Raw genomic sequence first — 121,896 nt, 5'->3', positions numbered from 1 at the left:
ATCTAATTTGACATCACTGCTGACAGAAAATGGTAGAGGCATGTAGTACACTGCCTCCCCTAAGGCCACTCTCGAAGCTATGTAGTATTTTTATGGATATTACACGATATCAAGAATGTGTAATTGTTCATTCTTAATTTATTATATCAAAATTATCATTCTTAACCTGTCATGAAAACAACTACACCCATAACGTGTAAATAAATAAATAAAATAAAGGAATATAAGAATGTCGTCAAAATTCTTCCACCTCACAGTTTTTTTTTTTTTTTTTTTTTGAGGGGGTCCACCTCAAAGTTCGTACATTTTAAGGATTAAATTAAAAATGGATCCCTATCAAAAAAAAAAAAAAAAAAAAAGGATCATGATTAAAAATAGTAATCACATTCATCAAAAGTAATTACCAGTTTTGTAAGTTCAGAATTCAGAAGCGGTTTCGGTATTACTTTATGAGAAAGCATTGAATACATAATTCCGAAAGTACCCTTGATGAAGCACAATTGTTCCCAGCTTACCTAAAAACCCCATTCACGGCTCACGCCAAAAGACTTTGCCATCTTCCTCATCACCCAAGAAAAACCAACTCGTCCGGGAAAATAAAAAAGCAATCCCAAGGAATTCATTTTCCTTCATTCTTAAAAATTTCTCTTGTTTGGGAAGATCCTGGAAATACCATGAAAAGAATCAGAGATGATAAACAACCATAAAAACATCGTCACCATGCATATTTCGAGATGGGTTTCAGATCTTGATTGGCGTTTTCTCTTTTTGATAATCCCACCTATCTCTCTTTTTCTCTTCATTTCTCTCTCCTCCACACCCAACAATCCCTTTTCCTCTTTTGCACCTCTCCGAGACTTTATCATCAGCCACGCCTTTTCGCCACCACCGGAACCTAAAAATGTCACGTCCGTCGACAATTCGAATTCTTCGGTGATAAATTGGACAAACTCGGCGGGGACTCAGTCGTGGAGGAGGAAGAGGAAGGACGAGTTGGATCGGTCAAGAATGGCGGTTTGTTTGGTTGGTGGGGCCCGGAGGTTTGAGCTAACCGGACCGTCCATTGTGGAGAAGATTCTTAAAGTGTATCCGAATTCGGATCTTTTTTTGCACAGTCCGTTGGACCAAAACTCGTTCAAGTTCTCGCTTTTGAAAAGCGCTCCTAGACTCGCCTCGGTTCGAATCTTCGAGCCCAAGACCTTGCCGGAAACCGAGTCACAGGTCCGAGTCCTCACGGCGGCCAACTCGCCCAACGGTATTCAGGTTTGTTTATCTACCTTGCCAAATATATATATAAATTTTAAATTTAAATCTAAAATTTAGCTTATCTACCTATCTGATTCGACAAAGATTGACATAATAATAAGAATAATAATTATTATTTGTTTTCTCAAAAAAATAATAATTATTTTTTTTATCAGTGCACGAAAATTTTGGAACTCTCATGGCAAATTTCCCAATTGAAGCACTAACTTATGCGACCAATAAAAAAAATTTGTCCCTGTTATAACTGTTTAGATTAGATTGATACTTGATACTCCACCAGAACCATACACTTGTGGGCACTTCTATAGGTCACATTCAAGGCACTCCTCGACAATAGTACTATTCTAGATTGTTTCTAGATAGATTTTTCTATTCGGTTTCGTGATTTGTTTAGATAATAAGCATATTCTAGTTTGCTTTTAGATAGATTTTTTTATTGGGTTTCGTGATTTGTTTAGACAGTAAACATAAAGAATTTTATTCGTTAGCAAAACTGGAATACATGAAAATGTTAACAAGGGCTCCTGCGGATTAAATTTGGTGACAACTTTTTATATTCATTGTAAAAGTGGTTTTAATTTTTTTTTTTTGGATAGGATTTAAAACTTTTTTTAAATATAATTTATTTAGCACATGTTAACATAGAAAAATACTTAGGTACTTTCAGATAATAGCGAAAATGATGCTCCCTATATTTATGATATGGACTCTATTCTAAACAAGAAAAAAAAAGAACATCGTCGTACTTTGAGAATATCTTAGAATTACTCATTAATATAACCTTTATATAAATCGTCACTTAATAAGTTAAATGAAGATTTTTCAAAAGTGGATTGGTAAAAAAAAAAATTGTCCATGGCATAATTCCAAAGAAGTTGCCAAAATTCAATAAATGTGTTTATTATTATTATTTTATATTAGTTAAGACTTAGATACAGTATTTAAGTAGTGTTTGTTCTCCCTCTTAAGATTTTGCTATGTAAATTTTTTATCATAAGATAAAAGTGTATTTTTTAATTAAGTAACTACATGGTCAAGTCTTAAAAGAAAATTTTAAGAAACAGTACCAAGATATTATAATCAAATTTTGTCCTTTATTTATTTTTTCTTCCCTCGACTTACCATTGATACTCTCCCATGGAAGTTGAGTGTTTTCTTTTCAACCAGCCATCCGAATGAAGTGGTATAAGGTGTTTCGGATGCATGCATCTTCACACTCATATGAGAGTGGACCCTATATTTGTAGGGTTCACTCTCATATGAGTGTGAAGATACATGCATTCGAAACACCTTGTTGTTTTTTCATCCGAAGATTTTTCATTCTATTTTTTTAATTTTTGGGGGTTGAATTTTATTAAAATAACCTAAACCCTTTTGATTGGTACAAATCCAACTTAAACCACGAAAAGTCCAAATTCTTAGTAAAAACTATTTTATATTTTATATTTAGCGTTTGTTTGGTTTGCGCATCCTGATTCTCGTGTTTGTGTTTTCAACCTTTATTTTTTTTTTTTAATTATGCATTGTTTATGTTTCATGAACAATATAAACAAGCATATAAACAGTAACTAAAGGTTAAACAGTAATTTTTTAATTATTATTTTTTATTATTTTCAATTTTTAACAAAATAAATGGTATCTAAATACACATTTAATATGGTACACGGCAGAGTTGCATATCCAGCTTCTTGTTCCGGGGTCACACTCACAATCTACGTGGATTGCGACACTACTACATTTCAATTTATCTTAATTGCAACAAAGCCCCCCTTATTTACAATTCTTTTTCATTTCAGGGCCTCTTGCAATACTTCAACCTGGTGGAGGGTTGCCTAACAATGATCAAAGCGTACCAAGAAGAAAAAAACTTCAAATACGACTGGATAGTCCGAACCCGAGTCGACGGGTACTGGAACGCCCCGCTCGACCCGAGAAACTTCGTCCCGGGCAAATACTTGGTCCCGCCCGGATCCACATTCGGTGGACTCAACGACCGACTCGGAATCGGCGATTTCAACACCTCAACGGTGGCACTCTCGCGACTCGCGCTAATCCCGAAGCTCGACTCGGCCGGGTACCAGCAACTCAACTCGGAGGCATCGTTCAAGGCCCAACTCAGCACCCTCGGCGTCCCTTACATCGCCAAACGCCTCCCATTCTGCATTGTGTCCGACCGGAAATACTCGTTTCCGCCGTCCCCCTACGGCGTTCCGGTGGCGGCGATTTCGAGCCCGGGCCCACTGAGTGGGGCGAAGTGCAGGCCGTGCACGCCGGCGTGTCAAGACAAGTGCGTGGCCAACGTGATGCTATCGCTTTACGAAGGGTGGAGCTGGACCAACTGGAGGAACGGGGCGCTTCAGCTCTGCGACGCTCATGGGGACTGGGAAAAAGGGTGGGAGAAAATTTTTGACCGAGTCGCCGGTAAAAAACTCGCTGAGTCGAGGAAGCGAGTTAAGAAAATGAAGTTGAAACAGTGTGTGGATGATTTTGAGGAGATGAAGAAAAAGAGGAGTGGGAGTTGGGAGAGTCCAGAGGTGGAGGTGATGTGTAGAGTTGGGTTGGGGTTGGGGTTGGGACCAAAGTGACTACTTTTTAGAGGGGAGGGAATCTCAGGTTTTTTTGACAGTTACTTTGTAAAAAGAAAAAAAAAAAAAAAAAGGAACTTAGAGGGTATTTTGGGATTTTACTTGGAATTTCTTTCTTTTAAAAAAAAAATATATAGTTTGTATGTTTTTTTTTTTTTTTTAACAGATAAGTTCAAAGAGTTTGCTAGCTTTTTCGACTGGGCAGTCTTTATTTGTGGATAACTATAACATGGATGACAAGAAAGTTGTAAGAGGATTTAAATAGAGTTTTATTTTAGAAATCAGAAAATGGTGGGATCCGCATTTAAATCTATTACTATTTGCCGATGATGTTTAAGTGTCTGTTTATTTTTGTCCATTTTTGTTACTATTGATCTAATTTTTATATTTATTTATAGTATTTTTAATAAAAAATTTCAGTTTCAAAAAAATAAGCGGATCCTAAACCGACCCTAAATATGATTTTTAGAAAATTGTTTATATTATTTTCTTATTTTATTCAAAATAAGACTTTGAATGCAGGTTAGCAAATTTTTTTCAAGATATAAATTTTTTTTTTAATGGTATAGTTGTAAATAAATTAAAAATAGTGAGATTTGCCCAAAATTTTATGTCTCTAAAATTAAAGAGTTTATTTTTATCACAAAAAAATTCTTGCCTTTTAAATTTAAAGCTTGTCATTATCCAAAAAAAAAAAAAAAAAATACATGAGCTCTATTTTCACACTTCAATTTTTAAGTAGGATGGTATCCCAAACATCTTTTTTTTTTTTTTTTTTTTTTTTTTTGGTATTTTGTATTTTGAAAACTATTCTTAAAAGTGGGAACCAAACATTTATAATGTAAATATTATTATCTAAAAACTAGTTTCAAATTCAATTTTTGAAAATTATTTCCACACTATTTTGAAAACAAAAGATTTTTCTTACCTGCAAAACACAAATCCATCTATTTCGCATGTTTGTTCGTCTTAAAATTGTTCTCAATTTCTCATGCAATAAAAAAAATACCACAATATGTGTGGAGAATAAAATGAGAGAGAGAGAGAGAGATAACAACAACATTATTGTTTTAATTAACGGTAAGTTTAAAAATTGAATCTCAACACAAAAACACCCTTAAAGGTTTTTTTTTTTTTCCAAAACATATTGCTCTCTACAATCAATTAGGAGATTAGTTTCCTAAAAATGTTTTTAGAGGATAAGTGCCAAACAAATATTCTTTTGTACAGTCCACAATTTTTTTTATTTGATATTTGAAAAGAGAAAATTGTATTTAAATTATATTGCTAAACAAGCCCTAAATCAATATCCACGTTTTTGCAAATAAATAAATTGAATAAAAGTACCGTATTTAGAAAAAAAAAAGGATGTACTTGAAAAAAAGCACCTAAAAAAAATTAATCAAGTTGAATATGATCTTGATTTTTAAAATAAAAAATATATATTATTCTTGTTTTTTTTTTTCCTTTGAATAGTTCGATGAGCTATTTTAGAAACACAAATTTAATTACACTTTTTCTACAACTATCTTATATGACAGACAATAATTAGTTGTTTGGCATTTTTACATAAACTCATAACTTTTTTTTCCGCCACTCACATATCACAATCAACCATATAAAATAGTTGTGGTTAAATTTGTGGTCCTATAATATTTTTTTTGGGATAGATGCATGCATGGTTTACCAGTACTCACCATTCAACACTGGATTTTTTTTTTTTTTTTGATCTGTCAACACTGGATTTCTAAGAAGGTGGAATGCTGACTAGAATTCCAAGACCAAAGAGAGACAAGTATTATGGTCACCGCTTGGACCATACCCAAGTCCAATTATGAAATTTCGAAATGTTAATCATCACGTGGATAAAGTTTATGACATCTTTCTGATTTTTCCAAAAAAAAAAAAAAAAAAAGTATACAGAAGCTGCCATGCGAAGTAATATTTTGACTTCAATCAACCTTTCCTTTGTGCCTTAAAAGACAAATTTTAATTAGTTGGTTCATCGTTTTGATTGAATGGACTTTTATGAATGGAGTTGAAAAGTTGAGATTGAAGGAGCATTTTCTAATGTTTTTGACGAAATTAGGGCCTGTTTAGTATCTCTTTTCAAACTCACATTTTCACATTTTAAACAACATTACACACTTTTTCATATACTTTTTTACTCACATGTATTTCAAAAAATTACAAAAATCACATTTCAAACTACTCTACCAGACACCCCTTGTAGAGACTTGCTTGGAAGTCCGTAGACTCAGCTTGAGACTGATGAAATTGATTTTTTTTTTTTTAATTTATGGAAAGACCGGAAACTTTATTCAAAATTTGAAAAAGCAAGTGTATTTTGGAGAAGATCTTGCTCTAAGAAAAAAGGACTTTTTTTAATCCAAACAGAAAAATCAATAATACCTAAAACATGTTTTGCTAATAAATGAGATGGTCTATTATCTTGCCTATGAATATTAGAAAATTCAACACGATGAAAATAATTCCTTGGAAAATGATTATTTTTGTTTTATTTTGAGCCGTGACTTGTGATGGTCATATTGTTAAAAGAACGTGTGTTTTGAGGTTAGAAAATTGCATCTTATGCCATCATAACCTATAAACGTGTTTTGTTTATCCCACAGATATATAGCACTACCGGACCCTTTGTTATATTTACGTATGATGATTATATAAGTTTCTTGGACAGTTTTGCCCATCCAATACACCTATTCGCGGACTTCGTTACGTGGCGGTGAACTGTTCAACCACTCAACGCACGCAAGCTAGAAAGTGGTAGCGTCATTTTCTTGTTTGGTGAGAGAGTACCAAATGTTTGAAGTAATATATGTAGGTATACCATGAAAGAACTTTCAAGTGGGTTTAAAATGGCCTACTTGGTAAAGAATTTTCTCGTCAAATAAAAGATAGAGTTTCAATCTCGTTTATAAAAAAGAAAAAAGAAAAAAAAATTAATATCTTGACTTGATGAGAAAAAACAATAAAGTTCAAACCTTATCGTCTATACCAAAAAAACAAATAATATCTTGACTTGATGAGAAAAAAAAATCAATTATTATAGAGTGTACGTTATAAATTAAAATATTACTGTATTTATAAAAAACAAAATAGGGTAAATTGTAAAGTAAACTCGTATACATCAACGCTAGCATGTCACCTTGCAACCAAAACTAACAGAGAGTGGAGTTTTGTTAACGGAATCAAACTTCAGGGTATAAAATTCAATTTTTCAAACTTCAAAAGATAAAATTCAAATAATTCAGAACTTTAAGGGTGTAATTAAAATTAAAAAAATAACACCGACAATAGCTGAAAGAATAGGAGGAGAGGATGGTTGATGTGATTCTCGCTGAGGACTTTGCCAACCCCAACCAATCTCAACCTAAAAGAAAAACCCCAAATCTCTTAAAAAGTATTTTGTCTTTTGTTAGTAAACAGACTAAACATAATGCTTAATCTCTCGTTAGGTAGCTGATGCGACATTATATTTGTCATTTCTGTTGATTTTTTTTTTTTGAGAGAATCATTTCTGTTGATTATAAATATACGTGTGTGTATTTTTAATTTTTATGATATGTTTCAAAAGCGAGCATATATTTCTCATACAATTTGAAGCTTGACATCGTTATAGACTTAAAGAACAATCATAGATGGTCTTGGCTTTGCACATGCATCATTTACTTTCCCACTTGAATGTGTTTGTTAGTTGAGATATATATATCAGTTCGCTTTCACAACACTCAATTATGCATTTTCAGATGAATCAGCAATATTGCTTGCTGACATTCAAATGGGATCACTATCTCAAATATGTAATTTTCATTTCTATTACTTTTCCCTTAGGTTTGAGATTAATCAATGTGCGGCCGCACTGACTTTCCCTTACAATGTGTCACACATTCCTTTAAATCATGAAATATGTTGGATCAGGAAAACAACAAAAAACAAAAACAGAAACAAAAACACAAAACAGAAACAAAAACACAAAACAAACTATTAGAGTTAAAGCGACTTTTTTTGGTATATGGTATGGGTGTTGGACTTTTTTTGGTCATAAGTTAGGTCTGAAGAGATGGGGGCTAGATTTTCATTTTCTAAAAACCCATTCTTATAGCATTCAAATCTTCTATTGTCTATTGATTCTTTTTAGCTTTGATTGAGGAAGGCTTTGACGAGAATAAAAAACCGCTGCTATATTTTATTTATATTTATTTTATGTTTCAATTGAGGAGAAGAATTTGAACTCTAATTCCCTTAATAAAAGAGTATTATATAAAATAAGGTAACATGTTATTAGGAGGATGATTTAAAGGATAGTTATGGCCATTTTGGTCTAAGCATTGAATGAAATATAGCAAAGTTAACTTATTTTGATACGTTAATGTTTGACTTAAATAGAACCCAAGTAAAATCTTAAAATGAGAACTAATCTCTATGATTTTCGCTAATACTCACAAGGTTTATTTAGGGAAAAAAAAAGCATAAAGTTTGAACATATTAGTATGTAAGAATAATTTTTTTTTAACAAATAATTATTATATTTGGTATACAAGAATAAATATTATAATTGAATGATTATCTATATGAAATAATTATTAAGTTTCATTTTTATCACATACAAATAAATTGCTCTTTAAGATTTCTCCTTAAGAATAGCTATATCTTATTATCCCTAGTCACTTTAAAAGGATTGTAATTTGTTATAAGTATATTTTTAAAAAATAATAAATAAAAAAACCTCTATTAATGCACACAATAGTTTTAAAAAAACAAATAAACCCCCACTCCAAAAATCTCTCTCTCTCTCTCTCTCAAAAAAAGTCTTTGCCAAAAAAAATTACTAATTATCCGTCTCTTTGATACGTAAATAGTAAATATATATTTGTTATGCAATTGAAATACAAAAATGCTTTCTGTATTATTTTTCTTTAAATTATCATATGATTGATTTGAAATAAATAAACAATAATCTTAACTTTACAAATGTTTAATTTTTAGGATAATTGAGTTCTACAACAAATTTAAATACAATTATATAAATAAAAAATTTGGGACATATTATATTATTTTATTTTATATTGCATTATTGCATCTTCTTTGCAGTAATCTGGGTATAATTAGCATTCAGTTATCACCGCTAGGGGTGTTCACCAAACCGCATAAATCGCACGAACCGCAAAAATCGCACCAAAACCGCCCACAAAATACCATAACCGCACCGCACCGCAAGTAATAATGCACCGCACTGCACCACACCGCATGGTACAGTGCGGTTTATGGTTTTATAATAAGAAAACCACACAAACCGCACCACACCGCATCCTCTCTATATATTAATATAATTATTTATTTTTAATATTAAATATATTATTAATAGTTTAATAACCCTAGTTTTCAAAAAAAAAAAAAAAGTTTAATAACCCTAACAAGTGTTGACTAAAAAAGCCAACTCAAAATAAAGAAAAACTAGCTCAATAATTTAAAAGTTAGCCTAAAAAAAGGGAAATATTAGTTTTGGACTAAATAGGAAAAACTCAAAATTTGAAAAATATATCGACTTCAAACCACATCTTATACATAGTATTGCATATGTGACCGCAAATTGAGATACGGTGCAGTTATGGTTTTGGCTAAACTCTAAACCGCACCACACCGCACCACACATGTGGCCACAAAATAAGGTGCGGTGCAGTTATAATTTTAGCTAAACCGCACCGCAAAGTGCAGTGCTAAAAATGGCCCAAAACCACACCGCGAACACCCCTAATCACCGCTACTAACCACTCCTACAAAACTCAAGACTCAAAACCTAGTCTTAAATATTCAATGTATGTTAATATTCCTCAATCATGACATATCATGATGCATAACGTTCAAATTAACCACACAGGGTGTGACTTGATGGTAGGAGTCCTTATTTTGCGCCCAGAGAGGAGCGGTTTGAGCGATAGCTCCAGCAAGACCCGTGTGGTACACGTGGTATTACCTATTACCGTCACGTGGCGTGGGGTCGATGAGCCCACACTGGAGACCCCCTTTTTCATTCAGCCAAAACAAAAAAAAAACACCCAAATTAAAATCCCATAAAATCTTCGATCATGTGCCTCATATTTTCTTCCTTCCTTCCTTGTCCAAAACTTCCAATTACAGTAGTGATCTTTATAATTTCAATTACACTCAAGGAACACACACAATATCCTTCTCATGCTCTAATGCTATATATCTTGCTAATTTCAGTTTCATCCAATATCTTCGATTTTCACAGGACCATGTATAATTAAACTTAGGCCAAATTTGAAGTAAACAAACGTGTAGATCAACAACAAAGTTGATGAATATCAACTAGAACAAAAACCAAAATACAAACGAAATAAAAAGAAACTGGAATTCTAAAACAGAAACAATAAATTCACAAAATAGTTACTGAATGTAAGATTGGCCAGTGATATCAATATCTCGATCACCAGTTGAGGGAGGAGGGTGTGCTTGGTGGCCTCAACAGGCCCATTAGCACTCTGGGTTTCACTGGCTGGTGGCTTTACTGGTTTCTTTGGTTGGCCTGGCTCAGTACCATACATTCCTCCACCATAAGCATCATGGGTCACTGCTTTCATTGGCGTTATGTTTGGCGTTTGCTTCTGCTTCTCAACGTCCTCCTCCTCCTTATCTCTCTCCTAATCCTTTTCTTTTTCCATTTCCGTTGTTTTACTTTTTCAGTTTCTGTGTGAATTGAATTGTGTTCCACTTGCAAATTTTTAGGATATGAATGTGGACCATGTATGGTAGCTATATATAGCTAGGTATTTGTACTAGTTCAATGTTGAGAAATGAATGACACGTAGTGTTATGTTTGTTTTTGTGTGGCAATTTGAACTGCCGACACTTGTGGGGGTCATTCATGGCATCCCAGGTTTTAAGTTGTGTTACTTGGGTTGGTTGAGTATCTTTCTTTTTCTTTTTCTTTTTTTTCTTTTTGATAAGAATGTTGATAAGCTTTCATAAAACTGGGCTGAGACCCAATCAAATAAATCATTAAGGATTTGAGAAACAATTATAGGGGGAGTATCTTTCATCCAGATAGTACATTCAGAAATTTGCTTGGCATGTTTAGCCATGAGGTGAGCTGCTTGGTTCCCCTCTTTGCGCGTGAAGGAGGTTTTCCATGCTCTAAACTTTGGTTCTCAATATTTTATACCAGCAACAAACTGTTGGATCTGAATAGGGCCTGGGTCATGGTTGGCAATGACATTCATAACAATTTGGGAATCTCCCTCAAGAATAATCTCTCTAGGACCCAATTCCCAGGAGAAAATTATGCCAATCTCGGCTGCTTTGGCTTTGGTTTCTAGCGCTCCCAACGGGTATGGGAGTGTTTTGCTAAGAGCTCCCATTATTTGGCCTTTATCATTCCGAATCACCACTCCAATCCCATACTGACCTCGCTCCTTGAAAACAACACCATTAACGTTTGTCTTGTACCAACCTGGTGGAGGTGGCCTCCATAAATAAGGGGCGTGGGGTTGATGGGCTTGAGGAGAATTACAGTGGGTTTGGAACTCTACCAAGTAAAGTCTTGAAGCCTTAAAAATCTGCAAGGCAGTTCTACTGCTTTCCCCATGTCGCGCTGCATTTCCGTTGTTCCAAAGAAACCATGCCGTTGTTGCGGAGGCTTCAAGGTCTTGGTCTGGTTTTGCCTCCATTATGCACCAAAATAGGTCAAGGAAATTTGATGGGTTAGTCATGAGGCCAGGAGCTTTGACATTAGCCATTTGCCAAACTGCTGCTACAAAATCACAGCCCCAGAACGTATGACCCACTGTTTCCACCCCTCCACACAAGTCGCACTCCACTTCCATTGGAATCTCGCGGTCTCTTAGCTTAGTTTTAGTTGGGAGAATGTCTTTGCAAGCTCGCCAAATAAAGTTTCTAATTTTGTTTGGGCAATGAAACTTCCAAATTGATTTCTACAATGACTTCATTCTGGTGTTATTTGAACATTCCCTAACATTGAACTTGGATAGTTGCTTATGACTTACATGGTAGGCACTTCGGACTGAGAACACCCATTGGCTGTGCCAGACCATACTTTACGGTCATCAGGAAGAGTCGAGCTCAAAGGGATGGCCAAAATAGCTCAAGCCTCATGGGGGAGAAAAATGAAGTTAACCAACTCAAATTTCCACACGGCTCTCTCTTTATCAATTAGAGTTGAAACTTTCTCATTATACATCAGGGGGTTTATAGGGGTCATGATCTTGTATGTTTTGGGGTTGGGAATCCACTTGTCATTCCATATATTCACCTTGTCTCCATTTCTAATAGACCATCTAATTCTATCTTCCACCATGCTCTTAGTAGCCATAATGCTCTGCGAAGCAAATGATTGTCTTTTGCTGAGTTGAGCATCAAGGAAAGACCTGTCAGCAAAGTACTTGGCTTGGAAAACATGGTGGAAAAGAGAATTTGTGTTTTGGAGGAGACACCAACCTTGCTTAGTTAGGAGAGCCAAGTTGAAGACTTTTAAGTCTCTAAAACCCATGCCGCCAGTATCTTTGGATTTACATAACTTGTCCCAATAGACCTAAGATATTTTCCGCTTTTTAGATTTTGTTCCCACCAAAATTTGTTGATCATAAAGCTAAAATCTTTGCATAGCGAGTCAGGTAACTTGAAGCAACTCATGGTATAGGTAGGAGTGGCTTGGGCAACTACTTTGATGAGAACTTCTTTACCAGCTAAGGACAGTAGCTTCCCTTTCTAACTTGCAATTTTCCGGCCAAGCTAGTCCTTAATCTTGTTAAAAGCCTTCTTTTTTCCTCGACCAATTAGGGATGGAAGGCCTAGGTATCTTTCTTGTTGCTTGATGACTTGGGCTCCAAAAAGATTTTTGATTTCAGCTTAATCAGAAACTCTGGTGTTGTTGTTGAAGAAAAGGGAAGTATCTTTCTAAAAGCATGATTAGGCATTACTTATCTAAAAGCCCACCATCCAAATATTGTATTGTGTGCATCTAAAAGCCCACACATAGTATTATCTTTTTAGATTTAAAAAAAAAAAAAAAAAAAATTCCATTGACATACCTGATGTTTCCCTAAAGTCAACTTACTCCCTAGACGTGTTAGAGCATTTGCAGCAGTGTAGCTATATTGTTATATTGTTAAATTTTAGCTGCATTGCTACTCAGATGATGCTCCAGCAGTGGAGCTAAATCCATTTTTTTTTAGCTCCACTGCTAAATCCATTTTTTTCAGCTCCACTATTACAGTGCACATCTATAGATAGATGTGCATTGTTCATTAGAGCAAAAAAAAAAAAAATTATTTTATCACCTGACTTCTATTATTTTATTCCACCGGCTACCACTTGCTCATTTCTTTTTCATTCTTTTATCCGTGCCTCTCTCTCTCTCTCTCTCTCTCTCTCATTCACTTTCATCTCATCTCTGAGACTCTGAGGCTCATCTCTCTCAATTCACTCTCTTAACTCCGGTCCGGTCTCTCCATTCACTCTCTCAACTCTGGTCCCTCAGACCCACGCCGCCGAAGCCCAACTCCCACCGAAGCTCAACTCCGGTCCCTCGACGTTTGGGTAGCTGGATTTGGGTTTGGTGGGTTCAATTTGTGATTTGTGGTTGTGGGTTTGTTTTGTGGTGTGCTATAGGTTTGTTTTGTGGTGCTGTGGGTGGTTTTTTTTTTTTTTTCCCTGTTGTGGTGGTTATGGTTGTGGCTGATGGTAGAGTGGTTGTGATTCGTGCTGTGGATGTTTTTTTTTTTTGGTAGTGGGATATATTATTTTATTGTAGTGGTTATATTATTTTATTATGTTGCAAGCTAAAATAGATCCACTGCTGTGGCATGTGTGTAGATAAAATAGATAAAGTAACTTTTGGTGGAGCTAAATTTTTAGCTCCACTGCTGTGGATGCTCTTAGGCCAATTAGTCATTTTTCCTAATTGTATTAGAGGGAGATTCTAGCCTTTTGCCCTTAATTTTGAAAAAAATTAGCAATATGCCCCTTTTTCGAAACTATATAGAGATATGCCCCTGTTTCGATACTCGATTACTTTAAAATCGAGTTTCATTAAAATACTCGATTCGTAGAAAATCGAGTTATTTCAAATAAAACTAAAAAAAAAAAAAAAAAAAGCATAGAACTCGATTTTAGGGTAGTCGAGTTCCAAAACGCCGCCATAGGGCTTTAAAACGTCACTATAGGACTTAAAAACGCCACTATAGGGCCCCTTGAACTTGGTATGGGGACTTATAAAAATTTTTTGCAGGAAAACGCCGCTATAGGGCTCTAAAACATCACTATAGGGCTTAAAAACGTCACTATAGGGCCTAAAAACATCACTATAGGGCACTCAGAACAAAGCGATTACACTTATAAAAAATTTTGCAGAAAAACGCCGCTATAGGGCCTTAAAACGTCACTATAGGGCTTAAAAACGCCACTATAGGGCACCGTGAATATGGGCCAATCACACTACTAAAAATATTTGCAGTAAACGCCGCTATAGGGCTTTAAAACGTCACTATAGGGCTTAAAAACGCCACTATAGGGCTCCCTGAATATAGAGCAATCACACTTATAAAAATTTTTTTTGCATGGAACTCGATTTCCTGAAACTCGAGTTCCATGGAAATTTTTTTTTTTTTTTTTTTTTTTTAAGTTTGATCGGGCATAACTCGATTTTCTACAAATCGAGTATTTAATTGAACTCGATTTTAGGATAATCGAGTATCGAAACAGGGGCACGCTCCTATATAGTTTGCAAACAGGGACATGTTGCTAATTTTTTTCAAAATTAGGGGTAAAATGCCAGAATCCTCTGTATTAGAGACTAAGTTAGCTTTATAGACCAAATTAATTAATTTTAAAAAGGCTTGGACCTAATTGACATTAATTTAAATCTCAAGGTATGTTTCTATCGTTTAGCTCCAAAAAAAAAAAAAAAAAATCTCAAGGTATGTTAATAAACTTACCATTTTTTGGGGTAGAAATAGATATTAATTAAATAAATAGGCCCTTATTAGATCGGGGGAAGTCATTACATCCTATTCTAGTAGGGATTTAGGTTTTAGGATAGGATTATGATAAGTTAGCTCAATGTGATTTATAGCCTTTACTTGATTACAACCCAATTTAGTAAGGAAATCTGTTGTTGTAGTTAGCTTAATTGGTAAAGGTCTTTTGTTGTTAAATAGGAAATTTGAAGTTCGATCCCTCTTACATTAAAAATCAATTAGTGTCCTAGTCTAATGATAAAAAACAATCATCATTAAGTGATGTCATAGATATAAAATACAATTTTATCTATAAAGTTTTCCTAAAAAAAAAAGTTAGGAACATGACTAGAACAAGCAATGGACACAATTTCCATGGCATCTACATCAACCAACAGTTTAGCATTGCCTACTTTTCTAACAATGAGAATCCCATCGCGTAGAGCCCAAATCTTCTTAAAAAGGCTAGAAGGAAAACCAATTGTCCGATGAAACCCCTGATCCATTCCCCTTCTGAGTTGCAAATGAGGGCCACCAGGCCCACCACCACCCACAAAGCCAGAGGAGAGAAGAGTGACCCATTCTCTTTCTAGAGTTACACTTGGGGTCATTCGTGCCACTTCGCTATATATGGCCCCATTGCTATTAATAGGGTCTTTAACTCTTTGTAGCTCGAGTGGTAAGGTGTAAATTGCTTAATGCCTTTTAAGGGGTGTAAAACAATTTACGCCCCATGAGGCCTTATTTTCCGGTCAAATTGAAAAATTTCAGTTTGACCACACCATATTCAATCGGGCCCAATACCTGAAAGTGGAGAAAATATTTTCAATCAAAATAAACACAACCTCAAGCTCATTCTTCTATTTATATAGTGACATGTTGTTTTGATGGAAAACAGTTTTCGCATTTCCAAATATTTGGTACAGTAGAAAACTCAAGTCAACAAAAAGAGTTTTCAGTGATCAATAGAAAACAGCCTCAACAAAGTAAAAAAACATTAAACAGTTTATTTTGTCAACAGAAAACAAATTCAATAGAGAAAAAACATTTTTCAACCTTTTAAGAGCGAAGTATTTTTAGAATGTTACATACTCAACATATTATTGCGAACAAACTTCACACCACAAAATATCTCCAAAATAGTAACGTTTCTCTCTTAATTCTCTTTTTCTTTTAATGTATCGCTGTTATCGAATAATCTTTTCTACTCAAAGCAGTTACCTTTTCACTTTAATTATTTAAAAATAATATTTCATCTTAATATTAGGCATATAGCCCAAAAGGCTATCGTATGCAACAAATGTCACTTTGAATGAACACCATTCTTTTCTTTTCCTCTTCTTCTTTTGCTTTGTTTTGCTTAATCCTAGGAGGAGTTGGGATGGTGTGATCTTCCCATCTTCTCTAATTCCACTCGAGGAGAACCCTAGTCTTATTATAGCAAAATGTTAGGGAACATTTTTTTGTTAATTTTAATTTTTACAACTATTAGCCTGTTCTATTACAATTGATACACAACAAAAGTGATGTTATAGTGATGAACTCATATAAAAGTAATGTTACTCCACAGATTAAGAAAATAATTCTTATTTTAGCTAGCAGTAATGAGTGCCCTTAGAGCAATTGTTAATAAACTATATTAGGAAAGTTGTTAACGTCATTTTTATGAAAAATATAAAAAACTGTTTGAAAAATTAATTACTTAATCATTTTTCCATAAAATATTTTTCAAAATGAGTCCAAATCTTCTGTCCTATTTTTCCTATTCCACTATATACTCCACTATTAAAAACTTGCCACATATTCACTTGATAAATTAAATACTACTATTAATTAATAATGATAGTATTAATAAGTCAATAATGATAGTATTTAATTAATCAGATGAACATGTGGTAAGTTTTTATTGGTGGAGTATAAAGTGGAGCAGGATAAGTGAGACAGAAGATTTAGAATAGTTCATAAACCAATGCTCTACTACCTTTGTTAACCTTTCTCTTATTTGAATAAAGCCCTCTTTCTCGAAATATGAAGAAGAGAAAATGATAAAAACGTGACACATTCTTCAATTTTATTGGTGAAGATACCATCCAATCATCTGCACATGGGCTGAGTCAATGCTAGTGTGTAGTCTGTGTAGAGCTAACGGTATGTTTTCTTCTTCTGCAGAAACAAAATTTGAACTTGACTCTCAAAGAAACCTACGGTTTCATGCATTCTAGAACCTGTTTGGTAGAGAAGTTTGAGTAATATTGTTTGTATTTTTTTTAAATATATATGAGTAAAAAAAATGTGTAATATTATTTAAAAACTGAAAATGTGTGTTTAAAATGCTCTACCAACTGAGACCATTTCTAGCTACCACCGTTGAGTCAACTGGAAAGAGAATCTTGTGACTTCAATTCCACATTCTTATCTCAAAGAGGACAGGTTCTTCCAAGCCTATCTGTCATGTTTACCGTTAGTGATGAGTTTCTCGAATTCCAAAACTAGGGGAGCTGAAGTAATTAGGTGAACAGGAACTGGTTGTTTTAGAGAAACCTTGACAAGTCAGAAATACAACGTGGTCGCGGGTCAGCTTGTTAAGGTCAGAGCTGGCTTTACACGCTCACTATTAAAAAAATTCTAGTTGGACTTACTTTAATATGTAGACATGTAGTGATTAGTTTCTTGCTTACGGTTTCTGAGTTTCCCCGGTTTTGTTTGGCTGTTCACTTGCAACTTCGGTCATAACAGGTTTTTTGGAATCATGGGTTTTATTAATCAAGAAACCGGTTTTGTCACTTTGCACAGATTTAATTACTTTTGTGTATGTTTGGAAGGATAACAAGTATGATGTGAGCACCCCCTAGTTTTGGTATTTCCTTTGGGGCAAAGTTAATTATTTGGGTCTAGTATTTAATTGTATTGGACATCTTATAATGGTGACATATGTCCACTTTTGGTCACTTGTTATTATCTCAATTGGCCAAATGTACTGAGTGCATTGAACTCAAGCCAAGTCAAAGCTAAGTCCATTTCTTTGGAGGCAAACCTTGGGTCCAATGTTGAATTACACTAAACCCATCACAATTTGGACATATATTACCACCATAACAGGTGCACAAAATACATTAGACTCGAGCTAAGTCGTTTCTTTGCTGCTCCTTCTTGTTGCATTTGATTTAGTTGTAACATTTGCTTGCCATCATTGAGTAGATACAACGAGTTCCAAAAGTTGAACAATTGTACTGTTTGCAAAAAATTAAAAAATTAAAGGCCATTATATACAATCTGCATGATACATTGATACGTATCTTTTTCCACTTTGAACAAGGGACTGTATTATTATTATTAATTTTTTTTTTTTTTTTTTGAGAACTGTATTAATTGAGTTTAAGCATTATGTTATACGTAAAAAAGATATACGTAAAAAGATACGCAGTATATACTCCCAGATGTCCCCGGGATATTAGGCTCCAAATTATTCTCTTTCGTATCGTTCTTAAAATTGCCATATTCCGTCTGAAATTGTTAAGCTCCAAATTAAGTGATATTCTTCAAGTTCCTAAATAGATATGGCAAAAGCGTGCATTAATAGTATAACAACCCACACGCAGAAATTTATATTAAGTTAATAGGAATTATACTAGGGATATAACTTTTGGCACAATTTTATGTTATAATTCGCTACATATCAATTTATGATTAGTAAATATATGTTGGTAGGTCACGAGACATATCCTTATCAATCACAATTATCAATAAATGTCAGTGTCCAGATTACAATGCGCTGTTATAGATACAGTTACAGACAGCAGTGGCTCTCTCTTTTTGGTTTGAAATAGCCGACCTATTATTGTTGCAGCTAAAAAAAAAACCATGTTGTATTATTGGTTAGGTGGAAAAGGAAAATGAGTTGGGCGTGTACAAAGGTGATAATGGTTTGTCATATGTCCAATCTACCATCTTTTTGTTTATTTTTGAAACAATTGGTGGAGATTTTTCTTTCTTTCTAATCTCCAATTGCTTTTACTTTATGGGACGTTGGACATAATTGGTTGCAAGTTGATCCCTTTACAAAAGTAGAGATTGTTGGTGTAGGGAAACTGGGAAACTCCTTGCAACCCTAGATGGATTAAAATGCAGAAATGAGAGATTTGGCAAATACATCACTATGACAAAACACACACACATAGATAAGACCCCCCCCTTTTTTTTTTTTGGGTTAAAACACAGATAAGACTTCAGAGTAGCAAAGAGTAACATACTTACAATTACAAATACATTAGCATCTGGAGTAAACTTTTATGCAATTAGATTATTTTTTATTGATACACTGATTTGTTAAATGAAAGTGAAAATACAATTGTGCCTTGAAAAAATAAATCATTAAAAAATTGTATATAAATTAACAATTACTCTAAAAACATCTATTAAAATGACCTATAAACTAATCCAAATGCACATATATTTATATTTTCCCTTTCGGGGTGTCTTTAATTAATGGAAAAATAAAAAGCCCTACAAAGAATTTTTCTCCCAATTGGTAGATTAATTATAAGGATAATTCACTAGTTTTAGGTGACTGATAAAGAAGCATAGACCCGAGTAGAAATAATAAGAAAGCTCTAATTCAATATGGGTGGGTTTTTTATAGGCATACGTTGCTCTTCCAAAAGTCTACAATCCTTAAAGCTAGAAGATCAATGTAAGTAGATTTGTTAGTTTTTAGTTCTCTCTAAAAGACTACCCACAAGTCAGAAGTCATATTTCAATAGACTTTGGATCTTCCACAATGGAAGATAGACCGAATTTTCCGATATATCAGTTTTGGAAGAAAGTTTGTCCAATCTATTATTTGACAATTTAAATTTGCATCTATGTGCCTGTTTAGTACAACCTTTAAAAATTAGATTGTTTGAAAAAATTGTTTAAAAAATATATATAGTTTAAAAATAAACTTTTAGTTACATAACTTGTTTAATAAAAATATATTTGTTTGACTTATTTCTATGGGTAAAATAATGTACCCTCTTTGTCCTCTAGTTTTAAGTTTTAACTCACTTTAGAAGTTTATAAATTAGTTATCCACCGTTAGACTTAAACCTTTGTATCCCAATTTGATAATAACATGTCTCTTGGCATTTCCCAAGAGGTACTTTACAGCAAAATTTCCTTTACAAAAAAAACCCTAAGATATAAGTCTTTGCATATGGATTCCTCAAGTTTGGAACTTTTAAATTTGTTTTCCTCTCACCTCGCGTTTATACAACAGTAATTGTTCTAGGCTTCTAGTACTTGTTGATGTACGCTCCATACACACGTCGTCTATAATTTCATATGTGAAATCTACATTTTTATTTATTTATTAATATATATTCAAATTTAAAACATGAAATTGGTGATACGTACAGACTTTGTACGATAAAAATGTGCGAGATTCAATACTCTTTATACAAATCCTCCAATCAAGAGTTAAGTTCATGTTTACCTATGTGTTTATCTCACTTGGGCAGACCCAACAGGATGTAGTAAGTTACCATACTAGCCAGTGGCATTTTCTGATATTTCCAATTAATGGAGATGTTTATTAAAGTTCAAATTTCACTCTCCTAAAATGTATCAATTTAACCAGTTACTATCATTAGTGGTCGCCCATTGTTATTAATTCCATATATAACAAATTTATTTGTAAATTGTTGGACTATTGTCCGTTGTAATTGTATTGATGTACGTAGAAAGGTTGAAGCTAAAGACTACTATTCATTGTGTTGTTTTGAAGATTTCAGTCGAGCAAAAAGACAAGATCGTTTAACTGAAATTGGGTGCTTGAATAGAAACTTCTGGTAGAAGTTCGCAAGATGTTTGGTCAAGCAAAATTTTAATATAGAAAATCCAAGATTGATTTCCATGACTATTTTGTAGCCATTCAATCCTAGAGAGATCTTTCCATTGTGTCTTCCACTCTTTCCTATTGAACATCCTTGAAACTTGAAAGATTTGTTATTTCAAACACAAAGATCACCATAGTAGACAACATCCAATCTTCATGAAGTTTTGAAGTGACTAAGAGAAAATTTTGTGATCAACATCTTGAGTAGCTTTGAAGACACAAGGCTTGTTTTGCAGTTACTAACTAGAGCTGCTTGAAGTGCTTAGGCACTTAGGCTTACTACATGTATATATGAGAAGTAATGTGAGTATCGTTGTACCGCAACAACCTTCAATAGTAGACTTATTGAATTGGGCTTTGCCTTAAGAGTGTTTTTACTATTTGGGTTTTCAATTTGTGAACAAATGTTGTTTATTTTGGGCATGCTTGTTCTTTATTAATGTTCTGAATGCATTTATCCATATTTATTGTTGTGCTTGAATATTGACTAATTAACTACTTGGTGACTAATTGAATAATCTGTTAAAATTAGAAGTTAAGCCGCTATAGGGATCTAAACCTAAGTTTCACTTGAAATTAGAAGTTAAGCCGCTATAGGGACCTAAACCTAAGTTTCACTTAGAATCTTAGCATTGGGTATGTCTTGAGCTCAAAATTTCAAAGATAACGATAAGACATTAGTCAAGGTTAAGATATAATTCAACTAACTTGAGAAATCGTCCACCATCCTCATTTTTGTCTAGGTCTCTCAGGCATTAGTTTCTCAACAAGTAAAAGAGCTATAATCACGCACATACTCACACATGATAGTAGCCAATCGTCTCACTCTTCTTTTTTTTGCTTTTTTTTGGGGGGGTGGGGGGGCATATTCACACAATCTTTATTTTTAAGCTAAAATACAAAACTGATCCTCTAACTTTCTTCAGATTTCATTTCAGTCCTCTAATTTTACTTTCGTTCATTTCAATCCTTTAAATTTTAGATTTATTCAATTAAAGTCTTTCTATTAACTTTTGATAAAATTTTTTGAAAAAAAAAATTTGAAAAATATTTTTCAATTATTAATTGAATTTTTTTAATTTAAAAAATTTGAAGAAAAATTTATAAAATTGAAAAAATAACCACAACATATAACAAAAGTTGATAGAAAAGTCTTAATTGAATAAACTTGAAAGTTAGAGGGTTAAAATGAATAAAAACAAAGTTAGAAGACTGAGATGAAATCTAAAAAAATTTAGCACAATTTTGCATTTTACCCTTATTTTTATTTTCATTTTCCTTCTTTATTCAATAAAAATAAAACAAACAAAAAAAAAATCAGGGAAAAAAAAAATAGTGACTAGCTACTGACTAGCCCTGCAGCCTAACAAAACCAGCGTGTCAAAAGCACGTGGTGTCTCCTCTCCACGGGAAAAGGAAACCATAAGCTGAAGTTCCACAGGTATAAGATAACCACGCAGGCCCTCCCACTTGATTAATTACCATAAACAGCCTGGATTTATTCGCGGATCCAGTCCCCCCACACAATGCCTCGTGTGCCTTAGTTGTCCATATCCACCCTTTATAAGCCCTCCTCATTTTCTCTTTCTCTTCACCAAAGCAAACACAACACAACACCAACACACACAAAAATTTGCAAGAAAAAACAACAATGGTGGGTGTTTTTAGACGCTCCCTTTCTTTCCCTAACAAAACTCCCAACCTTCCATCGAAAATACCAATCTCTCACCACATTAGATCTATTAGTCTTCCATGCAGATCTCACCCTTTGATCTCTCAGCTCAAGGATAAGATCAACGACCTCAAATCTTGGGCTTCCGAGCCTGACACTCGCACTTCAGCTTGGCTCTGTGATGGTTTGAGCAGTCTTAAAAACGTTCATGACTGCCTTGACGATATTCTCCAACTCCCACAAACCCAAGAATCTTTACGTCGACAGCCGCAATGGGTTGAGAGCCTCCTTGAAGATTTTCTTCGTTTTGTTGACGTTTATGGAATTTTCCAAACATTGTTTTTGGGTCTAAAAGACGAGCATTTGGCGGCACAGGTGGCTTTGAGGAAGAGAGATGAGTCAAAGGTTGTTTTGTACGTAAAAGCTCGAAAACAAATGGCTAAGGAAATGGGAAAGCTTGTGTCAACAATTCGGTGCATTGGGGTTCATCCAAGTTCATCAGAGACTGTATCAGTTGGTGATGCTGAGCTCGTGGGTGTTATTGGAGATGTTATTGAATTGACTGTGTCGGTTTCGGTTACTCTCTTTAATGGAATATCGGTGTCGTTTGCTTCAAGGAAATCGTCCTGGATGGGGCTGAGGTTGTCCAAGAGAGCAAAGAAAAACAAGGTGGAAGAAGGTATTGAAGAATTTCAACAAGTTGGGGTAGAGAGCTTGTGGGGTTTGAAAAAGAAGGGAGATGAAGAAGTAAGAATGAGTTTGAAGAAAATGCAAGATTTGGAGAGCTGTATTGGTGGTATTGAAAATGGTAGTGAGAGAGTGTTTAGGGGTTTGATCAACGCGAGGGTTTCACTACTCAACACTCTCACACAATAACAGTAGAGATCTAGCGGGAAATACCAAAAAAAAAAAAAAAAAGAGATGTAATTTATTTTGTTCTTCTTTTTCCTGATTTCTACGAGCAAAATAAGATAAATTAAGATAGGTCCATCTGTAAACATAGATTTAAATGAATGATGTACAGTTTTCTCAAAAAAAAAAAAATGAATGATGTACAGTGGTTTTTCCTTTTTCGATAATACACAGTGGTTATTTTCTGTTTAAATTATTGTCTTCAAAAGATGTGGTGCAATAGCTAATTTGATACTACTAGCTAGAATGGTCCGTTAATTATTTTTTTGTCAAAATTACTTTCCTTTTGTCACATAAATTGTGGCAATAAGTCAACGACTCAGGAAGGTGATTGTCTTAAAAAAAAAAAAAAAAAAATCGATGTCACTTTTTAATTTTCAACAAATTCAAAGTTAAAACACTTGTTTCTTAGGCAAAATAATTCATAATGTTCAAACCCTTGCTTAAAAGAGAAATTTGAAGGGAACATATAGGCATATACTTTCATGAAAAAAAGAATATAATTGGCGGGATCTCATCCATTGATTGACTTGCTCCATTAGTTCCTGAAACCTTGGTGTTCTATTTAGGCTTGCAACAAGTTGACTTTTATTTACGTTCTAAAGCTTTTTTCTTTACCTTTTTTTCCAAAAACAAAAACAAAAAACTGCAACCTATAACACAGCCGTATGTGTGGCATAGGCATATTATTGTTATCGTTATTACTGTCATGTGTCAACGAAAGGCAGGTTGCATGAGAGATTTGGTGTCGTATGGTAAATCATATTGTCTAGGCATCAAACTAGATTATTCATGTACCAAGAAAGTCAATACTGGTGATTCTCCAAAACTATACCAGTCGGTATTGGCGTTTTGGCTGGTACAATAAAAAATATTAAGAATTGAAAAAAAAAATTGAAAAAACATTTTATTTAACCTAATATATTGGTTAATATACTTAAGCTAATATGTATGCTTATAAAATATGTGAATTTTAAATTTTATGTAGATAAACATAAAAATTCATAAATTCATACTTACATAAATAATACAAATATATATTTATATATAAAAATATTATATATAACGGTAATTCCAAAACAGTACATCCGTATCAACTGGTACCGAAATATTTCGTTTTTCTAGTAAAATCAAAACAGTATTCAGTATGAAATTGACTCGCTGTGTACTACTTTACTTAATCTATAACTATGTTAGCCTCTATTCTCTATTACTATTTTATCTAATTATTAATTTGTTCTCTCGCCAAATATATATTTTTATCTCCCACATTCTTCCTCAATTCTTTCAAGGACTTCTCACATTAAACACAACCCAAACCAATTTCTAATAAACAATCATTGTCCGGGTCGACCAAATATATATATATATATCAAACACAAGGTACCAATGGTCTTAGTGGATCGAATCGACGCTCCAAGCTCATCTCCCTCTAAACCTCAAGCTTTCAACATGGTGAGGCAAAAAATCACGACATTCTTGATCTGACTTATGATTCCAACTTGAGCTAACCTTCTTGAGATAACTTTCATTCTATCAAGAATGATTCTTGAGTAAGTTCACAGTTTACAATCAAAATGGTTCTTGATTTGATCTCGAGATCATCTCCCCAAGCCGATAAAAATCTCTCGTAAGAGAGAGAGAGGGCGCCAATATCTCAATAGATGTATTGAGATATTGTTCAAGAGAAAAGCACTTTAATTTTTTTGGATAATTCTGTAATATTATAACAATAAAAGAGTGAGGATTTGAACGCTGTATATTTTTATTGGAAATAGGGACTGACCCACGTTGGGGTAGAGGGGGGCCATTGCCCCCCCCCCCCCCCTTCCCCTTTTGAAAAAAATATAGCACTGTATACTTAATTTAAGAAGTCATCCTTGACTCTTGAATTTGAAAAAAAAGATGGTCAAATAAGGATAAATGAGATAAAAAATAAATATAAAAATAAAAAGAATAAAAAAACTAGAAAATGGCAATAAAAAAGTAAAGCTTGTGGGACTGGGAACTATGAATCAAATGTGTGTAGTGGTTAGTAATAAATGTTATTAATTGATAACGCTTGTTTGTTGATTTATTTTATAAATTATTAACTATTTTTAGAAAATAATTTATTAACATTAATGTTGTTGTAGCGAGGTATGTTTGTTTGGTTTATTTTTTGAACTAAATTTTGAAACTATAGAGCTATATAATATGGAAATAATGAAACTTTTATTTGAATGGTTGATGATGGGAAAATTATCTATAATATTTGATTTTTTTAAAGAGAAAAAATTACAAATAATTTGAAGTTGATAATGTAGCATTACCTCTAGTGTTGATGTCCCAATTCATGAAAATTTCAAACAAAATTCCAAAAAATTAACACCAATTAAATTTGTATCAATCCAAATTGTGAAAATATGAGATTATAATGTTAATAAATGGGATGGAATTCAACAAAGCTTGAGTAGATGTTAGTTTTGATTTTCATAAACTTTTTTGTGTTTATACTTTGCCCCCCAACTTCGAATCCTGGTTCCGTCCTTAATTGGAAATACCGAAAAGTACTCATTTAACCATTGGAACTTTTATTATAAAAGTTAGGCATAAGTGCATATACGTCTTCAAAGTTCAAACACGCACATGATTGGCATCAACGGTTTTCGGACGCATAGTGCAACATGCAATAAACATGATAAATTAACACCGAAAAGTAGTTGAAGCCACAAATAATAATAAGTCATGCCCACGTTGCTCAACATCACCGGTAGAAGGAAAACAACACATGCATTATATGATTTGTTAGACAACTGATTTTTCAAGTGAACTAGTATTAAATATTAATATATAAAAAATAAAAAAAAAGGTTTTGCAAGAAACACAATAATTGAAAGTTGAAACCAATCATTCCTTCCTATTGATTTTTGCCGTAGACAATGCATCCTAGAAAGGAATTAGGAGAATCATAATGCTTCCTATGTATATATATTATTAGTCGTGCTTACTTTCAACTTGTTCTGGAAAATTGAATTCTGCACCGGCATTGACAGCAGATTTTAGGTCAGGGCTTAGTAGGTTTTTGCAGTTTTTCTCTCATTAAGAAAAGAGAGCTAGCTAAGTGGTCCCTCAATTTTGAATACTTCATTGTTATTATGCGAAGAGAGTAGAGGAAAAAGGAAGTTTATTTATCATCGCATGGACTTTAAAGTGAATAGTCCATAACCAGGAGTTCTATAATGATGAAATAATTGAGCTTATAACTTATTCCTGTGCCCACCTCCTTTTTCTTCAAATAATAATGATCGTAATAATGGCAGTCCACAAGGGGAAAGTATAATAATGATGTGTATGGACGCGCGATGTACTCATTGTGAGAGAATTAGTTTCCTTGTTAAATAGAAGTTTACAAGGTTTTGTAAGATGTTTGTTTGATTTGGGAGAATTTTCAAGCATTCTCATATTTGGTTGCAAACAAAGAAGTCTATTTGGTGTAAATTCCCAAATTTACGATTCCTTTAAGTTTAAACTCTTGGATGTTTAGATTTTTGGAAAAATTAGATTTGAGTGTTTGTAGATCTAAGAATCTACTTTTAAAAATACAAGAGTTTATTGCAAGTTTAATGAAGAGAAAACAATCTACTTGGTCATGTAAATGAGACTCGAGAATAAATGTAAATTCGATTCTTTTTAGATGTGATTTGTTAGAAATCTAATTGAGTGAAGGACACACGAGATTAAAATTCCTAACTTTTAAGTGAGATTTTCAAATCCCATATAAATAATAGAATTTAGATATTTGGATAAGAAGAATACTACGTCCACAATATTATAACAATAAATTTTAGGTAGCAGGTTATTACTGAATGTTACTTGTGGGTAAAAAAGTAATTTCAGTAGTGACTCCAAATTAGAATCAGTAACAACCTATCACCTAAGATTTGTGCTGAAAAATGTTATAGACATAGCAATATTCATCTAAATATTTTCAAACTTCCACATTATTAGTCAACTGAACACTTCGTTTATAAGTTTAGTTACTCTTTTCATACCAATGGAACACAACCTATGTGACTGGAATCTAGTTGACTATAAACATTTGGATTCCCATCAAACATCATTTTTGTGCTAATGTGAATTCCCTTGAGAATGTTGGATATTTATATTCTCATAATTGGAAAGTTCTGTTCTTTGTAAGTGACAATACTCAAATTTATTAACATTTTCCAAACAAAAATAAAATTCTTTCTAATTTATTGTAATCTATTCTCTATCTCTTGACATTTTTTTTTTTTTTTTTTTTCTGAATCTCTTAGTATTTTTTTTTTTTAGTGATGTTAAATATACTATAAATTTTATTATACAAGTATTATAAATTGATTATGTCAACTTTTAAATACAAAATAAAATAGTAACTAAATTTTTTATTTATTGTTGTTTATGTGGGACCAGCCATGTTCAATGTTATGTCAGTTTTTTTTTTTTTTTTTTTAGAAAATGTGGGACCAGCCATGTTCAATGTTATGTCAGTTTATAAGCTTTCTTTAGTAAAATTGATTAAAGTTCTAGCACAGTAGCACTTTCTTTTTGTTCCCTTATAACGTACTATTATGGTTATATTGACATGAAGATTGTGAGGTATTGTGCTAAGTAATTAAGGTTTTTTCTTTAAATAAAAATGCTATGGTTATATTTACCTTTAAGGATTATTGTTTCTTCTTCTTTTTATTTTTTATTTTTTATTCTATCACCTATTTGGAACTGTTTTAGTGCTTGAAAAAAAAAAATCATTTTGTTTGACAAGGCACAGTGTCTTGGTAAACCATGAAAAATTTGAATTTGAAAAAAATTATTTTGGACTTAAATGTGTATCATTCCAAAATGTTTAGACTATGATTTTAGGAGATTTGACTTGACTATTACTCATATTATTTTTCTCATTATATTTGTAGAAAACCACATAGAAGTGACTGTATGTTATATATATAAATATATATATATATATATTATGTTTATAAACCAAAGGATATTTTGGGAATAATAAATAAATCCTATAAGATTTTTAAAAACTTGTCTTTAAGGAAGAAGATTAAAAAAGAAACAGCTTTCTTGTGTTTTCAAAATTAGAAATACAATTGGTTAGTTGAAAACAAAAATGTTTATTAGTGTATTTATATTTTGTTCATGCGGTCTGTCAAACACTTAGGGTGTGTTTGGATACCGTTTATTTTACTGAAAACACTGTAGTAAAACAATTTTTAAATGTGTGAATAGTGTCGTGGAACCCATTTTTAATGAAAGTTTGTGTGAAAAAAAGGTTTGTAGGTCCCATGAACAGTGCATGAGATCCATTGGAAAGCTGAAACGCGCTTCTCTCAAAAAAAAAAAAAAAAAAAAAAAACCCAAAACACAGACGCTGAGGAAATAATCAGTATCCAAACGTACAATTAGTGTGTAGTGGATTCCAGTTAGCTCAACTGGTAAAATCTTTGATGGTTGAATAAGAGATCTGGGGTTCAATCTTTACTTACACAAAAAATTGATTAATGTCTTAGTCTGATAATAAAAAGTTATAATCAGGAGCGGACACCATAATTTGAAACTTTCAAAAAAAAAAAAAAAAAAAACACGCAGTATGCATCTCTCATACTCCCACTTCCCCCTTAAATCACAATCAATTTATTGTTCAATTTGATATCACCACAAAATGAAGACCGTTTCAAGAACACATTGGCCCTCTTTGTAACTTGAAGTGACTTCTTTTTTTTCTTTTTTCTTTTTTGAAAAATAACTTGAAGTGACTTCGAATTCACATGAATCCAACAACACACATAAATTACCACATAATTAACAAAAACACTTGGACCCATGTATCCACCGATTGGTATCCACCGATTCGACTTAGTTCCGCTCCATGCGAACTTCAATTCACCTAACTCAACTTGGTTCTACTTCCTCAATGCACGTATACGTCTAGGATTTAAATTGTAGTTTTACGGGCATCTCCTAAGTTATATTTAATATAAGTATTCAAGGTTCAAATCTTCCCCTTTTATTATAACTATCAAATTATTTGTATAATGATAATAGTGCAAAGGACCCTCCAAAACCGACCAAACTGTCTGTCCGGTAAATAACCCTAGATAGGAGGACCTTTCATGTCCTAAACAGTTACTGCACAGTAGTTCTCTTTTTTCCACTTAACGTTTACATTATTTTATATATACAAACAAAAAAGATAGCCTTTCCTAGGAATTCGGGTTATAGCAAGCAAAAGATGTCCATGTCCATGCCTTCTGGTTCTCTTATCGGCCCCGCCTCAAAATCAAAGAGAGGCTAGCACAGAGTACAGACAAAATTTATAGAGTTGGAATTCCACCCAAAACCTCCTTTTGAGGTATCATCGTATTCAAATCTCCATCATGGACCTCATGCCCTTACTTATCTTTATAGATTTTAAAAAGCACCAACTTTATAGAGTAACTTCCTGCACTTGGATGTTGGATCCTCAATCTTTCTTCATCCCCCCCACCAATCTTTACTCTTAAATGTAATTATGTAAGGGTTTATAAGCTAGACATAAACATAATCAATCTAGCTACTATTTGACTTTATAATATTCATTTTGGCCTTTACTGAAACCAAGGATATTCTCCCAGTAATAAAGAACAAACTATAGTGCATAATCATGCTTGTTTTGGAAACATAGGTCTTAGTCTTACCGTTGGCTTGTCAAAATCTTTGCCACATTGTTAAAAACTTTTGTGTGGTGTTGCAATTGTGTAATAATTACACATTTGAACCACAAAAAGGCAGTATGATTAAAAGAGTGTGATTCATCATTTTTGGCAATACACAATAGAATTATATGAAAAAAGGATCTTTTAAATTAAATTTTTTTTATTGAACAAGTAATTATACATTAATTGATAAAGGTATCTTTAAAAAAAAAAAAACATAATCTTCTATTGAGTTGAACCATTAACGCATTCATAAAAACAATTAATACTTTTTTTTAAGAGAAAACAATTAATTCTAGTGGCCTAGGTAATAGTCATATCAGTCACACATAGTGGATCTCACCCGGTTAGGAATATAGCTCAGGAAGGGACCCATCAACATGAGAAACCTCCCTTTCATCATGATGACCCCACTAAGGGAAGTCTATAAATAGAGATTGAGAGGTAGAGGGAAAGGGGTTGGAAAAATTGGGGGAGAGATTCACGAGAGTGGTAAGGAAAAACATATACCGGGGAGAACGAGACCCTACTCGGATTTCACTAAAAAAGGGTTATGTTCATTGAATCACTTCAATCAAAGGTGGGAGACAAGGGAAGTAGTCTAGGGCCACTGGTATATTACTACAGAAACTGTAACCCCACCTTAGGGGCCTCTCATTGTTGGATATCCCTAACCCCCAACGCAAATAAATTGGGCTGCTCAGCCCAAAGCCTTTTCAGTTACGGGGCTGAGAATCAACAGTACCAATTGGTTAAATTAATTTACAAATGCATATAATTTTCCACTAAACACGAAGAGTCTTATAACTCAATTCACACATTTTGGTATTTCTAATTAAAAAAATGTAGGCTTTAACTCCTCTCTCCCCCAACTATTAAATTATTAAAAATAAAAAATTTCTTTCAACTTATTCAAAGGAAACTTTCCTCAAGCCACCATATGTCAACTAAAATGAATATATGTATGTACATATTTTTGAGAAGTAATACATCCACAACAAATTTTAGGTGATAAGTTATTATTAGTTCTAATTTGAACATATCATTAAAATTATTTTTTTACCTACTAGTAATAACGTGTCACTTAGAATTTGTTGTGAACATCACTATTTTAAAATTTTGACTAGACTAGTTGGTTGAACCAGGCACCAATCCAGTCATGTAAAAAGCTCCAAAACCAATCAAAAACCAATAAAAACCGGCCAAAACCAATCAAAAATCGAGTTAAACAGTGAATTAGGGCCAAAATCAGTTCTTTGACCATACTAGTTTTTAAAACCATGGTAAACATAGATAACATTTCCCTATGTTTAGGGTGTATTTGGATACCCTTTTTTTTTTGCTGAAAACTGAAAATATTGTATCAAAATAATTTTTAAATGTGTGAATAATGTCATGAGACCCATTTTTAATAAAAGTTTGTAGGTCTCATGAATAGTACACGAGACCCACTAGAAAACAACGTCCACTTCTTATTTTGCTGGTCAAGAGATAGTGTGCACGGGACCCACTAATAGATGAGATGGAGCGCTTCTCAGTAAAAGAAAGAAAAAAAAAAGGCTAAAAACACAAACGCCAAAACGCAGCCGCTATCCAAACGCTGCTTTAGTCATATACCCTATCTAATAGTGTTATGACTTTTTTTTTCCTTTTTTTTAAATTGATAGTTGGGGGAGGGGAGAATTGAACTCCAATATCTCATTTGAAAGTACTAATCAATTGAACTATATAGGTTTTGATCACACAACTTGTTGAAATGATTTAATGACTCAAATAATTTTGTAAATGCCATATATTACATCGGAGAAAATTACTACCAATTGGTAGGAAAATTCTCTCCTTTACCAATTATCTTAACACCGTATTAAAGAAAAAGGGAAACAAAAATCAAAGAGAAGGCTAAATATAGCCGTGGGGGAAAACCCTAAACAAACGAAATTAAGAAAAATAAATTTAAAAAATCAGAGAGCCGTTATGCGAAATTGCAAATCCCGCCACCGTATTTCCTCTCTCACACTACAAAATAGAAAATCCTCACAGCGAGTCAGCGACTGTATTATCACTAATTCCCAATCTCACAGCGTAAATGCGCAATTAATCACATAATCAATCACGCTCTTAATACCAAGCTATCCCCTATTCATATATTTCAGACCGTTATATTCTACATATAAAGACACAGATTCTTTGCCATTCAAATCCAAAACCACACATATTCTCTCTCTCTCTCTCTCTCTCTTCCTAGTCTTTTAGATTTGTCCGTCACTGTCACCGACAAATCGGATAACACGTGGCAGTCATGGGCTGCGCCACCTCAAAGCTCGACGACCTCCCGGCCGTGGCTTTGTGCCGTGACCGCTGCAACTTGCTCGACGATGCTCTCCGCCAGAGCTACGCGCTCGCCGATGCGCACGTGGCCTACACGCAGTCCCTGAAAAACCTTGGCCCCGCTCTTCACCATTTCTTTACTCAAATCACTGTCACTGACCAATCTGATCGACTCGAACAACCTTCGAGATCTTCTCCACACGATCGATTCTCTTCCAGCTCGGATTCGAATTCGAATTCAAATTCAAATTCTCACATCGAATCTCAGTCTGATTCAGAACCAGAGGAAGGAGTTAAAGAAATCGACTACTTCAACCAAATTAATCACAGTTACCGGAGCCACCGCCAAAACCTAACGCCTTCGCCACCGCCGCCGACCAATTCTGCTTGGGACTTCTTGAATTTCTTCGAGACCTATGACCGATTCGAACCGATATTCGATCGAGAAGAAGAAGAGGAGGAAGAAAAAACAGAAAAAGAACAAAAAGTCCCTGATTTCGAACTCGAGGTGGTGAAGAAAACCAAGAAACCTGAAAAATCCAAAAATGTGGCGGACAAGAACGTTGTTTCGGAGAAAGAGAAGTCGGAAACTGAAACTGAAACACAAACACAAACTCAAACTGAAACTCAAACTCCAGCTGTACTTGTCTCCGAAGTAATGAAAGAAATTCAAGCCCTTTTCGACAAAGCTTCGGGCTCCGGCGATGAAGTTTTGAAGTCCTTTCATGTCGGAAAATTCCGTTATCATCAGAAAATTGCTGTTAATCAAGGTATTCTTTTAATTTTTTTTATAATTCGATAATTCCAGTGTGAATTTGAACTCTTGACGTTTATGTTATAAGACTCTTTTTAAGTTTTTTATTTTTTATTTTTTTATTAGCAATTTAATTATTGAAATTTTTTGAATTTGAAGTACAACACTCATGCTGGGTCTTAATTTGTGAAATAGTTTCGTGCAAGGTATTGCATGCTATTACTCCGTCTTTGCTAAACCAAACATGTGAATCATCACCGTTGGTTAAGAAGAATGGTTGTGATTATGTGGGATCTGATGAAGATATGGGGTTCAGTTCTGGGAATCTCTCTTCTAGTTTGGAGAAGCTGTGCACGTGGGAGAAGAAACTCTATAACGAAGTCAAGGTATTTGAATTTAATTTAAAGTTCCACTGCAATTGCTTGCTTTCCCAATTCAATATTAAAACGGTCTAAAGTATGTTCAACAACGGATATTTCGGGTGTCGTATCCATGTTTTATATGTGTTGCACACGTGTCATAACGGTATCCTATCTGCTATTGTTTGTGTGGCTGTATCGTATCTGTACTTGTGTCCCTGTCCGTGTCCGTGCATCCTAGTTCCATAAACAAAATGGAGTCCGAATTGAAATAAGTCCAATTCCCGAGAAAAGGTTATTTGGTCATTTGATTCTGCCTAATTTTGCCCATAATACTTATGAATAACTCATGTTGGTATGATAAAATATTTCAATTTATAAAAAATTAAAATGATAAATGTATTTTTTTTTTTATTGTACAATGTACATATTATTATATGTTATTTATATTTAATTACACAAATAAAAAATGTTCTGTAACGTTATATTTAAACATGATATTATTTATTAAATTGAACAAATCATAAAATAATAAATAAATTTATATAAAATTATAAGCTATAGTACTAATATTTGAGTTTCTACTCCACTGTTGCAATCAAAAAAAAAAAAGAAGGAATAACTATTTTATTCCTAGTAAGGCAGTCCTCTAGGTACCAGTGAGAACCGTTATCGAAGGGAATCAAAGAATTTATTAATGAATAGGTATATGTCTTTATGCAATAACTGTGGGTGCAAGTGAGTGAGAATATTTAACATTTTTTTTTTTTTCTAAACTAATATTACCTCCACAAACCTAATTTGGCTGTATAAGGGAGACCATTTGTTTGAATATTTAGGAAGTCAACCATGAGATGATTGATAAAATACTAAAGAGTATTTTTTTTTCTTATGCTAGAGATATATGCCTTCTATTAATTCAGACTACTTAATGACTGTTGTGATCATCTATTATTCATCTACCTTGTGAGATGATTATGTTGTAAAACAACCAATATGCAGACTTATGTTTATTGTCTTCCTCTTGTGGATGATCATAAGGTTCATGTTCCTTGACTTGGTGCATGATTTACTCTGTATGGCATGATCATTCATTTTGGAATAAAAAATTTTCCTACACATTTCATTTCATTATATCTGAAAATTGTTGCTTATGTTATTGGATGAAGGCTAAAACATGGCAAAGGGTACAACAGTTAGCAGTACTAAAGATGCTCATTATGAGCTGCAACATACATAACAGTGCTCCTATCTCTCAGTTTTCTACAGAATTTGGTAATCAACTTTTTTAATAATTACTCTTTGACAGAACGTTTGCACTGGGGATTGATGTGCAAATAGGGTAGAAGATATATACTGTGAAAGATGTCTTTAAAGGGGACTGTGATCATAACTTGGATGTACTAAGAAGCCATTGCCCACCGATGTTAGAAAGAGCCAATGATGGTGATATTACCTACCACCAACACCAACTATACCAATGATCCTGCATCCTAAAAATAATTGTTTTTATTATCCTTTCTGGAATCTTATAATAATGCTTTTTTCGGGAACTGTCCTGCATGTGGGCATTAAGATTAATTCTCTGTGTGAGACACACACACATACTATTAAGTTCAGAGACAACTAGTAAGAATAAGAACAGAGCTTTGGCTGGAGTGGTAGTGACTTTGATTTATAAATAGAGCTTGCAACCCTTATGCCTACAAGTATTTTCCATTTGGTTGGTGATTATCTATAGGAGTATGATATACCATAGCTTGTTTCTAATGTGTTTAGACACTATGGTTGTGGTTTCATTCCTGCCATCTTGCCTCCTTATCTATGATTTTAAATAGTGATATTATTTATTTTGCAGGCTGCAGAAAAATTGCGTACAATTCATGAGAAGAAGTGCAGGCAGCTGAAACGTTTGGAAGAAAAGAGTGCCGAGACTATTAAAATTGAAATCACCAAAATTGAAACCACCCGATCTTTAATCAGAACTTTATCTACTAAAATGAACATTTCAATTCAGGTTGTCGACAGGATATCAATTACAATAAACAAGTTGAGGAATGAAGAGTTGTGGCAGCAGATCAATAAGTTACTTCCCGGGTATGTTGCTATTCCAATTCCATATTAAGAACATTATTCTAAGTATGTCTGTAGCTTTGGTGTCCTGTTCCTGCACTGCATGTGATTGTAGTGATTATCTGCACCATATGGGTGAATGGATTGTGCTTTTAATTAAATTATAAGGTGCCTAGCTTTGATATATTTTTGTGAATTCTCATTTCATCCTGTTGTCATACTCTAGTGTTGGTCCCACCAAAGAAGGGAGATTGCGTACAATCCTATCCTTTGCCATTCACCATTTAGTTTAAAATTCTGGAACCTAAGTTTTTATGGTGGTGTTTTGTAAATGGCCTTAGTTGGAAAAAAAAATTGTACCTCAAACACTTTTTTATTTAATTGAAATTTTTTGGGATTGTTATTCCACTCAAGTTGAGGGGGAGTCGCTTGAGATGATTTGGTCAAGTTTAGAGAAAAGCAATTAGTGCACAAGTAAAATAGAGGAGTTGATTCAAGTTAAAGGAACGAAAAAATGTAGGGAGACCAAAAATAACATTAATAGAAGTGGTAAAGGACAAGTCAACTAAGGAAGTAATAGAGAGTATGATAGAATAGAATGGTGGAAAAGAATGCATGTAGCCTACCCTGACTAGTCTATTGAGGATCTGTAGTTAGATCCCAAAATTTTATGAATAAGGCTTTGTTATTGTTAGTCCACTAAACATTTTTCTTGCTGATGATATTTATGCTTTATGCTTGTTTTTCTCTTGTGGCTAACTGTTATCTATTTGTTGTTTCAGGTTAGTTGGAATGTGGAAAGCCATGCAGGAGTGTCACAGGTGTCAGTGCCAAGCATTTGAACAGGGCAAAAGTTTGGATGTTATTACATCCAATGTCAAGTTTAGTTATGCTCATCTTGAATTAGCCATGGAACTCAAGTTTGAGCTTCAAAACTGGAGCCTCAGCTTCTTCAAGTGGATCGACACCCAAAAGGCCCATGTCAAAGCCTTAAATGGTTGGCTTCTGAGATGTCTACTGAATGAACCTGAAGGAACACCCGACGGTATAGTGCCCTTCTCCCCTAGTAGCATTGGTGCACCCCCGGTGTTTGTGATTTGTAATCGATGGTCACAAGCCATGGATAGAGTCTCAGAGAAGGAAGTGATTGAAGCCATGCAGGGATTTTTCATGTGTTTAAATCAGCTCTTGGAACCGCACATTGTAGACCTGAAGCAAAGGTCAGTTGCAGACAAGGACATGGAGAGAAAGCTTAAAATCTTGGAGAGGGAGGAACAAAGGATACAAAAGATGGTGCAGGCTCAAGAGAAAAAGATGGGTACAGTCTTGCCCCGGAGTGAAATTCGCAATACAAGTAGCCTGCTGTCAGGTCTGAAACAGATTTTTGCGGCTTTGGAGAGGTTCTCAGCTAACTCTTTGCAAGCACACGAGGAGCTTTGTCAACACATTCAAGAAAACGGGCATGTTTGACTGTGTCTTCCAGGACCTCCAGGCCCATTAGTTTTTACAGATATGGTGTAAGTTTTTCTAGCATGATTTTTGGCTTGTGTATGTGCATGCAGCATACTTTTTCGAGTTCAGTGATATATCATATTAGTTGATTGGTGGTCAAACATTCTTATTCTTATCATTTCCATGCTGAAGTCAACCAGGCTGATTCTATTGCCTGTTCATCTCATTAAGTTTAGGTGGTGTGAATATTGACCTGCATTCCATATCTCGGTATTATAATCAGCTCTAAGCCAATAAAGTCAGAGCTCCAAGGTTGCTTAGTGCTGACAAGAAAGAACCAAGTGGCACAATGAAGAAAATGAACACAAGGTCTAAGGTATGCTTGACTGGAATTTGTTTGACAGTTACTTGTTGGCTTTAATGGGAATGGGGGGATATAATATTAGCTCTGGAATTGGACTTGTTGTAACTTGGGGTTTGTTGAACTTGAGTTTTCACACTGTAAACAACTAAACATCATTGTCTCGAGTGTAGAAACCAAATGGGATTTTGGTACCTTTTTCAAGCTTGTCCTAACTTGATTATAGCGATAATTTTATTTAAGAAAGAATGACAGTTGGTAAGATCAGCAAGGCATCAGAATCTGAGCTGAAAATTCATATACTTGGAGCGTGTGGTTTTGCATTAAATTTGGAAATATTATTGAAGCTTTTACTATATGTTTTTGGACTCAGTCTTCATTAAAGTTGAACATAGATTGTCCTTAATATATGAAACGCTGAGCTGAATTTAATTTGTATTCAATCTTAGAACTGTGTTTTTTAATGGTGGTACCTTGTGCAGTGTAACTGAGAGCCTGTAACATAATAAAATCATGTACCTTCTTCCATTGAGCTCCTGAACTGAATTCTTTTTCTCAATAATGAAAAGTGAAAACAAACATGACCATATGTATTATAAGCAATTTAAGCAATCTATTGATGCAGTAATATCCACGTGTCAGAATATTATAAGCGAAGTTGAAAAGGCATGGTAGGCAAGCTAGATAAAGTTTATAGTAGCTTTGTCACTGTGCAAGATTAGAAAGAGTCCAAGTGCATTATCTTCAATAATAATCTCAAAGATTTTTGAAAGACGTGCTCTTAGTATTTGGACTTTTTTTGATAATCTAGTATTTGGACTTAGATTAAAGAACATACATTACTTTTACTTTTTGACTTTAGCTTTGGTCCTTCCAGTTTTCTTAAGGTGATCCTGGAGGCCGCAAATGGTCTGGAAGCTGATTGTATCGAGCTGTGGTTTTTGTTTTTCCCTTTGGCTGTAAATATAAATTTGTCTATTTCCTTATAAAAGAAAAAGAAAAATAAATAAGAAGAAGTCGGAGGTCCCTTGACTTTTTTTATTGCATTGGAATTTAATCCGAATATCCAATTGCTTTAGAATAATTATAGATATACAGCCAACAACATATTTAATCCTACAACTTGTTAACTTGTATGATTGTTGTGAGTGATTGATACTTTCATATCATTACCTTGTTTTTTTTTCTTTTTTGAGAAACTAGGATGTCCTGCCTTTTTAAGTATTTATCTATTTCCTCAAATGTATAGTTCTCTTATCTCACACACAAAATTATCACAAAAACGAACCCTTTAGAGATAAACCCGAAATAAAAGTAAGAGATTTCAAATATAAGATCTTATGAAATATCAAGAGACTTTAAAAACTTCTAAACCAACAAATTAATTATATGAATTCACTATTTTTTGCTGATCACTCATAAATCAATCAGTTATAAAATTGTGTATGCTGTCGGTTCAACAATCTGACTTCATAAAAAAATAAAATAAAGAGACACGTCGAGTTGGAAAGGAATTTGACTTTTCGAAGATAATCAAAATGAGTGGTAAAGTTAAGGACCAAGTGGTCACCCTGGAATCCAAGTTAGGTGTAAATATTCCAAATGCCAGTTGCAAGAATACTGTGGCTTTGCTGTTGCAGAGGATCAATTGGACAGCTGTACATCACGAGGACACTCGAGCTTTTCAAAGTTAAGTATTTTTAACCATGCACAAACCGAAACGTGGCTACGGGTACGGATTACGGCATTGTGTTTGTGACAAAGTTTTCCTCAACATGCTCGAACTTCGATACTCTCTTTTGGAGTAAAAAAATAGTGCTCAAACTTCAACAATTAGATCTTATAGTTAAAAATCATTCTAAAAAAAAAAGAAAGATCTTATAGTTAATTTTCTCAAGAAAAAAGATCCTATACTTAATTGTTCTCGGCCTCTACGCTCTCAACCTTTTTTTTTTTTTTTTGGTTTAAGAAAAAACTTTGTTAACAGGTGTTGGACAGCACTTGTTAATGAATCAATTGTGGTTCATTTATTATTTATTACAAATTCCATTACATAGTAAATTAGTAAAATTTTACTTTTTAACTGTGATTTATCACAAAATGATTTGATTTTTTCTATCTAAACTGACACATATTTAATATATATTAAATTTTTTTCACATTCTTAAAAAATGTGAATAGTTTATTTTAAAATTTATAAAATTAACAGGTGTTGTACAGCACCGTTAACAGCACCCTAAAAATTGCGATATTATTTTGATATTTCATGTTTGATGCTATTTTCATATTAGTTTTGTCATCTATTTTTGTTAGTAATTTAACTATGTTATATAAATGTCATTAATCAAAACATGTCACTTATATATATCAAATATCATGATTATTAATAAAAATGGACAACGAGACAACAAGTATTAGAAATAAAACAATTAAGCAAAATTATATTTTAAATATGATAATTTATGGATGTAAGAAATTAAATTTCATAGTTTCAAGATTGAAAATTTTAAATCCTAAGTTTTAAAAAATAACAAACTTTAACTTATAATTTCAAAATTAATAAAGCTTAAGATTCTATAAACCCATAAGAAACATGAATTTTTAAGGTAGTGAAACCTTATAAAGGTTGCCAAAGATAAACAATTGAATTTCAACAAGTTCATTCTCAAGAAGGAAAAAAAAAAAAAAAAAAAAAAACCCTGAAGAATTAATACATTCCCTAGGTATACCCAGCTGCCAGCTGATTCCAGAGAAGTCATGGTCAATCATCACTAGTACTCCTGTGTCACACCTTGGGCATGTGATGCCAAGTTCACGTGAAGACGTCCTCAACTTATTTGATCAAAATGCTCTGCTCAAATGAAATAGACAAACACCATTTTAATTTAGGTTTTGGTTTAAAATACAAATATTAGAATATTGCTACCACTAGACTATATTAGCACACAACAACTATTATAATAAATAAAATAGTATTGCATCATGTTTCCAAATTGACGTCTTCCTAATTATAGAGACAGTTAATTTAAATATCCTATTATGAGGTGTTGGTAACACACTAATCACATTTATTGCTATGTTAATTTATAAGTTTAATATAATATAATAAAACTCGTAATATAATTAGTATTTGTCTTACAAATAAAGGAAAATGCTAACGAGTGCCCTTAGGACATTGATTAATAATTCATTTTAGGAAAGTTTTGATATCACTTTTATAAAAAATAAAAAAAGCTATCAAAATATTAATTTTTTTTTTTTTCCATAAAAATTTTCTTTAACTGGATTGTTAACCAATACCTTAAGGGCACTCGTTAACATGACCCATAAATAAATTTTCATTATTTGATATCTTTTTTCAGTAAATAAAAATAGAGGATGTAAGGACTATACGTAAGTTGTATCTTTTCATTCAAAACAATGGTGTAACTAACCAAAAATAAAATAAAATTTATGAACAATGAAAAGTTAGGGGAACATCTTTTTCCTTTATATATTTGTTTTCTTCCTTTAAAACTTTGTTATGGTTATGGTCAACTTGTAAAGTTGTAATGTTTAGAGTTGAGTGTAGTCTTCTTAAGCTTATCTTGTTTTTTTAAAAGATAACTTTAGGAAAAAGGAAGTTTTTTTTTTGAGGGGTTAGGAAAAAGGAAGTTGAGGGGTCTATTATACATAGGTTTATTTTCAAATTTTGAAATAATGTATGCACACTTGGTAAATTATTAAAAATTATTATTGGGTATAATAGGTAAAGTCTATCCTCAATTCATGTGGGTCCTATTCATGGAATCTATCGTCTCGTGAGTAATGGATGGATTCGGTCCATTACATTTAACCTTGTTCTCTACTTGGTAGTTTTGAAGTTATTCATGAGATTTAAATGTTTTTTTTTTCAATAGATATGATATAAAATTATAAATATGTTTCATAATAATTATAATTTATTAACAGATTAAAAAAAATAGATTTTTGTTCGAATACAAATTAAAATATTTTATCCATTACTCAATCCATTAAATATTTACTTTAATAATTTGAAAAACACAAGCAAAATATTGTTAATGATTGACAAATAATATTACGCTTGTAACATTCTCAAAATAATTTCATAATAAATTTTAGGTAATAGAAAGTTAGATTCTAACCTGATTCAATCACTAACATTACTTTTGTATCAACTAATAACAATTTGACACCTAAAATTTGTTATATAATTGTTATTAAAGTATCATAAAATGATACAATTTTTAATATACTCCTGCATTTTTTTATATTTTTTTGCTGAGAATATACTCCTGCATTAAATACCTTTTTCTTTTTTTTTAATGATATCTGCATTAAATACTTAACAAATCCAACTTATCATGCTGTCATAATTATATGTGTCATCTCCATAAACGAAGTTGCAATAAAACATGGCTGCCAAAGTGCGAACGTAATTAAAGGTTTGCGTATGAGATCGGCCTAAAAAAATAAATGAAGTAAGAGAAACTGTGGAAAGGACTGTCTGAACCCACGCTTTGTTGAATAGAACATTTTCTCGCTCAACTCGTGGTCCACACGCACCGCGTTACAAAAGCGATCGCGCCATATGGTCTTTTGGTTTTGACGGGCTATTGGAATATTCATTCCTCCAATTTTTATTTTTATTTTAGAATATTCATGGAGACATGGACCATATACTATATAAATGGAATATGTGTTAAATTCGGAAGCATTTTTTTGTGTGTAAATTATTGATTTAAAAATAAAGAAAATTATCTCCAATAACAAAAAAAAAAAAAATCAAATAAATTACCCTTAAATATTAGAGGTCTCAAATTTTTTTTAGGAAGAAATATAGTTTATATTAATTCATAAAAATTTAATAAAATTTTATCTCATTAAATGCACACTTTAGCTAATAGTAACTCGCAATTTTATTTACAAGGAAAAAAAATGACAATTTACGGCTCTTAGTTTGTATTTGCTGTAATTTTGGTCCTATTTATATTAAAATTTTGGGTAAACTACATATTTGGTCTTTAACCTTTACACTGTATTTTAATTTAGTCCCTAACATTTCAATTATGTCAATTTGGTTCCTAACTTTTCAATGTCATGTCAATTTAGTCTTTATTGTTATATCTTAAATAAAAATTGATAACATGACAAACGGCCAAAATAAAATTTAAGTTTATTGTCATATTAACAGAAGCTAATTTTTTGTTTTGACTATTAGACACATCATTAATTTTCATCCAAAAGATAACAATAGAGACTAAATTGACACAGTACTAAAAGGTTAGGGACCAAATTGACACAATTAAAATGTTATGGATGAAATTGAAATATAATGTATAAGATATGGACCAAATAAGTAGTTTACCCTAAAATTTTCAATTTGCACCTTATCTTTGAGAGCCCATTCAATGTGCTTATTCCCTCCATCTCTTTTAATTTTTGCCTTAAAATCACAAATTTTTTTTTTAGAGAGTTTCGCTTTCAATGATAGTTCTTTTATCATTATACCAAGACACTATCGATTTTTTGTGTAGGCGAGGATTGTACCCAATATCTCTTATTCAACTATCAGAGACTTTAAATATAACACTAATGTTGATATGTAATTTATCATGATGCTAACCTATAGGGCAAGTGATGCCTTCATCAAACATTCAACCATGCACCATGGTACAATAATGAAAATTGTTACCATCATTTTCATTGTTCGCTATGCTCATATCATACATAAGAAAAAGAAAAAGAAAATCTAAAAATTCAAAACAATAATAACAAATTGAGGAATAATGTTTCCAATTCAAGACATAATTATAGTTAAATCATCCAAAAATCCCAAAATCAAACCCTATTGGCCCAACATTTTTTGATTCTTAGAACACCACCACCGATAAAAATGAGAGAGAGAGAGAGAGAGAGAGAGAGAGAGAGAGTCACTTGTTGAGGTCACAAAATTGACGTAAAGATGCCGACAAGACCAATCGTGGCTACGATAGAGCTTATAAATCATACCTATTTGTCAATTTGTATAACTTCAAATTTGACAACCTACACTTGCTCCATAGATGGTATTATTGTACCTCATTAATGACATTTTTTTTTTCTTTTTAATTGTGGGTCAATGAAAAAAAAATTAAGAAAAGATGGATGGAATAGAACATATTAGGTATGCTCTTAAAGATGGGGTTTAAAATTGACAATTTTAGAACCCAAGGGGCCAAAAATACATTAAATACAAACAACTTTTTTTTTTTTTTTGATACTACATTAAATACAAACTTAAAAGGAACAAAGGGTATTTTTGTCTAATTAGCAATTACCATGATAAACATGCATAAAATTTGGCAAGATGAAAAGAAATGCCTTACTCTTATCTTTAACATCTTATCTTCAAGTTAAACATTATCTTATTCTTATTCTTTTATACAGATAACATTATCTTATTCTAAAGTCTAGATAGGTAAAAAATTAATTATTATAAAAACTTTGTACCCAATATTATATAAATTTTTTATTATAAAATATTATAAGCATCATGTAATTTACTCTCCCATACTAAATTGTTGGTCGTGTTTATAAAACTAAACATTATTTATTGTCTTGTCTATTAATTAAAAGATAGAACTTTCCAAAATCACTCTTAAATAAAATTCTCAAAAAAAAAAAAAAAAGTTCTCAAAAATATTTATAGATTAAAGTGCTTGTGGTTAATAGAATACAGGACCCGGAAAAAATATTTATAAGTAACTAACTAAAGTTACACTCTTTTCAAAAATTACAAAAAAAAAAAAAAAAAACCTAAATTGACACAAAATTTGATTCACTTTCCCATATTAATCATCCGAAGTTCATAATTAAAGTAAACAACCCCGAATTAGGAAACAAAAGAAATTTGCCGTAAAGGAAAAAGGCACCAAAATACCGCGAAATGTAAACAAAAGTAAAACGAGACGTAGATGTGGGGACGAAAAGACGAAAACACCCCGTGGAAATAAAAATGGACAGTTCAATGGTCGAAGTAACAGAGAGAGAGAGAGAGAGAGTTTTTGTCAGTGCAGCAAAGAAAGAGAAAATACGCAAAAAAATGAGAAGAAAACGAAAGCTACACCTCTTCCTCACTCCTTATTAGATCTCTCTCTTTCTCTCTCTCTCTCTCTCTAACGCAAACACGGTTTGTTTGTAAGTCTCACACACACACACAGAGACTCTCTCACTCTGTCGCCAAATCTGTAAAAAAAATTCAAAATCGAAATCCTCTTATCTGTTATTTTTATTTTTATCTATCTATCTGTCTATCTGTTTTTGTATGATATTTCGCTGATACCAAGCTGGAGGTTGGGGACCGAGTCAACTCGACCGAGTTATGGGCTGTTGCGAATCGTCCTTCTTCAAAGGACCTAATCGTCGTCATTCTGAAGACAAAAACCACTACCATCGCCACCACCACAACAACAACAACAACAACAGCAACAACGATAACAGCAATAACCTCTACAGTCATTCCGCTACTCCGCCTCTCAACGGCAACGACGCCGTCGTCTCCGCCGTGTCCGGCGCTCCTGGCTTCTCCGAGTTCTCACTCTCCGACCTCAGAGCCGCCACCAACAACTTCAGCTCCGACTACATCGTCTCCGAGAGCGGCGAGAAAGCCTCCAATGTCGTCTACAAAGGCCGCCTCCAAAACCACAACCAACGCCGCTGGATCGCCGTCAAGAAATTCACCAAGCAAGCTTGGCCTGACCCCAAGCAGTTCGCCGTAACTCTCTTCTTTCACCATCTCTTCTTCAATTTTCACTCTCTAGGGTTTCCGATTTTGTTGATTTTTCGTTTTTTTGTTTTTTGTAGGAGGAAGCTTGGGGAGTTGGGAAGCTGAGGCACAAGAGGCTAGCGAATTTGATAGGGTATTGTTGCGACGGCGATGAGAGACTACTTGTGGCGGAGTATATGCCCAATGATACCCTAGCTAAACATCTATTTCACTGTATGTTTTCTATTTCTATTTCTGCTTTTTGTTTTTTTTCAAATTACTTTCTTTCAGCTAATAATTTTGTTTTGGATTTGTTAATTTTTTGTTTTTTTCTGCTTGAATAGATAATAGTTTGGGTAGTTCTGCCCTTGCTGTACTGGACTAGCTAAAGTCCAAATATCTTTGTTCATTTGGTTACTGTGTTGTATTTGCTTTGTTTCTTTCAATGGAAATCTCTGAATTATACCCCCCAAAAAAAAAAAAAGATTTGTTATTTTGTTGAATTCTTGGCATATATGGTGGTTTGTAACTTTGTTTGTGTTAATGGTTTTTTAGAGTAGGTTGTAATGGACTAGGCTTTTGGGATAGACTTTGAGTTCCAATGCGTTGGAAACAGGCTAGTAGTTGATGTGGTTGAATAAGCGTCGGCTGGCTGGATAAGTTGGTTTTACCTGAACAATTAAGTACCAGGCGTTGTTGGGAAAGTAATGTGAAATGTTTATTGTCGATACTTGAAGAAAACTGATTACTATATTTGCTTATCTTTCAGATACATAATCTATACAAACTGATGTAGCAATGAATGTGATTGGTGGATTTCGAAGTATAATAAGTGAATATTTGAATTGTTTTTTTTTTTAAAGATTGGTGACACATCTGTATGTAAAGGTTCTGTAGTATCCCTAGCATTACTTCTGATAAGAACTTAAGTTAGGTAGCAGAACCTTAAAAACTGTACCATGGATGTGGTTATGCTACCACGTCATTCTTATTTGTGGTTGATGATGGTAATCTTTCATTATCTTGGATCACTGAAGCAGAATAGTTCAAAGTTGTAACAAATTTATGGAGCTAAGCTTCTTTTTTACATTTATATCTGTTTTAACTTCCACTTAAAGTTTTGGATATGCGTGTTTCTAAAGTTTGATGTTGCATTCACCACTTCTTTGACAGGGGAGAATCAGACCATTGAGTGGGCTATGCGTTTAAGAGTTGCGTTGTACATTGCAGAAGCGTTAGATTATTGTAATACTGAAGGCCGTCCATTATACCATGACTTGAATGCATATAGAGTTCTCTTCGATGAGGTGCTGTAACAAATCTTTTTTTCTCAAGTTTGAAAATTGAATGTAATCTAGTGTGTATTACTTTTGTGCATAATTATTTTGTAATTTTTTTACATTGCTTTGTGTTTGTCATTGTGAGCATGAAGTAATCTTTTCTCTTAATAAAAGGCCATTGCTTATTTTTTTTATAAAAAGGTTATCATGGTTCTGATTGTGTTGAATTAATCTTGTTTGGAGCACCCATGCTATTTTTGGGACCTAAAGTGGTAATGATGTGGATGGTTTTGACAGAATGGGGATCCTCGACTTTCATGTTTTGGCTTGATGAAAAATAGTAGGGATGGAAAGAGTTACAGCACAAATCTTGCATATACACCTCCCGAGTATCTAAGAAATGGTAGCCTCTCAACTACCTTCTCAGTATGTATGCGGCTTTGTATGTATTTTACTAGTCACTTGATGATAATCTCTATTATAAATGTTAAGATATTGATACAAAAAATCACCTAGAAGATTTTTATGTAAAGGTTGTATGATAGATCTTTGTATATACTGAAGATTTCTGTTTGTTTTTCTTTTTGTGTCAATATATGAAGTAATAAAGAAAAATATAAATGTTGAAGCACCTGTATCTGCTTGGTGTGCTGAAATAAAAAGACCAATGGCATCACCAGGAAGCCTCATAGAATCTTTTAAAAAGTGACACAGAAAGAGTTCCCACTTGGTAATAAGATGAAATATTTAAAATTTAAGAGGGGGAGTTCAAGATTATAATGCATGCTTCTAACTTGACCACAAAATAAGACATAGTTAAGCTGCACCTCTAGATAAAAGAATGAACGGTCCATTATTTATCAGAGGTTTTGGTGTGGATTTATATATCAGAAGCCTGTCATAAAGGCCATATAATGGAGATCTACTTAGAGAGTTTTTAAGCTCATAACATTCATAAGATTCAGCTCTAGATGACATGAAGGTTCACTACATGCTGAGGTTAATAGCTGGCAGTGTGCAATGGAAATACTTAGCATGAAATAATGTTTCAGTTTTTTGGTATTAAGAGGTAAAATACCTGTTAATTTGTGAGTTTTGAGTTCTTTATAAAGAGCATTGGTTTTTGTCTTCTGAAGTGGTTTTTTTTTTTTTTTTAATATTTTTTTATTTAACAATTGCTGAACGTTTGGGAAAGATAACTTGAGCTAAGACTGTTAAATGATTACCATTTGAAACATAGAATCTAAGGAACCATAAAGTGGCAAAGGGGGTGATTATTCAGAGTGGGGTCAATGGAGAATGGGGATGGAATAGCTGTTGGGTGGTTGGGACGCCCTCCTGACACTTATTTTAAGTTCATATGATGTACTATTTACTTGAGTTATATCAAAGATTTTTTATGCTTATTGTTTTTCATGACATGGATTTATCCATTTTCTCACCAGGTAATCTTGCATGAAAACTGTTGTTCCCATGTATCACTACTTTTCAGTAATGCTTCCTGTAATAAATGTAATATGTGCATGTTCTAGGTAGGGTGACTCCGGAAAGTGTTATCTTCAGCTTTGGGACTGTCCTATTGGATCTTCTCAGTGGAAAGCACATTCCTCCAAGTCATGTAAGTAGTTTTACCATGTTGTGTAATGAATCATAGTTTTAGACTTTCAGTGTGGTGGCTCTACCAATTGAGCTATCCAATTGTAGGGAGTGAAGTCTATAATGGAAATAATCACAAAATAAAATATGATAGAGAAAAGTACCCATATTAGAAAAATCCTTCTCTCTATAAGATTGAAAATTTGGAGCAATGAAGCTACATTCTTTCTTGATTGGTTGGTAGATTATGTCAAACATGATGGATAACTTTCTGTTGATTTACTGCCTGCATTTCTTGAAATCTGTGACTTGGCAATAATTTGGCATCAAATGGAATACTAGGGATAGTTTACTTTCTCTTTCACATTTTGTTGTCTTTTCCTACATGTTTTATTCCATAGGCATATATCTGGATTGCTTTTTGGGCTTCTAAATGTGTACAATCTGTTACAATATATGTTAAAGAAGGCTGATATTTGGTAATAGTTCCTTTCAATCAACCTTACATCTTTCAGGCCAAAATTATGATGCGTTTGAGTATTGGTTTTCTTGTGGATACACTTAGCTCTTGGCGGTTTGGAAGTTTTAATTGCTTTCAAATGCTAAGATTATTTTGTTTTTTAGTGGATGAGTTGGATTTGGTGCCATCATCCTGTTCCATGTTTTGTGATGATAGCTGTATATTGTTGTTTACCTGGTTTGAGATTAATGCCTAGCAGATTGTTCATGAATCTTTTTTTTTTTTGGGAATTGTTTGAAGTTGATATTAGTGGACTTAGATGTGTTATTATGTTTCTATTTTTCTGTATGCAGGCTCTCGATATGATACGGGGCAAAAACATTCTTCTCCTCATGGATTCACATTTGGAGGGTAATTTTTCAACTGAAGAGGCAACTGTGGTTTTTGATCTTGCTTCACGGTGCTTGCAATATGAGCCGAGAGAACGGCCAAATACTAAGGATCTTGTTGCAACACTTGCACCACTACAAAATAAACCTGATGTAAAATATTCCATCTTTGCTATCTACTCTTTTGATGCATGCACTTATCTTCTATCTTTATTTGTCTGTTTCATAATGTATTTAGGATTATATTTTATCAGTAAAATAGTGCAGATGATTTATCCTGTAAAATTCACACTGAAATCCTATTGGCTTACAGCCTAGTGGCACCCTACTCCCTCCCTCTTGTTGTGGGTTGGATACCCCCAACACCAAAAAAGAAAAAGAAAAATCCAAAACAAAAACTGTTGAACCACAAGATCACTGCTTGTCATGCTATCCCACTGAACATCTGATTTATATCTTGCCTATGAGATATAATAGTTGTTATGCCCAGCCAAATATGCATTCTGGCTATTATCATGTTCTGTTTGCTGATAGATTCTTGCTTGGAGCTTGATCTGGCCGGAAGCGAAAATTAGCTGTGGCATGCTCTTGTGAGCTTGTTTCTGGCGTTTACAATTTACATAATGAGGTTGGGTCTTCAATTTCCCAAGGAGATTTAGTTAAAAGCCTTGTTGGTTGCCCATGTTTTCTTTTGGGGAGTCATGTTTTCTTCTTGTCGGGTTTTTTTTTTTGAGGGGGGGGGGGGGGTTTGGGAATTAATGGTTGCTTCGTTCTCATTTTATTTCATTTTCCTTGGTTTGTATAATGTGTTTTCTAGCATTCCTGATTGTTTGTATACTGAAAGCAATTTTCAGATATATTTACAGAAATTTTTGTTGCATTGATTGGTTTGACCGTAAGATGACAGTTTTGTGAACTTGAATTCGTTATAAAGGGAAAGGTCAGTTTTGTGCATTTAATCAAATTTCAGGATGTGGTTTCTCTGCTTGCAGGTTCAATCTTATGTGATGCTGGGAATCCCAAAGCATGAGGATGCCCCTCCTACCCCACAACACCCTCTTTCCCCAATGGGTGACGCCTGTTCAAGGATGGACCTTACAGCTATCCATCAGATCTTGGTCACGACACACTACAAAGATGATGAAGGAACCAATGAGGTGATTGAATTGTACACTTGCAGGCTTGCATGTATTTTCTCTAAAGTTATACTAAACCATTTCCTTGGTCTATCGGTTTAGTTGTCTTTCCAAGAATGGACCCAGCAAATGAGAGATATGTTGGAGGCAAGAAAGCGTGGGGACTTGGCATTTCGTGATCGAGATTTTAAAGCTGCTATAGACTGTTATTCTCAGGTATGTTGATTGCAGCATTGAAATAAAAAAACACCTTCATAAATAGAGTTTGTCTTACACCATAATGTGTTAGGCCCACCGCGTTTCCCCCACGACAGTGTAGAACTTCATATAATAGGGAAGTGAACAGCATCAAGAATGAGTTGGATTTTCAAGATCTTAATTGATAGGGAAAACAGCATCTATCTGTGAGATTGTCATGCTATAATGTACTAGGACATCTCTCTCTCTCTCTCCAAGCAAAGAAAATTGTTTGACAAGCAGATCCAGATGTGAACTAGTCAAAAAAAAAAAAAAAAAAAAAAAAAAACAACACATAACAAGAAAAACAAAAAACGTGGGAACCATGATTAATTTTCATTCTGTTTCTATTGTGCAGTTCATAGATGTGGGAACCATGGTTTCACCAACTGTGTATGCACGAAGAAGTCTTTGCCATCTCATGTGTGATCAACCAGATGCTGCCCTTCGAGATGCCATGCAAGCACAATGTGTCTACCCTGATTGGTCCACAGCATTTTATATGCAGGCAGTAGCTCTTGCCAAGCTCGATATGCACAAGGATGCAGCTGACATGTTGAATGAGGCTGCTGCACTTGAAGAAAAGAAGCAACGGGGTGGCAGAGGGTCTTAAGAAGTAGCCCTGTATTTATTCCTTGATATAATTGGCACTCAATTAATTGTTGTTGTTGTCGATGGTGTTGTAACAAAACATGAGGTCTATGTATAATGGAAATTGAAAATGTGGCTTTTGTTTAAAGTGTATCATAGAGAGAGGGAGAAACTTGTTTTCTTGTGCACCAAATGTTTTGCTATTTTTTTTAATTAATGAAATAATTAATTGGTTCTTAATGTGTACATGCCTATATGAAATCTATAATACAACAAGATTTTGACTCTCGAGAGTGGAATCAAGCCACATATAACTCGGCTTTTCCATCAATGAAGAGACTCATGAATTCCTCCCCATCAACAGTTTCTTTCTCTATGAGTAGTTGAGCAAGCTTGTGAAGGATGTCAATGTGGGTTGTTATGATATGCGTCGCCCTTGAATATGCCTTCTCTACCAGTTCCCTAACCTCTGCATCAACTATATCAGCAGTAGCCATAGAATAATCTTTCTGGGATGACATCTGCATTCATAACATACACGCCAGACACTAATTAGATCTCTTAATTATGCATAGGAAAGAAGACATTGTAAACATAGTGAATTGTGAAAGCATTTCTTTCTTAATTCCAATGACTCCCACCTGTTGACCCAAAAAGGGATTTCCACCAGGACCACCGATGGCAACTTGCCCAATTTTTTTGCTGAAACCAAATCTTTCAACCATCTGCCTCGCCACTCGTGAAACTTGCATGAAGTCATTCGACGCTCCTGTGGTCACATTCTCATCGCCAAAAATCACCTCTTCAGCAACTCTGCAATTGTAACAAAGGAGAGAGGAAAATTTTAAAATAAAACCAATTAGTAGATCGGTAGTTTTAAATCCAGCCTATTCGAAATTAGAGAAGAATTAGAATCAGAACAGCTCTAATAGGAACCTTTATCAAAAACACTTGGAAAAGGCAACATATCTTATGCATTGCTGGAAATAAGTTGGTGTAACTAACCTTCCACCAAGGGCAACAGCCATCTGATTCTCCAGGTAACTTCTACTGTACAGTCCAGACTCAAGCCTCTCTTCACTTGGAGCGAAAAAGGTAAGTCCACCAGCTTGGCCACGAGGAATAATGGATATCTTGGCCACAGGATCATATTCAGGCATCAATGCACCAACTAGAGCATGCCCGGCCTCTGCAAAATTAAGAGCATGACTAAACTGTAAACGCTGAAAATCAAATACAACCTAGACAAATTAAGAAATATGCTGATTCTTATTTATATACCATGATAAGCAACTAGTTTCTTCTTCTCATCTGAGACTACAGCATTTTTCTTCTCTGGGCCAGCAATGATCCTTTCCAGTGCATCAGATATCTCATCCTTGCTTATTTCCTTGAGGTCACGCCTGGCTGCAAGAATAGCCGCTTCATTCATCAGATTCTGCAAATCAGCCCCGGTAAATCCTGGGGTTCTTCTTGCAATCTTGTCAAAGTCCACATCCTTTGCGAGTGCCTTTCCTCTAGAGTGCACCTGTCATACATGCTCAGATAAGTTTCTACCAGAAAATAGCAAAAACACAATCTTATTTGTGGACTATGGCAATTGAATGAACCAGATCGTATCCATATAACAACTTATGCAAAATGTTTGGTCTTTGGCCCCAGTAATAAGTTGTTGAATTGTGGAACTAAAAACAAATACTTAAATAGCACTAAAAAGAAGAAAAATAAGTAATGAAAAGAGCAGTAGACTGCCATACACCCATAATAGATTTGATAAATCATGTTCTAGAACAATGAACTAACCAGCACTCTTTAACTGCATATAATTAGATATCACTTGACAAATCTAGAACATTATGAACATAACCCACGATTTATAATTGAGCAATGTTGCAGTGACTACAAATTTACTACATATATAAGCATTGATGCAAACTGTTAAATCACAAAACAAAAAAGTAATTAAGAAATTTATTTATTATGTTATTTACATGACACCGATCACTTTCATTGTCATGCCAGTTTGTAGGCCTTTTGTACTAAACTAGATAGAAATTTTAGCATTTTCCTATAAAATTATAACGCAACAATTCACTGATCATTGAATATGTTATTGGAATCAATAATTTAGGTTTAGACATCATTCCTACTCTTAATATTAAGACCTTGGAATTTCCCTAACAGCTAAAACAAGAATAACTAACCAAGCAGGGTTTTATAGAACAAACCTGAAGAATCTTAACTCTACCAGCAACATCAGGCCTATCCACAGTGACCTGCCTATCGAACCTGCCAGGCCTCAACAAAGCTGCATCAAGCACATCCGGTCTATTAGTGGCAGCCAACACAATCACACCCGAATTACCCGAAAATCCATCCATCTCAGTCAAGAGCTGATTAATAGTTTGCTCCCTCTCATCATTCCCACCTCCAAGCCCTGCCCCTCTCTGCCTCCCCACTGCATCAATCTCATCAATAAACACAATGCAGGGTGCTTTCGACTTTGCCTTCTCGAACAAGTCCCTCACTCTCGAGGCCCCAACTCCCACAAACAATTCCACAAACTCCGAAGCAGCACAAGAGAAAAACGGCACGCCGGCTTCTCCGGCCACTGCTCTAGCCAATAGGGTCTTCCCTGTACCGGGAGGCCCAACTAGCAAACACCCTTTTGGTATTTTAGCTCCTAGAGCTGTGTACTTATCTGGGTTTTTCAAGAAATCAACAACTTCTTGCAATTCCAGTTTAGCTTGGTCAGCACCAGCAACATCGGAGAATGTAACACCGGTTTCTGGGACTTCTTGGAACTTTGATTTGGATCTTCCAAAGTCCATTGGGCCACCGAGCCCACCAGGTCCGCCGGGCCCACCTTGAGCTCTGCGGAAGAGAAGGAAAAGTCCAGCAAAAGCAAGAACTGGGAATATAAGATTACCGATGAAACTGAACAACCCGTTGCCAGAGTCACCCTCTGAGACCGAAATATCGACGCCGTTCATTGCTAAAATGTCGATAAGGTCCGGGTCGTTGGGGACAATCACGGAGGCTCGGCGGCCATCGATGGCGGTGAGCTGAAGGGCAGAACCGTCTTTGCTGAATCTGACTCTTTCCACTTTCCCTTTCTTCACTGCATTCAAAAACTCGCTGTATCTCCATTGACTACCATCAGGGATGTCAGAAGTGTTCTGGGTTTGAGGCTTCGGGGCTGTGAGAAGAAGGTTTTGTGAGAAAGGTGAGGGATTTGTGAGACTGGGTTTGGTGGGTTGGGCTTCAATTACAGGTGGGGGTTGAGGTGGTGTGGGATTGTCTAGAGCTAGAGCTTGTGGTTGTGGAGTGAGAGTAGAGAAGATAAGAGCAGCTAAGGTAGCTTTGGATGGTAGAGATTTTAAGGGTTGTGAAGAATTGGGTTTTTTGTTGAGAATATTTTGAGTAATTAGATACTTTCTTTTGGAGATGGGATGGAATGGAAGTGGTGATTTGGTGATGGTTTTTGGGGTTGGAGGAGAGACCAAGATTTTAGTCCCAAAGAAGTGTGAAGAAAGCAAAGGATTGGTGATGGTGGAAGCCATGGAGTTCGATGAGGTTTTGTTATGTGGTATGCCTCTTCTCCTCTATCTTATATAACTACTAAAAACAAAGAGTTGAGCTTGAGTCGCCCAAATCCTAGAATGTTTTTGATTTTGCTTATGTGAGCAGGTTAAAAAATAAAAATAAAAATAAAATTAGGGGGGAATTATGGTTTGTGAGTGTGAATGTGGACACTATGCCAAGTTGTAAAAATATCTGGGCAAAAGAAAAAGGAAAAACTTTTTTCTAACTTTTATGCAGAGAAGCGATGTGGCAAAATCTGATTTGGTAATTGACTTGAAACACTATGGAGGATGTATAGGGAAGAAACTTGCTTAATCCCATGCCATACAATTGGATGACGTTCGTGTCGCATCCACGTGGCCTGTATAAGATCCAGTTATTTCTTGAGTGATTTTTACTTGTTTGTTTGTTCTGTTTTTGAGTTTTTAAGTCGTATACGGTTTTATTTTTCTTTTGTTTTAGTGATGTGTATGGTTTGGTGTTGCACAAAGAAAGATCATATTATGTGATGGGAGAAAGGCAACGACGGTTAACTTAGAGCATTAGTACAGGCACTGCTATATGTCATATGTTGGCAAATTTTACCATCAAAGCACAATAACCAAGCTTTATTTGGGTTGCTAATTGTAATTTTTTTTACAATACTGCTACAATACCATCTTATATGTAAGATGGTACCGTAGCAAGATTGTATATATTTTTTACTAATTTATTCTCTCTCCTCTAGCTGTCTCCCACTTTGTCTCTCCGTCTCCCACATCTCTCTCTCATTTCTCTGGTTCTCTCTATAGAAGGGGAGCCTTAGTTCTCACTTGTGTGTTTGAGATCAGCATGGTGGTGCGGTTGAGATCGGCGTGGAGACCGGCACGAAGATCGACATTAGAGACTGGCGTTTGGTTTCTTTTGGTTTTTTTGGCCCCTCTCTCTGTTCCAATAGTCACATTCCAATCTCTTTCTCTTTGTTTCTTTCTCATAGATACAAAAATACAATCAGTTTCTTTTAGATTGGCATGGTGGTGAGGTTGGTGGTGCGGTTGAGATAGACGTGGTGGCATGAAGGTTAGTGTGGTGGAGATTGGCATGGAGACCGATGTGGAGACCGGCATGAAACCGGCGTGGAGATCGACATAGAGATCGGCATTTGGTGGGTTTGGCAATGGTGGCATGGTGTCCAGTTTCTAGGTTTGGTTCTTGCTGTGGGTTTCTTGGTGGTTCTTGTTGTGGGTGTCCATCTGGATATGGGGTGGTGGGTTTTGATTTGGGTTTGATTCTGTCATTTGATTCTTACCGTGGTTGTGACTAGTGTTTGGATTGGTTTGGTTGGGTTGGTGTGGTGGGTAGTGGGTTATTTTGTTGTTTTTGCTATAGGTTTGCTGGGTTTTGTTTTGTGTTGTTTTTGTTTTTTTTGGTTCCAGTGGGATTTTGGTGGGCAGTGGTGGTGATTGTTTGTTTGGTTGTTGAGAAAATAAGGGAGAGGCAGGGACATAAATTAAAGAGAGATAAATAATTTGTTTATTATTTTATTGTATAATTTATATTATTTTAATTTTTTGAATTGTAAAATAAAAGTTAGGATATTGGATGTATTGTAAAATAGTATGATATAGTAGATAAAGTAGCTTTTAAGATGGTAAAATAGAATAGTTTGAAAATACTAGATGTGAATGCTCTTAGTATGATTTGATGATGTGGCAATTCGATTCGATTTGACCAAGTCAAGAGAAATTCGGCATGACGTGGTAGTTCAGCTAAGTTGTTCCTCATTGGTAGGAAAAAATGATACAAATTTACCAATCTCTCGTATGGAAACATTTTTATTTTTATTTTTTTTATACAAGATAAAAATTCCACTTTAGCCTAATCTAAGTGTATATGTGTGTGAAAGCTCCCTTTTAAAGACTTGAATCCCAACCCTTGCCCCCTACACCTCACAAGCACTTATACTTGTGAAGTGACCATCGTTTGGAAACATTTTTGAATTCGACTTATCACTACCAAGATCTTTAAATCCTAAAATATATCTTTAAAGGATGTTCCTTAAACCAAAGGAAGACATTACTATTTAAATTTGAAATTCAAGTTACGATGACGAAGCAATCCACCCCTTTCAGGTGCATAAAAGGGAAACAAAGTTGCATGAAAGTTATAAATATTTTGTCATACTAAAAATCTCCTTTGAAAACTTTTCATCTTTAAAGGAGTTTTTCCTAACTTGGACATCAAAAAGTGTCCCGTCAACTCATTTCTAGTGATTTTCCAATTTTCTTTCCCCTATTTTATAGGTGTTTGTGGGCTAAATCATAATAGTAATTAGGGATAATTACAGATTACCCACTTATGGTTTAGCCCGAATTTAACTTACCAAACTGTAATTTCATTTTTGACACTTTACCCACTTATGCTTCCCTCTGTCACTACTCTGTAACGCACCTCCCTTTTAGATGTTACTCTAACACATTTTTTTTATCAAAAACACAACCTGAAACAGATCAAACATTCCTCTCTCCCAAAACACACTCCCATCCACGCGTACAAATTTTCAACATTTTAAGCTTGGAGAGAGAGAGCTCACAGATCACAATAAACACAAAACAAATGTTCCACCATGGGTATGGATTTGGTTTAGAAACACGAACTTGAGGAAGGCAAATTCCACCAATCTAGCGTTGTCGTCGAGCCATAGTTCCTCCAAGCCACGCCCCTTTCGGAAGTCTAAATCAGCCAAGAAGAATGCGCCGTCGTTCGATTCGACATCCATCCCCTCCAAATCCAAGCCATCGTCGGCTATGGCGGCCAAATTGAAGAGTCCATTGCCACCGAGGCCACCTCCTTCAAATTCTCATAAAAGGAAGCTCAGCTTTGAAGGTCATGGGCTCAATATATTGACCGATTTGGTGGTGGATTTGGTGATTTCGTGGGTTTTGGGTTGTTGTTTGGTTTTGAAATTTTCACTTTGCTTCTATTACACCCAGCAAATCAAGTAATTTTTATTCTACTGTTCATGATGTTGTGATTTTTTCTGGTGGGTTTGTTGCTTGGCTTTGAAACCTTCCTCTCTCATATCTCTATTCCCTTGGTCAAGCTTTGTCGATCCTCTCCTTGGGTGTTGCCAATGTATATCTAGTGGCTTTGTGTGAGTGAGATCTTGGATGTTGAAAATCAAAACTTTAGAAATTAAGTGCTGGAAATTGTTGATCCTCCCTGTTGTCATGTTGTTAACTGTGTTATGCTTTGATTTTAATAAACTTCTTACTTCAGGCACAAAAAATAAGTACAAGGAAGAAGACGAAGAACAAAAGCCTTTGAGAGCAAATATTTTAGTGGTTGATATTTTAGTTTTGTCGGGTGAGAGAGATTTTTAACTTGCAAGTATGGTTAGTGGTTAACTAGGATTTCAAACTAAAATCTTTAACCATGCCACAATTCTCTCTCTCTCTCTCTCTCTCTCTCTCTCTCTCTCTCTCTCTCATGGTTTTGCTTGATTTGATTTGTATTAATTTTCTGGGTGTATGTTTTTAATGTTTGTATATGTTCTTCATGTTTGTGAATTATGAGAAACCAATACCATATTTTAATCTTTTTTCTTCTTTTGTTTGGTTTTGTTTTGTTTTTGTTTTGTTTTTGTTTTTTTTTTAGGAGAAGAGAGACATAAAATGGGTGTAAAAAGACTTATTTACCCCTCTTTTTTTAACAGAGGTGGGTTACAGAGATTAAACGGAAGTAACCTTAAGTGAGTAAAATGTCAAAAATGAAACCATGGGTGGGTAAGTTAAATTCAGATTAAAACACAGGTAGGTAATATGTAATTATCCTAGTAATTAACTGCATTAAAAATTGGCCTCGTTTGTAGGAAATGAATGTCATATCTTCTCTAGAAGAAAAAAAGTGTATGCTTGTGAGTAGATCCATGGATACTGGATTGAATAGAAGTGACATAAACAATACAAAGAAGCAGTCAGGGCCTTCACAGTAGGATGACCCTTACTGTGTAATAGCCCTTAAGCAATAGATACAAGAGCTCATCATAGTTTGCAGTTTGCGCCAGATACTATAATAGAATAGGTAACTGTGGGGGCCATTTAATTAGAAGGTACTGTTAAGGCTGTACTAATTGAGCCAATGGCCCAATCCGAGGACATTGGACCATCCGAGAATGTTCAAATGAAATTATAAGGGGAACAGAATAAAGAGAATAGTAGAGATAATAAGAGATAAGTCCAATGAGTGTCCGAGGAGAAAACCCATCTCGGTATCTAGTGTCCGAGATCAGTAAGAGTGTCATATCATCATGGACCTTCTTTAAAGTTACATCACAAATAAGGGTTGGACATTAGACAAGGGGTAGAAAAAGGAAAAGGATAAACAAAAATCTTCAAAGGCTGCTACCTCCGCATTAAATACCTCCTAACCAACTCTCTGACCACATTAATGTGGAAGTGATGCCTGAACAATGATTAAGCAGCCTTACAGCTATTAGTTAATGGTTCTGGGAGGTGCTGGATGGAATAGAAAGGAGTTCTCTGAATCTAACCTACACATGTGTGGTAGGGATGATACCAAGATTGTAGTATATAACATAGGAAGATGTACCAAAATAGGGGGGGGGGGAGGAGAAAATCGAGTAATTTGAGAAGAAGACTGCGAACTCTTGTATGATCTTATTGTTTAAAAAGTACAATATAATATAAACCCCTCGAGTTACTTCGAGGACAGATTTTCTCATCTTATGTGTGTCTAACAATCTTAAATTACCAAGTTTAATCGTTTTTCTTCTGGAGTAGATCTAGTTCTTTCATCCATGCTCTACAAATTTATTATTTGAGCCGCTTGGGCCAGAACCCAATCCTATGTTGGGCCTAATCCCATTTCAGTCCTTATGGTAACCTATGCACCATGTCTTGTCCCAAGGCATGCAAGACCACTAGCCTTTGCGGTAAAATATATGTCGCCCATGAGGCAGAGAGTGAAATGAAAGGGTAGGTCAATCATGAGAAGCCAAACAACGTACAAGGGATAGGACATGTGAACAAAAAGTTAATTAGGTATCAAGAGTATTGGGTATCCAATGGGGTGACAAAGGCAGAGACAAACTTGTTGATGACTCAAGAGAAAGGAGAAAACAAAGGGGAAAAAAATGAATTATTAGGAAAGGAAAAAAGAAGACAAAAGAAAGAGAGGAAAGGGATGGTGCAAGTGTTTTAGGATTTTGGTTTATTAGATTTGAGAATTCAAAAGATAATTGTCTCTGTAAGGACTCGATTTGTAACGACCCGTAACAGTGTTGGGTTCGTACGTGAAAAGGCCCAAACAATATCATTTATGGAGCGTGGGTTTGAAAGGCTAGGCCTTAGTCACCAGACGGCGGGTTTTTCGTGGTATTCATACATGGTTTAAATCGTGTTCGCTTTGGGAGTCTTTCTCCTAGAGGCAGGCTGGGAGGCTCTGGTTTTTGGCCATTTTTTCCAGCCCCTCTTCTGGATTGCCCACCTTTCCTTTTATACTCGCATATGTTCCTTATCCTTCGTCCACGTGTAGGATCGACTTTTCCAGGACTGATACTTGTCCCATCCGCCCATACCTAGAGTGGTTGGGGGTGGTTGTAAAAGCTGGATAGTATGGTTCTGTCAGGTGCAGAGTATTGAATGGCAGTAAGGGCAGCTTTTCCTGGTCGTTTACACTTTCCAGCGTATCCTTATCTGTTGACCTAGATATTTTTAGATTTTTTTCCAAGCTGCTCCTATACCGTTTTTGCCCTTCCTTTCAGTGAGACTTCGGACATGCCGAGGACTAAATCGTCCTCGACTGTGCCCCAAGACTACTTTTGGACTCGTATTACTGAGTCTGGGTTATAACCTTTCTCGGCTCGGGCCTTGGGCCCCAATGAATAAACGGGCCAGGACCTCAAATCATTGGGCCCCACAGTCTCTTCGAACAAAGAGACAAAAGATCAAAAAAGGGATTTTAATTCTCATATTGTATTTTTTTTAATGGTAATGCAGGGTGCTTATAGCTGCATGATGTAGTTAATTAATTCCGGGTGGAAAAATTGTTACCTTTTAAACTACAAGTGGCAAAGTAAAATCCCCTTAAACTTTAGGTGGATAATGTGTAATTGTTGCTAATTTTTTATTATTATTTATTTTATTGTTCAAATTTTAATTTTTCTTATTCAAATATTTTCTATGATTTTTTTTAATGATCAACATGGGTATAGATATAATGCCAATTATTTGTAATTTTGAAATATAAAATCTGAGATTGATGGATTTCTGAAAGCATTTTATTTTATTTTAATTACAACAAATGCTTTTCAAAAAAAAAAAAAAAATTACAACAAATTCCACTCCTGGCCTAAAAAGTAACTTCAACTGTATTACAGCATTTTGGAGAGTGAAGTTTCTTGGTTTTACGGATCTAACACTAAAATGGGTATGACTTAATCTGTGTAAGGCCTAGATTACATGATTGACTGGACATTTACAAAATGTGACATGCTAGTACTTGCGACATGACCTGGTCCCAAGTGACGGTCTAAATCTACAATTTTCTGGGCCTATAGGCTCCTTTACATTACGTCTTAACCTTTGGGCCTATATGCCATCACTTTGCCACCAGAGATATGATCCTTTTATTTATTTTATTTATTTTTATTTTTTTGGAGATATGGTCCTTTTAAGAAAGGTAAAAGATTGGTACTAATCCTTTACAAAATTTACTATATCAAGAAATCAAATGCTTTAGAAGTTACTAAAATATGAGATTTTCTTTGATTGTGTGTAGTTTGAGATTTTCTAATAGAGAATGGAGATAATAAAATGAGATAAATAATATGGGAGTTTCTTTTCTTTTTGTTGGGTAAAGATGAGAAATGAAATGTCCAAAAAAAGCAATAAAAAATAAACCAAAGTGAGTCATAGTATTTCTTTAACTGGCGTATAAGATATCAAAAATGTATTAAAACTTAAAGAAACACACGTTGTTGATCCTGAAATTTACTGTAGAAACAATTTTAGTCCTAAAATTTAAACTAATCAATTTTAGTTCGAACATGTTTCATCCTAAATCTAGTTGAGTATCATAGTAATGATGTGGCCTAAATTAAAACTGATGTGACATTAGGCTTAAACTAAAAAAAAAAACCACTATCATGGCCAAGAGTGAAGTTGATCAATCATTCACACAAATTGAAAACTAAAATTAGCTTCTTCCTACTTGCTCTATCAAATTCTTTTCTTTTATATAAATATTGCGAAACTTAAGTATAATATCTTAGGAGTGGTTATTTAGGATATGTTTGGTAACTGTTTTTTTCTCTTATTTTTTATTTCCAAAAACAATTTTCTATTTTTGAGACTAAAAAATTTATTTGGCAACCAAAAATGTACAGAAAATAAAAACTGTTCTCAAAACTCAATTTGTGAAGGAAATTCAAAACATGCAAAAGACTGTTTTCAAACTTTTCAGTTTCTTGTTTTCAAAAGTTAATGAAAACACGCATCTGATTTGATAAATTTGTCACATTTAATGAGTTAGCATCAGAATTCAAATTCTAGTAACAACATATTTCAGTATTTTCTATTTTTTTTTCAAAAAACTATATTTTTAATTTCAACTAACTAAACATGTTTTTGGGTTTAAAAAATACAAGAAAATTGGTTTTTCTTTATATTCCCAAAAAACAAGTTTTTGTATATAGAAAACAAAAATTGTTATCAAACATAACCTTAGATTCTCCAATTACATCACTACAAGTGGTGTACATGTATTTCTCCAAGATAGCATACACAGTGTTAACCTCCTTTATTACGCTAACAAAGTTTCTCTTAAAATAAAAAATAAATAAAAAAACCCAATCAGCCATTGTCGTCTCTCTCTAACCTCAACCTCCACAACTCCACTCTTCCTCCTCCTTTCCTTACAACCTCTCCAAACTCCACCACACTGCCACCAACATCCTTTATCTCGTTGAAAATTTCTCTAGCATCCCTTTGAAGAACAAAAAAGTCTTAACCCCAAAATTTCCAACATTAGAAAAATCCAATCTAGAAGGGGAAAAAAATGCAAAACCCATAAATAAATTAATCCATTGAAATCTAACCCATAAAAAGCAAAACCCAGAAGTGAGAGATTTTGATAGAGTTAGAGGAGGAGAAAAAGGTGTAAGAAACAAAGACGCTGTAGCGGAATATTAACAAACCATTTTTTGGCATACCTTTCTTAGCTTAAACCAATTATCACACAGGAGTTTCGAGATTGTTCTACGTTGTCCAAGCTAGCCTCAATGCAAACCAGCAATTCAAACTCATTATGTATTCCAATTTGTGAATCCCACGAACAAAAACGTTTCTTTGATGGTGTTGCACACTACTAGAGTAATGAAAACATAACCCACAACCTAAAAGCCTTACAACACTTTATGAACACTATGAAAAATGCATAATTCTTTCTATGTCCAGTGGGTATTGCTCATGGTGTTTATATACAAAGCATTCCATATTTATTGAGTGAGATAGTGGGGTAGAGTAACGATTCAAGTCATTACTCCATAACTCTTAGATGTTACTCTTGGTGAGCTATAAAAGAGACATGCCCACTTTGGGTGTTCTTTTATATTCCTTTCAGTTTCTAACAAGAGGTGTTGGTGAGCAATGGAGGAGAAAGAAGAGCAGTTCATGTCAGTAGGTGGTGGGTCAGTGGATCACCCTCATGCCATGGGAGGACAAAAGCAAAGGCTTGGGAACTCGTTAGCGAGCTTGATGATGTCGACAGTCGTGTGGAAAGGAGCTTGTGATGGAAGGAGGAGGAGTAGTGGAGGTTGAGATCTGTTTAAGAGAGAACGGTGGCTGAATTTTGTTTTTTTTAATTAAATAAAAAATATTGATATGTTTAAAGATAGGTTAACACCGTTTATGTTGATGTGAATTAATTGATACATGTAGTAATGTAATTGGGGAATTTAAGGAATTACACTTAAGATACTGTATATGTGTTTGGGGTGCACGTCCACGTTTCTTCAGTTCATGTTTTCCACTTTTTTTTTTCCCCTGCGCGTGAACAGTAACCTCACATGGGTTCACTGTGCAGGGGACAAAAATTACTGTTTATCACTATAGCAGCACTGTTCATAGCACTGTTCACGTACTAAAAAATATTAAAAATAGGTCCCACGGTACTATTCACACATTTAAAAATTATTTTGCTACAGTGTTTTTAGTTTTCAATTTTAGCAATAATAAATTCAATCCAAACGGACCCTATACTTAAGTTTTGCCTATATATATATATATATATATTTTGGCAAAGGGGCTTCTTTGATTTCATCCCATTTCATGCTTTAATGAAATTTAAAAATTTTGCATAGTACACCAAAGGCTAAAATATATTAAGAAGTAAGAACAATGGCTAATGGATGTTATTAATAGCATTCATATCAGTCTCATCAAAATTTCCTCTAAACTAACCCAAAAAACTCAACTTTTGCTACTTTAATAAACACATACATTCATCAGTTTCAATATTTATTTCTCTACTCTATTAAAATTTTTTTTTTCTATCTCTAAAAATAAATAAATAAATATTTTTATTAATTCTTTTCCCCCAAAAAACACCATCTTCTTCTTCACAGACGCACCACTGGTCCACTACCATCCATGAAACACAAACTCACCTTTTCCTTTATAAACACAAACCCATCCACAAAATACTCATATGTCTGAACCACAATACAAACCCAGATGCCTTAACCACAAAAAAACTAACAACCCACATAGAACACAAACCCACCTCAGCCTCTTCAACCTCACAAAAAACGCAGACCCATATCAGAATTGGTGACCTCCACGACTGCAAGAACCCAGATTTGAGGGGTGCAAGCCTGAAAATAGTAGGAAGAGGAGGAAGGTTGCAGAGGAGAGAGAGAGAGAGAGAGTAAAAAAAAAATTATTTTTACTTTTGGCGATGAATGATGCTTGCTGGATGTGGCGTACAATTTCACATCTCTAAAATTTTCGGGTAGTTTGAGGAGGCTGATGTGTGTGAGTTTTTGGAGTTTTTAGCTTTATTTTTAACCTCAAACTAATTTGGCTAGATGTGAATGCCCTAAAGGCTAATATAATGCCAAAACATTTTTAACTGATGTGGGTGGAATCATGAACTTGGATACAATTTAATCTTTTATTCAACTTTAAAATTTCTGATTCTAATAAAAAATTTTCAAATTTGAAATAGGTAACTCCGAGTCTCCCACTGATATTAATCCAATTGAATGGCTAATCAAAACTTTCTTAAAATCAAAAGGTGAAATTGAGTCTTTTATTATTTTTAATGACAATTGAATGAAGATATAAATTTAAACGTTTTTTTTTTTTAATACAAATGTTCCAAAATTAACCATCTTTATAATTAATAACAGGACAAAAATACATTAATTTTTCGTTGTGTAATACATACAAGTATTGAGTCATTTGGCATGAATATGGTATGCACTGTGTTAGTTTAATTATATTAAATTTGGGTTATAGTTAGCTCAATTAGTAAAATATTTTTTTATCCAAATAAGAGATATAAGGTTCAAACTCCGACTATACCAAATGATAAAGAGTAATCTTGGTGTTATAATTTGAAATTATGTTGAATCTATCAAAAGAGTATACTTTTTTATCCTAAAAAAAAAACTATATTAAATTACCAAATTTTGTTATATAATCGAAGTAGAATAAATATTAAATTTTATGTTAAATTAGTTGAAACTTTTGGTAATAGAATCTTAGTGGGAGTCCTTGAACGAATTCTCAAAAAAAAAAAAAACAAAAAAACAAAACAAAACAAAACAAAAAACAAAAAGTAGAAGAATTTTAAATATATTGAACCTTAGGTGATAGAGTTTTGACTAGAGTAAACCATATTAACTCGATACTTTGGTGTATTAACCTGATAATAAAGAGTAATTATTATAAAGCAGACGTCATAAATTGAAATATTATTATATTTATCAAAAAGAATGAAAAAAAAGAAAAAAGTGTAACCACTTGTCCCATAGAGAAGATTGTTATTTGTTATATAAAGAAAATAGTTACTTGGCGCAATTACGACTTTTGAAATCTAACTTTTATTATATAGTACGTTATTTTTTTTTTTAATATAATTGTTAAGTAATATGTTGTGATTTGTTGTATACCAAAAGTGGTGTCAAGATCTTGGGTGCACAATCAAGACAAAGAACGTCAACATCTCAGTTGATGTTGATGCTGACATTGCCAAGGTGTATGGCCTAGATCGATTGAGTCTTAATTGTGTGTCCCCCTGTTCTTATCAGTGTTGTGTGATGCATATGATTCGCTTTATTGCTGGTTGGTATTGAGTGAAAATAATAAATAAGAGTTGTGGAGAGTTACATTGGTTCTCCTAGGGTATAAAGTTGATGGAGAGTGTTACAAAATTGTTGGTGTCCTAATATGTCGTGCGATATTCAATTAAAAATATACAGGATAGGGCAAAAGATTACTTATCAAATTAGTAAGTAATAGAGAATATAAATTTAAATATAAAATAATAAAGGAAAAGAAAGCATGTAACCAGCTTTATTGATGGTAGATGAAGTTGTTTTTAAGAGAAATATTATATTTACAATATTTTCATAACAAATTTAAAGTGGTAGATTTTACTAGTAGGTAAAAAAATAATTTTAAATGATGAGTTTAATTTAAAACTAATAACAATTTATTAATTAATTAAAATTTATATAGAAAATATTATGAAAATAATACCAACCGTTTTGAAAAGAAAGTGACGAGAGCTCCGTACAAGAGTGATTCAAGGTTAGGAGAGGTCAGAGTCCTAGAACTTAGGATAGGGCATAGCTAACAAAGTGTCCTGTGTCCTGTGTCTTGTTTCCATATACACATGCTTTAATTTTTCACACAAAACAAGATGCAAACTGACAAACTAGCATTATTCGATATAATACCAAAAGAAGACTATGTACTCTTTTAAGTTTTAAGTCGTAACTTCCATAAAGATAGCTATCCTCATCTTCCTCCAGTGCACTGATTGAGATACAGGTGTGAATCGTTGCACCAAGCTCAACACAAAGTCCTGTTAATGTTATGAATTATGACCATCAGAAGTCAGAATTAGAAAAACGACGAACAGAGAAGTATACATGTCCCGTGTCCGGTTTTTGGACACCTATCATCATGCTTTTCACACAAACATCATGCAAACTCTTGACATTTTACACGACCATAAATGTCACCTACCTACTGCGGAATGTAAATATCAAAGGTAAAAAAAGTAAGAACCAAGTACACTTCAATTAAGGGCTGTGTTGTATCTATGTTATATTAGTCATTTTATATTATTATAATTTTTTAAAAATTATTCGTTATTGTATTGTACTCGTGTGCATACCAACATTCGTGTTTATGTCCGTGCTTCCTAGTTAAAAACTACATACTAAGCATACACACTTTGAACTGTGTGTAAGAATGTATATAATAAGGTGGGTGTAATATACACTATCCAAATTCAAAGTAAATATTCGAGGAGCCAAATTCTTGTGTGATATATCTACCTAGCTAGGTTTAGAAAACAAAAAGCAAAGGAGCAAAATTACCGTAGCATAGGTGGTATGTGCAGGCATCAACAAGAGCAAGTGACCTATAGCTATTTTCTTAAGAGGCCATTGATATGTCCTCATCATTTTTTTTTTTTTTTTTTGAGAGAGGATATGTCCTCATCATGGTTTGTCGTTATTTTCTCTTCGAGTCTCTATCACTTAAAAAAATAGTTTAAACATGCTACTCAATTTTCAGAATCGATTTTATTTTGGTCTTCAAAGTTCTAACAAATATTTTGTCCAAAATATAAGTCGGTGCCTAAATTTTAGTTAATGATTAAAGTGACTGATTTTAGTCTCTAACAAAGTTAAAGTGAATACTTTAATTTCGTTTTTAATAAACTTAAAGTGATTGATTTTAATCCCTAACAAACTTACAGTAATCAGTTTTAGTCCTTACAAAAATATAACATGTCGGTTTTTTATTTGTTCACATCATCTAAAGGATTAAAAGCAATAAGTTTAATTTTAAGGACTAAAATCACTTATGAGCTAAACTTTTCAAATTTGTTATCTAGTTAATGTGTGAATGTATTTCAATACGATCGTGAACTGATTTCGTACTATTTGCTTACCAAGAAAATTGAGGAAAATGAAGCAAAAGAAAGAAGACCCCCTAATCTAGTGAAAGGGTATTTACTATTTAGGCTCCTACTAAAATGGGCTAAAGGATCTCTAAAGGAGTTCCATTTCTGGGTTGTCAACTAGAAGGAAGATGTTAGGCATTTGACAGCAGTGCTGCTATCTTAAACTACAGTACAGGGTAGAAGCAAGATGTTAACAAAACCGCAAGATAGTTAAATAATTTTTTTCTATATTATAATTAGCCTTTTAGTGTGACATGTAAGCATTCTGTTAGATACATCAGTATTTTTCGTTAGTCAGGTTGTTTGACATTAAAAAAAATTGTTGATGACCCAAATAAAACTGTTCCTAAAAATTGAGGATAAAAAACATATTTAAGCAAAAAATAAATTAATAAATAAACAAAAAGATAATTGATTAATTACTGAAATGTATATTATTAATTTTTATATAATACCAAATGTTTATAAATATAAAAATATGAAACAGAGAATTCGTAGAAAAAACTAGAGATAATTATTATTTAATTAATGTTTTTCATAAAAATAAAAGAAAATTAAGCTAAACTTGTTTCATGTTATGTTATTTTAGTCAAGTAAAACTTGTGATGGATTAGTTCTAATCGTTTTCATGTTGACATGGAAAAAAAAGGTTTAAAAAAAGCTGATTTGGTAGTAGAAGGAGAAACTACAATATAGCACTTAATTAACAAAAATATATGAATATCCGGATAGTTAAAGCTATATGAATCTCCACCAGACCACACTACCAGCATTTAATTAACAAAAATATAGTAACTCTTTTCTAGTCAAATGCAAGCTCTCTATACTATTGGCTCTCTACTCTATTGGAATTTCGTGTCTCATCATTACACCAATACGCCTAAAGGAGTGCTTTTCGATCATAACAATTTTTTTAAAAATGAACATAAAGTTTTATTAACAAACACAAAGAAACAGAGTCTAAGTAGCAATTACAACATTAAATTCCTCTGAATTTATTACATCCATAAAAGGGTTAGGAGCATGACCCTGAACAAAACATCCTGACAAATTTTTCCCAAAGCACCGGGAAGCTAGTACATGGGCTGCTTTGTTTGATTCTCTTGGTCTCCACCTAGAAACAAATTGCTGGCCACGGAATGTCCAAGAAAGAGTATCGGCAGATATGGTTGAGATTCTCCAAGGCACGACATCAGTAGGGGCTTTAAGAGCTTCAATATATGCTTTGGCATCACTCTCAACCACTACATTCTCAAAACCACGATCAACTACTAAACGAGTCACCAAATTTATGGCTTTAGCCTTTGCTTGGAGAGGGAGGTTGGTTTCCACCCGTTTAGACAAGGAGAAAATCAGAGCCCCTCTCCAATCTCTCGCCACAATGGCAATAAATGAATGGTCCAGCCCCACTGCCACATCATAATTTATCTTTACAGCTCCTTGCTCAGGCCTGTTCCAAGAAGAAACAAATGGTCTTAGGGACACTAGGGGGAGATTAGTGAGCACAACAAGGTGTTCATTAAATTTTTTCAAGATGATTTGGAGATTTTTATTTGGGAAAAACTTAATTCCTTTATGAACAACTTGATTTCTAGCAAACCATAGTTGCTTCAACACCAAAGCCCCAAATAAAAGGAACTCCTCCTTGTCAGAAGAGCCATGGAAAGAAACTTGGAGAGATAAACAAAAGTTTATAAACTAACTTGGATTATAAAACTGCATTGCATTTGGTTTGCACCCCCCAAACATGACCAACCCACAAAGATCTAGCTGCATGATAGAATACAAAAAAAAGTAAGGTGGATTCAGGTGAGGCATCACATAGAGGACAATTGGGGTCCATGGATGGGAAGAATCTTATTAATTTTTGCTTAGTGGGAAGAATATTTGGGGCAACTCTCCATAAGACCATTTTAAGCCTATCATGTACTTTTGATTTCTAGACTTTTGACTTCACCTGGTCAAGCTCAATGGGATCAGATAGAGCTAGAATTTCCTTAGATGCCGACTTCTCTGAGTGTTTCCCATTATGGGATTTCAGCCATAACCAATTATCCTCCCTTTAGCTTACTTTGACTGGAATTCTCTTGATAGCTTTGGTTGAGTCTTCAGTAAATAATTCATAGAGTTTCAACTCTTCCCACCTTGATTTATCTGGAGTTAGAAGCTATGACACCTCTAGGTAATTTGATTGATTTTTAGGTGACAAAGGCACCGGTTTATGATTTGGTAGGTCTGGAACCCAAGGATCTTCCCATGTGAGAATACTCTAACCATTGCTGACTTGCTTACAAGCTCCAGCCACAAGAATTTGCCTAGTAGATTCTACACCCTTCCATGACGAAGAAGCCTTTTTGGATGGTTTAGCATTAAGCCAATTTCTTCTCACCTTGTATATGGCAATAAGTGCTTGCACACATGGTCGATTGGACTGATTTAAAATCCACCAAGCAACTTTGGAGAGGAGGGCCATATTGATATCAGAAAAGTGCCTAAAACCAAGGCCACCCAAATTTTTTGGTTGGCATAAATTGTCCCAAGCTAGAGGAGTAAAATAGCTGTTTGAATTCTTTGATGGGCTCCACCAAAATTTCCTTAACATGCTGTCCATCTCCTCACATAGACATTTTGGTATGAGAAAGCTTGACATAGTATATAGCGGAGTAGCCAAGGCTACTGATTTCACTAGTGTTGCTCTTCCCATCCATGACAAAGATTTGCTCTTCCAACTACTTACCTTAGATTCAAGATTTTCTTTGAGATAAGCAAACTCCTTCTTCTTACTACTTGAGAGGAATAAAGGAATTCTCTCAAAATTGATTTGTTGGCCTAATCACTCACAATATTTTCTTAGGATGTTCATAATCTCATTGATCTTTCAATGTTTTGCCTTGCAGACCAATAAAACATCATCTGCATAGAAGAGTTTTAAGATTCCAAGTGTTAAAGGGGCAATCTTAATGCCATTAATTAATCTTTGGGTCGTGCTTCTATTGATCATTCTAGCTAGAACTTCACTCCCAATAATGAAAAGATAAGGGGATAGGAGATCCCCTTGTCTTAGGCCTCTCAAAGGATTGATGATTCGACCCTTTCCCCCATTTAGCAAAAAAGTGAAACTCAAAGTGGAGATACATTGATATATGAGATTTATAAACTTCTGATGAAAACCAAAATTTTTTAATACTTGAACTAGGAAAGGCCACTCCAATTTATCATAAGCCTTTTGAAAGTCTAACTTCAATCCCATAAACCCCTTTTTCTTCTTAGTGGTGGAGAAAGAGTGCACAACTTCTTGGGCCAACAAAACATTCTCTGCTATATTTCTGTTAGGGACAAAAGCAACTTGTGCAAGGTCTATTAGTTTATCCAACAAAGGTTGTAATCTTGCCACCAAAATTATTGAGATAACTTTGTAACAAAAATTGCATAAGCTAATAGGTCTGAAGTGCCCAAAATTAGAAGCATCTTGAACCTTTGGGATTAGGATGATGAAGGTCTTGTTCATATCCTTTAGTAGCCATTCATCTCTGAAAAAACTTTGAACTTTTTGTATGAGCTGCTTCCTGAAAATATGCCATAATTTTTTGAAAAATAATCTAGGCATACCATCTGGCCCAGGGGCTTTTAGTTGGTTCATATCAAAGATAGTTCTTTGAATTTCTTCTTCTAAAGGGATCTTGAGCAACTTTTCATTTTTGGTTGCCGAGATACTTGGTTCAATTAGATTCTCCAAGTTAGTAGAAAAGGATGGATTTGAAGTGCTATATATCTCATTGAAATGATTTTCAAAATACTTTTCAATATCCTCCCTACCATAAATTCTCTGCCCATTTTCTAATTTAATCTCTGAAATATTGTTTCTTCTTCTTCTGGTCAAAGTCGAGGCATGGAAAAATTTTGAGTTCTTGTCCCCCTCTTTTAGCCATTACTCACGGGACTTTTGCTTCAATCTAAGCTCTTCTCTAGTTTGCCACTCTTCTAATTCCATCATAAGACTTGCTTCTTCCTCTAAAGTTTCTTTACTGGGAGGTTTTGACTGAATTTCCTCGATGTGCCTTTCTAGATCTTGGATTTTAGTTTTGGTTTGTCCAAAAATGGTTTTGTTCCACTTACTCAACATGCAACTTGTATGGGGGTTTTTTTTTTATTAGATTGAATCCATGGGATCCAAAAAAGTCTTTTCTCCAAGCTTGGTCAACGACTTCCTCACACACAGGATCTCTTACCTACATTGCCTCAAAGCGGAATGGTTTATTGATTTGTTATTTTCAAAATGAGTATCGAGAAGTATAGGCTTGTGGTCAGAGGCAGGGGCAACCAAATGCTTTATTCCTGCATTAGGAAACATCTCCTGCCACTCTTGGTTGTAGCACCCCTGGTCTAATCTAATTCTTACATGAACTCCACCACTTCTACGACCCACCCATGTATATTGGGGCCTATGGAACCCAAGCTCAATAGCTGCTGCATTGGATAGGAAGTTACGAAAAGGCTTGGAGGAATAATCCCCTCTACTGCTCCCACCACACTTATTGAAGTTAGAACTGTAACTATTGCAATTGCCCAAAAGCATCCATGGGCCTGAAAATGTTGTTGTAATGATTGTGACTAAATCCCAAAATGCTTCTCTATGGGTAACTTTAGAAGGTCCGTAAACAAGAAGGAGAAGCCAAACATCTGTAAGTGGATCAGAATATACTAAACACGCAATGATATTTTTATTGTCAAAGATTACTTCCAAACTAACACCATGAACCCAATATAAAGCCAAGCCACCAGATTTGTTTTACGCATTTACACAAAAGCATCCTCTAAGCTTCAAACATTCTTTGATTTTTTCTACCCTAGGAGACTTTGCTTTAGATTCAGAGATGAAGATAATATCTGGGCTTTCTCTATGAACCAAAGCCTTGAGAGCTATGACTGTTAGGACTCTACCAACACCCCGACAATTCCAAGATTGAATTCTCATACCCAAGACAAGAGCAACAATTTAATATAAAACCCTCCCTCAATAATTAAAGGACTACAACATCTAAATCTAATAGCTTCACAATTCCAAAACCAAAAATAGCATCAAACCTCAAAGAAACCTAGCAATTATAGCAATGGAAAATAATAAATCTAGATGGAAGAGTACTCACCAAAAAAGACGAATCACTGTCGAAGATTGGAACTGATTTGGTGATGGCTAAAAATAAATAACTGCGAGACCCACTAGCCAAAGAAAAACACTTACTACTGGCGGAGTGAGACTCATCGATGGCCGACGAACAGTAGCAGAAAGACAATACTCACAAGGAGTAAAGGAAACCCACGAACAGGGCAAATGAGACTCACTCAAGAGTAGAGAAATACCCACGAAGGGTAGGGAATGGTCGAGGACGGAGCTAGAGCTCTCGAAGCGGCCAAGATAGGCTCAAGCGCACGATAGCAAAAAAGGCTAATCATGCGCCGGGAGGTTTTTGGTTTGTCTCCATAACAAATTTTTATTATTTGAAATGTTAGAAATACTTATATAATATATGTTGCAACCTTGGCAAATGGACCCGCTAGTCTTCCAGGCACTTTTTTCTTCTTCTTTTTTGAGAAGGAATACTATCAACTTTCATTAAAAAAAAAAAAAAAAATCAGTCGTAATCTTCCAAGCATTTAAGGTGAATTATTATAATAGTTAATAGAAATGTAGTCACTTGTTTAAGAGAGAGAAGATATATAGCCACTTGACACAACTACAATTTTAACTTAAATGGTATATGAAATTATTTTCATATATATATATATATAAAAAGTAATATTTTGTCACTGATATAAATTAAAAGTGATGTTAATAGTACTACCATGTGAATAATGATGTTGCACAAATTAAACTATGAATTTGAAAGTAAATATTTGACGATTATGATCCATTGATTGGTTGAGAGGGGGAGGGAAAGCCTCGAACTTCCAAGGTTGGTTTAAGTGGCCGGTTTAACTAACTTGATATTTGAACATTCCCGTGGATTAGAGCTTTTATTATTTGCAAGATAATTGTTCGAAAAAAAAAAAAGCATGAATATATATATGTGCGTGTGTGTGTTAAGGGGGGACGAAAGCTATATTAGAAACCATAATGACAAACGTAGATTCAGGGAAGGAGCCAGGACTTGAAGTTAGGCGGGTAGGTCTGTTGTTGGCTATGTGCGGCAGCTTCGACCTTTGGCTCTACTACTACTTAGCCACTTGAGACTTATTTTTTTGGTATTTGTGACTTTGATGTTGCTGCTGGGTAAGGACAAAATAATTTTATTTAGAATTTTTTAAAGGGCTGGGTTTTTTGTTTTGGGTAAAATTGGTTAATTGGGCTTATTTTGCTTTAGATTTATTATTGGTAATTTTTGTTGTTGTGCTAATTTTTTGGGTTGTATATTTTGTTTTAGATTTTAGATTTATAGATTTTTTTTATGGTCTTTACAAGGAGGAATGCTAGAGTTACAAACTTTTTTACAAATTATTAATGTAGTGAGTGGTTATTGCTAAGTAAAATAGTGGTGTAAGCGGTGGACCAAGTGCGAACCAATATGAATTTTCTACCTCAACAATTTGTAAAAATGTTGTAGAAAAGTTTGTAGTAATAACATTACTCTTAAAAAAATTAATGATATTGTTAAAGGAGGACAATGTATAATTTTATAGAAAAAAAAATTGTTAAAATTAGTACCCAAGTATATACTTATATATATATATATATATATATATATATATGCCAAAGGACTTGTAGCTGAATTGACACCTCCCCATGCACAAAGTGCTTGGGGGTATAGGGGGGAATGGGTTTGAACTGCGAGGTTAGCAGTATGTTGTAATTATTTCTCAAAAAAAAAAATTATATATATATATATATATATATATATATATTTGCCATTGCCCCCCACGTCAAAGCTTGTCTCCGTCCCTGTATAGATTTACATTCTAAATCGTTAAGTAATGCAGTTACGTACATATTGTATTCTTGTAAGAAATATAATGACAAATACTCTTGAGTGTTTATAAAATAAGATATTTTAAAAATAATAAATGTAATTCTTATATTACTATTATACGAGAAAATATTTCCTTTTTATAGTAATTCTTCCATTTAACTATAGTATTATGTTAGATATCCTTTTAGGACAATAAGATAATAAGTTTAATGGACTCGATGGACGTACCATAATCATGGAGGTTTTAAGTTCCATGCACTAAACTATTGCTCCTAAATCGTTAAGTAATGCAGTTACGTACATATTGTATTCTTGTAAGAAATATAATGACAAATACTCTTGAGTGTTTATAAAATAAGATATTTTAAAAATAATAAATGTAATTCTTATATTACTATTATACGAGAAAATATTTCCTTTTTATAGTAATTCTTCCATTTAACTATAGTATTATGTTAGATATCCTTTTAGGACAATAAGATAATAAGTTTAATGGACTCGATGGACGTACCATAATCATGGAGGTTTTAAGTTCCATGCACTAAACTATTGCTCCAGAAAGTTTTTGGATGATTTTTTTTTTTTTTTAGAAAGTTTTAACCTATGGTATCTACTTCTAATGATAACTCTTTATCATCAGACCAAGACACGAATCAGTTTTTGGTATAGGCGAAAATTGAACTCCAGATCTCTTATACAACTATCAGATACTTTACCAGTTGAGCTAATTAGAATCCACGGATGAAATTAATAATATGACCAAAGGTTAGAACATCAATTCGTTATACATTTCCACTTCACAATCAAACTCACCAATCACCATCAAAAGTAACGGCAATGGTAGTTTTAGATGAAAATCACTAAAAATTTATTAACTCAACTTTTTTGAAAATATTGTAAACATTATCATGTCTGAAACATTACTCTCCAGAGCATGCACAAGAACCAAGAACCAACGCAACAGGATAGAATAGATAGCTACTATTTTAAATTTTCCCTTAAGGTAATAAAATTGAAGTGCAAAAATATATTTTTTCTTTTCCTTTTTGGGATAAATTATTTGCTATTTTTAGAGCTTTTTCCCCTTAAAAAGGTAAAAACAATCTACCGAATTTCTTACATTGACTAGTCGAACTTCCTACTTTATCCTTGTAGACTAGACCAATAAGTACAAACAACAAAAACGGAGATACTTTTTTGCCGCCGAAGCTAAGAGAATGGTTAGAGCTTCAGCACTGAAGAATGCTACTCTATCTTATTTTACCATCTTAAAAAGTTTCTTTATCAATTATACCATACTATTTTATAATACACTCTACATCTAAAAACTCTATTATTTCACTTTTTCATTAAAATATTATTTTTTAATCTTTCTTTATTATTTCTTACATATCATCACTTTTTTTCAGCTAAGGATCTGATTCCAACGGAAAAGAGGTGGAATAAAATATATATATATATATATATATATTTTTTACCATAGTGCTACAGTACAATTCTAAGTTTAGAATTGTATTGTAGCACTATTGTAAAAAATTTTGCAATAGTGAGGTATACCATTTTTTGATGCAAAGATTTTTGAGTTATGAAATGCCAAAAAGGCCTTAGATATAGCATTAGCATTCTTCAATGCTAATGCTCTGATAACGTAAATTTACATAATTTTTACTATAACTTTTCACATAATGAATTATGAGAAGTAGGAATGTGGTGATGGGTTTATGTCGGGGGTTGAGGGGGCAGCTGCCCCTGACTTTTTCAAAAATTCTCTATGTATTAGTAGTAAACTATTAATAAACGTAGTAAAATGTAATTTGACCCTCCTGACATAAACAACTTTTTGGTTTTTACCATATATGTATGGCTAACTTGTCAACAAGAAGACAATTTTACATTCACAAAGCACCGAAGAAGCACTTTTATTAAAGAATGGATCTCACCTACTAGTACATTGGTTTTGCACACAACTTTCGCTGAATAGGATTGGGAAAAAAAATATAGTGATACCAAACTGTAGCACCTCACTAGTCCGCCTCTTATTTACAATTTTTTTCTCTTGTAATCAACCATTTTCAGTCTCAACCTAAGTTTTCGCTGATCTAAAAAAAAAAAAAAAACCAAAGTTTTTGCTATAAACTCAAATGCCTACATAACATTTTAAAGGCATTCACGGTATTGAGTAACATATACAACATAGTAGTATGTACAGGTCAAATTCTAAACGAGCTTCTATCGAAGTAGAATTTGTAATTGAGTAAATTTAATTAGAAATGGAAAAAAATGAATTAAAGTAAAATTTTATATTAGATTATGTATGACAATGACTTTGGCATATAGTCGTTTATTTATTTTGTTATTAGTATTGATTAATATTTCTTAGATTAATTTTACCTTCAATTTTGTCTTTTAATTTTGCCTCTCCTGACTTGAAATCCTAGCTTCGCCACTGGCTCATATAGATCCACATTTTTACCACTCACATCTCACCATATGGCAAGTCGCAACAAAAGTTGTGTAAATTTACTTAGTCTTAGCATTTTTCTCAAGGTTAAAGAAAAGCAAAATGAAACCTAAAAGATTCACTCGTGGTCTCTATTGACTTAACGAGCTATATCAGTCTGCAAAGAAGCATTGAACTCCGCCTGTTCTGCCTCCCACTTGGCCTTAGCAACTACCCCATCATGCACAGGCACGTATTCCTAATCAAACAAACAAAAGGCTAAATCAGGACAATTTTAAAATTCTTATTCACAAAGAGAGAAAGAGAAAGCTAATTAATTAGGACAACGTAAATTCTTATTTACAGAGAGCGAGAGAAACCCACCTCGAGTTTTTGAATGAGTTCTCTAGCGTTTGGAGCAGAGACGATTATATTGCGCTGAGAGGGCTTGATAAATCCATCTTCCACGGCTGTGTTTATGAAAGAGAGGAGAGAGTTGTAGTACCCATCGACATTAAGCAATCCCACCTATTGATTTATGCATTAAAAAAAAAAAAGTCAGGTTTTGATCTTCCAATATATGTGCGAACTAGCTTTCAAATTTTAGACTGAATCATGAAGTTGCTTTACAGGCTTATCGTGGATCCCAAGTTGGGACCATGTGACAGCTTCCAATAACTCTTCCAAAGTTCCATACCCACCTAATCATATGCATAAAAATCAGCAATTCATGAATTGTCCACAATTTCAGAGTCCGAGAGAAAACGAAAGAGGGAGACCTGGAAGAGCAATAAAACAGTCAGAATAGCGAGCCATCTCTGCTTTCCTCTGGTGCATGTCTGCTACTATCCTGACCTCCCCAACTGTTTCCCCAGTTATCTGCTCAACAAAGAACAAACCAAATATAAATCATCAAAGAACTTGTTGACTAAAATAGAGAATATATACAAATTATCATTTAAAAAAAAAAAAAAAACTGTTATGAAATCCGTGAATCTAATAGTTTAATTATTATTCTACGTTCTAGACTACCTCCTTGTCCATCAAAAATTTGGGAATGATTCTGTGAATAAAACCAACAAACAAGTTAGTTAACTTTAAGCCGCAAAATGGGCACAAAGATTTTATTCCAAACTAGAAATCATAATGAGAAATTGTAGAGATTGTACCCTATAACATGTCCACCACCTCGATGGACCTGTTTAGAAACTAAGCCCATTAATCCAACACTTCCTCCTCCATAAACTAGATCCAACCTCCTAGAGACCTTCCTCGAGAAAACCAAGATAACTCCTTGATCAGTAAGTACAGGACCAAGAAGATACTTGAAATTCAATGTTCAGTTTGATTAAATTCACAGGTAAAGCAATTGAAAATCCAAAAACATAATACTAATAATAATAATAATAATAATTTCTAGGCATGAAAAGGGTACCAGCTCTTGGCCTAGTTCCAGAGCAGCATCACTATAACAAGTCCTCTTGCCTGTTCTGCTTCCGCAGAAAACACAAACCCTTTTGAACCTTGACTTCACTATATTTTCCTCCATCTCTCTCTGTTTTTTTTTTTTTTTTTTTGGTGTGTGTGTTCTTGTCCTTCTTTGGTTAGATAAGCTCAGAGTATTCTTGAGACTTTTCGAGTCGGATTCCATCTGCCTAAATTAAGCGTAGAGGATATATATTTATAGACACACAGCAAAAAACATGAATAGAATGGTCATCCATGGAACCCTTAGGCACCACGTGGAGCTAGAGCTAGGAACTTGGAATCTTTTGTTGTAATAGTTTCGCCAACCAGAACTTGGAATGCATTGTCAGTGTTCTCAACGGCTCAACGCTAATGAATCATGTGCACTCTCATTTTGTCTCATTTTGTTTTGTCTACTATGAGTTCACAAAAATTTCATCCACTTAAATTAGCCATAAAAATAATTATCCACTTTTGTCTAATTAATTATAAGTTAAAGCTTGTTGCACACGACTGTTTACATAGTTTTACACATTTTTAAAAGTAACTAAAATCATGACTTGAAATTACGATTTTCAAGTGACATCACAATTTTAATTGTTGTCACAGTTGTATACAACTATTTATATGTAATAAATACTGCTCATTAATCATTTACTCCTTCACTCTATTTTGGTTAGCCCTTATACTATGAATAAGTCTAATAACAAATTTTTCCACAACTACTAAAGTGGTAGATTATGAGCCATGTAAAATAAAAATGGTTTGAGTGGTAGAAAATAAAATAGGTTAACAGTATATTAAAAAAAATTTACACGTACAAAAAATACAAGCCATACCAAATTGAACTTGCCTTGTAAAAGATTGAATAAGAGTTAGAGGAATAGTAAGTCCGGTTTTAATCCAATACATATATAAGTAATTATAAAATACTCCTGAAATGCAGTAACATAATACTCAATCTTTTTATATTTATGATAGGTCATACTATTTATAATGGGTCTATTATGGATGTAAGATAAATGAACATCACTTCACCGACGTTCAAAAAAATAACTAATAATTTCCAAAACCCAAATTAACCCAACCATTCAGGTGAACCCATTTGTCGAGTCCAGATGTAACATCTTCAGTTGCCTCAACTGAAAAGAGAGGGACTGGAGAGGCTTCCGACAATCTGATCATGATTGAATTAAAAAGGTTGAAAAGACTTCGTTTTTTAATTAGTTAAGATCACCCATGCAGTATCCAATTAGAAGGTAGCACAAAATGTCACCCCCCTGTAGTCATCTACTTCCACAATTTTTTATTTTTTATTTTTTTTTATAGCATATTGAGTGAGAAGATGTCTTTTCGTGCACAACTTCTCCAAACTATGAAAGAAAATATGACCTTAATGTCATTGGGAAAAAGAAAGTTGTGGGATCCATTCAGGCTTCTCTCTATCTCTCTCCATTCTGTATGATGTCGGCCGAAGAAAAAGGGCTTAACCTCTTCTAATTCTTTTTATATACATGATGCTGGATCAGTGATCATAGTTCCCTATATAGTCACAAATAACTGCAAAAGGTGAATTAGAAAATTCAATTTATAGAAGCTGAGAGTGAGATGGCACATGTTATTTGATACCGTAAATATCACCAGTGAGCTACACGATCTTTGCACGCTCGTAACGATATCTGCACAAAAAAGAGAGAAGACCTAATAGAGAGTACCGGTATGGAGCTGGCCAAATACCCTTTGAAGGTCAAGTTAGAACTATTCTCACAACTCTAGAGTGTTAGAGAAGGATAAATTATGCGTACCTTGATTTGTGAGTGTATTGAGACTTTTATAGTAGTAGAAGGTTGGTCTCTCTTCCTTGGTGTAGAAGTCTTTTCCTTATAGGAATCCTCTTGAATAGTCTCAAACGTGATGGACAAGACATTTCCTTGTAGAGAAGATCTTTATTTACGCGCGTATCTTCCAGAATCCTCTTCACGCTAGGATTCCATCTACCTAAGGATTCTATAGTGATTAAGTGTGTGTCGCAAGTATTTTCCATTTGGGGTTTCTGCTGTATCTATCCATAACGAGCATTTGCACAAGTTGGGCTTGCCTTCTATCGGCCCACAAACATGGATCCGTCAGGCCTATTTAAAGGAGGTCCGTCAGGCTATATTTTTACCCTTATCATTATTCATTTATTGTTGAAATCTAACAAGTGTTTCCCTTGGAGTTAGAACCTAGGACCCTCTCTTCCTCAATCCCAAACTCTAAACCTTGGGTAGGTAAGGGATGACAATAGGAAGGGACAGGGCGAAGAATGAGATTTTTACTTTTGCTCCGCATAGTTTTGTCTTACTTCATCACCACCCCACTCCGTATAATAGGAAAAACTTTTTTGCCCCATCCCCCCTCCTTGGGGCCCACCCCACCTTTTAAAATTTTAATTCATGTTAGTTTGCCCTACAACTATTACAATTTTTTTAATAAAACTTGTTTCATTAATATAAATATACTTGAAATTATAACTAAATTTATCCTATTAAATCAAACTAATTTTTAGCAAGAAATGAATAATATTATCTAAGATTTTAACAATATAATATCACAACAAAAACAAAAATCTTAATATCCATGCATTTAAATAAACTAGTATTGATTTGTTTGTTTAATAGTAGGATTTAAGGTGTTAAAGAATTTATAATTATTGCCCTTATTAACACAGGGCAGGGTGTGGCTAAAATGTCTAAACTCATCCACGTGGTAAGGGCTAAAATCTTGTCTCATCCCCATCCCTCCATTTATGCGAAGAGGGGAAAACCTGCATGAGGTGAAGTGGGGAGGAGCAGGTCAAGGCGGAGTAGGGCAAAATTGTCATCCCTAGATAGGTACCATCCCACCTAATAAGTGAGTGGTAACTTCAAGTAGTTTCTTTCCCACAAATGTAGTTTCTCTATACCATATGTGTCACACATAAAGATAATTAAGTTCTCATGGCTCTATCTCATAAAAAAATCATAAAAATGTAAAAATGCAACAAAAGGAGTTGTTTCTACAACATTGCGTTTAGGAAGTAAAATATTTTATTCTCTAGTTATAAAAATAAATAAATAAAAATCTTTTTTTATTTTGTTTCTAAAACAATATGGGCAACCTCTATCAAAATCCTTTGTAACTATTTTAAAAAGAAATATAATTTTCATATAAATTGTTGGAGTAGGATATAGGAGTATTTTGGAGATTTATACTTGGTAAGGTTATGTTATATAAAAACTGTTGTAATTCGGCCTAATTTTCACATAGATTGGATTATTAGCTACTCACTCTTGTGAACACATACTACCAAATCATGAAAACTCTTTGGGTTGATTACTCTCTTCTCTCTTATGTAATCTTCTGTATGTAAACTGATTTTTCAGAACACATACAGTAAACATTTTGAGTTTCGACAAACCGTCGTGAAAATTCATACGTTATCCGAAATCATATACTAGCATTATCCGAATCGTTCAGCTTGTTTCTATGACCACTAACCTTTCTAGCAAGTATGCTGATCCGGATGGTGACGAACTTTCCCAAGAATTTCCATGAAGTCGGTACCGCAAATGTTGATCTTAGCTAGTCTCAGATTTCCATGTCGTGCACAAAGAAACCAAAACCATGCACAGTTGTAACTAACCCTGCGATCTCTATCCTCTTTATTTTATTGACAAGATCCTACCCTTTAGCTGATTGCTCATTTTTTTAAAGTCTCTTGTTTGCAAGACATAATTGTCTTCTTTCGAATTAAAAATTAACACAGGTTGGCACCTCCCACCTCGTGCATGAATATTTAGCATAGTAGTCTATTCACCAACAACAAAATCTTAGCCACTGCACACTTTGCCTCACTATCTCTAACGGAAGGTTCCTTCAAATAACTTGGTCTCTTAGCTGTTGCCAATTGTGCTCAGCCGTACTATAGGAAGGGTACTTCATGGTCTGTTCACATAAGGACCTCAGATCTGATTCAGGATTTCCTGTCTTTATAGGCTTCTATATACAATAGAACTCAAAACGAAGAAATTAGCTACGAAGTACTTATACTCTCATAAACATAAATTCATTTCAGAGTCGCATCTTTTTCTCTTATGGCACTCCCAAATTTTGATGCTCTTAGAGACTTACACAACTCTGCCAATCTCCTTCTTCATTCACCCACTATCCAACAATCCCTTGTGCACCATCGACAAGAAAAGTGGGTTCATGAGGTCTCGGAGGCATCTCTAAGAATGTTGGACGTGTGTGGCATTTCTAAAGATGTTCTATTGCTCGTCAAAGAACAACTCCATGATCTTCAATTCACATTACGTATAGTATGTATTGGCGAGCCCGATATTGGTACCAAAATTGCGGCTTATAATCACTATAGAAAGAAGTTGAAGAAGGAAACATTGAAGTGCTTGAATTCTTTAAAAGGGATTAAGAGCAAATCCATTGTTTCGAATCACTCACCAATCGATGAGAACCTTAAAGTAGTGGTTGATGTGCTAAAGGAAGTGAAGGTGACTAGTATTACTATCGTGGAGTCACTATTGTCCCTCATTTCTATACCATGGCTGGATCAAAAATCAGCTAAAGGGTCTTTTGCGTCAAGGTTCATACGCGTGGGTAGTCAAGGTTTATATGATATGTGCGATGTAATGGCGCTTCAAAGTGCGAATAAAAGATTGGAGGCAGTGGAGATTGCCATTGAAGATCTTGAGGCTGAGCTGGATTGCATGTTTAGGCGTTTGATCCAGACTAGAGTTTCACTTCTCAACATTCTAACAAACTAGCTAGTTGTACGTACGTAACAGTGGGAATCCCAAGGTTGGCAACCCAATTTAAAGGCTTGCCTCTCTCTGGTTCACCACTTAGGGCACAGTACAAAGCTAGATATAGTCATTGATTCTATTTTATTTTTTTCTTTTTTTCTTTTTTCCTGAGAATATTCTTTTATTCATTGTTATAAAGAAGTTTAGCCATGTTTGTATTATTGTACTCTACTAGATAAGCCTGTACAAGCCTGCAACCTGTTAATGTACTTTGTTTTTGGTTTTTCTTTTAACTCTATGAATCCATGTGAGTTCATATTGATTAATTATTGTTTTCTAAATAATGAATGAAAACCATGTCTTTGGGGCCGTAAATTAAAAATGAGTCAAACAAAGTTTCGGACAAGGAAAACTAGGAAGAATAATTTATTCTAAAGCTAAGTAGTCTCCTTACCAAAACCAACGAATCATATTTGAGCGGATTACCAGAAGAATCCGTAACAACTCAAAACTTTAAATGTTGACTTCAAAAATAAAAATTCAAGTGAAAACACACAATTGGTTTATGCAGTTTACATTTTGAGCACTTTTATTTTTTAATATCTATAATATCTGTTCTTCAAATTTCAACATATGTGAATAACGATGCAATGCAATTGTTTATTTTTAATGACACAATATCTTCTTCTTTTTTTCAAACAAAAAAATATCTAACAGGTCCCAACCCACCCACTTACTTTCTCATCCACCAATCAAGATCCATGCTCTCAGAGAGAGAGTGAGATTATCCACTCTTTCCTTCCATTCTTTCCTGACCAAAAATTCCCATCCCCTAAACTCTCTTCTTTTCTCTAAACATAACTAGGAGACAGGTTGGGTTATTGATGTTGAGAAGGTCATTTGATCACAATGGGATTTGCTTGCACTTCTTGTAGTCTAGAGTGTTGGATTTGGTGGTAGATTCCGAGCCTTGTGAAACAGATGAAAAAAAGGTAAGCAGGAAAGTTGGGCTTCACGTCTGTTAGAGAGTATTTTAAACAACCTGTTCAAAGGATTATATGTGGTTTGATGCCTTTAAGGCTTTAACCAAGCTTTTAAGAGGACTTTTCATTTTCGAAGGAGGAAATGCAAATCACAATGAACTACGGAAAGCTAAAAACTAAATTCTAAGTTACCAAGTTCAAGGTCTAAACTTCTAGGTAAGATAAAATGTCATTGGATCCCAAGCAACTAAGTTATTCATTATTACGCTAAATCTAATTATAAACAGAGTAGTTCGAAGCCTAGTCAATATAAATAGTAAACAGTTGGAAGGTAAAATGTGCAAAGCAATGAACAGATAATAGCCTTAGTTATTCTAAACATTAAATTAGATCAAAGATAATGCATTATGGATCAAATACGACTAACAACTAACAACTAATTAAGAACTAGAATCAAAATAAAATAAACTTGTATAAACAAGATTAAAGTGACTAACAAAATTACAAGAAACTGTTTACAAGTATGAACACCTTCTAAAGCTCTATGAATTACGAGAGAATCTCCCAATGAGTTAAATGATTTCAATTATCTCTGTATTAGCAAGTTCGTTAATAGAGAGTGGTATCTTTTTCTTGAGACCAAATCCTCTATTTGTACTTAAGGCCTTTGATGGTACTAACAATTTTTCCTTCCACATGTCTCTTTTTCATTGAGCTTGAATAACACTTTGTCACAATGTTTGATACTATTTATATAACTTCTTAAAACTAGTTTGTGTCACTTGCCCTTGTTGTGTGCACCTTTACATTGCTCAATAACTGTCATAGCACATCTATTCCTCATGTCATTTTCTACGTGTTGTTACATATATAATTTCCTTGTTGTGACAATAATTGTCATATCTTTAGAAACTCTAGAAATTTTAGATTAACACCAACAATATCACAAACACTATCAGATACATTCAAGGAAAAATTGAGCATGACTTTTTTTTTATTAATAATTCTGTAGTTGCAATGGAGAGAGGAGATATGAATTTGACTGGACATTTTTGTTGAAAATACCAAAAAGTGTCAGTTGAACTATAAAGAGCACAACCTTATCATGAGAAACAATTTAGGTATTTTGCAATGATTAAGAAGTGAGTCACTAGCAATAAGTATAATAATAAAGAACAATCACACATTGCCCATTGCAAAGAAGATAATAGAAAGAGTAAGACATAGTAGGTTCTTTTTCCTTTTTTAAGGCCATGTTTTTTTTTCCTTCAACTATTTGGTCCTTGATTTTTTGCCATGTGATGTGAACTTATTTTCCCAGTCTGGCTAGACGATTAAGCTTCTTATCAATTCTATTTATCTTGTTGCTCCGGCATACTCCTTGATTAATGTCAAGTAATTCTTCCCCACTTTCGAACAATAACCAAAAGAAACCAAACATCCCAACAACCATTTCTCTTGTGACGGTGGACAAGGGCTCATAGCCATGTTGGGCAATTGAAAGACAACCTCAGCGCTAATATACAGATTTCGCGAAAGTTAAGATTCCGTGCACATTTTTCTATGTATATTGGCATGTGATTGTGATGACATTGTAAACCTTGCTAAACAGGCAGGTAGGTCGTCCCTTTGTCTACACTATACAACCATGCCAACCTTAAATTTTCTTGACTTATGACGAAGAGTTGGGGAGCTAACATGATTTGAGAATCTAATATATGTTTATTATTCTTAAATAATCAATTTGAGAAATATTACACACGGATGGGTAATCAGATTTGTTGCCCTCCTCTGATCTTAAGCTCTCCTACACACGTGGATGCCAGTGATTGTTTCAATACTTTGTGCCGTTGACCCTTACACAGCGAGTCTTGCGGTAAGAAATGTTTCCCATTCAGCTCATTAATGAAGCCATACAAATAATTGTGATTTGCGAGGTTCTTAACTTGTTCTCAAATTTGCCAAGAACTTTGTAATTCAGTCTTTTAAAGATATTCAGGGCTCAAATCCCCTCAATGATTGTAACTTTTGAATTATTAAAAACAAAAAACATAAACTTGTTCTCAAATTTGAAGGAAGATAGTTTAAAGTGTGAGCAGGAGCAGAAGGGTTACACTGGAATTCAATGCGTATTAGGCCTCAGGCCAGTCAAATTCTAAAAGAAAGAGGAATCAAGCCTGTTCATCCATTCGATGATTTTAGAGGTAACATATCAGCTGGTACGGGCCTTTAGCCCGAATTTGACAGGAGAGACCAGTCAAACGACACCACACTACAAAAGCCAGTCCAAGTTTTAAGCATGTGAAGGTATCGAGCTCTTCAATTTTGTGCGGTGTTTTTAACTTTTTAAGAGCAACATTATGGATATTACATTTTTCAAAATCTTTTTTACAACTTATTAAGGTAATAAATAGTAATTAGAATAGCATTATTTTCACATGACTCTACTATCGAGATCATTTTATTAACAATCCATTTCAACAACTACTCAAAATTGTGTCCCCAGATTTTATTCATGTAAAGTGAGCTTGGGTAACTTCGGATTACTTTGAGGTGCTTACAGACTAATATATGAGTACCAAACAAATCTCTGTAACTTGTTTTTCTTGTTCTTCTATAAATCAAACCTACGGTAATTTCAATTTGAGGGAGAATTGTGTTCCTAAATAAACGATGAATTGAATTAAAATGAATAGAAGCCAATAAGGTTTAAAATTGACATTATTTTGGGCAAGAACAGGTAGCTATGTATGGAAAAATGATAGGATTCCCTGCTGCTTAAAAATATATTACACGAAAGGATAGGAGGTCAGGAACGTAAATAACACATTAAAACCGAAGTAATGTTCATGCTCAGTCACAGACATGGTGAAATGAAGTTTGATGTTCATTAGTCATCGCATCCTGCCCATACAATCTCTTTTCCACAATCACTTTATTGAAACAAACAAAGAAAATTGACATAAATTTGTGCCAAGAACCCCACCAACAGAATTCTTTGTCCTGTCATTTCAGCTCAATGGGACGCCTGCAAATAATAGAATCTGAGCATGTTTCGTCCAATTTATTTTGCAGTTTATACTATTAAAAATTAAATATACAATTGAGAGAAGATCTTAGTAAGCATTTGTCCACCAAATCATGGTGCAACTCATTTGCCAGCTACCTCTTGTAAAGAAGGAATTCATGCATGAACATTGACAGGATAAGAACAAACACACATTAGATAGTAGTTACTTTGAATCTCTCATATTTCTGGAAGTAGGCACAGCTATCACTCTCATCTACAGGCTATAGTCTATAGATCATCCTAAACAAGTGGCCATACCAATAACCTTTTTGAGTATCATGTAATGAAGCTAACCAAGTATCCTGACATTCACCTATAATTCAAAGTTCAAACATAATCTTTCTTATACATTGGCACATTTCAAAAGGATAGAACTAAAAAAAAAAATTTAATTATAGCTGATAAAATTATTAAGTTCCATATTATTAAACCTTCACAGAGTACACGAGTCAAACAAGAAAAAATTGAGAAATTTCATCTTTTTTGCTCAATATTGCCCAGATGCATAATCCTCAGTATTATAAATTATACCCTAAGTGGACATCTTTCTAAAATAACCCCCCTCAATCCTTTTTTTATTTTATTAGTACAATAAAAATTAACCTCCCTCATTCTCCATGAGCAGCTCAACATTTTTCATTACGTGCCAAATTTTCACCATTCTTCAAAGAATAAAGATTCAAATATAATGACAAATAAATCAAATAACAAAAGCAAAAAGTTCCTTAAGGTTCTGGTATTCTCAAGGTGGCTGTTACTGCTGAAAATAACAAGCTCAAATGTATAATCTAGAAGCTCACATTTTAGATGTGAGTTTGGTCTAGAAACTTGGGGAGTATTTGCAACTCAAATGTTCTGGTATCCTCAAGGCGGCTGCTAGCCTGCTACTGCTAAAAATAAGAAGCTCCTATAAATGGAATGTCTGTGTTGGCTTACAAAACAAAAAATAGATTGGTTAGTGCTTGTTTTGACAGTAGCTTGGGGAGAGACCCTAACATATGACAACCTTATTAAGAGAGCCTATAGCTTGGTTAATTGGTACTGTATGTGTAGGAAAAGTGGGGAGACTATGGCAGCCTCCTGTTGCATTGTGTTGTTGCACATGATCTAAGGGTTTTTGTCTTCCCTATGATTGGTGTCCATTGGGTGATTCTAGGGAGTGTTGTTAAGTGGTTGGAGAAATTGATTTGGTAAACACTCATCATTTGTTTGGGATTTGAGCCCAGTACGCTTGCAATGGATATTATGGAGAGAAATCACAGCACTTTTGATTGCATAGAAGTCTCAGTGGTCCAACTGACGTCATCTTTTATTAGGACTTTGTTTGATTGGTCTTGCATTTAGGGCCTACCAATTTTGACAATGTCGTTTACTTCATTGGTTCTCTTTCTTTCCATTTGGAATTCCTATTCTTTTTTAATTCTTTGGCTATATAGCCTATATTAGAGCATCCACATTGGTGGTGCTAAAAAGCTATATTGCTATTTTTAGCACCACCAATCACAAACGTGGAGCTGCAATGGTGGAGCTCTAGCCAAAAATTTTGGCTTCTCAGCTGTGCACTGTAGCTCAAAGTTAAAAAAAAAAAAAAAAAAAATTTATTTTATGTTGTGTTCACACTGATGAGTAGAATATTTTATTTTATTTTTTTCTTTCTCCTCCTTTCCCATTTCTACCCATTGCTCCTCTCTCCCCTCAGTCCTCACACTCTTCATTTCTTCCCGTTGCAAGTTCCAATTCCTCCACTCACCGCCAACCCAAGCCCCTGCCCAGCGCCAACTGAAGCCCCTACCCAGCACTGACCAATCTCTTCGTTCTCCACCCCTCTCTCTCTGCTATCTCATTTTTCCTCTACTCTATCTCTCAGTCTTTCTCCGTCTCAAACACCAAGACCCATGATCGCCGGTGATGGGTTTCGATTTTGTCACCGTGATTGACAAAAAAAACGGTGTTGTCGCCGTGACTGGGTTCTGTTGATGGGTTCTATTTTTAGTTTGATGAATGGGTTTTGATTTTGTTGATGGTTGATAATGGGGTTTGTTGATGGTTGAATGGGTTTTGCTGATGGTTAAATGGGTTTTGTTGATTCATGGGTCATGCCGTGGTGGGTCATCGGTTTGTGCCGTGGGGTTCGTGGGTCATGCTGTGATGGATCTCGCCTGAGTTTTTCTTTTGTGGCTGTGTGTTGATTTTCTTGGCTAAGTTGGCTTGGGTTGCTATGGGTTTTATTTTTGTGGTTGTGGGTTGATTTTCTTGGGCAGTTGTGGGCTGATTTTGGTGGTTCTATTTGTGGGCTGTGTGAAGTGGTGGTTGACCGGTGGTGGTGGTGGGTTGTGTGAAGCGGTGCTTGACCGGTGGTGGCGGTTGTGATGGTTGTTTATTGAAATAGATATATTATTTTATTGTAGTGGATATATTATTTTATTGTATTGAAAGCTAAAATAAAACCACTAATGTTGGATGTTTTGTAAAGTGAAGGTAAAATAGATAAAGTAGCTTTTTGTGATGCCAAATAGCTAAAATTATAGCTCCACCAATGTGGATGCTCTTACACATTCATCTTGTATGCATAAGGTAGCTTATTTTCTTCAATAAAATCTTATTCCTTATCGAGAGAGAGAGAGAGAGAGAGAGAGGTAGGTGTATCCCTCCTCCTGAAGGAATTTGGTTGCTGAATCCAGATGGCTTGTTATCTGAGAAGAATTTAACCTGCCTTGGTGTTGCATGATGAATTGGGGACAGTTAGGAATTTAGGCTTGGGTTACAAGTGGAAAAGGACTGTAATATGGATACAGACTTGTACTGAGATGATCCTTTAAAAAAAAGTGCTGAATCCACAGAAAGTGAAAGAGTATTGCCAACTTATGACTGAACCTTTTACACTTGCTGTTTTTCTGGTAAATTCATCGTGTTTATAGAGAAACGAAGTCTATGGCTAATTACTTTACCAGTTTTTATACTGATATTGGAAGTTTGAAGATTGTTTGTTTTCCTCTTGAGTTTCCAAAAGAGGGCTCACAAGTTGATAGATAGAGAAGGCAAGGGTTTCACTTCTCAAAATACTTTTCTAATAAAAATTTTAAATCCTTCCCCAAACACCCCCCTCCCCACCCCCTCCAAAAAAAAGGACAAATTTTGGCTTCAAACATGTTCGGAACCTTGGGCTCCAACCAAGAATAGGAAGATGACATCAACTTAACCCAACCAACCAAGTGAGTCAGGATACATGTCATCTTTCTATTGGTGGTTGAAGCCCAAGGATCCAAGCATGTTCGGAGACAAGCCTTTTCCAAAAAAGAAACCCTTCTTTTTTCCCTTCTCTATTGCCTGCCTGTCTTAATGGACAAATGTATAAGAGATAAGCAATGACTATCTAATATTTCAAACTTAACAGAAATAATCAACTTACTACACAATGCAGAATATACAAGTTTACAACAATTCCTCCTAGAATGTTGGTTTAAAAGCTAAATTGCTATCAGTTAGGACATAGTTTAGTCAAAGAGTTTCAAATGCCAGGTTCTTTTCAGTGTGCTACAGTAATTTCCCAATATACAAGCAATATTTAGAATATGTATATGCATCCATATATGCCATCAAGCATGACCCATTTTAACACAAAACCTAGTCTTTAATTCAAACAAGAAAGATTTGTAAGTATAGCCTATAAGGAGGAATTCCGCTCTCATTAATAAACAATCAAATGAAAGCAATAAGACTTCCTCTAGTAGTTTTTAAACAAGTACCAAAGAGTGGATAAACCCATTTGATTGAACAGTAGATAAAGCACTTCATGATAACTAGGCATCCAATTTTTAGTAGCTAAAAGCAAAGAAAGATACAACAGACCTAATGTTCATGCTCATCGCCATGGGAATGATCACCATGGCCCTCCCAAGGATGTCGCCAACCCTAAAGATGAAACATGGGGGAAAAAAAAAAATCAAAAAAATCATATTATAAAGAAAGAGGCGTCAAATACAGAGAAAGCTGAAACAAAATTGACTCTTACCAGTACTACAGGGGCATCTTGTTTGGCTCTGTACAGAATCCAAAACCTGAAATATCAAATTCCAATAAAGTTCATAAACACACCCGAAAATTAAAGTCACAATTAAGAAAGAAAAAAAAAAAAAAAACCATGGACACATACCATCATTGTCAACATTCATTTATTTGGCAAAATTTATATACTAAATTATATACTAAAAATAAACTAAGCTCCGAAAACCCTGTTGTTGAATCCTGAAACCCATCAAGATTTTTTTTTTTTTTTTTTTTTGGGTCTATGTTTTTAGTATTTACAGCTAAAACCCACTTATAATTTATAACACAGATTTCCACCAAATCAAAAATAAATTTTTTTTAACTAATTCTATATAACGTTCGCACATTTCAGATCCTGAGAAAGACAGTGAAGAACCTAGATTACGATAAAATAACACGAAGTAAGCAGATCTGAGATACTGAATTAGTAGATAACCAATTGATTGATAGTAAGAAATTGATTATTAAAGGATGTGAAAAACAAAATTAGGGGTTCGATTAATAGAAAAAACAAAAATTGAAAAGAAGAAATGAAAGTCAAACACTACACTGACCACATGACAGCGCACATGCCCTTGCCGGTGATGGAGTGCCAGCGCTTTGGTTGGTGCACCGTGATGCCCTTGTAAGTAGTTCCCGCTCCATGCCCTCCTGCCATATTTCTCTCTCTCTCACTCTATATCTGTAAGCAAAGGTTCAGTCGAGTCTATAGCTGAAAATACCTGAAATAAAAACAACCAAAAAAGAAAAGAAAAGAAACCGAGACACACACTGACAGCCCAAGAAGAAAATCGAACAAACTCACGTTCGGCCCAATCTCACCCTTCAGAAATTGGGTGCATTTATGATTCAAAGTGAGAATTGGGCCCAATTGAGGCTTATCTTTTTATTTTATTCTTTTTTGAAAAATGAATCTTTCTTGATTTCTTTTTTTGACATACACTTTTTTTACTTTCAAATAAGTATATGACCAAAACTTTCATTCAGGAAAATAGACTTGATTAAGAAAATAAAATTTTAGTTTATCTGTGGTAATTTGTTGAATATGTAACATTCTAGAAAATTGTTTCTACCAAGATATTGGCGAGAATTTTCGAAACTAAAATCTCATGAATATCATGAGGCCTTAGAAACCACTAAACCTTCCCTTTAGGGTTAAATGGTTTTTGCTTTTGAATAGTGGAAAATGTTTTCTACTTTTATTGTACTTATTTTTATTCAACTACAAACAACGTTTTCTACCATACCAAATGTAGGGCGTAAATGATTTATGGGCCAAGCCGAGGAGGATTATGGCCCAAGTTCAACAAAATAGCCTTTGGGTACCGCCGAGGGTAGTTCAGTCCTCGGCAGACCCAAAGTTCCCCCTCGTAAAGAAGGGTAAAAACGGTATAAAACTGAAACTCGGAAAAAAGATTTAAAATATCTAGGGAAAGCTGCCTTTACTGCCATTCAATACTCTGAACCTGACAGAGCCGCATTCTTTGGCTTTTACAACCACCCCCAACGACTTTGGGTATGGACTGATGGGACAAGTATCAGCCTTGGAAAGGTTGACCCTATACGTGGATGACGGAGAGTGGAAGCAGGCGAATATAAAAGGAAAAATAAGTAACCTAAAGAAGAGGCTGGGAAAAATGGCCAAGAAACGAGAGCCTCCCAGCCCACCTCCATGAGAAGTACTCTAGGAGTGACGATCATTTAACCTTGTATGAATCCCCTGAAAAACCCACCGCCTATCGATCAAGGCCTAGCCTTTCAAACCCACGCTCTACAAATGATATTGTTAGGGCCGTTTTACGTGCGAACCCGACACTGTTACGGTCCGCCACGAATCGTGACCCTACAATTGGCGCCGTCTGTGGGAAAGGCTTGCGTGTTGGCGCAGGTGGTAGGTCGAAACAGTTCCTCTGATATTTCTAACCTTTGGTTATAGAGTTCAGGTATAAAATCTCACTAGGGGCTACGTTTCTTGACGAGGGGCTTAGCTGAAGAACTAACTCCCCTAAAAGCTAAAGCTCCTCGTACATAACAAACTAGGCGCTTGGTAACGTTAACCGTATAGATAGACTCAAGGGGCTTGGCTAAAGAGCTAGCTCCCCTAGAGCTAAAGGCAAGCCAAGGCCCCATACAAAGAGAAAACTAGGTTTTGGACAGAACCAAGGCATTGCATAGTCCTCGGACTCAAGCCTGTGGGAAAACCAACTACCTGGATGTGGAAAACTAGGTTTTGGACAGAACCAAGGCATTGCATAGTCCTCGGACTCAAGCCTGTGGGAAAACCAACTACCTGGATGTGGAAAACTAGGTTTTGGACAGAACCAAGGCATTGCATAGTCCTCGGACTCAAGCCTGTGGGAAAACCAACTACCTGGATGTGGAAAACTAGGTTTTGGACAGAACCAAGGCATTGCATAGTCCTCGGACTCAAGCCTGTGGGAAAACCAACTACCTGGATGTGGAAAACTAGGTTTTGGACAGAACCAAGGCATTGCATAGTCCTCGGACTCAAGCCTGTGGGAAAACCAACTACCTGGATGTGGAAAACTAGGTTTTAGACAGAACCAAGGCATTGCATAGTCCTCGGACTCAAGCCTGTGGGAAAACCAACTACCTGGATGTGGAAAACTAGGTTTTGGACAGAACCAAGGCATTGCATAGTCTTCGGACTCAAGCCTGTGGGAAAACCAACTACCTGGATGTGGAACCAACTATGGCACGTAAACCTCAAAATCCATCCGAGGAGGACTCCTAGTTCACAAATGGGTTAATACCTTGAATGCATAGATTCTACAATCTGCCCTCGAGTCCCTAGTGTCAAAGGGGTTGATCCGGTACGACGCAATTCATTACCCAAAAACACAATCAAGGTCCCTCGCTACTTAGCTACCCTTTCAGACGAATTATTTAGAGATTATCGTTCTCGGACATTGGTCTAGCATGCATCGCGTAGTACTCAGCGCTTATCCCGGTTAGTTCCAAGAATTTAATTTATTGAAAGTTATCATTGTTATACTTGATAATATTTGTGAGTTTGAATTCGTAGGAACCTGTATTAAAGCATTTTTTCTGCTCGGAATATCCTTAAGAGCAAGCTTGCATTTAATATTCATGCATAAAGTAGTTGTTACGGAGAAGAAAGATATGCATAGAGAAATGGACTCATGTTCTATTACGACAAAGGAACAGTACAGTGTACAATGAAAAGCTGAAACAAGCTTACACTAAAGCTGACTACATAAGTAAAGGGAAATACAAGCGAGTGAAGAGAAAGCCGTGGGGACAGCTCAGAGGAGAGGTTGGCTACTGCGCCAAGTTGTTGTCTAAGGAAACTATTCCTCGACACTTCTGCATGCCCATAACTCAGGCAGCCAAAGAACCTGACCTCAGGCTAACACCATCTACAGAAAAGGCGCAGGGAGCCGGAAGTTGGGAAGCCCCCGCAAGAATTTGCCGGTTACAAGGTAGACAGTGCTGATGGTGGAAATTCCTTCTTCGGATATACCAAAAATCTGGCATGACCAGAACCTGCTTCGGATTTTGACTGAAAGGGGGGGAGACACCCTCCCCCCTCCGTAGAAGTGTAAATTTCTCTTAAGTTTATGCTTTCTTGGCCCGTGCATCACTCCTTCGAGTCTCGGGAGGACACGGCGCCTCCGCGGTGGAGAAAGTTCTTTTTCCCTAACCCTCGCCTCAAACATGATTTCCTAAAGGAGGAAGCTGAAGGATTTGTGCGTAGGAAAAGTAACTTTCTCTCCTATTTATATCAAAAGATAAGATAGTAGCATTTAATTCACGCAGCGTCCCAAGGAACGCTACAGACAAAATGTCTCTGGCTCGATTTCCAATGTCGTCTGCAACCCTGAAGTTAGAGGAGTCTCGAGAAGGCGCACCTCGAATACTAGGACGCCCAGAAAATATCTCGTGGCCTGAGAATACGGAAATACCCCCTAGTTTTGGGCCCAGTCAACTCACGGCCCAGGCCCGATTCAGCACAAGGGCCCGGGGACAGAACCTAGGTCTTGAATGGTCCTCGGACTCAAGCCTATGGGGAAACCAAATACTTGGGTAAGTAAAGGTTTGAATTTCGTAAGATGGGCTACTTGATAAAGACGTCAAGTCACTTCGTCTACGGCTTAAACACCATAGAGGGTTAAGGCCAATAAGGGGGTAAGGAAGGTGGTGGGACGCCCCAGCATTTAGTCGTATAAGAGGGCTATTCATTTGGCAGGGGATATGTCCTCGGACGGTTATTTCTCACACGGCATCAAGCCTTCGGTTCTCTCCTCGGCTAGTTCCGGGTAAGTACTATTTTTTACGGGTCGGCCTTATTGTGCCAAGCACTTCTATTAAAGCTATGGCGACATCATTTTATTATCAAATATTTTGGTCTTAGTCGTCATTGATTTAGATGCTATATTATTGTGCCGAGCAGCGCTTGCAAATTTATGAAAACATAGAGACATAACATGCGAAATAAGGTAGACAACAATTTTTATTAATATAAAAAATTATTACAACATACAAAAAGGGGCTCAAACGAGCCTATACAAAATGTAAACTGCCTAAGCAACCATTACATCTGTAGTACAGAAAAGTAAACTGTCAAGCGTCTTTTAAACTCGTCTTCGAAGTTTCTCCAATCTCTGCCTCATTGCTGCTCATACTAAGAGAGGGACTCACTTTAAAAAAGAAAATGAATGAAGAAGAAGGAAATAGTAAGGAAGAAATCAATGACGAAGATGAAGGGGATGAATAAAGAAAATGGAGGACATGAGTAAAGAAGGAGGAGAAGAGTGAGAGATGAAGAGACAAAGAGAGGAACAAAAGATAGAAAAGAAACAGCACCAGGGCGGAACTGGTGCTGGGAAGACAATAAGAAGAGGGAGGGGGAGGGCACCAAGGAGCAAAAGGGGGAGAAGCAGAAGCACTTAGCCCCTGCCTCAGCCCTGACTCCTAACATGCCGGTGCCATATTAGGTACGCTCGTGAGGAGCCGGATGGTAACGATCTTGGGTGTTCTCGACTCAGTCACGTCGAAAGTTTGACGTGACGAGTCCCTGCTTCGGATTTTGACTGAAAGAAGGATGAGGTTGATTTTGAGTCTTCGCCATCCTTGTCCCGATCGAGCCATGATAAGCTTTATCGGAACGTGGCGTTTTTGGGAGGGGTAGGGCTTTTGCATCCCTTGTTGTTATGGTAAAGTATTTTACGATTAAGTGTATAAACCAGCGAGTAAACCGAATCCTAAGGGAGGCTAAGTATTCCAGAGTCGCAGGAGGATGAAAATGGATTTTTGGTAAAAACAGTCACCTCCTCCTGTCCTACTTATACAGAGGGCGGAGCGGGGGGCATTTAATAGGTTCAGATCTCCAAAGGAATCAGCAAACCCAAACACGCCGGTTCCACTTCTCCACCCCATCAAAATAAACCGTCGAATTAAAGTAGTCTCGTAAATAGTGATTATTCAAAGCGCGTTTTGGATACCCCAAGCGATAAGAACGCCTCAAGCGCGAAATTAAAAACTATCTCGTAGACCGGTGAATCTCTTGGGCATATGAGGAACCGCCAGCATGTTTAATAGGCCGAATAGATTGGGCCACAGGAAGAAGTTTGGCGTCACCAAAACCCCCCTGTCCAGCCCAGAGGTTGGACAGCCGGGTTTTGAGGGGCTAATGTAGGGCGTAAATGATTTATGGGCCAAGCCGAGGAGGATTATGGCCCAAGTTCAACAAAATAGCCTTTGGGTACCGCCGAGGGTAGTTCAGTCCTCGGCAGACCCAAAGTTCCCCCTCGTAAAGAAGGGTAAAAACGGTATAAAACTGAAACTCGGAAAAAAGATTTAAAATATCTAGGGAAAGCTGCCTTTACTGCCATTCAATGCTCTGAACCTGACAGAGCCGCATTCTTTGGCTTTTACAACCACCCCCAACGACTTTGGGTATGGACTGATGGGACAAGTATCAGCCTTGGAAAGGTTGACCCTATACGTGGATGACGGAGAGTGGAAGCAGGCGAATATAAAAGGAAAAATAAGTAACCTAAAGAAGAGGCTGGGAAAAATGGCCAAGAAACGAGAGCCTCCCAGTCCACCTCCATAAGAAGTACTCTAGGAGTGACGATCATTTAACCTTGTATGAATCCCCTGAAAAACCCACCGCCTATCGATCAAGGCCTAGCCTTTTAAACCCACGCTCTACAAATGATATTGTTAGGGCCGTTTTACGTGCGAACCCGACACTGTTACGGTCCGCCACGAATCGTGACCCTACACCAAACTTTTGAAAAAAGCGGTAAATATTTTTTATAAAACAAATGGACTGTGGTAATTGGCAATTTGGCAATCCATTGAATATGTGAGTTGGACCTTCCACAAGACATGTCATAAGATAATTACTTTATTATATAGGATAAATTACTTATGGTGGATTTTTTTTATATGATTTATGGTGGATTTTACATATTAATTATTGTCTTGGCTTACTGATAAAGAGCAATCACTATTAAGTTGATACTATGAATTAAAATTTTATCATATAATATGGATCATGCATATATTTAATAATTATTTATAAAAATCATATAAGATAACTATTCCATCTTATTTGGCAAAATTTATGTAAAATGTAAATAAAAACATGGACTAGAGATTGCGATGAAATCATGGCTTCACTAAGACAATGGTAACAACACAACTATGAAAATTTCACAATAGAAACCTAAGCGCCAACGCAAGTAAAAACCTAAGAAGCATTCATAATAGTTCATGCAAATTTTTCTATTTATTTTAAGAAATTTTTTTAAAAAAAAAAATCTTACATAACCATGTTTCAAACTCACATCATATTATTTTTTTTAAACTCTATTTCATTAAATACCAAAAAACATTTCTTGATTTTTTAATTGTTTATTTTTATTCATACACACCAATTTTACTCTCTTTCTTCATATTCATGATACATAAAATAAAAAATAAAAATTAAATACAAAATAAATAGTGCCTGTGTAAATTTACATGGTTATGATAGTTGTGGATGAATTTTATATAATTATTCATAGATTGATGTGGAAGATTACAAAGACCAATGTGGATTTGTAATTTAGAGAGAGAGAGAGAGAGACTCAATGAGGGCCAACAAATAAGGTTATGTTTGGTAACAGTTTTTGTTTTCGATTTTCAAAAACTTGTTTTTAGGAATATAAAGAAAAAACAATTTTCTTGTATTTTTTAAATCAAAAACATGTTTAGTTAGTTGAAATTAAAAATATAGTTTTTTGAAGAAAAAAATAGAAAATATTTAAATATGTTGTTACTAGGATTTGAAATCTAATACTAACTCATTAAATGAAATAGATTCATTAAATTAAATGCGCATTTGCCAAAGGCCTTGTAATTGAATTGGTATCTCCCCATGCACAAAGTGCTTAGGGATCTAGGGTTGATAGGGTTCGAGCTGCGGGGTTAGCAGCATGTTGTAATTATCTCTCAAAAAAAAAAATTAAATGCGCGTTTTTATTGATTTTTGAAAATTAGAAACTGAAAACAGCTTTTTACATGTTTTCAATTTCCTTCACAAATTGAGTTTTGAGAACAGTTTTTGTTTTCTGTCCATTTTAAGTTGCCAAACAAGTATTTTAGTCTCAAAAATAGAAAATTATTTTTGGAAACAGAAAATAAGGGAAAAAAACAGTTACCAAACATACTCTAAGTGTTTTCCCCTTTTAAAACAGTTTCCATCTTGTCATTTTTTGGGACAACAAAAACCATAGCTTAATCGCTGCTAGCCTGCTCATAGACTATGTGAAAAAAGACAATTAAATAAAGCACGTTAATGCTTCAATTTTCATGTGTAGTATTTGAAATCATATCCTTTATTTGATGATAAAAAATGTTACTAGTTGAGTTAATTGAAACTCACATTAATCCCTATTTATCATAAACTATAGAGAGATATTGTTGTTATAAGATATATATTGAAACTGGGTTTTTTGAAAAGGTAAAAATTACTTTGGCATAAAACACACTAGCTGTACTTGGTCAAGGGCTATTTTGAAAAATTAAAAATTGACGCCACTAAATTAGACTACTTTCATAATTTCAGTTGAATTCTAGCCATTTCAACTAAATTTTGGTCATTGAGTCATTCTGGAGAAATTTTGAGTTGTACACTTGTGCTTTGTGTACGAAATTTAAAATTTTAATGGAATCTTAAAAAAAAAAAAAAAACCCTTTTATGAACTTATGTTGTTAAATGAGATAGCTTAATTAATTACGAATTTATGATCAAGTTTTATATATATATAGAGAGAGAGATAGAGAAATGAGTTTAAGTTACACCTAATGTAACTTTGTAAGAGTTACACATTTTTTAGACCATTGATTTTTATTAAATCCAATGGTTAAAAACACACTATTAGCCATCTCATCATCTTTCTAAAAATAAGTGATGAAGCATTAAATGAGTCTCTCCACCCTCCAAATCCAGCCATTCTTCTTCTTCTAAGCAATTTTCTGAGTAAATATTGAGAATGAAAAAACATTGAACTTTTCTTTCATTGCTTTTAACAGCGGAATCGAAGCCGTGTCCATGTTTTATCATTTTTTTTTTCTTGCTAAATTAAACCTCTAGCACTTCCCTCTTTCTTTTTATATATATATATATATATATATATATCAGTGGGCTTCTTGTATTTATTTCTTTTAGGTTATTATAACCCATCTCATAGTTTTGTTGTGGGCACAGGCGCACAGCAGAAAGGTTAGTATGATTTTTTAAATAATATAGTGTATCTAAAGACTAAACTTCATACTAGCACATAAAGACTATGCATGTGTTGCTTGTTAGCCAGAGAAATAAAGCAAAGTCTCATACAAAAGTAACAAAACATCTCAAATCCAAAACTCATACACCACCGTGCACCCTGGTGCGCAGTGGTCACTCTACAAGTATAAGTACTTTGTAGAGTGTGGGGAGTAAGAGCCAGAGTTCAAGTCTCCAAGAGAGAATTTCATACACATATACACTTAAATTAGGTTATAGTAGAATTTTTATCTTGTATAAAATAAATAAATAAATAACTCATATTGAAGTTTTTGCCCACACCAAAACCATATAGTGCTCTTTAACGGCTGGAAAGAAAAAAAAGGATATTATGCTCTACAGGTGGAAAGAAAAAGGAAAAAAAAAAGTATGGAAAGAAATTAATAAGGAAAGAGTGAAAAAAAAAATTACAGTATTAATTGGGTAATGAGGGGAAAATGAATAACATTTAATGATGTTTTTCAATCGTTAGATTTTTTAAAAATTTACGGTGTAAAAAAGATGTAACTTGAACTCATTTTATATATATATATATATATATATATGTAAGGACACAATTCTCTGGCGGCCCAATAAGGATGTTGGGCTCGCGCATGAAAGATCCCTCACAATATGATTTGTAGAGAGTGGGCTTGAAAAGCTAGCCGTTAGTCGCGGGGCGGTGCCCGGTCCTGGTTTTAGAGGAATTCGTGTAGAAAAAGGATTTGGGCTTGAAAGTTTAAGCCCTACGGCATCGCATCCTATGGGATGGGCTTCCTCGGACTTGATCCGAGGACCATTAGGGTCTTACCCCGGTTACCCGAAGATGGGTTTTTTTCCTGTAATCTCAGATGTTGTTGAGATGTTCTCCCAGATCGTCTCCCTTTTTTTGGAGGTGGAATGGGAGTCCCCCTTCGAGTTACTTACTTTCTTCTTTTATACTCGTCTGCGTTAACTGTCCTTCGTCCACGTGTAGGGTTAATCTTTACAAGACTGATATTTGTCCCATCAGTCTAATCCTAGAATTGTTGGGGATGGTTGATAAGGCTGCAGAGTATGGCTCTGTCAGGTGCAGAGTCTTATCTGGAAGGGTAGTAAGGATAATTTCCCCCAAGATATTTTGGATCTCCTTACAAATTCGTTCCTATACCAGTTTTACCCCTTTATTCCGGTGGGATTCTGGATCTGCCGAGGACTGAACTGTCCTCGGCTGCCTCCCAAAACTGTTTGGTGCTCTGCATTGTAGAGCTTGGGCCGTAGTTCTTCTCGGCTCGGGCCTTTGGACTCTCTAAGGGCGAATGGGCCTGGTTCATGAATTATTGGGCCCCACAATAGCCCCTCAAAACCCTTCTATCCGACTTCCGGGTTGGAAAGGAGGGTTTTGGCAAACCCGGGCCCTTAATATGGCTTATTTAGTTCAACCCCGCATTTATGTGAGCGGTTCTCCACCTGTCCAGGAAGTTAGCCGGTTTTCAAGGGATTCCGTTTAATCTGCTCGCGATCCACTCCTGCCGCTTGGCTATCCCAGACGCGCCCTTAATGAATCCCCTTTACGAGGCTCATTTATGTCCGGCGGCTCATCTGATAAGGTGGGGAAATGGAACGGACGTCTCTTTTTTCTTCAGATTCTTTTGGAAACTTGAATGCATTTAATACCCTCCGTTTTGCCCTTCCTATAAGAAGGCAAGCAGGAGGCCATCACTTTCGTGCAGACTCCTTTCCTTCCTTCTGAGATCTGAAACCCGTAGCTTCCTTTAGCGTCTACTTAGCCCGTTTGTTATACACCATATCAGTATACGCCTACCATAACGAATGATGAAGGAGCCATGCCCCTCCTCAAAACACCATGTTCTGATAAAGCTTGAAATGGCTCGATCAGGGCAAGGGTGGCGCAGACTTAAGATCTGTCCCGTCTCTCTTTCAGCCAAAATCCGAAGCAGGGGCTCGTCACGTCGAATTCTCGGCGTGACTGAGTCGAGAACACCCAATATCAGCACCACCCGGCTCCTCACGAGCGTACCTAACATGGCACCAGTGTGTTAGGAGTCAGGGCTGAGGCAGGGGCGAAGTGCTTCTGCTTCTCCCTCTCTTTGCTCACTGGTGCCCTCCTCCGCCTTCCTCTTATAGTCTTCCCAGCACCGGTTCCGCCCTGGTGCTGTCCTTCTCCCTCTTTTGCTCCTCTCTTTGTCTCTTCATCTCTCCCCCTCTTCTTCTCCTCCTTCTCTTACTCATGTCCTCCATCTTCTTCATTGATTTCTTCCTTACTATTTCCTTCTTCTTCATTCTTTTTTTTTTTTGAAGCGAGTTCTTCTCTTAGTATGAGCAACAATGAGGCAGAGATTGGAGAGACTTTGAAGACAAGTTTAAAAGGCGCTTGACCGTTTGCTTATCTGTACTGTGGATGTTAGTGTTGCTTCGGCAGCCCCTCTTTTGTATAGGCTTGTTGAAGCCCCTTTTTGTACATTGTAATAATTTTTCATATTAATAAAAGTTGTTTCTATTTCATTTTGCATGTTTTGTCACTGTTTTATAAATTTGCAAGCGCCGCTCGGCACAATAATATAGTATCTAGATCAATGTCAACTAAGACCAAAATACTTGATAATAAAAAAGATGTCGCCATAACTCTAATAAAAATGCTTGGCATAATAAGGCCGACCAGTGAAAAGTAATAATTACCCATGCTAGCCGAGGAGAGAACTGAAGGCTTGATGCCGTGTGAGAAATAACCATTTGAAGACATATCACCCACCAGATGAACAGCCCTTTCAGGCCAATGAATTCTGGAGCGTTCTAGCACCTTCCTTACACCTTCGTTGGGCCTAACCCTTTAGGGTGTTTAAGCCGCGGATGAAGTGACCTGACCTTTTTATCAAGTAGCCTATCTTGCGAAATTCAAACCTTTTCTTATCCGAGTAGTTGGTTTCCCCATAGGCTTGAGTCCGAGGACCATGCAAGGCCTTGGTTCTGTCCAAAACTTATAAGATTTTCTTTTTTGTACTTGGTTTCCCCATAGGCTTGAGTCCGAGGACCATGCAAGGCCTTGGTTCTGTCCAAGACTTATAATTTTTATTTTTTGTACTTGGTTTCCCCATAGGCTTGAGTCCAAGGACCATGCAAGGCCTTGGTTCTGTCCAAGACTTGTAATTTTTATTTTTTGTACTTGGTTTCCCCATAGGCTTGAGTCCGAGGACCATGCAAGGCCTTGGTTCTGTCCAAAACTTGTAATTTTTATTTTTTGTACTTGGTTTCCCCATAGGCTTGAGTTGCAACTTGGACCCCATAGGCTTGAGTCCGAGGACCATGCAAGGCCTTGGTTCTGTCCAAAACTTGTAATTTTTATTTTTTGTACTTGGTTTCCCTATAGGCTTGAGTCCGAGGACCATGCAAGGCCTTGGTTCTGTCCAAAACTTGTAATTTTTATTTTTTGTACTTGGTTTCCCCATAGGCTTGAGTCCGAGGACCATGCAAGGCCTTGGTTCTGTCCCTGGGCCCCTATGCTGTACGGGCCTGGGCCGCGAATTTACTAGGCCCACAAATTAAGGGGCATTTCCGTACTCTTGGGTCACGCGGTACTTTTTGGTGTCCCAATGTTCGAGGTGCGCCTTCTCGAGGATCTTCAAATCCTACGGCTGAGGATGAAGTTGGAAATTGAGCCAAGTCCGCTTCATCCGTAGCGTTCCTTGGGAACTTGCATGAATTAAATGCCACCAGTTCACTTCTGGGTACAAATAGGATAGGGGATCACTTCACTTGCACATGAACTCCCCTGTTCCCTTCAGAACCATATTTCTTCCATACCCACTATCTCTCTTTCTAGTGCCACTGTCTCAAAGCAAGATGTTAGAGGCGTGGATGGGGATGAAAGGTCTCCGCACACTTCAGAGGCACCGAACCCTCAAGGTGATACGGTATGGACAAGGATGGCACAGATTCAAGCCAGTCCTCCGTCTTGACGGGAGGAAGATGGTATTCCTCCCTCTTTTAGTCAAAATCCGAAGCAGGTTCTGGTCATGCCAGATTTTTGGTATGTCAGAAGAAGGAATTTCCGCCATCCGCGCCGTCTGCCTTGTAGCAGGCAAATTTTTGCGGGGGCTCCCCAACTTCTGGCTCCCTGCACCCTTTCTGTAGATGGTGTTAGCCTGAGGTCAGGTTCCCTGCACCTTTTCTTCGCCGGTGCAGGCCCCAAGTTGGGTTCTTTGGCTGCCTGAGTTATGGGCATGCAGAAGCGTCGAGGAATAGTTTCCCTAGACGACATCTTGGAACAGTAGCCAACCTCTCATCTGCGCCTTTTTTCTTCGGCTTTTCTTCATTCTAATATATTTTTCTTTTGCTTACGCAGTTAACTCTAATGTAAGCTTGTTTCAGCTTTTATTGTACACTGTACTGTTCTTTTGTCTTAATAAAAGATGTGTTTATTTCTTTATACATACTTTTTTTTTTTTGCAACGACCACTTTGCGCATGAATATTAAATCTAAGCTTGCCCTTAATGATATTCTGGGCAGAAAAATGCCTTAACACAGATTCCTACTGGTTTCAACTCCCAAATATTATCAAGTATAACAATGGTAATTCTCAATAAATTAAACTCTTGGAACTAACCGGGATAAGCGCTGAGTGCTGCGCGATGCATGCTAGACCAATGTCCGAGAACGATCAACTCTAAATAATTCGTCCGAGAGTGTAGCCGAGTAGCGAGGGACTTTGTGCCTTCGGGTAATATGCTGTACCGTAGCGCATCATTCCCTTTGGTACGGGGGATCCGAGTGTAGACCGGGGAACCCGTGCAATTAAGGGATTGACCCAACCGTTAACGAGGAGTTCTCTTCGGATGGATCTTGAGGTTTACGTGCCATAGTACTTGGTTTCCCCATAGGCTTGAGTCCGTGGACCATGCAAGGCCTTGGTTCTGTCCAAAACTTATAAGATTTTCTTTTTTGTACTTGGTTTCCCCATAGGCTTGAGTCTGAGGACCATGCAAGGCCTTGGTTCTGTCCAAAACTTATGAGATTTTCTTTTTTGTACTTGGTTTCCCCATAGGCTTGAGTCCGAGGACCATGCAAGGCCTTGGTTCTGTCCAAAACTTATGAGATTTTCTTTTTTGTACTTGGTTTCCCCATAGGCTTGAGTCCGAGGACCATGCAAGGCCTTGGTTCTGTCCAAAACTTATGATTTTCTTTTTTGTACTTGGTTTCCCCATAGGCTTGAGTCCGAGGACCATGCAAGGCCTTGGTTCTGTCCAAAACTTATGAGATTTTCTTTTTTGTACTTGGTTTCCCCATAGGCTTGAGTCCGAGGACCATGCAAGGCCTTGGTTCTGTCCAAAACTTATGAGATTTTCTTTTTTGTACTTGGTTTCCCCATAGGCTTGAGTCCGAGGACCATGCAAGGCCTTGGTTCTGTCCAAAACTTATAAGATTTTCTTTTTTGTACTTGGTTTCCCCATAGGCTTGAGTCCGAGGACCATGCAAGGCCTTGGTTCTGTCCAAAACTTATAAGATTTTCTTTTTTGTACTTGGTTTCCCCATAGGCTTGAGTCCGAGGACCATGCAAGGCCTTGGTTCTGTCCAAAACTTATAAGATTTTCTTTTTTGTACTTGGTTTCCCCATAGGCTTGAGTCCGAGGACCATGCAAGGCCTTGGTTCTGTCCAAAACTTGTAATTTTTTGTACTTGGTTTCCCCATAGGCTTGAGTCCCCCATGCAAGGCCTTGGTCTTGACCCGAGGACCTTGGTTCTGTCCAAAACAAATAGGCTTGAGTCCGAGGACCATGCAAGGCCTTGGTTCTGTCCAAAACTTATAAGATTTTCTTTTTTGTACTTGGTTTCCCCATAGGCTTGAGTCCGAGGACCATGCAAGGCCTTGGTTCTGTCCAAAACTTATAATTTTTCTTTTTTGTACTTGGTTTCCCCATAGGCTTGAGTCCGAGGACCATGCAAGGCCTTGGTTCTGTCCAAAACTTATGAGATTTTCTTTTTTGTACTTGGTTTCCCCATAGGCTTGAGTCCGAGGACCATGCAAGGCCTTGGTTCTGTCCAAAACTTATAAGATTTTCTTTTTTGTACTTGGTTTCCCCATAGGCTTGAGTCCGAGGACCATGCAAGGCCTTGGTTCTGTCCAAAACTTATGAGATTTTCTTTTTTGTACTTGGTTTCCCCATAGGCTTGAGTCCGAGGACCATGCAAGGCCTTGGTTCTGTCCAAAACTTATGAGATTTTCTTTTTTGTACTTGGTTTCCCCATAGGCTTGAGTCCGAGGACCATGCAAGGCCTTGGTTCTGTCCAAAACTTATGAGATTTTCTTTTTTGTACTTGGTTTCCCCATAGGCTTGAGTCCGAGGACCATGCAAGGCCTTGGTTCTGTCCAAAACTTATAAGATTTTCTTTTTTGTACTTGGTTTCCCCATAGGCTTGAGTCCGAGGACCATGCAAGGCCTTGGTTCTGTCCAAAACTTATGAGATTTCTTTTTCTTTTTTTTTTACCTGGTTTATTTTTTCAACCATAAGCCCCTACACCAGGGCGGGGAAAGTTGGCTCGAGTCTGGAAGCCCCTAGAGATGCCCGCGCCCTTAGTACTGCGAGGCGTAGCCCCTAGCAGAAGTTTTCGTCGGAGCGATAACTATGTGTCGCCGGAGCTGGAGGAGACCACAGAAATTTCTGCTTGTCAAAGAGTTGATTCCACCGCCACCTGCGCCAACGCGCAAGCTTTCCCACAGACGGCGCCAATTGTAAGGACACAATTCTCTGGCGGCCCAATAAGGATGTTGGGCTCGCGCATGAAAGATCCCTCACAATATGATTTGTAGAGAGTGGGCTTGAAAAGCTAGCCGTTAGTCGCGGGGCGATGCCCGGTCCTGGTTTTAGAGGAATTCGTGTAGAAAAAGGATTTGGGCTTGAACGTTTAAGCCCTACGGCATCGCATCCTTTGGGATGGGCTTCCTCGGACTTGATCCGAGAACCATTAGGGTCTTACCCCGGTTACCCGACGATGGGTTTTTTTCCTGTAATCTCAGATGTTGTTGAGATGTTCTCCCAGATCGTCTCCCTTTTTTTGGAGGTGGAATGGGAGTCCCCCTTCGAGTTACTTACTTTCTTCTTTTATACTCGTCTGCGTTAACTGTCCTTCGTCCACGTGTAGGGTCAATCTTTACAAGACTGATATTTGTCCCATCAGTCTAATCCTAGAATTGTTGGGGATGGTTGATAAGGCTGCAGAGTATGGCTCTGTCAGGTGCAGAGTCTTATCTGGAAGGGTAGTAAGGATAATTTCCCCCAAGATATTTTGGATCTCCTTACAAATTCGTTCCTATACCAGTTTTACCCCTTTATTCCGGTGGGATTCTGGATCTGCCGAGGACTGAACTGTCCTCGGCTGCCTCCCAAAACTGTTTGGTGCTCTGCATTGTAGAGCTTGGGCCGTAGTTCTTCTCGGCTCGGGCCTTTGGACTCTTTAAGGGCGAATGGGCCTGGTCTATGAATTATTGGGCCCCACAATATATATATATATATATATATATATAAAACGGTACATCAATTTAAATTCGCATTGAAAGATTTTGTTCTAATAACTAACTGAATCAGTCCTTTGAATGGAATTCAAAACATTATGTGCAATACAAACTTAACCCATATCAAAATTGCAATAGAACATGAGCAAATAACCAACACAACCATAAAAGCAAAACGCTAAACAACCTATACAACCATACACGGCTAAATCGTCATCACCCCCATTCAATTGTCGCCTTCCCTTCAATGGAGCCCATATCTATAAACACAATAGTTTCAAACTGCCACCAAAACCTACCTCCATGAGCATCCACAGCAGTGGTGCTATAATTTTAGCTACTTGGCAACATAAAAAGTTATTTTATCTATTTTACCTACTCACATGTTGCAGCAGTGGATCTATTTTAGCTTTTAATACAGTAAAATAATATAAACATCATAATAAAAATATATACCATAAACACCTATTTATTATTTTTTTTCTCACTATTCATCTTTATCTCTGTCTTCTCCCTCTCTTCCCTCTTTGCAACCCACAGCCCCTCACGGAACCACCACCATCACCACCACTCACTATTGTGTCAAGCCAACCCAGCCACCAACTCACAACCAATCCATGGCAAAACCCACCATCGATTTGCCACCGGCCACGATCCACCACCACAAACCCACAAAACCTATGTTCTTCACCAATTGGCACACCGCCACTAATCACCAATCCAAACCATCAAAAGCCAACACAAGCCGACTGCAAACTCATCCACACCCGAACCCACCACAAAATCTAGCAACCCACGACCACGACCGCAAGATCTACTAATTTCCAAGTTCTATTAGAAATTAGAGATTCCATCTCATCATTTGCAACCTCTTTCCAAAGTATAGCATCAGGTGATGTTAAAGCCTCTTTTAAATTTTGGGGATTTTCCTCAATGTTAAAAACATAATAATTAGGACCAAAATCCTTTTCAACTCTAGCTCTCTTCCTTCTTCTAGGTTCCATTTCAAAATTTTCTTGATTTTGTAGATGTGAAGTAGAAGAACAAGGTTGTGACAAAATATTTTCTTCACCCCCACTATTTTTCAATTTAAAAGGAAATTTTTTTTCATGAAAAATTGCATCACCAGATTCAAAAATTATTTTGTTTTCAAGATCAAAAAATCTATAGGCTGCACTATTAATCGCATAACCAAGAAAAGTACAGGTAGTAACTCTTATACCTAATTTAGGCATTTTAGGGTCAGTAAGCCTTACATAAGTAAGATAAGTAAGACAACCCCATACTCTCAAATATCCCAAATTTGGCTTATGTCCTTTCCACATCTCAAAAGGTGTGGTGTGTGACTTTTTATGTAGCACCCTATTAAAGTTCTATTTTTTTCTTTCAGCCACACCATTAGAAGCATGTGAATATGGTGCAGTAGTTTCATGGATAATTCATAAAGACTGAACAAATGAGTTGAATGCACTTGATTCATACTTACGGCCTCTATCACTTTTTATTCTTTTTTTTTTCTTTTTTTCTATCGAATTGATTTTCAACTTCTTTTAAAAAATCTTGAAATTTTTCAAAAGTATCACTTTTATTTTTCAACAAATAAATAATTGTATATTTTGAGAAATCATCAATAAAAGTGATAATATATCTATTTCCTCCACGAGTTAAAATTCCCTCAAATTCACATAAATCAGAGTGAATTAACTCAAGCAATTCGGTATTTCTTACAACACTTTTATGAGGCTTTTTTGTAATCTTAGCTTGTCTACAAGTTTCACATTTTTCAAAATCTTTTGACAGTCTTGGAATTAATCCTAAACTACTCATGATTCTCACATATCTACTATTTATATGACACAAACGAGCATGCCAAAAATTAATAGAAGAAAGCATATAAACTGAATTGGTAGATGCTTTATTATTTTCAACATTCAATTTAAACATTCCATCACAAGCATAACCCTTGCCCACAAATAATCCATTTTTAGTGATTACATAATTATCAGATTCCATAATTTGCTTAAAGCCAGGCTTGTTAAGCAAAAAACTTGACATCAAATTCTTCCTCATGGGCGGAGTGTAAAGAACATCTTTCAATGTTAGCACGCGTCCAGAAGTGAATTACAATTCAATCTCACCACTCCCAAGAACCTTGGTTTTGCTAGAGTCACCAAGCATAACAGTTTTTTCTTCTTCAAAATAAGTGTACAATTTGAATCAATTTTTCTCATAGCAGACGTGCCTATTGGCACTAGAATCTGCCCACCACCTTTCAACGTATTGCACCATATTGATGTCTGTAATCATAGCTACTAAAAACTCTTCGGTTATGTTAGCCTGTGGGATAGATTCACGTTTCCGAAATTAACAAAATCGAGCAATATGCCCACTTTTGCCATAGACAAAACAGGATCTATTAAATTGATCTTGTAAAGAGGGGTCCTTGGTTCTTATTGCAATTTTTATTTGGGTTTCCCCTTCCTTGAGGTCTATTATTATTTTTAAAGGCTCTCTTTTTAGGCTTCAATTGACCATTTCTAGGAAAATAATTTTTGGGCATATTATTATTGGCTGAAATAAGGTTTACCATTGTGGTGGAATTACCATTGCTCTCTTGTGTCATGAGTGCATCTTGTCCTCTAGCCTCCTCCTCCACATGGATGCGTGTGATCAAAGTCTCCAAGGATGTCTCCTTTTGTTTGTGCAACAAAGTCTTTTGGAACTCCCTCCAAGATTGTGGTAGTTTATCAATTATGCCAACTACCACCAAATTGTCTCCAATCTTTATGCCTTCGGATCTCAATTCTGCCACGATCATTTGAAAGTCTTGTGCTTGATCCACCACTAATTTTCCATCCACCATTTGATAACTGAAAAATCTACCAGCAGCATACTTCTTTGCACCTACCTCCTTGGTATCATACTTGCTTTGTAAAGCTTTTCAAATTTTCTTAGTAGAATTATAAGTTGTATCATAATAATCATAGAAATGACCGGCAAGAAAATTCAAAAGATAAGAGCGACAATTATATTCATCTTTTGTATACTTATCTATTTTTTCTTGATGGAGACTATATTCTTCCTCACTCATCTTATCGGTAGGAACTAAATTACTACCCAATTTATTCTAATTAATTAGGTCCAACTAAATTACTACCCAATTTATTCTAATTAATTAGGTCCATTATTCTGATGTAGTGATACCTCCACTCTTCACCTTTCCCTTGCGCACGTATCTAGCCTAATATTTGAGACAATTCATGTTAGCCCATTAATCACCACGATTAAAAAGAATAAAATAGTCTCTCTTCTTTTCAATGTGGGATTAAACATTTTCACTAACTCCTCATCTTCCATATTCACTCACATATCTTTACACTTATATTGTAACATTTATACATTTTAATTATTTAATACTAAAATGCTCCAACATATATTAATCTTAATTTTATGTTTTTGTATTTGATAAAACATTTCGGGTTTTAGTGATGAGTTCAGGGACAAAATTTATGCCAAGAGTCTCATGACTCGTTCACATTGTCCAATTCTTCTCCTAATGATGAGAATCCAAGTTTACATCCATTTTGTATTTGATAAAAGATTTTAATTCACCTACTCCTACTGATTCACCAAAAGCATATATGTGCTGATCATCTTATTGAGAAGGTATCTCATGTTTTTCATTAATGCATCCTTTTATCTTGTAAGGTATGAGTTATATATGGTTGTGAGGTTCACGGAGGGAATTTTTATTTTTTATTTTTTATGAATTATCTCATTGATCATCTTTTATTCCCTCTCATAATATGTGAATATGTGAATATGTGAAATCTACTAAATATGAGATGGACATTCCATAAAATAGTGTCATAGGGTAACGGTTGGTTTGTCCACAATTTGTAGATCCCTAACATTGCCCCCCAATCTTTGGATTAAAGGACCTCCCCTAACCACTAGGGTTGGGTTCTAAATAATAAATATGAGTTTCACACAAATAGGTGAAATCCACCAAATCTGAGATGGACATTTCATAAGTTTTTCCTTTGGAGAAGAAGGACATTTCATAAGATGACATCATAAGATAATTATTTCATAATATTATAAGATAATAAGTTTTTTTTTTTTTAGAATCCGTCTTCATCATATAAATACTGAAATCAGTCAAAATCGGCTAAAAGTACATCAAAAACTTGTGGTGGAACATCCTCCATTACAAAATATTTCATAAATCAATATCTTTAAAACATTTGTTAACTTTTCCTTTACTTTATTATTTAGGAAAAATTATTTTTGGTGAATTCTACATATAAATTCATGTCTTTAAAAAATAATTATAATTGAGTAAATGCTATAAATTGAAATTATATCTTATAAGATGGATAATGTATATATTTAATATGAGATGGGTTCACGTTACACCTGGTGTAACTCTTGGAAAATTATTAGATACTCCCGGAGTACTATAAATGCATACTCTCCCCTCTCACATAAATGGTAAGTCCTACCATGAATTTAATTAGTGGGACCCACTATTCATGTGAGAGGAAGGAGTATGCATTTATGATACTCCAGGAGTATACAATAATTTCCCGTAACTCTTATAGAGTTACACCCTTTTTAAGCCGTAGATTCCCAAAAGATCGAACGGTTAAAAGGAAAACACTGTTATCCATTATTATATCATTAAATATTTACCAAATTAATAGCATACACATTATCTCTCTCCTTATTAAATGCTTTTTGTGTCTCTTTTTCTCTCTCCTTATTAATTTTTTCAATTTTCATTGTAATTCCTTTTTCTATGCAATTCCTAGTACGTTTCTACCATCTCCATCTTTCTATGCTTTTCTTATTTTAGTCAGTTTTTTTCTCCACTAAATAAAACCTATCACTTTCCTCATCCTTTTTAACAAAATGTTCAAGCAAAAATATTCACAACAGGAGTTACAAATAGCATCAAACAACTACAACAAGACCACAAATTTCTTGAAAGGAACTTCTAATTATTTTTAGTTTAGGTACTTTGTATCTCGTGTTCCAATTTTACTTAACTCGATTTTTTTAATCTTTTTTAAATGTTCGTTGATTTGCAAACAACCTCATCACCTAAGATAGAAAAAACCAAAGCGAATCTCGTTAAACCCCGCTCCTCTGCTTTCTTTAAAGCCCTGATTATCTTATCACTAAGGATAGACTTCTACAGACTTAGGACTTGTATTTGGTGTGGCTGCCAGATATGTCCTTATCTCTATCTCTTGTATTTGAACTTAAACTAGTATGATGATTAGTATTAGTAGAATCCTTAACAGGGCTCAAGTAATCGCAGCATAGACAATTATGTTTTTGATTTTGAAACTTTTCTTTGAAGAGTGAGTTGTTATTCCATAAGATCAAACAATGTAATTTGATATTTCTTAATTATCAGAACTAATGATGCCGAAAAAATCACCAGTGAGCCACACGGTTCCAACACGCTCGATACCAGACCTGCCCAACACAGAAAAAGACCTTACATAGAGTACCGGTGTGGTACCGGCCAAAGACTCTCCGAAGGTTAAGTCAGAAGAGAGCTTCAACAATGTTAGAAAGTAAGAGTTTTAGAGAAATTGTGCTTACCTTTTTCTTGAAGGTGTTTGGGTTTTTATAGTCGCATAGGGCCAGACTCCTTTACTTGCGGAACAAGTCTTTTCCTTACGGGAAAGATACTCATTAATGCATGTATATTCTAGAATTCTACTCATGTTGGGATTCTACAAACCAAGGCTAATCGTGTGTCGCAAGTATTTTCCATTTATGGTTCCTTGGAGACCACATAATAATGGGCTGGATGCCACATGGCCATTCGGTCTGTACATGCCACGTCTGTTCGTGCCACCTCCGTCCAGATAGCTCCGTCATGCATAATTTTTCCTCTTCAGTTGCCCCCTTCACCCCATGTGTCCGTGATCTCGGAGTGGAAGGACCCGTGAGGTGATGGTTCGATTTGGATCCTGAGAGACTTGTCAGTCTTTGACAGGCCAGCCTGTAATTATTTTTGGCGCAGGGGACATAAATTTTGACCAAGGCCTTTTTAGGTGTCATGGCTCGTCTGTCCTCCCGTAGGTAGGAAGACTTCAAATTTTCACCAAGGCACTCGTGGGTGACTTGGTTGGTCCTTCCACCTGTAGGTAGTAGGACTTAAAATTTTCAACAAGGCACTCGTGAGTGACTTGGTTCGTCCTTTCACCCGTAGGTAGAAGGACTTAAATTTCGACCAAGACACTCGTGGGTGACTTGATTCATCCTTCCACCCGTAGGTAGAGGGACTTAAATTTTGTACCAAGACACTTGCTAGTGGCTTGGTTAGTCCTTACACCCGTAGGTAGTAGGACTTTAAACTTCAACCAAGGCACCCATAGGTGACTTGGTTCGTCCTTCCACTCGTAGGTAGAAGAACTTCAATTTCGACCAAGACACTCATGAGTGACTTGGTTCGTCCCTCCATCCGTAGGTAGAAGGACTTAAATTTTGTACCAAAGCACTTGCTGGTGGCTTGGTTCATCTTTCTACCCGAAAGTAAGAAGACTTAAATTTTGACCAAGGTACTCGTGAGTGACTTGGTTCGTCCTTCCACCCGTAGGTAGAAGGACTTAAATTTTATACCAAGGCACTTTTTGGTGGCTTGGTTCGTCCTTCCACTCGAAGGTAGGAAGACTTAAATTTTGACCAAGGCACTCATGAGTGACTTGGTTTGTCCTTCCACCAGTTGGTAGAAGGACTTAAATTTCGACCAAGACACTTGTGAGTGACTTGGTTCATCCTTCCACCTGTAGGTAGAAGGACTTAAATTCTGTACCAAGGCACTTGTGAGTGGCTTGGTTCATCCTCCCAACCTTAGGTAGGAAGACTTAAATTTTGACCAAGACACTTGTTGATGGCTTGGTTCGTCCTTCCACCTGTAGGTAGAAGGACTTAAATTTCGACCAAGACACTTGTGAGTGACTTGGTTTATCCTTCCACCCGTAGGTAGGGCTTAAATTTTGTATCAAGGCACTTGCTGGTGGCTTGATTCGTCCTTCCACTCGAAGGTAGGAAGACTTAAATTTTAAACAAGGCACTCGTGAGTGACTTGGTTCGTCCTTCCACCCATTGGTAGAAGGACTTAAATTTCGACCAAGACACTCGTAAGTGACTTGGTTCGTCCTTCCACCTATAGGTAGAAGGACTTAAATTTTGTATTAAGGCACTTGTGAGTGGCTTGGTTCATCCTCCCACCCTTAGGTAGGAAGACTTAAATTTTGACCAACGCACTTGTTCGTGGCTTGGTTCGTCATTTTACCCGTAGGTAGAAGGACTTAAATTTCGACCAAGACACTCGTGAGTGACTTGGTTCGTCCTTCCACCTATAGGTAGAAGGACTTAAATTCTGTACCAAGGCACTTGTGAGTGGCTTGGTTCGTCCTCCCACCCTTAGGTAGGAAGACTTAAATTTTGACTAAGATACTTGTTGGTGGCTTGGTTCGTCCTTCCACTCGTAGGTAGAAGGATTTAAATTTTGACCAAGACACTCGTGAGTGACTTGGTTCGTCCTTCCACCTATAAGTAGAAAGACTTAAATTCCATACCAAGGCACTTATGAGTGGCTTGGTTCGTCCTCCCACCCTTAGGTAGGAAGACTTAAATTTTCGACCAAGGCACCCATAAGTGCTTGGTTCGTCCTTCCACCCGTAGGTTCGTCCTCCCACCCTTAGGTAGGAAGACTTAAATTTTGACTAAGACACTTGTTGGTGGCTTGGTTCGTCCTTCCACCCGTAGGTAGAAGGACTTAAATTTTGACCAAGACACTCGTGAGTGACTTGGTTCGTCCTTCCACCTATAAGTAGAAAGACTTAAATTCCATACCAAGGCACTTATGAGTGGCTTGGTTCGTCCTCCCACCCTTAGGTAGGAAGACTTAAATTTTCGACCAAGGCACCCATAAGTGCTTGGTTCGTCCTTCCACCCGTAGGTTCGTCCTCCCACCCTTAGGTAGGAAGACTTAAATTTTGACTAAGACACTTGTTGGTGGCTTGGTTCGTCCTTCCACCCGTAGGTAGAAGGACTTAAATTTTGACCAAGACACTCGTGAGTGACTTGGTTCGTCCTTCCACCTATAAGTAGAAAGACTTAAATTCCATACCAAGGCACTTATGAGTGGCTTGGTTCGTCCTCCCACCCTTAGGTAGGAAGACTTAAATTTTCGACCAAGGCACCCATAACTGACTTGGTTCGTCCTTCCACCACTTGGTTCGTCCTTCCACCCGTAGGTAGAAGGACTTAAATTTTGTACCAAGTCACTTGTGAGTGGCTTGGTTCGTCCCCCCACCCTTAGGTAGGAAGACTTAAATTTCGACCAAGACACTTATTGGTGGCTTGGTTCGTCCTTCCACCCGTAGGTAGAAGGACTTAAATTTCGACCAAGACACTTGTGAGTGACTTTGTTCGTCCTTCCACCCGTAGGTAGAAGGACTTAAATTTTGTACCAAGGCACTTGCTGGTGGCTTGGTTCGATCTTCCACCCGAAGGTAGGAAGAATTAAATTTTCAATCAAGGCACCTGTAAGTGACTTGGTTAGTCCTTCCACCCATAGGTAGAAGGACTTAAATTCTGTACCAAGGCACTTATGAGTGGCTTGGTTCGTCCTTCCACCCTTAGGTAGGAAGACTTAAATTTTGACCAAGGCACTTGTTGGTGGCTTGGTTCGTCCTTCCACCCGTAGGTAGAAGGACTTAAATTTCGACCAAGACACTTGTGAGTGACTTGGTTTGTCTTTCCACCTGTAGGTAGAAGGACTTAAATTATGTACCAAGGCACTTGTGAGTGGCTTGGCTCGTCCTCCTACCCTTAGGTAGGAAGATTGAAATTTTCGATCGAGGCACCCGTAAGTGACTTGGTTCGTCCTTCCACCCGTAGGTAGAAGGACTTAAATTTTGTACCAAGGCACTTATGAGTGGCTTGGTTCATCCTCCCACCCTTAGGTAGCAAGACTTAAAATTGGACCAAGGCACTTGTTGGTGGCTTGGTTCGTCCTTCCACCCGTAAGTAGAAGGACTTAAATTTCGACCAAGACACTTGTGAGTGACTTGGTTCGTCCTTTCACCCGTAGGTAGAAAGACTTAAATTTTGTAACAAGGCACTTGCTGGTGGCTTGGTTAATCCTTCCATCCGTAGGTAGTAGGACTTTAAACTTCAACCAAGGCACCTGTAGGTGACTTGGTTCGTCCTTCCACCCATAAGTAGGACTTAAATTTCGACCAAGATACTCGTGAGTGACTTGGTTCGTTCTTCCACCCGTAGGTAGAAGGACTTAAATTTTCAACCAAGGCACCTGTAAGTGACTTGGGTCGTCCTTCCACCCGTAGGTAGAAGGACTTAAATTTTGACTAAGGCACTCGTGAGTTTCTTGGTTCGTCCTTCCATCCGTTGGTAGAAGGACTTAAATTTCGACAAAGACACTCGTGAATGACTTGGTTCGTCCTTCCACCCGTAGGTAGAAGGACTTAAATTTTGTACCAAAACACTTGTTGGTGGCTTGGTTCGTCCTTCCACCCGAAGGTAGGAAGACTTAAATTTTTGACCAAGGCACCCGTAAGTGACTTGGTTCGTCCTTCCATCCGTAGGTAGATGGACTTAAATTCTGTACCAAGGCACTTGTGAGTGGCTTGGTTCGTCCTCCCACCTTTAGGTAGGAAAACTTAAATTTTGACCAAGACACTTGTGAATGGCTTGGTTCGTCCTTCCACCCATAGGTAGAAGGACTTAAATTTCGACCAAGACACTCGTGAGTGACTTGGTTTGTCCTTCCACCTGTAGGTAGAAGAACTTAAATTTTGAATGAGAATCAAGTGCCATTGGCATCCTTGATCGTCGGTATCCTTGGTTGTCGATCCATCCCATTGGGATGAGGTTTAGGTGTCCGTCGGCTTCCTTTTGTAGTGTTTAGCGCTGAGGTCTTGCTGTAACGTTGGCATTTGTCGTATGTTTATACGTAGGATTGGGCATCTTTCTGCGCATTAGGCCATTGATACATTGCCCCCAGGACGCGTGATGCCCGAACTTTCAACCTTTGGGACGCGTTGTAGTCCTCTATTAGCGTCCCATTCTTAAGGTATTTTGTCTGTCTACTTTGGGTCGTGGACTTGCCGACGTGACTGAGTGTTACCTTGTCATCAATTTTTTTGTCCATCCACTTTGTTCATGGACATGCATCGTCAATTTTTTTTTTTTTGGTGGGTGTCCATCCACTTTTGTTCATGGACATGCAACCGTCCATCTTTTTTTTTTTTTGGTGGGTGTTCGTCCACTTTGTTCATGGACATGCACTGTCCTTCCTTTTATTTATTTTTATGTCTGTCCACCGTTGTTCATGGAACATGCAACCGTCCATCTTTTTTTTTTTTTTTTTTTTTTTTTTTTTTTGTGTGTGGCTGTCCTTCCACTTTTGTTCATGGACATGCAACCGTCCATCTTTCTTTTTGGTGTCCGTCCACTTTTGTTCATGGACATGTATGCATCCTTTTTTTTTGTGTCCATCTGTTTTTTTTTCATGGACATGTATCCGTCCTTTTTTTTGTGTTGTCATTTTTTGGTCGCGGATTTGTTGAGGTGACTAAGTGTTACCTCGTCTCCTTGTTGGTTGTTCGCTTGGGGTCGTGGACTTGTTGAGGTGACTAAGTGTTACCTCGTCACCTTGTTGGTCGTCCACCTTGGGTCGTGGACTTGTTGAGGTGACTAAGTGTTACCTGGTCACTTTGTTGGTCGTCCACTTGGGGTCGTGGACTTGTTGAGGTGACTAAGTGTTACCTCGTCACCTTGTTGGATGTCCACCTTGGGTCGTGGACTTGTTGAGGTGACTAAGTGTTACCTCGTCACCTTGTTAGTTGTCCACCTTGGGTCGTGGATTTGTTGAGGTGATTAAGTGTTACCTCGTCACCTTGTTAGTTGTCCACCTTGGGTCGTGGATTTGTTGAGGTGATTAAGTGTTACCTCGTCACCTTTTTGGTCGTCCAGTTGGGGTCGTGGACTTATTGAGGTGACTAAGTGTTACCTTGTTACCTTGTTGGACGTCCATCTTGGGTCGTGGACTTGTTGAGGTGACTAAGTGTGGCGACCGTCCACCCATAGTCAACTTTGGTCATGCGTCTACCTGTAGGTGACTTAGCGTAGTGACCGTCTATCCGTAGGCAACTTTGGGTACACGTCTACCCATAGGTAACTTAGTATAGTGACCGTCCACTCGTAGGCGACTTTGGCCATGCGTCTACCCGTAGGTAACTTAGTGTAGTGGCCGACCACCCGATACGTTGTACAAATATTCCTCGTTTATTGCCCCCTTTCCATGTTTGCCTTCGCTACTTGAGTTGATTATCTCTCAGATTGTTTGTCACCTTGGCGACTTTGATAATCGGTACTACCTCGGAGATATTGTAGAAGGGTAGGCGGTATTGGTTGTTCACTTTTTTTTTTTTTTTAATCGCAAGTAGAGTAAATATTCTTCAGGCATTCAGTATTCTAAGGGTGAGGTAGATTCTGCCCATCAAGTCTCTCTTGTAGGGTGGTTGTCATCCAAAAGGCGCCTTTTTCGTGGAGAATTGGTCTTCTGTCTTGCTGGGTTGCTCTAGTTCGCTGCAACTTCCCTTGGCCTACAAGGATCTCTATTTGTTGTTTCATATCATAACACTCCTTTGTGTCATGTCCATGTTCATGGTGGTAATGTCAATATTTGGTGCTTTGATCGCTTGCTTGGATCCCCATTCATCCTCCTCGGCCATTCCAACATGGGGTCGTCTTTGATAAGCGTAAGTATATGGTCGATAGGAGCGTTTAGTGGGGTGGAGCGAATGGGTCGGCTGTTAGAGTGTCTAGACCTCTTGCCTTCTCTTTGGTCAATCATTTGTCGTCCTACAGTATTGTAGTCGTTAGTCTTCTCTTCTATTTGCTATTCCCTTCTGTAATATTTCGAAGGGGTGGATAGTGATTATGACCACTTCTACGTTGATCATGCGATAGGACTTGATGTTCTTATGGATGCTTAATTTGCACTTCCAACGCTTGGTTTTGTAGCATAAGAGCTTTATTTTGTTGAGTAAGTCGCTTGATCACAGCCGAGAGTGTCTGTAGTTGCCATTCTACGACAGTGGGGGGATTTCCAGTTTCTTGGTTGGCTGATGCCATCGATCGAGTTTGGACCGTACGACCTTTTGTCTCAGGGATAAAGTAATGACTGATTACTTGTATTTCCCACAGACGACGCCAACTGATGATGCCGAAAAAATCACCAGTGAGCCACACAGTTCCAACACGCTCGATACCAGACCTGCCCAACACAGAAAAAGACCTTACAGAGAGTACCAGTGTGGTATCGGCCAAAGACCCTCCAAAGGTTAAGTCAGAAGAGAGCTCCAACAATGTTAGAGAGTAAGAGCTTTAGAGAAATTGTGCGTATCTTTTTCTTGAGGGTCTTTGGGTTTTTATAGTTGCGTAGAGCCAGACTCCTTTACTTGCGGAACAAGTCTTTTCCTTATGGGGAAGATACTCATTAATGCGTGTATATTCTAGAATTCTACTCATGTTAGGATTCTATAAACCAAGGTTAATCTTGTGTCGCAAGTATTTTCCATTTATGGTTCCTTGGAGACCACATAATAATGGGCTGGATGCCACGTGGCCATTCAGTCTGTACATGCCACGTCTGTTCGTGCCACCTCCGTCCAGATAGCTCCATCATGCATAATTTTTCCTCTTCAAGAACCATGGAAATGGTTGGTGGAGCTATTGGATTTGTATGTATCGGTTTTTTTTTTTTTTTTTTGGGAGGGTGGGTTTAGAGGGCAGGTTCATTAATTCTTTAAACTTTATTTTTACCCTATAGATTTATCCTGCAGATCCCATGTTTTGTTTTTAACTTTCAAGTTATTTTTAGATTTCATTGCAACGACACTTAGTCAATTAGTTACGACTAATCTCCACACAAAGAGAGAGAGCTGGGCTAATTTCCGATTTCTTGATTCTTAAAAATAAAAAAAATAAATTTTGACGCCTTTTCATTCAATTGTGCTTGAACATTTTGTAAAAAAGGGATGAGGTTTTATTTAGGGGAGAAAAAAACTAAATAAGGAAATAGTAGAAGGAATTGCATAGAAAAAGAAATTACAATGAATGACTTAATAAAGAGAGAGAGAAAAATATAGGAGCATTTAATAAGGAAAGAGATAATGAGTATGCTATTAATTTGTTAAATATTTAATAGATGTCATGAATAATAGTGTTTTGTTTTTAACCGTTTGATCTTTAGGAATTTGTGGAGTTACATCAGGTGTAACTTGAACCCATCTCATTTAATATATATAAGATAATTAATTATAAAAAAAATATATAAGATAATTTTTTTGAGAATTATTATTATAATATATAAGCTAATTATTGCATCTTATTTTGGAAAATTTAGATAAGATGGAGGACCAGAGAATTCGATGAAATCATGGCTTGGCAAAGCTTCGCTACTTTTGGCTGAATTCAATATATATAAAAAGAAAAGTTTCACAGTTGGGACCTGAGCGCCACACTAGTAAAGAAATCTGGAAGGTGTAAATATATATATATTTTTTAAATCTCCGAAAGGGCCCATAAATGTAAGTGTCTTCCTTTTTTTAAAACACTTTCCATCTTGTCATTTTTTTGGGACGGCGAGAACGAACCGACAGCTCAATGGCCGCCACTTATAGACTGTGAAAAATAAGACAATAAAATAAAGCAATTTTAATTCTTTAATAATTTTCACGTGCCCAATGTATATAGACAACTAATCATTATTTCTCCTACTAATAAAAAAGAATTTTACTAATATGTTCTTTAATGACATATAATAATTAACTTTTTTTTGGAATTTTTTTTTTTTTTAGAATTGAAAAAGTATTTTCGAAAAATAGATGGTTTAACAATTAAGGAGGTTATTAAATCGGACCCAATAAAAAATTATTGCTCATTTTACGAAAAACCCCCAACAATTAACGAGGTTATTGAATCATGAGTCAAGACTATAAATATACGGACAGTGACGCCTCAACAGATCTCATTCGTAAAACACATCACCTAAAACCCATCCAACGGCTGTAGATAGTCCCTTTTTACGCCTCCGATTCCGACCAATGTAAACTCTTTCGACATTTCTGAGTCCAAAGTCAAATATTCAAACCCCTCTATAAAATAACAGTGGGCA

General features: G+C 35.8%; 10 protein-coding genes across 15 annotated transcripts in view; 6 read left to right on the top strand and 4 right to left on the bottom strand.

Annotated features, from left to right (window-relative positions):
* Positions 1 to 428: 428 nt before the first annotated feature.
* On the top strand, positions 429 to 4,152 carry LOC115974611. The gene is made up of 2 exons (XM_031095034.1): positions 429 to 1,263; positions 3,063 to 4,152. Exons 1-2 carry the CDS (start codon positions 691 to 693, stop codon positions 3,849 to 3,851), a joined length of 1,362 nt encoding a protein of 453 aa, XP_030950894.1. The 5' UTR covers positions 429 to 690; the 3' UTR covers positions 3,852 to 4,152.
* Positions 4,153 to 11,041: 6,889 nt separating this feature from the next.
* On the bottom strand, positions 11,042 to 11,716 carry LOC115959787. Its single transcript, XM_031078372.1, has one exon. It carries the CDS (start codon positions 11,714 to 11,716, stop codon positions 11,042 to 11,044), a length of 675 nt encoding a protein of 224 aa, XP_030934232.1.
* A 10,676-nt stretch (positions 11,717 to 22,392) lies between these two features.
* Positions 22,393 to 23,289, top strand: LOC115959782. Its single transcript, XM_031078359.1, has one exon. The coding sequence runs from the start codon at positions 22,393 to 22,395 to the stop codon at positions 23,287 to 23,289; it is 897 nt and encodes a 298-aa protein (XP_030934219.1).
* An 8,910-nt stretch (positions 23,290 to 32,199) lies between these two features.
* On the top strand, positions 32,200 to 37,869 carry LOC115974610 (nitrate regulatory gene2 protein-like). 5 transcript variants are annotated; one of them, XM_031095033.1, is made up of 5 exons: positions 32,200 to 33,145; positions 33,325 to 33,515; positions 35,347 to 35,585; positions 36,344 to 36,606; positions 36,747 to 36,917. In XM_031095033.1, exons 1-5 carry the CDS (start codon positions 32,347 to 32,349, stop codon positions 36,815 to 36,817), a joined length of 1,563 nt encoding a protein of 520 aa, XP_030950893.1. In that variant the 5' UTR covers positions 32,200 to 32,346; the 3' UTR covers positions 36,818 to 36,917. The 5 variants fall into 5 exon arrangements, with proteins under 5 accessions (XP_030950893.1, XP_030950892.1, XP_030950891.1 ...); XM_031095032.1 differs by adding an exon at positions 37,297 to 37,869 and having other exon boundaries at positions 32,212 to 33,145; positions 36,344 to 37,078; XM_031095031.1 differs by adding an exon at positions 37,250 to 37,869 and having other exon boundaries at positions 32,212 to 33,145; positions 36,344 to 37,078.
* Positions 37,870 to 44,410: 6,541 nt separating this feature from the next.
* Positions 44,411 to 51,050, top strand: LOC115974609 (serine/threonine-protein kinase BSK1-like). Its single transcript, XM_031095027.1, has 9 exons — positions 44,411 to 45,130; positions 45,220 to 45,355; positions 46,295 to 46,428; positions 46,699 to 46,804; positions 47,934 to 48,019; positions 48,811 to 48,999; positions 49,839 to 50,003; positions 50,085 to 50,198; positions 50,578 to 51,050. The coding sequence occupies exons 1-9, from the start codon at positions 44,738 to 44,740 to the stop codon at positions 50,830 to 50,832; spliced, it is 1,578 nt and encodes a 525-aa protein (XP_030950887.1). The 5' UTR covers positions 44,411 to 44,737; the 3' UTR covers positions 50,833 to 51,050.
* Positions 51,000 to 54,457, bottom strand: LOC115974608 (ATP-dependent zinc metalloprotease FTSH, chloroplastic). The gene is made up of 5 exons (XM_031095026.1): positions 53,039 to 54,457; positions 52,092 to 52,338; positions 51,816 to 51,999; positions 51,452 to 51,623; positions 51,000 to 51,331 (listed from the first exon to the last, which is right to left on the bottom strand). The coding sequence occupies exons 1-5, from the start codon at positions 54,371 to 54,373 to the stop codon at positions 51,110 to 51,112; spliced, it is 2,160 nt and encodes a 719-aa protein (XP_030950886.1). The 5' UTR covers positions 54,374 to 54,457; the 3' UTR covers positions 51,000 to 51,109.
* A 22,562-nt stretch (positions 54,458 to 77,019) lies between these two features.
* On the bottom strand, positions 77,020 to 78,771 carry LOC115977777 (cytokinin riboside 5'-monophosphate phosphoribohydrolase LOG5-like). Of its 2 annotated transcripts, none has more exons than XM_031099795.1 (7): positions 78,439 to 78,771; positions 78,173 to 78,327; positions 78,036 to 78,066; positions 77,783 to 77,882; positions 77,634 to 77,704; positions 77,388 to 77,531; positions 77,020 to 77,262 (listed from the first exon to the last, which is right to left on the bottom strand). In XM_031099795.1, exons 1-7 carry the CDS (start codon positions 78,652 to 78,654, stop codon positions 77,164 to 77,166), a joined length of 816 nt encoding a protein of 271 aa, XP_030955655.1. In that variant the 5' UTR covers positions 78,655 to 78,771; the 3' UTR covers positions 77,020 to 77,163. The 2 variants fall into 2 exon arrangements, with proteins under 2 accessions (XP_030955655.1, XP_030955656.1); XM_031099796.1 differs by having other exon boundaries at positions 78,173 to 78,270; positions 78,439 to 78,764.
* A 3,814-nt stretch (positions 78,772 to 82,585) lies between these two features.
* LOC115977707 lies at positions 82,586 to 83,272 on the top strand. The gene has a single exon (XM_031099733.1). It carries the CDS (start codon positions 82,586 to 82,588, stop codon positions 83,270 to 83,272), a length of 687 nt encoding a protein of 228 aa, XP_030955593.1.
* A 3,657-nt stretch (positions 83,273 to 86,929) lies between these two features.
* LOC115974606 (NADH dehydrogenase [ubiquinone] 1 beta subcomplex subunit 2) lies at positions 86,930 to 92,072 on the bottom strand. Its single transcript, XM_031095025.1, has 4 exons — positions 91,906 to 92,072; positions 91,317 to 91,362; positions 91,154 to 91,216; positions 86,930 to 87,262 (listed from the first exon to the last, which is right to left on the bottom strand). The coding sequence occupies exons 1-3, from the start codon at positions 92,007 to 92,009 to the stop codon at positions 91,154 to 91,156; spliced, it is 213 nt and encodes a 70-aa protein (XP_030950885.1). The 5' UTR covers positions 92,010 to 92,072; the 3' UTR covers positions 86,930 to 87,262.
* Positions 92,073 to 121,696: 29,624 nt separating this feature from the next.
* Positions 121,697 to 121,896, top strand: part of LOC115974605 (4-coumarate--CoA ligase-like 5) — a 5,552-nt gene continuing 5,352 nt past the window's right edge. Inside the window, exon 1 of the mRNA XM_031095024.1 lies at positions 121,697 to 121,896. This exon is cut by the window's right edge and continues 1,304 nt beyond it. The gene's annotated coding sequence lies outside the window, so the exon portion shown is untranslated.

This window comes from Quercus lobata, chromosome 2 (genome assembly GCF_001633185.2).
Source record: "Quercus lobata isolate SW786 chromosome 2, ValleyOak3.0 Primary Assembly, whole genome shotgun sequence".
Classification (NCBI taxonomy): domain Eukaryota; kingdom Viridiplantae; phylum Streptophyta; class Magnoliopsida; order Fagales; family Fagaceae; genus Quercus; species Quercus lobata.
Note: the sequence above shows the minus strand (reverse complement) of the source record. Positions and strands in the feature narration are given on the sequence as shown.

Coding starts and splice junctions, on each gene's coding strand:
- LOC115974611 (XM_031095034.1), top strand. CDS start 691: ATGATAAACAACCATAAAAACATCGTCACCATGCATATTTCGAGATGG. Junction 1,264..3,062: donor ACTCGCCCAACGGTATTCAG/GTTTGTTTATCT, acceptor TTTTCATTTCAG/GGCCTCTTGCAATACTTCAA.
- LOC115974606 (XM_031095025.1), bottom strand. CDS start 92,009: ATGGCAGGAGGGCATGGAGCGGGAACTACTTACAAGGGCATCACGGTG. Junction 91,363..91,905: donor GGCATGTGCGCTGTCATGTG/GTCAGTGTAGTG, acceptor TTGATATTTCAG/GTTTTGGATTCTGTACAGAG. Junction 91,217..91,316: donor AAGATGCCCCTGTAGTACTG/GTAAGAGTCAAT, acceptor TTTCATCTTTAG/GGTTGGCGACATCCTTGGGA.
- LOC115974609 (XM_031095027.1), top strand. CDS start 44,738: ATGGGCTGTTGCGAATCGTCCTTCTTCAAAGGACCTAATCGTCGTCAT. Junction 45,131..45,219: donor CTGACCCCAAGCAGTTCGCC/GTAACTCTCTTC, acceptor TGTTTTTTGTAG/GAGGAAGCTTGGGGAGTTGG. Junction 46,429..46,698: donor ATAGAGTTCTCTTCGATGAG/GTGCTGTAACAA, acceptor TGGTTTTGACAG/AATGGGGATCCTCGACTTTC.
- LOC115974610 (XM_031095032.1), top strand. CDS start 32,347: ATGGGCTGCGCCACCTCAAAGCTCGACGACCTCCCGGCCGTGGCTTTG. Junction 33,146..33,324: donor GAAAATTGCTGTTAATCAAG/GTATTCTTTTAA, acceptor TTTGTGAAATAG/TTTCGTGCAAGGTATTGCAT. Junction 35,586..36,343: donor ATCAATAAGTTACTTCCCGG/GTATGTTGCTAT, acceptor TTGTTGTTTCAG/GTTAGTTGGAATGTGGAAAG.
- LOC115974608 (XM_031095026.1), bottom strand. CDS start 54,373: ATGGCTTCCACCATCACCAATCCTTTGCTTTCTTCACACTTCTTTGGG. Junction 52,000..52,091: donor GAAACTAGTTGCTTATCATG/GTATATAAATAA, acceptor TTAATTTTGCAG/AGGCCGGGCATGCTCTAGTT. Junction 51,332..51,451: donor ATCCCTTTTTGGGTCAACAG/GTGGGAGTCATT, acceptor TTATGAATGCAG/ATGTCATCCCAGAAAGATTA.
- LOC115977707 (XM_031099733.1), top strand. CDS start 82,586: ATGGCACTCCCAAATTTTGATGCTCTTAGAGACTTACACAACTCTGCC.
- LOC115959782 (XM_031078359.1), top strand. CDS start 22,393: ATGGTGGGTGTTTTTAGACGCTCCCTTTCTTTCCCTAACAAAACTCCC.
- LOC115959787 (XM_031078372.1), bottom strand. CDS start 11,716: ATGGAAGTGGAGTGCGACTTGTGTGGAGGGGTGGAAACAGTGGGTCAT.
- LOC115977777 (XM_031099795.1), bottom strand. CDS start 78,654: ATGGAATCCGACTCGAAAAGTCTCAAGAATACTCTGAGCTTATCTAAC. Junction 78,067..78,172: donor GGTGGTGGACATGTTATAGG/GTACAATCTCTA, acceptor TTTTATTCACAG/AATCATTCCCAAATTTTTGA. Junction 77,532..77,633: donor TTGGGATCCACGATAAGCCT/GTAAAGCAACTT, acceptor ATAAATCAATAG/GTGGGATTGCTTAATGTCGA.